Source organism: Bos mutus, chromosome 7 (genome assembly GCF_027580195.1).
Source record: "Bos mutus isolate GX-2022 chromosome 7, NWIPB_WYAK_1.1, whole genome shotgun sequence".
Taxonomy (NCBI): domain Eukaryota; kingdom Metazoa; phylum Chordata; class Mammalia; order Artiodactyla; family Bovidae; genus Bos; species Bos mutus.
The window spans coordinates 84,168,379-84,288,793 of record NC_091623.1 but is presented as its reverse complement, the minus strand read 5'-3'; the positions used below and the strand labels follow the sequence as shown (position 1 = coordinate 84,288,793).

Genomic DNA, 120,415 nt, shown 5'->3' with positions numbered 1-120,415 from the left:
TGTTCACTACTGCCTAGAACCTGGAGAAGGAAATAGCAACCCACTCCAGTACCCTTGCCTGGAAAATTCCACAGACTGAGGAGCCTGGTAGGCTACAGTCCATGGGGTCACAAAGAGTCGGACACGACTGAGTGACTTCACTTGCACTTGCTTGCCTAGAACCTAGATGTTTAGAATACTACCTGGTATATCAGTGGCACTCTACCAATAATTGTTGAAAGAGTGGATAATAACAAAATCATTAGTATTCTCATTTGCCTTAATAGTATACTTGGATTTTATTTTGAGAATGTGGGTATGTATAGAGACTATGAACCACGTGTGGATTTGTACTAACTACTTTTCCTAATGTTTTCATTAGAATCATTTTTATAGCAACAGTTCTTGTTGAGTCCTTTCTCTTAACAAGGCATTGTGGTAGGTAGCCTCTGAAATGGCTCTTAATGACTTCTGAGTCCTGGTGCTCATGTCCTTGTACAGTCCCCTCCCACACTGAATAGGGTTGACTTGTGCAACCAATAGAATATTACAGAAATGCATGTGACTTCTGAGGTTAGATCACAGAAAACATTGGAGATTTTACTTAAAAGACATTTGGGATTTGATGTACAATGGTAGCTCAGATGGTAAAGCACCTGACTACAATGCAGGAGACCCAGGTTCAATCCCTGGGTTGGGAAGATCTTCTGGAGAAGGAAATGGCAACCCACTCCAGTACTCTTGCCTGGAAAAATCCCATGGATGGAGGAGCATGGTAGGCTACAGTCCATGGGATCACAAAGAGTCGGATGAGACTGAGTGACTTCACTTTTCACTTCATTACAAATTAATTTCTTCCAAAAATGTTTAAAAATGAAAAGGAGGGTGCAACTAAAGTTTCTGAGTGATTCATTATGTAAGTGTGGAGGAGGCAATGGCAACCCACTCCAGTACTCTTGCCTGGAAAATCCCGTGGACAGAGGAGCCTGGTAGGCTGCAGTCCATGGGGTCACTAAAAGTCGGACACGACTGAAGCAACATAGTAGCAGCAGCAGCAGCAGCATTATGTAAGTGAGGAAAGTCATTTAATGATGACAAGTTCATTAAATCATGTTTGATAGTAGCAGCCAAAGAAATATATTCAGAGCAAATAAACTTGCTTAAGAGTATTAACCTTTCTGTGAGAACAGTTAATCAGAGTTAAAGACATTGAGAGCAATATCAATTGTTAATTAAAAAACAAAGGGGTATCAATTGGTTTTCCTTGACTTATTTTTTGTAATATTAATAGCTTCTTGAGTTTTAATGAACATACCATATAATTCACCCATTGAAAGTGTACAATTCAGAGTTATACAACCCCCACCAGAATCAATTCTTATTACTCCCCAAAGAAATCATGTACCCATTAGCAGTCATTACCCATTCCCCAACAAGCACCCAGCCATAGGTAATCACTAATTTCTTTCTATCTCTATAGATTTCCATATTATGAACATTTCATATAAATGGAACCACCTCGTGTATTGTCCTTTGTGACTGACTTCTTTTAGTCAGCATAAGGTTTTCAAGGTTCATTTACAGTGTATCATTTGTTTTCCATCTTTTGGCTATTATGAATAATGCTACCGTAGACATTCATGTGCAAGGTTTTGTGAGGACCTTTTTTTTGTAATTTTCTTGGGTGTATACCTAGGACTCTGGGTTATATGATAGCATTATGTTTAAACTTTTGAGGAAGGCAAGAGAAAAAAAAGAACCTCTGTGCGTATTTTAAAAATTGGGTATTTGTCTTTTGTCTTTTCACTTTCTTTTTATTTTTTTAAATATCTATTTACTTATTTATTTATTGGCTGGCTGGGTCTTTGTTGCTGCAAGAGGTCTTTCTTTAGCTGCAGTGCACTGGCTTCTCATTGCAATGATTTCTCTTATTGAAAAGCACAGACTCTAGGCACATGGGTTTCACTAGTTGCTGCATATGGGCTCAGTAGTGGTGGAGCATGGACTCCAGAGCAGTGGCTCACTAGCTGTGGTGCATGGGCTTAATTGTTCCTCACCATGTGGGATCTTCCTGATCCAGGCGATCAAATACGTGTCTCTCGCAGCTCCTGCATTGGCAGGCAGATTCTTTACCACTGAGTCACCAGGAAAGTCCTGTCTATTCACTTTCTTGATGCTGTCTTTTTGAACCACAAAACATCTTAATTTTGATGAAGTCCAGTTCATGTTTTTCTTTTGTTGCTTGTACTTTTGGTATCATATCTAATGAACCATGGCTATTCCAGATCTTGAAGCTTTATGCCTTTGTTCTCTTTTAAGAGTTTTATAGGTTTAGCTCTTACAATTAGGGCTTGGATTATTGTGAGTTGATTTTTGTATGTGCTGTGAGGTAGGAATCCAACATAATTCTTTTACATATGGATATCCAGTTGTCCCAGCACAATTTGTTGAAAAGACTATTGTTTGCTCATTGAAAATTGTCTTAGAACCTTGTTGAATTTTTCAACCATAAATATGAGGATTTATTTTTTGACTTTCAATGCTATTCCATTTAGATATAGGTACTTGAATCTTGATGAGTACACAGTTGTCGCTGATATCAGTCAGTTGTTTATCTGAGGAATCAATATTGAGTTTGAAGTGACTAAAGAATCACCTCTAAGAGTAGTCTGTGTGGAACAACTACAAAAGAGAATGTTTTCAAGGAAGTTGTGAAAACCCTAATTCCGTACAACCTGCAGTTGAGTTGAATAAGATACGTTAAATTGATGGTGGTACTGGTGGCTCAGTGGTACAGAATTCACCTGCCAATGCAGGAGACATGGGTTTGATCCCCAGGTCGGGAAGATACCCTGGAAAAGGAAATGGCAACCCATTCCAGTATTCTTGTCTGGGAAATCCCATGGACAGAGGAGCCTGGCAGGCTACGATCCATAGTGGCACAAAAGAGTCAAAAACGACTTCGTGACGAAGACAACAACAAACGAACATGTGTGGAGGAGAAAAAACTTATTTGAACAGATTTACAAAGCTTTGGAAAATGTAAGGTGTTTAAAGCCTTGTAAATATTTGAATTTATCATGTATCATCTTACTAACAGCATCAAGAGTGAACTTTATTTCCTCTTCTGGATTTAACCATCATGTGTTCCAGGAACTTTTTTTTTTTTCAGAAATATACCTGAATATCCTCACTTGCTATACCACATCCCAGTTTGATGGCTTAGTAATGGTAAAATATTATTGTGATTATTTGAGCTCTGGACTGAGATGGAAACTTTTTTTAATGGTGGTAAAATACATATAACATAAAATTTAATATTTGGCCAATTTTTTGTGTACCATTCAGTGACATTAAGCACAATCATCACCACTATCTATTTCCAAAATTTGTTTCATCTTGCAAAATTGAAATGCTATACCCATTAAACAATAATTCCCCATTCCCTTCACTCCAGCCACTGAAAATTACATAGTACTGTCTCTATGAATTTAACTATTTTTGGTACCTCTTATAAGTAGAATCATAACAGTATTTGTCTTTTTGTGACTGGCTTATTTCATTTAGCATAATATCCTCAAGGTTCATTCATGTTGTAGCATGTGCAAATTTTTCTTCCTTTTTAAGGTTGATTAATATTTTGTTAATGAATATACCACATTTTGCTTATCCATTCATCTGGGTTGCTTCCACATTTTGGCTATTGCAAATAATGTTGTCAGTTGGATTTTTGTGAATGAGAAGTGCCCTCAGCCACTGTTGAACACTAAATGGCTTGAAAATCAGCTTTTATTGAAGATTCAATCATGTTTCTTAACAAGTTCAACCTAAATTACAAAGCAAACTGTATATATGTGAAATTTTACTACAGTCAATTCATTTCGGCAACAATAATTTTTTTAATCACAAACAATATCAAGTTGCTTTATATACTTCCTGTGCTGTCCAAAGATACAAGTAAAATGTCTATTACCATACAAATTTGCAGCATATGTCTTTTCTGAGCTCAAACTGCAGTACCTATGGAAGTTTCTGGACTTTACAGCAGTGAAAGCACGGAGTCCTAAACACCAGACCATCAGGGAATTCTCAGTAATTAATATTCTTAAGTAATATTACATATCTGTATTTGGCAATACCTACCTGTGAAAAGATGTTTTTGAAAATGAAATACATGAAATTTTACTACAGATAAGCACTAACAGAAGAATATCTGGCAAAGTACAAGTGGGGAAAAAAAAATCTGGAATCACATTTGATGATAGGAAATAATAACTTTGAATTCCAAGTAAGTGAAATGTTATCCTCATCCCCTGCCCAAAAAGAAAAATTATTATTCTCATTACAAATAATTCTTTATAATTACTTGAATTACAAAGCTTAATTACTACATTTTGAATTTCATGAAAAATTTATGGAAAAGATTTTAATCTACTATTTTGTACCTACACAAAATCCTTGATTTTGCCACTTGGCCTGTAAAACCTGAAGTATTTACTATCCGGCCTTTACAGAAAAATTGCCAATCCCAGAAAGAAACAGAGAGAAAAGAGCTAAAGATCAAGTGTTCAGACATCTTGGAGAGTGTGGCATCTCAAAAACCAAGAGAGGAAAGTGTCTCAAACAAGAGAAGATGGTTCATTGTGTAAAACAAAAAGGTAAAGACAAAGATTCAACTTTTGGATCTGACAGTATGGGAATCGATGGTTACCTTGGTGACTGGTTTCAGCATGGTGGTAGCACACAAGATAGAGAAGACAAGGTAAAAAAAGTAAATAATGCATCTCAAAATGTTTAGCATTTGCCTGATACATAGTGTGTACAGTAATTATCACTGAAGCAGAGATTGTCCATGCCCACCCATGTCCCTCACCTCCACTATTTCAGAAATGTCAGTGTACCTTTAGTTTATGCAGATGTTCCTGATTTTATTTGCCCCCAAAACATTTCTGGCTGCTATAGTTTGCTCTACTTACATGCAACAGGCCAGAGTTGCTAGAAAGCCTTCAACAGTGATCAATAGGAGTAGTTCTCCAGCTCTCTGACCCCTCAAATGCAGTAACTAATATAAGTGTTCTCTAGTTTTCCTGAGCATTCCCCAGAAGGATTAAGAATGGGAAAACCTGGTACTTGTGCAATTTGAAACAACCACTCCCCAGAAATTTGCTTCTTAATCATGATGATGCTGGGAAAGACTGAAAGCAAAAGGAGAAGAGGGTGGCAGGGGATGAGAGGGTTAGATAGCATCATTGACTCAATGGACAGGAATTTGAGCAAACTCTGGCAGACAGTGGAGGACAGAGGAACCTGGCATGCTGCAGTCTATGGGGTCCTAAAGAGTCATGACTTAGCCACTGAACAACAAAAATCATGATACCACAGGTGACAGTGAAGATTTGGATTGATCATGGCCAGATGTTAACGTTTTCCAACTCAGGCTGAAAATGGCTCCAAAGTAAGACACAGAATTGAAACTATCTATATCCACATGGTGGAAAAGGCAATGGCAACCCACTCCGGTACTCTTGCCTGGAAAATCCCATGGGCAGAGGAGCCGGTAGGCTGCAGTCCATGGGGTGGCGAAGAGTCGGACACGACTGAGCGACTTCACTTTTCACTTTCATGCGTTGGAGAAGGAAATGGCAACCCACTCCAGTGTTCTTGCCTGGAGAATCCCAGGGACCGGGAGCCTGGTGGGCTGCCATCTATGGGGTCACAAGAGTTGGACACAACTAAAGCGACTTAGCAGCAGCATATCCACATGGATTACTATCAACATTGACATAATTTTATTATTTCATTGTCATCTTCAACATTACTACTATTCCAGAACCATTCAACCAGGAACAGAAAAATTGCAACTTTCCATTTCAGAAATTTCTCAAAGTCCCATTTTAATGAACATTTAACTACTCAACTTTTCAATAGATGTCTTAATTTTATTTATTTATTTGCCATGCCACTGAGCTTGTGGAATCTTAGTCCCCACCCTACCCCACCCCCCACCCCCCCACCCCCACCCCACCAGGAATTGAATCCCAGGCCCCTTGAAGTGGAAGCTTGGAGTCCTAACCATTGGACTGCCAAGGAATTCCCTATTTATTTTTACTGAGGTATACTTGATTTAAAATGTTTGTGGTAATTTGTTAAAGCAGCAATAAAAACTAATACACACTCAAGACTCTTAAAAACCTTTGCCTTGCTGTGTCTGCTAATCCTAACCTACTACATCATGATTCTTACCCAATCCCAATCAAGCCTCCTAAACTGAAAAACCCCCTTAGTCCAGACCTCAAAATCTTATAAATATCCCAAATTCCCCTTGGAAATGCTACTGAAACCATTCAAGGTACTAGGCTCTTTTACTAGTAAGCAATAAACTCAGCTTTGACTTATCAACACATAATTTTGGTGATATATTTGGGGATGCCAACATTTGACAACTGTTTTATTCATTGCCTAGAACAGTACTTGGTATAAAGTAGGTGTTTAATAAACAGAACATTTGATAAATAATGAATAATTTATTTGAGTTTCTTAACGCAGAATAATATTTATGTAGGTATATTTATGACTTAGCAATTCGTATATCTAGAAGTGCCTTTTAGAAAATCAGTTTAAAGACTGAATGCAATCTAGTGCATGGGTGTTTATATAAATTTTACTTATAATCATTAAAGTAGAAACCACCCAAATGCTCTTCAACTGATGAATGCCTAAACAGTCTGTGTTATAGTAATAGAATACTACTTAGCAATAAAGAGGGATAAATTACTGAGATATGCAATGACAATAGATAGATCTCAAAGGCATGCTAAGTGAAGGAAGCCAGATCTAAAAGGCTACTTACTATATGACTCCATTCATGTGATATTCTGTAAAAGGTGATGTATAGGGACAGAAAGTACATCAGTGGCTGACAGGAACTGGGATTGAACTGAGGGGTTCATTATATAGGAGCAAGAGGAAATGATTAGGGGTAGGGATAAAGGAAATGCTCTATATCTTGATTAGGGTGGTGGTCACATAGCTGCACACATTTGTTAAAACTCATAGAATCAAACATTGAAAAGGATAAATTTTACTGTATATAAATTTTATTATTTTTAAAAATATTTGATTGATTCATTTGTAGCTGCACTGGGTCTTTGTTGCTGCACTGTGGGTTTCTCCAATAGTAGAGAGTGGGGGCTACTCTTTGTTGGGATTTCTCTAGTTGCAGCGAGCAGGGGCTACTCTTCCTTGGAGAGCCCGGAATCTAGGCACATGTGAGGGCTCAGCAGTTATGGCTCAGGAGCTTAGCTACCCTGTGGCATGTGGGATCCTCCCCATCAGGGATCAAACCCATGTCCCCTGCATTAGCAGGGAGATTCTTAACTACTAGATCACTGGAGAAGCCTCTATTTTTTCAACTTTCTTATTGAACTATAGTTGATTTACAATGTTGTGTTCAGCAAAGGGATTCAGTTTTATATTTATGTTTTTTCACTGTATGTCAATTACACCTCTACAAAAATCTGACTGAAAAAACCCCAGAAGTCTACTAAGAATTGCTGTTGCAACAATGTATACTGAATACTTTGTTCAAATATTGCCTGTTAATAAAATAGTCATATTTTTCTCAGAGATTTTTTTCTCTTAAAGTTTTATGGTTGGTATTTTCTGCTATTATGCCAATCAGTGCGGTTGACTTACATTGCTCTAGAATATGAAGTTAAAGACAGAAAATTCATTTTGTTAAAATGGATGTATCTGATTAAAATGTTATGAGTTGAGAAATAATTTTAGGAATTTTTTCTCTCACTGCTAAAAGGGAAGGGCATCCTTATTTGAATAAAAATGGCAAAGAAAAGTCCACCCTTATTTTTTCCACCCCTAGCCCCCCTTTTAGTTTTTAAGTAAGGTCTCATTTATATCAAAAAACTGTCATGATACTTTATGGAACAAAAAGCATATTATCTTTTAATTTAGCCAAACATTTACTCCAAAGTAAATAAAGGAATTTTCCTGTAAAATTTTATCATCAATGCTTTAATACTTCTTAAATTATTGTGTAAAATGATAATCTTTCTTGTTGTCATTCTTCATCATCACTCCTTTCCTATATGGACTTGTAAATCTTCCTAGGCAAAATGAAATTGGCACTACTTCTATGGAGGCAATTAAACAATCTCTATTCAAATTGAAGGGACTTCCCAGGTCCCTCAGTGGTGAAAGAATCCTTCTCCCAAAGGCAAGGGGCTCAGGAGACTCAGGTTCCATCCCTTAACTGTGAAGATTCTCTGGAGGAGAAAATGGCAACTCACTCCAATATTCTTGCCTGGAGAATTCCATGGACAGAGAGGCTTGATGGGCTACAGTCCACAGGGTCCCAAAGAGTCAGATATGACTTAATGACTGAGCATGCACGCATTCATTCAAATTGAAAATACCTTTCCATCTAAAGATTGTGGTCTAATGAATTACTGGTATAGTTATCTATCTTGTGAGATTATTAGTTGCAGTTTAGTTTGTAATTTAGTAATGGTTTGGCAGCAACCTAAATGTTCACCTGTAAGGGGTTGATTAAATTATTATATTTGCATATAATGAAATAGTATACTGTCCTTAGGAAGAATGAGGCAGTCAAACTACCGCACAACTGCACTCCTCTCACACGCTAGTAAAGTAATGCTCAAAATTCTCCAAGCCAGGTTTCAGCAGTACGTGAACCGTGAACTTCCAGATGTTCAAGCTGATTTTAGAAAAGGCAGAGGAACCAGAGATCAAATTGCCAACATCCACTGGATCATGGAAAAAGCAGGAGAGTTCCAGAAAAACATCTATTTCTGCTTTATTGACTATGCCAAAGCCTTTGACTGTATGGATCACAATAAACTGTGAAAAATTCTGAAAGAGATGGGAATACCAGACCACCTGACCTGCCTCTTGAGAAACCTATATGCAGGTCAGGAAGCAACAGTTAGAACTGGACATGGAGCAACAGACTGGTTCCAAATAGGAAAAGGAATACATCAAGGCTGTATATTGTCACCCTGCTTATTTAACTTGTATGCAGTGTACATCATGAGAAACGCTGGGCTGGAAGAAGAACAAGCTGGAATAAGATTGCCAGGAGAAATATCAATGACCTCAGTTATGCAGTGGAGAAGGCAATGGCACCCCACTCCAGTACTCTTGCCTGGAAAATCCCATGGATGGAGGAGTCTGGTAGGCTGCGGTCCATGTGGTTGCTAAGAGTCGGACACGACTGAGGGACTTCACTTTCATGCATCGGAGAAGGAAATGGCAACCCACTCCAGTGTTCTTGCCTAGAGAATCCCAGGGGCGGGGGACCCTGGTGGGCTGACATCTATGGGGTCGCACAGAGTCGGACACAACTGAAGTGACTTAGCAGCAGCAGCAGCAGATATGCAGATGACACCACCCTTATGGCAGAAAGTGAAGAGGAACTAAAAAGCCTCTTGATGAAAGTGAAAGAGGAGAGTGGAAAAGTTGGCTTAAAGCTCAACATTCAGAAAACGAAGATCATGGCATCTGGTCCCATCACTTCATGGCAAATAGATGGGGAAACAGTGGAAAGAGTGTCAGACTTTATTTTTTGGGGCTCCAAAATCACTGCAGATGGTGACTGCAGCCATGAAATTAAAAGATGCTTACTCCTTGGAAGGAAAGTTATGGCCAACCTAGATAGCATATTAAAAAGCAGAGACATCACTTTGGCAACAAAGGTCCGTCTAGACAAGGCTATGGTTTTTCCAGTGGTCATGTATGGATGTGAGAGTTGGACTGTGAAGAAAGCTGAGTGCCGAAGAATTGATGCTTTTGAACTGTGGTGTTGGAGAAGACTCTTGAGAGTCCCTTGGACTGCAAGGAGACCCAACCAGTCTATTCTGAAGGAGATCAGCCCTGGGATTTCTTTGGAAGGAATTATGCTAAAGCTCAAACTCCAGTACTTTGGCCACCTCATGCGAAGAGTTGAGTCATTGGAAAAGACTCTGATGCTGGGAGGGATTGGGGGCAGGAGGAGAAGGGGAGGACAGAGGATGAGATGGCTGGATGGCATCACTGACTCGATGGACGTGAGTCTGAGTGAACTCTGGGAGTTGGTGATGGACAGGGAGGCCTTTCGTACTGCAATTCATGGGGTCACAGAGTCAGACACGACTGAGCAACTGAACTGAACTGAGAAGATATCCAGGATATTTAACTGAGAAAAAGAACTTAACGGTATACACAGTATGTTATCTTTTGCATAAAAAGTACATGTATTTTAATATATATTTATGACACATCTTGGGGAGGGTTAAGGGATTGCCTCTAGAACTGGAATAGTTGAAGGTCAGAGATGCGGGTGCCCATTATTTTTCACTCTACTTTATCATAGTTCATTTTGGGTTTTGCATGACTACATTTCCTAATTTACATAGATACATAGACAAAATCTATATAAATAGTTTAGCCTTAAAGAATATGTCGTCACTTCAGAATTATATGAAGAAAAAATAATGCTGATGAATTTAGGACTAATAAATTCATTAGTCCTAATAAATTTAGGACCAGCTTTTAGGACTAATAAAAACATTTTCATATGCACATTCTTTATAGTTTATCAAAAAGCTCCTAAAATCCTTGAATTTTATTTTAAAAAATCTTTAAAATGCTTCCTTCAAAATTAGTAGAAAGTGAAAGGAAAAAAACCCCAGCTTTCCATGACGGCCTTAGGTGGAAAGAAAACAGATAAGAAGCAGGAAGTTATAAAGTGTTTTCCAAATGATGAACCCAAAGTAGTTTCTCTGGATAGTTACCATATTGGTGTAACTATGTATTGTATGAGACACTTTGAAAATCCTGTCTAGTCTGAAGCTGGATTTAGAAAAGGCAGAGGAACCAGAGATCAAATTGCCAACATCCATTGAATCATAGAAAAAGCAGGAGTGTTCCAGAAAAACATCTACTTTTACTTTATTGACTACGCCAAAGCCTTTGACTGTGTGGATAACAACAAACTGGAAAATTCTTAAAGAGACAGAATACCAGACAACCTTACCTACCTCCTGAGAAATCTGTATAGAGGTCAAGAAGCTACAGTTAGAACTGGACATGGAACAACAGACTGGTTCCAAATCGGGAAAGGAGTTTGTCAAGGCTGTATATTGTCACCCTGCTTATTTAATTTATATGCAGAGTACATCATGAGAAACACTGGGCTGGATGAAGCACAAGCTGGAATCAAGACTGCTGGGAGAAATATCAATAACCTCAGATATGCAGATGACACCACCCTTATGGCACAAAGCAAAGAACTAAAGAGACTCTTGATGAAAGCCACTGCTCTTTCAGAGGAGAGTGAAAACGTTGGCTTAAAACTCAACATTCAGAAAACTAAGGTCATGGCATCCGGTCCCATCACTTCATGGGAAATGGATGGGGAAACAATGGAAACAGTGAGAGACTTTTTTGGAGGGGGCTCCAAAATCACCACAAGATGGTGACTGCAGTCATGAAATTAAAAGACACTTGCTCCTTGGAAGACAAGCTATGACCAACCCAGACAGCATATTAAAAAACAGAGACATTACTTTACCAACAAACGTCTGTCTAGTCAAAGCTATGGTTTTTCCAGTAGTCATGTATGGATGTGAGAGTTGGACTATAAAGAAAGCTGAGCTAGGAAGAATTGATGATTTTGAACTGTGGTGTTGGAGAAGACTCTTGAGAATCCCTTGGACTGCAAGGAGATCCAAGCAGTCAATCGTAAAGGAAATCAGTCCTGAATACTCATTGGAAGGACTGATGTTGAAGCTGAATCTCCAATACTTTGGCCACTTGATTGGAAAAGCTGACTCAATGGAAAAGACCCTGATGCTGGGAAAGACTGAAGGCGGGAGGAGAAGGGGAGGACAGAGGATGAGATGGTTGGCTGGCATCACCGAGGCGATGGACATGAGTTTGAGTAGTCTCTGGGTGTTGGTGATGGACAGGGAAGCCTGGCGTGCTGCAGTCCGTGGGGTTGCAAGGAGTTGGACACGACTAAGTGACTAAACTGAACTGAGTCTGTAACTATGACTTTACTCTCCATAAAATTATAGCTTGCCCTGACTGGCACGGATGTTAACAACTGAAGGAAAGTGTTTGGAACGTCCTGAAGAAAAGTACTAATGGTAGAAGCTGTTGAGATGACGAAGAAAAAAGGGCTGGCTTGGCTTCGTGGAAGTTCATGCGAGGTTCTAGGCGGCCTCCTGCACAGAAACTCCCGGCAAACTTCCCTTTTCGGCCGGAGCTGTGGAGGGTCTCGTAACCCCGGGCTTAGACGTCAGCACCTGACAGAGGGTCTGGGGGCTTCAGCCACACCCTTAGGCTGACAGACTTCTCTCCTGAGCCCCAGAACCGGTAGATCCGGCTCGGCCCGGCCCCGCCCTTCCGAACTTCACTAGCGGCTACGCGCCGGGGTGTGCAGGCCGGGCAATGCCCAGCCCGCCCTGTCAGACGCTGCCGCCGGGCTCGGGACGCTGGCCTAGGCCACCTGAGCCAGTACCCGGCTTGCCCCGGGTCTTCGGATCCGGCGGCCGTGCACGTCACCACCGTCAGCGTCACCCCCCAACGCAGCAGGCCCGTAGCCCTCCGTTTTTGTGGCGGGGAGGGGCGCGGCGACGCCACGTGACGCTCTGGTCCCCGCCCGGCCCTGGTCACATGGGTGGCGCGGCCGCTGCGTCAGTCACAGTCCTGGCTGCGGTAGTCGAGCCGCCGTCGCCAGCGGACGGGGCGGGGGAGCCCGGAGCCAGGTCCTCGTCAGCCCGCCCCTGTCGCCTCAGCCGGCCGTCGGGGGTTAGGCCCGACAGTCATGGAGCGGGGCGGGACCTCCGCCTGTGGTGTTTGAAGTACGTCGCCGCCTGCGCTTTTTGAGACCTCTCGAACCCCGCCGCCGCCGCCGCCGCCGCCGCCGCCCGGAGCTCCTCGCCCTTGGCAGCCTGTCGCCGCCCCCCCGGCGGGCTCGAATGCGCGTCCCTTGAAGGTGCAGGCTCGCCGCCGCCTCTGCCGCAACCGGGAAATGGTTCGGGCCTAGCGGAGCCGGGACTGGAGGTGAGAACAGCCGACTGACTGACTGAGGGCCGGGCCGGCCGCGGGGAGACAGTGGGGGGAGGGGAGAACAGGGTTCTCCTGGGGGCTCGGAGAGACCTTCCAGGTTAGGGCTGCTCGATTCGGCTTCTTCCCTCATCTTCGCCTTCCACCCCCGATCCTCAAAAAAAAAAAAAAAAAAGAAAAGAAAGAAAGAAAGAAAATTTAAAAAGCTAACCCAATCCTAACAAAAATTCCCAGAAATCCATCTTCACCGTTTCTCCTTTCGTCCCTTAATCCGTTCCTTCCCTCAGAAATTCATCATCGACTGATCTGTTACTTTTTAATACCTTCCTCAATTTCAAGTCATTTCTAGTTAAAAGAGAGAATAGGCCTAGGTTCTGGCTATCATTACCCAACTAGTTCTCGCTTTCCTTCTCGCGATCCTGCGCACGTCCTCCTCCTCCTCCTCCCCGCCCCGCCCCGCAAAAAAAAAAAAAAAAAAAAAGGAAAAAAAATTTCCGCCTTCGACTGGCGAAGGGGATTGACTAAAAATGGGAATATGGGGGTGTAATACTTGAATACCCCCCATAACTTCTGAATCGCCCTGCTAGCTAGTTACCCCGATAGCTTGTATTTGGGTGTTGATGTGTAGGCCTTCCCTCCAGCTGCCTGTGCCCGGGGTTAATCTCGTAATTGACGTCAGTGCTTTGTTCCTTCCACTTTGCTGTTCCTTCCACTCTTTGAGGATGGATCATGGGATATAGGAGTTTGAGGAGTATCCTTATTGTCTTTTCTTTCACAAACGATATCATTTATAGGAAGTTGAAGGTACAGATGTGAAATGCTTGCGTATAGAGTTCAGCCTAAGACGAAGAGTTCGATTTAGGGTTCTCAGACACTTGCAATTCAGAATTGTGCGATTTCTTTTCTGCTGACCTGTTGGAGATTTTAAACTAAGGCCGGTCCCTTTTCCAGTTACCAGTACTTTTCCTGACGGAATTTAGGCTATAGTTGTTTGTGAATAGGAGGTTTGTAAATGTGACGTTTAAAATGTGGCTTGTGTTTGAGGGCTCCGATGTTAAAAGCACAGAGCTTTGTTTCCGTATTGATTCTGCAAAGCTTTGTAAAGTGCTCCTTTTATTTAACTGTCCTTTAACTTACTAAAATTGAAATATTTATGAGAACTTTCTTGATTTTGTGTTTAATAAAGAGCCTCTGTGGCCAGTGAATCTTGCCTAGAATCGTCTTTGGTCTTATGTTCCTGAAGAAGTGTTGGCAAGTGGCCATCTGGTTTTTAACAAAGCTGGCTTCTTTAAATTGCTCAGATTTATTTTACTTTTTCATCACTGCCTCTTTCAGTCTCCAAACACAAACAAAGCTTAAGTTATTTTAAATTCTCTTTTAGCCTTAACTTACCTGAAGCAATTAAAAAATTGTGTGTGTGTGTGTGTGTGTGTGTTTAACACCAGCAGTTTCATTCAGTTTATGGTGGCTTGCAGGCTCACGACTTTGGTTTTTGTTAGCTCTACAGGAACAGTAGACAGATTTTGCTTTAAATAAAATTCTGTGTCAGGTGTGGGAACAAGATAGGATGTTTGTGAATGACCAAACCTTTACTGTTTGATTAAAGAAAGAGCTTAGCTGTATTCATTGGAAAATAGTCTACCATTTTAAGGTGTAAATGTGATTCTACAGTGCTCTGAAGCTGTGTAATTAAGAATTCTTAAAGACAGCATCTTTTCATTTAGATTCAGTTTCTGCTTGTCAGATGATGTACATTCCCTTCTCTGTGCACTTAAGATGTTGTAACTCTTCGTGACAGTTGATGCATTCTGCTTTTTATTGTGATTTTTTTATAGGTCTGTTGTGTCTTTAGAGCAAGGACTATATATCTTTGTGTCCTCCCCAATATTTTATACAGTTATTAGGTTGAATTTGAATGGGATATCCAACCCAAGATTTCACAAAAGGGTACTCCTAAAAAAATCATATGAGCAAGTGACCAGTATTTGAAGGGGAAAAAGTAACTATCAGCTACAGAAGATGACAGAAGACGAAGACTTCTAAAATTATGTATCTTTTGTTTTTAAGGGTTAAGGTAAATGTCATATTTTTATATGTACCTGAGAGAAACAAAGAAAACAGGTGTTTCTTTTGTGACCATCTACTGGTTTAGAATGGAGTCTGGAATGTATGAGGCCTTCTCTTTAAATTTTTTTTCATAAAAATCAGAGGTATTCCTAAAGTATCAAATGAAGGTACACCTGGACAGTGACCCAGAAGTGAAGTGTGTATTATAAAAATAGATGACTTAGATTTTATTTTATTTTATTAGTTTTTTAAATTTATTTTTTTATTGAAGTATGTTGTGTTAATTTCTACTGTATAGCAGTGCCTCAATTATACACATATATACATTATCTTTTTATATTCTTTTCCATTATGGTTTACCCCAGGATATTGAATCTAGTTCTTTGTGCTGTACAGTACGACCTTTGTGCTCTACAGTAGGATAAACATACAGAATGTTTATCCATTCTGTATGTAACAGTTTGCATCTACTAACCCTAAACTCCCAGTCCATGCCCCAGCCTAGTTGCCCTCTCCCCAACCACAAGTCTGTTCTCTATGTCTGTGAGTCTGTTTCTGTTTTGTAGATAGGTTCATCTGTGCCATAGTTTAGATTCCACATAAGTGGTATCTTATGTTATTTGCCTTTCTCTTTCTGACTTCACCTGGAATGATAATCTCTAGTTGTTTCCATGTTGCTGCAAATGGCATTATTTTGTTCTTTTTTTATGACCGAGTAGTATTCCATTGTATATATATGGACCACATATTCTTTATCCATTCATCTGTCAATGAACATTTAGGTTGTTTCCATGTCTTGGCTATTGTGAATAGTGAGCAATAAACATAAGATGCATGTATCATTTTGAATTATAGTTTTTGGCCAAGAGTGTGGTGGTTGGATCATATGGTAGATTTTATTTTTTGTTTAAGCTGTATTCTACAGATATCTTACTATAAAAACTTTTATGTATAATATAAAGGTTTTTCAACTTTTTAACCCCCCAGTCTTCATTATGCTTTTCCCACTTCCTTTTTTATTTCCTCTAAGTTGAAACAATTATATTTGATCCCTGGGATGGTGTTTGCCAGTCTCAGTTATTGTGGAATAAGGTATAGTCAGTGACTAAAAACCGCTTAAAGCTAACTTGACTTGTTACCTTGCTACCTTTCTCTTTGGTTTAAGAAAAGCACTCCTACACTTGTGGTTAACTCCTCACGCCCAGAAATTGACTCTATAAATAGATTGTTCTAGATAAAGCCAGTATGGTTTGGCCACCCAGATACTGTCGTGATCTGTCCTGGAACTGGGCTTCTATTCGGCTTCTTTGACTTTTTCTTTTTGTCATCATTAGGATGGGGACAATTTTATGGAAAGGTGAGTACAGTCAGTGCTCTTCATAAATAGGTCTTCCCACCTCTTTCCAATTGCTATCATTTCTTCCATCTGGAATATCACTTTTCCTCTTTTATTCCTACCTCTTTACATTTCACCATCATTTAAGGCACAATGCAAATACCATTACCTTAAGTTTTACTTGACGCCACCCTACCCTAATTGTGCCCTATCTCCTTTGAGTCCTTGTATCACTGTATCTCTCTTAATAATTATGTGTTATGCATTAACTGTGAAACTGTAGCACATTGGATGACTTCAAGCACAGTCAGGGAAGACTCACTAGTAGAATAAAGACTGTTATACAATATTATTGTGTGGTTCTAAGAATTAAAGCACTAATCCAATTTAAGATTTTACTTAAAAAATTAATAGTGATTCCTTAATGTCATCACATATTGTAGTCATTGTTCAAATTTCCCTTACTGGAGTTTTTGTTTTAAACAGTTTGTCTGAATTAGGATCCAAATAAGATTCATACATCATATTGGATTGATGTGTATCTCAACCCTCTTTTCTTTTTTCCTCTATGGGTTCCTTACTGTCTTTTTGTTTTTATTCCTATGCAGTTGGTTTGTTAAAGAAACCAAGCCTTTGCCCATGAGATTTCTCATAGTCTGGATTTTGCTGATTACATCCCTGTGGTTTCATGTAATATGTTCCTCTGTCCACTGTTTTTCCTGTAAATTAGTAGTTACATCTAGAAGCTTGATCCAGTTCAGACATGAATTTTCTTTTTAATGGGAAGAATACTTTGTAGGTAGAGTTGTGTACTTCCCATGTATTCTTGAACTCTCAGCCTGGCTTCTCATCCTAGCAAGCCAGTAAAATTGCTCTTACCAAGGCCACCTGTAACTTCTGCGTTGTCAAATTGTATAGTCATTGCTTAGTCGTTTACCTCTTTCTATACTTGGTATTGTTACCCATTGTCTCCTTGATAACTGTTTATTTACTTGACTTTTATGACTCTGTCCCTTTCCTGCCTTTCTTAGTACTAGCTGCCTCTTTGCAGATGCTTAATTCTCTGCTGATCATATTGATAGTTATGAATTTTCACCTGGACCTGTTTTCACTCTTCTAGGTGATTTCATCCGTTTTTATTGCTGTAACTACCATCTTTAAGTTTTAAACTCACTAGAACTCTTTGATCTAACTGACTGTCCCTCTTGAGATTGTCCAATATGTACCTTGTTTTAGTCAGGAAAAAGACACATTTCTAACTTAAGCATAAAGAAGAATTTACTGGAATTCCCATGAATTCTCAGGAAGGCAGTCAAGCCATAGGAGGACAGCTGGAAGTCAGGAAAAACTAGATCCAGAGGCTCCATGTGAGGTCAGGAGTATCCTCTGTATCTCAGAAGATACTCTTTTTTTCTACAAGATGCTATTTGTGTGTTGAGTTAGTTCTCTTTTGCTGCAGATCAACTTTAATACTTATTAGTATCTTTTGAATTTTAAATCTTGATCTTCTGCCATCAGAGAGGCTGACATGATTCTTAATCTCAGATCTCAATAAAGGGACTCATTAGATTATGTGTCCACCTCTGGACCACAGCTTTGGTTACAGGGTTGCATCCTGCAGAGAAGAGGAATAAAGGACACGCTAAAACAGTTGTCCAATTCATTCATTCCATGGCTATTTAGTACACACAGAGTCCTACTTTTCTTATATATATTTAATATTTTCTTTAATATAATATCACTATATATACCAGCAAACACTCTCATCTCTGCTACGGAAATAACCCAAATCATATCTACTTACTGCATCCAGAGGTATATTGTTCTCTGAGTCCAGATTCTAAAGGTGATATTCTTTGTTAATCAGACCTAGATATGCTTTGTCACAGGTCTGAAAATTGTGGACTAAATACTAAATTTAAGCATTCCTAACATAACTGATACACAGTGATAGGGGAAAAAGACCCTGAAACTCTTAGGAGGGGAAGGGAAAGGAAGGTATCATTGTTCCCAAACTTACACCATGTCTTGCTGGACAGGTACAGTATAAGGTGAATGATAGAACCAGCAAATTACTTGGGCCTTCATTTGTTGACTTATTTCCTTGCAAGTGGAGTGAGTTCTTTGATGAGCCAAATGAAGATTTTCAGTTCTGTCCGCTAGAAAGATTTTCCTTTTCTGTTGTTTTAGGTTGAGGCTTATACTTAGAGGGCATTTGAAAGAATTTTAGGAGAGGGCAGTTCTGTTGCCTTTGCACAAGGATTGACACATTGTGGTTGGTAGGTCCAGTGCTGCCTGCTTTTGTATGGCCGGAGAGCAAAGAGTGTTTTTACATTTTTTTAAATGGTGAGAAAAAAATCAAAAGAAGAATATTTTGTGGTATATGGGAATTATAGGAAGCTCAAAATTCAGTGTCCCTGAATAAAGTTTTATCGGAGCACAGACAGCACACCCATTTGTTCATGGCTTTTGCTACTACAGTGGCAGAGTTGAGTAGTCCTAACTTTATGCCTATAAAGCCAAAAATATTTACTTTAAAAAAGTTTGTCAACTTCTGTCTTAGCAGATGAAATGGCCCTTAGTGGATATTTTAGTCTGAGGATTGCCTTAGGGTTGAGCAGTTAGTTACAAGGTCCTATTTACTGTGATGACCCTTAGGGTATTTTTTGTTTGATTGTTTGTATATGTATCTATTTGTATGTATGTATATGTGTGTTGCTGCTGCCAAGTTGCTTCAGTGGTGTCCGACTCTGTGTGACCCCATGGACTGCAGCCTACCAGGCTTCTCTGTCCATGGGATTCTCCAGGCAAGAACACTGGAGTGGGTTGCCATTTCCTTCTCCAATGTGTGAAAGTGGAAAGTGAAAGTGAAGTCACTCAGTCGTGTCTGACTCTTAGCAACCCCATGGACTGCAGCCCACCAGGCTCCTCCATCCATGGGATTTTCCGGGCAACAGTACTGGAGTGGGGTGCTATTGCCTTCTCCCATGTATACATGTAGATATATGTATATGTGCGTATACGTGTGTGTTTATACACACACACTTGCGTATATAGATAGATATTTAAATAAAACAGGTGGGGTCTGCACATTGGCCTAGCTTTAGTTAAAAATCCAAACTTTATCTGACAACTGTACCCTGAAGGTAAGATTACACTCTAGCTTCTGTTGTAACATGGTTGCTCTTAGTATATCTGCGTGAATGGGGGAGAGAATTTTGAGAACAACTGGGTATGAGTAAGCTTCTAGGACTAGAAGCTGATCAGATAGTCCCTGTAAGTGTTAATTATGTTGAATTCTACTGCTTCTCAATCTCCTCACTCCTAAATTCTGTTTTTCTTCCTCAGAGATTATACCACTATTGTTTTTCCTAGAAACCTGCAGGTTGTCCTTGATTTCTCTGTTTTACTTCTCACATCTGTCTATCCCCAAGATTCTGCCTCCATAAAATCTTTGAATCCAAACCCTTTATCTACATTATCAACACTCCTACCATTACTGTCTTAATCCATGCTTTCATTTCTTACCTGGGTTATTGCAATAGTCTTCTCATTTGTTACCTTGTAATCTACTTCATCCTGTACCAGAGTGATTATTTTTTTTTCCCTCAAATGGCAAATTCACTTCTCCTTGAACTCCTTAGTAGTGTGGCATTTTCTGTAGTATTCTAACTGGGGATTCTTGTACATTAGTGAATTTTTATGTTAACTTCTAAAGGACTGATTTATAGCCAAGTAATGGCTTGGGAGTTTAGATTTTATTTGTTAGATTTTGTTTATTAACGTGTTTATGCCAAGTTATAAAGCATTATAACTAATGCTTTAAAGCATCATTATACTAATGATGCTCAGGCAGGGCAAGATGGTGAGTTAAATTGGATCATGTATATGTTAATATAAACCTGGGCTAGTAGTTAGTATTATGTTTTCACTGTGAGGTGTATCTGGTAGATCCCATCTTGTAATTAATCAATATGAAACAGTTTGTTTGCAGTATGAGTGTTTTATTCAAACTTCAGCAGTCGTTATTCTAGATACACATTTAACATAGTTTTCGTTAAGGTACATGCATGCTCAGTTGTGCCTGATTCTTTGCAACCCCATAGACTATAGCCCACCAGGCTCCTCTGTACATGGGATTATCCCTTCAAGAATGCTAGAGTGGATTGCCATGAAGGTACTAAACCACAAATGAGCAAGAAAGATGGCCAGAGTTAGCAAGTAAGGCCTCTTTAAAATTGATATTTAGGGACTACTAGCTGGTATGGTCGGAGAAGGCAATGGCAAGCCACTCCAGTACTCTTGCCTAGAAAATCCCATGGCTGCAGTCCATGGGGTTGCCACGAGTCGGATGTGACTGAGCGACTTCACTTTCACTTTTCACTTTCACGCAATGGAGAAGGAAATGGCAACCCACTCCAGTGTTTTTGTCTGGAGAATCCCAGGGACGGCAGAGCCTAATAGGCTGCTGTCTATGGGGTTGCACAGAGTTGGACACGACTGAAGCGACTTAGCAGCAGTAGCAGCAGCAGCTGGTATGGTGGAGAAGGCAATGGCACCCCACTCCAGTACTCTCGCCTGGAAAATCCCATGGACAGAGGAGCCTGGTAGGCTGTAGTCCATGGGGTCGTGAAGAGTTGGACATGACTGAGCGCCTTCACTTTCACTTTTCCCTTTCATGCATTGGAGAAGGAAATGGCAACCCACTCCAGTGTTCTTGCCTGGAGAATCCCAGGGACGGTGGAGCCTGGTGGGCTGCCGTCTATGGGGTCGCACAGAGTCGGACACGACTGAAGCGACTCAGCAGCAGTATGACATATTTATAAGCATTTTCTACACTATGTTCTTGTAGTCAAATTACAGAAATGGTTTAAAACTGTAGAAAACTGGGCATTCCCTAGCTGTCCAGTGGTTAGAACTCTGTGCCCTCATTGATGAGAGCCTGAGTTCAGTCCCTGGTAATGGAACTAAAATTCCACAAGCTCTGTGGTGCAACCAAATGGTTTAAAACTGTAGAAAACTGGGCATTCCCTGGCTGTCCAGTGGTTAGAACTCTGTGCTCTCATTGATGAGAGCCTGAGTTCAGTCCCTGGTCATGGAACTAAAATTCCACAAGCTCTGTGGTGCAACCAGATATCTCTACCTGTATATCTATATCTATCTATCTATTGTTCCATTGTTCTATCTATCTAAACTATGTTGTTTAGTTGCTATATATAGATAGATAGATATATCTATCTACTTGCATATCTGTATCTGTCTATCTATTGTTGTTTAGTTGCTATGTCTGCAACTCCATGGACTATAGCCCACAATGCTCCACTGTCCATGAGATTTCCCAGGCAAGCATATTGGAGTGGGTTGCCATTTCCTTCTCCATCTATCTGTCTGTATATCAAACTAAACCTGAGGCTACATATTTTCAGGATCGAATACATCATTGGTTTAGTTTATGTAAAATAGCATAATCTGTAACAATAGTGTTATGCAGGATGTGGGATCCTAGTTCCCCAACCAGGGATAGAACCGTGCCCCCTGAAATGGAAATGTGGAGTTCAACCACTGGACCACCAGGGAAATCCCACATTAGTGTTATTTAAAGTTGTTTTAAAGTGTTTAAAGTGTTTTAAAGTTGTTTAAAGTGTTACAGTTCCATAGAGCTATAAACAAAATTAGTTCATACCTAATTTTATATTCATACTAAATTCTTAGCATTATAATTTTTAAAAGGTCATCACTCAAGATCTGAGAGATATAATTTTCTCTGAAAAGATATCTTTATGTCTTTCAGATTTCAGAAACAAACCCAAAGGTCTAGTTTGATCCCATGTATTTCTCCAGTCTTACCTTTCATTTTCACTCCCCCCAACCCTATTATCCAACTACTCTTGATCCTGTCTCTCTTCCTTGGGTCGACAAGATGTTCTTTCTGCTCAAAACTAACCTTTCTCCCTCCCTTTTCTTTCTTCCCTTCTCTTCTCCTGCCCTCATGCCACCTTTCTGTAGTTAATCTAGCTGCAATCAAATCTTAGGAAATGATGGCTAACTTTTGTTTTTATATCTTAGCCTTAGTGCAGTGTCTGATACAACATATGCCCTGGTTAAACTACAATGTTAATGTACCTTATATATAGTATTGGTTTATACCAAAGAGACATTTTAAAATCAGAGTTATAAAGCCTTCAGAATTCCTTCTGAATTCTATTTAAATATGTTACAAGTCTGAATTAGAAAATATTTTGAAAGTACATTTACTCATCCCTTTATCAATTGATTTTTCAAAGTAAGTATTCTTTGTACCATAATAAATAACTAATTTATACTTTGTAAGTTTATATTCCAGTGATTTAAGAGAAGTAACCTTAAATGACCTTAGCTACCTTTAAAAGTAGTATTCTTATTTACATTTAAAAAAAATTTATTTGATTGCACCAGGTCTTCGTTGCAGCATGTGGGCTTGGTTGTGGCATGCAGGCTGTAGTTCGCCGACCAGGGATGGAACAGAGGCCCCCTGCTTTGGGAGCTCAGGGTCTTAACCACTTGACCACCAGTGAAGTCTCCTTATTTACATCTTAATAGAAGGTTATTAACAAGAATTTAGGGTAATTAGGATAGGGGCTGATGTAAGTTTCTATGTTAGCATTTTTCTCTCACCTTTTTTTTTTTTTTTGAAGTATTCTAAGGCACTAAATGGGCTTCCCAGTGCTGCTGCTGCTGAGTCATTTCAGTCGTGTCCGACTCTGTGCAACCCCATAGACAGCAGCCCACCAGGATGCCCCATCCCTGGGATTCTCCAGGCAAGAACACCGGAGTGGGTTGCCATCTCCCTCTCCAATGCATGAAAGTGAAGTCGCTCAGTCGTGTCTGACCCTCAGCGACCCCATGGACTGAAGCCTTCCAGGCTCCTTCATCCATGGGATTTTCCAGGCAAGAGTAATGGAGTGGGGTGCCACTGCCTTCTCCCCCAGTGCCGCCAGTAGTATAGAACCCACCTGCCAATGCAGGAGATGTAAGAGACACAGGTTCGATCCCTGGGTCCAGAAGATCCCCTGGAGGAGGGCATGGCAACCCTCTTTAGTATTCTTGCCTGGAGAATCTCCACGGATAGAGGAGCATGGTGGGCTGCAGTCCATGAGGTCGCAAAGAGTCGGACATGAATGACTCGACAGCACGCAGGCAAAGCACTAAAATATATTTCAGGAAATTCAGATACTTTTTTACCACTTGCAACCTACTCCAGTACTCTTGCCTGGAAAATTCCATGGACTGAGAGGCTCCTCAGAGCCTGGTAGGCTACAGTCCATGGGGTCACAAAGAGTCAGACACGACTGAGCGACTTCACTTTACTTTGGAAATAAGCAAGTGAAGATGAAATTGACTAGAAAGAATTCCTTTTTAGTGTTAATTCTAAAGAACCTTTGCTATGTAATGCTTTTTAACTTTTGCTTAATTTGCTAGATGCATTTTTAAGTAATAAAACTTTTATTTAGCCTTTTGGACCCGTGTTATTTTCTCTTGGCTTCCTCAGGTCCTATAAATGAAAGCAGTCTTGCAGTACTTTTTGAGCTGATCATTTCTTTCTGAGTGTTGTTACTGAAACAGTTTTCATACCATCTCAGTTTGCCAAGTATGATGCTGAGAGTTTATAGTCTAGCACTTATATTTGGTGAACATTTGAGAGTACAGGGTTTAAGTAAAAATAGAAATTAATCATTTCTATACTTGTGTTTCTTTTGTTTTTTCTTTTAGAGAAATTGCTTTAAAAACAACAGAATTCATTTAGTATCAATAGTAATGATTTATTGGGTTTATAATGTATTGAATGTGGGAAAAAGAAAACCTACTATCTTATTGTTGTGAAATGTAAGCAGGTCTTAAGGAATGGGAGACTATGTGGGTAAAAAAAGATGGGCGACATGTGAAACACAACTTTCAGTGAGTACTCTCACTGCCTCTTTGACTCTTGAGGCTGTAAGACTTTAGTGTTACCTTTATAAAATTCATCAAGTGTTTTGAGTATATATCTGTTGTATGCCAGCCATTACGTTAAGTGCTAGAGAGGAGAGAGGGGAAGTTAAATCATATCTTTAGTTCTTTCTGTCTAGAAGCTTATAACATGGAGATGAGTAGAGAAAGCAGGTAGAAAAATAACGATAATGTCAGGCAAGTGTTAGTGCCAAATGAAATAAAAAGAAATGTTTCGGGAAGTAAATGAGTTTAGTTCCCAGAGGATTCTTAGAGACCTTCTTGGAGGAAGGGTGCTGTGTGATAAACTTTCAAATGGATGTATTTGGAAATGGAGAGAAGGAAGGACATTATATGTACAGGGACTAGTTTGAGCAGAGACCTGGATCTGAATATGTGTAGGTTATTTTCGGGCTCAGATAAGTACTGAAGTCTTTATAAAAGTAGATAGAAATTGGACTTTGGACAGCTTTGCAACCTGAGATATGATTGTTAGATTTCCATGGAGAGGAGAGTTATTAATGACTTTTAAGTAGAAAATGTCTTAATTAGATCTGTTTTATAAAGTTGTAAAGATAATTATTGGTTCATATGTTACATAAGTTTCCAATAAGATACCTTTGCAGGTTTTAGATATTTGTATGCTTTCAAAGTAAGAAACTGAGTCAAAAGATTTTCTTCTTTATAAAGAGATTTCTGAAATTTGACTTTTAACTATTCTTTCCACCCATTTGTTTATCTTTAAAGATAAAGGTGGACTTCTCATTTTGATTTGTTTATATGCTTTTAGAGTGGTAGCACAGTTTTTTGAGATAAATGCAAACGAATTAAGTTTGGTTTAAACATTTCTCAAGTATTAGTAAATGCCCAAGAAGTATAATTTTATTTCGTTATGTTTTTAAAACAGCTTCAGGGCATGTAACCATGCAGGATTACTTACTAAGGGAAGCAGGAGCATTTAGTTTTAGTACTGAGAGAAACATCTAAAGAGAGGCAGCTGGCTACAAATAATATGAATACTCATATTCTAATGCTTACACTTAAGTGTGAGCATACTTGTGTATGTAATAAGCATTTCTGCTCTTCAATTAAGATTTTAAATTGTCTAATATTTTAAAAAGAGCAACTCAGTTTATCAGTAATCAGTTTGGCAAATAGTGTTTGAAATTGGATACTGCTTAATAACATAATAAACCTTGTGATACTGTTTGATTTCTAAGGTGAGGAAGTATCATTAAAGTATCAGAGTTGTATATATAGCTTAACACATTAGTAAAGAAATATATTTCAGTTCTTGTCAATCTCAAATCATTAAATGCAAATGTTAAGAATCTACTAAGTTAAAATGTGTTGCAGAATAGTGTCTGATTTTAGTGTGATATAAAGTACTAATTGTTTCAATTTTGAAATGTTAGTATTTTAAAAAATTATTTTTTTGGCTGCATCAGTCATGTCTTAGTTGGGGCACCCAGGGCCTTCTTTGCATCATGTAGGATCTTTTGTTACGGTGCACAAACTCTCGCTGTGGCGTGTGAACTCAGTAGTTGCGGTGCTCTGTCCTAGTTGTGCCAAGGCATGTGGGATCTTAGTTACCTGACCAGGGATTGAACCTGCATCCACTACACAGCATGGTGGATTCTTAACCACTGGACCACCAGGAAAGTCCCAAAATAATAGTATTTTGTGGTATTAGGTAAAGGATATCATGATCTCAAGATATTATCTCCTAATAAATGAGATAATCACTCCTTTTTAATCAGGTTGTAAAGTTCAGCTTACTTATTTGGTTGTCTGCTAGGTTATGTTCAGGTATGTGATGCTGGAAAACACATTCACAGATTATTGTCTAGTGGAAGAGGAAATACTAATGAACATCAAAATAAGTTTATACTTAATTGTGATCAGGTACTCTGAAGAATTATCTGCATGAATTTCCTTAAGCTGGAAGGAGTACCACAAGTTCAAGAAACGCGAAAACAGCCCTTGGTGGGAGCTGGGAGGGGAGGGTGTCAGGATATAAAATGAATCTGATGAGGTAGATAGGCAGGAGTCACATCAGGAGAAAGTCAAGTCCTGGCTTTGCAGGCCAATGTTAAGTACCTTAAAGTTTATCCTACAGGTGGAAAGCTTACTACAAGTTTTTAATCAGGGTTTGAGTGACATAATCTGATTTGTGTTTTAAAAAGATCACTTTGACTGCTGTATAAAATATGGATTAGAGAGAGAAGAAAAAAACTAGGAGTCCCAATTAGAAGGCCCTAGCATTTGTCCAAGTCAGAGATAAAATGATGGCTTGTTTGAACAGTGGCAGTAGAGGAGGAAGTGAACTGATAAATACAAGATATATTTTGGAGGCTATGATTATGGATTGGATGTGGAGAGAGGTTGAAGGGAGGATTCAGCAAGAGCAGTTTGTTGGTAGAATGAGGATCACTGGAGCAGGAGTTGTTGAAGTGAAGGGAAAAGAGATCAAGAAATCAGTTTTGGATGTACTGAGATTGATATTCCTCAGACAAAGAACATGATCAAACAGGTCCCTGAATTTGTGGTTCTCTATCTCAGAAGAGAAAGGTGTGATGTGGAGCATATCTTGGTATTTGTAGTGTAGGCATATACTTGGTATTTTAAGCCATGAGAATGTAGGGGAAGAATGTAAACTTAATCAGAGACTAAATAAGACCCACGACTGAGTGCAGAGGAGCACCACTTTTTAAGAGGTCTGGTAGATAGAACGGAAGAACCTGATGCTAGGAAACTGGGAGATTATAGAGGCCAAAAGTATGTTAAGGAGCCATTAGTGGCTGAGTATGTGGAATGGTAGGTCAACTAAAATGATAGAGTGTCTGTTGAATTTAGCAACTTGCAAATGAGTGTGATCTTGGCAAAGGAGTGGAATGTGGGAAGCTGGAAACAGAATGTTGCAAGGTTGGAAACAGAATGTTGCATGGTGATTGGATACATTTTGGAAAGCAGTTTGTGTGTATCAGTTAAAATAGGAGATGCTCATTGCCTGAAACCTAGCAATTCCACTTGTAGATATGGGTTCCAGAAAAACTCACTCAGTCATTGGTACAAAGAGAAGTGTATAAAAATGATCATTACACCATTGTTTGTAATGGCAGAAAAAGAGGAAACAAATCTGGAGAGTGTATAACACAGTAGTGGAAATAAATGAACTACAGCCACATGAGTCAGGATGGATTAACTTCAACATAATGTTGAAAATTTAAAAGGCTCAGAGTCTTTATAGAGTGTACCATTTTTAAAGGTTGAAAAATATGCATAACAATTCAGGGTCTTATTTAAGGATTCATACATATATAGTAAAAATACAAAGAAATTTATGAGAAAAAGATTAACACCAAAATCAGAATAGTGGCTGTCAGGAAGGGAGCACAGGAGATGTGATCCAGGAGGGGTACACAGTAGCATTCATTGGCAATGCTGTGTTTCCCAGGCAGCTGATAACCCAGGTATTCACTATATTGCTCCGAATACCTTTTGGGTAACTTAAATGAAACAAATGGTTGCAGAGAAAATGGAGAATCACCAAGAGTCCTTCCCGTGGAGGAGAATAGAGGAGAGGTAGAATGGTCGCTTGAGAGATCTATAGGATCAGGAAAGACTTTCTTTTTTTTAAAGAACAATATGTTTGAATGATGATAAAAAGGATTAATTAAAGAGAGAAAAGTTGAAGTTGCTGTAGAAAAGTCAATTACTGATAAAAGTCCAGAAGAAGATAGCAAAATGGGCATAATTGTTCTTTGATAGATGCTTTTTCTTTTTTAGCCAGAGGAAAGAAGAAAATGGATGCAGTGCTGATAGTTTGAAAGTTGATGGTTGATTGATGAGATTTCTCTCTGATCTTTAATCTTTTTAATCTTTGTTCAGTAAGACAAGGTCATTTGTGGAATGGAAGTTAGGAGGAAGAGTCATAGAGCTCCATGAAAATTCTTGTGAGGAATAGGAAAGAGCATTTGTCAGAGAAAAATAGTAAAATTTCTGGGAAGCTTTGAGGGCCTAGTTGAAAATGATTTATGAAACATTATTATGAAAAGTTAGATGATATGTAAAGATATAATAAAGAAAGAAAAAATGGTATGGAATTGTCTTTGCCTTCCTTTTTTTTTTTTTTTTTACTATGTTATTTTTATTTTTTGGCCGTGTGGCATGGCATGTGGGATCTTAGTTCCCCAGTCAGGCATCTACCCTTCCCCCCACATTGGAAGCACAGAGCCCTAACCACTGGAACACCAGAGAAGTCCCTTTACTAGTTAGTTTAAACCTGAAAGCTATAGAAGTCTCTTCAGGGGAAAGGTCCTTTCATGCAAAATTCTATTTTGGTACCTAATTTTTTTTTTTTTTTTTTTAATGTGTGCTTGGAAGTTAAGCCCAGCTTAGTTTTAATTTTTAAATTGAAGGATAATTCCTTTAGAGAATTTTGTTTTCTGTCAACCATCAATATGAATCAGCCATAGGTATACCTATTTCCCTTCCCTCTTGAACCTCCCTTCCATCTCCCTCCCCATCCCAGGTACCTGATGTTTTGTTATTGTTGGCTTTGATCTCCACAGGTGTACAACCTGTTTCCCTTGCTTGTAGGAAATGACCTCTTCAGACTCTCTTTGGGTGGAGAAATCCTGTCAAATGAGGCAAGAGGAATTTCTATACCAATGAGGCTTTTTGCTTTAACATAAAGTTACAGTTTAATAGCAGTTGTAATAAACTGGATTCTGAAATAATTGAAATCTTAGCTCAATTCTCTTTTGACTTTTGAAGTGTAAATAATTTAATTGATAATAGACACTAGTTTAAAAAAAAAAACATTGTAACATGCCAGACACTAGTTCTGAACATTTGAAAAAGGCAACTTAAAGGTCACATTTTACTCATTCAACCATTTTTGAGGTTTTAAATTTTAAAAGGTTATAAAACTACATGTTTTTATTTAAAAAATTATAGGTGATGAATTTCTGGTTCACTGGGAATGCACCCTTTTTTGAACTATGATTACTATATTTTCTTATTGTGGTTTTATATATATATATATATATAGTGAAATTTATTTTAGTAATTTTAAATGTATAGCTCAGTGGCATTATGTACATTTACAGTGTATCTTGAACAGAAGCTCCATACCCATTGAATGATAATTCCCTATTCCGTTATGCCCAGTGTCTTGCAACCACCATTCTGCTTTCTGTCAGTTTGCCTTTTTTACATACCTCATGTAAGTGACTGGCTTATTTCACTTAGCCTTGATATCCTCAAGCTTCATTCATGTTGTAGCATGTGTCAGAATTCCTTTCCTTTTTAAGGCTAAATTATATTTCTTTGTATGTGTATACCACATTTTGTTTGTCCATTCATCTGTTGGTGAGCACTCGGGTTGCTTCCACCTCTTGACTTCTGTGGATAATGCTGCTATGAACATGGGGTGTACAAATACCTATTTTGAGTCCCTGCTTTCAGTTCTTTTGGCTGTATATGTAAGCGTATGATTGCTGGATCATATGGTAATTCTATATTATGAGCAACAAACTTTGCCACAGCAGCTGCACCATTTTACATTTTCACCAGCACTGCTCAGGGTTCTAATTTCTTCATATTCTTGCCAGCATTTTTTAAACAAGATTTTAAAATGTTGATAATAGCCATCCTAATAGGTGTGATGTTGTATCTCTTAGTTTTGATTTCCATTTCCCTAAAGACTGATGATGTTATAGATCACTTCATGTGTTTATTGGCTATTTGTATATTTTCTTTGGAGAAAAGCTTGTTCAAGTCCTTTCCCCATTTTTTGATTGAGTCGTCTTGGCATTTTTGTGGAAAATCTGTTACAAATGTGAAGTATTGATATATTTCCAGACTCCTGGTTCTCTTTTGAGGTTTCTAGTAAATTTTGAAATTGAGAAGTGTGTGTCTTCCAACTTTCTTCTTTTGCAAGATTGTTTTGACTATTCTGGAACTCTTGAATTTGCATGTGAATTTTAGTATCATCTCATCAATTTCTGTAAAGAAGTCAGCTGGGATATTAATAGGGACTCTGTAGAATCTGTGGATCAATTAAAGGAGTATCTTCATCTTAATAAATTCTCAAATCCATGAATAAGATTGTTCCCATTTTTTTTAGATCTTCTTTAATTTCTTTAATGTTTTGTAGTTTTCAGAGTTTGAATTTTGCTGTTCTCTTGTTAATTTTTTTCTAAGTATTTTGTGTGTGTGTGTGTGATATTGTAAATGGAATTGTTTTCTTAATTTCATTTTTGGTTTGTTTATTGTACTTTATAGAAGTAGAATTCATTTTTTTCTGTATATTGATCTTATGTCATACAACTTTGTTGAGCTCATTTATTAGCTCTCACAGATATTTTGTGGATTCTTTATGGTTTTCTACATATAATATCATTATTCTACTTTTCCTTTCCAGTTCAGAGCCTTTTACTTCTGTTTCTTGCCTGATTGACTTGACTAGAACCTCTTTACAGTATGGATTAGAAGTGGTGAAAGGACATCCTTGTCTTGTTCTTTTCTTGATCTTAAGGGGAAAGCATTCAGTCTCTCACTATTAAATATGATAGCTCCATTTTCCTTGTAGATATACCTTGTTAGCTTTAGGAAATTTCCTTCTGTTCCTAGTTTGTTGAGTGGTTTTGTCAAGAAGAGATGTTACAACTTGTCAGATGCATTTTCTACATCCGTTGAGATGGTCATCTGGTTTTTGTCCTGTATTCTATTGTTAGGATGTGTTACTTTAACTGATTTTTGGATGTTAGGCCAGTCTTGCATTCTTCAGTTGGTCATGGTGTATAATCCTTTTAATATTGCTGGATTTGGTTTGTTAGTATTTTGGGGGGGACTTTTTGTGTAAATACAAGGTTTGTATTGATCTGTAGAATTTTATTTTTTTTTTTAGGTAAGAAATGGATTTACTCAGATTCAGAGAGAAGCACACTCCACAGACAGAGTGTGAGCCATCTCATAGGGCGAGTACAGCAACCTGATCTGTAGATTTTTTTTCTTGCGATGTCTTCGTCTGGTTTTCATATCAGGGTAATATTACCTTTACAAAATGAATTAGAAGTAGTTTCCTCCTTCCTTTTTTGGGGAAGAGTTTGTGAAGGATTGGTATTAATTCCGGAGAAGGCAATGGCACCCCACTCTAGTACTCTTGCCTGGAAAATCCCATGGATGGAGGAGCCTGGTAGGCTGTAGTCCATGGGGTCGCTAAGAGTCGGACATGACTGAGCGACTTCCCTTTCACTTTTCACTTTCATCCATTGGAGAAGGAAATGACAACCCACTCCAGTGTTCTTGCCTGGAGAATCCCAGGGACTAGGGAGCCTGGTGGGCTTCCGTCTATGGGGTCGCACAGAGTCGGACGGACACGACTGAAGCGACTTAGCAGCAGCAGCAGTGTTAATTCTTTAAGCATTCGTTAGAATTTACCAATGAAGTCATTCAGTTTTGCACTTTTATTTATAAGAGTTTTTTTGACTGCTAATTCAGCCTCTTGTTATGGGTCTTTTCTGGCTTCCTTTTATTTCTTGACTTATGTGATCTGGTGTCTTTTCAGGAATTTTGTCCATTCCATTTAGATTACCTACTTTGTTTGCATACAGTTTTTCATTGTATTCCTTTGTAATCTTTTATTTCTGTAAGGTTGGTAATATTGTCCCCTCTTCATTTTTGCTTTCAGTAATTTTAATTCTCTTTCTTTTTTCTTGGTCATTGTTTACTAAAGGTTTTTCAACATTCTTGGTCTTTTTAAAGAACTAGTTTTTGGTTTTGCTAATTTTCTCTATTATTTTTCTATTATGTATTTTATTTCCACGCTAATTTTCATTCATTTCCTCCCTCCTGCTTTCATTTGGTTTAGTTTACTTTTAATTCTTTTTAGTTTTTTATTTATTTATTGTTTTAGTTTTTTAAGATTCGTTTAAAATCTTTCTCTTTGCTTAATATCAGTGTTTATAATTACACATTTTCCTTCAGCACAGCTTTAGCTGCATCTCATAAGTTTTGGTTTGGAGTTGTGGTTTTATTAATATCTCAGAGTTTCCTTCTTAGGACTTCTTCCTTCTTTGACCAACTGGTTATTTAGGATTATATTGTTTATAATTTCCATACATTTGTGAATTTCTCAGTTTTCCTTCTGCCCTTGATTTCTGATTTCATCCCATCGTGATCCAATAACATACTTTGTATGATTTCAGTCCTTTCAGATTTATTTAGATTTGTTTTATGGCCTAATGTACAGTCTGTCGGAGAATGTTCTGTGTGCACTGGAGGAGAATGTGTATTCTGCTTTCGTTGAGCGTTCTATACCTGTTAGACCTAGTTGAATTATTACAGTGTTGTTCAAGTCAATGTATCAAAACCTGAGAGACTGTTAATATTTGTTCTACTCATATCCTTTATCTCTTGAATAACACCAGATTATTATGTTTTTTAATTTAAATTTTTTTATTTTAATTGGAGAATAATTACTTTACAATATTGTATTGGTTTTGCTATACATCAACATGAATCCGCCACGGGGGTACACGTGCTCCCCATCCTGAACCCCCCCTCCCACCTCCCTTCCCGTACCATCCCTCTGGGTCATCCCAGTGCACCAGCCCCAAGCATCCTGTGTCGTGCATCGAACCTGGACTGGAGATTCGTTTCTTATATGGTATTATACATGTCTCAATGTCATTCTCCCAAATCATCCCCCGCCCCCGCCCCACAGAGTCCAAAAGACTGTTCTGTACATCTGTGTCTCTTTTGCTGTCTCGCAATCCAAGGGATGGTGGAGCCTGGTGGGCTGCCGTCTATGGGGTCACACAAAGTCGGACATGACTGAAGCGACTTAGCATAGCATAGCATACAGGGTTATCGTTACCGTCTTTCTAAATTCCATATATATGCGTTAGTATACTGTATTGATGTTTTTCTTTCTGGCTTACTTTACTCTGTATAATAGGCTCCAGTTTCATCCACTTCATTGGAACTGATTCAAATGTATTCTTTTTAATGGCTGAGTAATACTCCATTGTGTATATGTACCACAGCTTTCTTATCCATTCATCTGCTGATGGACATCTAGGTTGCTTCCATGTCCTGGCTATTATAAACAGTGCTGCGATGAACATTGGGGTACATGTGTCTCTTTCAATTCTAACACCAGATTATTTTAATGTTGTGAGACCTCAGTTGTTTCTCATAGGGAAACGAGCAGTTGAGGCAGAAAGTTGGGATCCTCAATTCTTTAAAGGAACACACTGGTCTGAAACTTGTTAATAATGCCATAAAGATACAGGAAGAGTTGACAAAGATTTCTTCATTGTGTTTTCAAAAACAGCTTTATTGAGGAATAATTTGCATTCCATAAACTCACTTGTTTTTAAGTGTACAATTCAGTGATTCTTAATCGGTTTATGAGTGTGCAGCTATCACCACAATTTAATTGCTGAACATTTCCATTACCCTAAAAAGATACGTTGTGTCTGTTTACAGTCACTCTTTATTCTTTGTTTTACCCTTTATTCTGTTTTTTAGAGGGAGGGGGAGGGGGGGCTGCACACCAAGTGGCTTGTAGGATCTTAGTTCCCTGACCAGGGATCAAACCTGGGGCCTTGGCAGTGAGAGTGCCAAGTCCTAACCTGGACTGTGTTAAATACTCTGCTGCTGCTGCTAAGTCACTTCAGTCGTGTCCGACTCTGTGCGACCCCATAGACAGCAGCCCATCAGGCTCCCCTATCCCTGGGATTCTCCAGGCAAGAACACTGGAATGGGTTGCCATTTCCTTCTCCAATGCATGAAAGTGAAAAGTGAAAGTGAAGTCGCTCAGTCGTGTCCGACTCTTCGCAACCCCATGGACTGCAGCCCACCAGGCTCCTCCATCCATGGGATTTTCCAGGCAAGAATACTGGAGTGGGGTGCTATCACCTTCTCTGGTTAAATACTCTGGACCATGTTAAATACCACTGGACTGTATTAAATACTTGTATAGTGTTAAATATTCAAATACATTGTGTATATGTACCACAGCTTTCTTATCCATTCATCTGCTGATGGACATCTAGGTTGCTTCCATGTCCTGGCTATTATAAACAGTGCTGCGATGAACAATGGGGTACACATGTAGTTCTCACGGGTACACAAATAGTTCTCACATCTAATTCTTACCATCCAATTAGTTTGGACGTTTTTTAAAGGACAGAAGTGAGATTTATGTAGATTACTTACCTAAATCATATGTCTAGTGTGTTATATAATCACAGCTAAATATCAAGTATCCAGTTCCACTATAAAGACAGTTTCACTTGGACATAGCTGCTAGTAGTGGGTGGATAAGACTTAAATAACTGCAATGAGTAGCAGCTATTAAAGGGCTATAAAAGCCAGCCCTTTCCTTTATTGAGTACCCTAGTCCCATGTAGTCCATAGTATAGTTCACTTTTAGTCTCTCGTTACAGGTAACTGAAAAGTAAAGATACAGATAGCACATAGTCTGTATTAAAAATACTTAAAATTATTTATTTAGATTGATTATAGTTACTCCATTGACATAAAGAATGGAAAACTCCAGAGAGGTTGAACAAATGTGGATCAAGGTGAAAGTCAAAAAGACAGAAAGAAATCAAGAGACTTGGAGAGAGTATTGACAAATTTTCAAAAACTGCAGTGTGAGGTTTGCATTTTAGATTGAGGAGAGTGTAGGCCTGCCTGCAGAGTTTGGAAGTAGTCCTGAAGGAGGAGCCAGAAAACTTGAAGAGGTGGTCAGTAGAGTAGGATGCAGTTTAGCATAAGGTTTAATCCTAACCTCATATTTCTCAGCTAAAATGTAGAACAGATTGGAAAAGCATGGTTATTATGTAATCAAGACTATCACTTTAATAGGAAAATGGACAAAAGATATAAATATGCAGTTCATAGAGGAAGAAATATGAAATATGAATGGCTAAGCAGCTCATGAAAAAGATGTACAGTCTTAACTATCAGAGAAATTGAGTAGAATGCAGCTATGAGCTTTCAAGATCAAGGACCATCTAGGAGTCATTCTTTATTTTTTCCCTGGCTTCTCGAACAGTGCCTAGAAGTAGCAGACAGGTTCCTGTATTTTTTGGATAAATAAAACAAGTAACATTGGAACATTCTTTTTTTTAAATTTTTTAGGTGATTCAATTAAAAAAGACTCATAATGCCTGGATTGAAAACGGCATGGTTAAAGGGCAGTGTCACACTCTTATTAGTAGTCTGTCAATTAAAACAGTCTTTTTGAAAAGCAGTTTAGTGGTATACATTAAAGTGGTATAGCATATATCCTTTGACTTAGCAATTTCACATGGAGAAATTTATCTGAAATGAAAACAGTGTGCACACCATGTACAATCATTATAATGTTTGTCATACAGAATTCCAGATACAACCTCTTCAGGGGCTTTCTGGTTAAATGAATACTATGCAGGCAATAAAAGAATGAAAATTCATGAATATTGTTATGGAACTATGTTCATTACTTCTTAAATGAAGTAAGAATTGTATGTGTAATAATTTTCACCTTTACTCTATGTGACTCCTTGGAATATGATTTATTTCAGGGAAGTAAAACTATTGGTGACTTTACTTTCTACTTTATAGTGATCATATTAGAGTTTGGGGGCCAAGAGTGAGTATTACTTGTGTAATTGGAAAAACAGACCCATCAAGGTTATCTTTTTTGAAAAAGGAACCTTTTTACACTGTTTATGGGAATGTAAATTGGTATAGCCACTATGGAGAACAGTATGGAGGTTCCTTAAAAACCTAAAATAAGAGTTACTATATGATGCAGCAGTCCCACTCCGGAGCATGTATCTGGAGAAAACTATGATTCAAAGAGATACATGCACCCCGTTGTTCATAGCAACACTATTTACAGTCACCAAGACATGGAAGCAACCTGTGTCCATCAACAAATGAACAGATAAAGGTGATGTGATATATATACACAATAGTATATTACTTAGCCATAGAAAATAATGAAATAATGCCATTTGCAGCCACATGGATGGACCTCGAGATTATCATACTAAGTAAAGTAAATCAGAGAAAGACAAATGTTGTATGATAGTGCTTATATGTGGAATCTAAAAGAAAAATATACAAAGAACTTATTTACAAAACAGAAATAGATTTAAAGACATAGAAAACAGTTACCAGAGGGGAAAGAAGGGAGGGATAAATTAGGAGTTTGGGTTTAAAATATACGAACTACTGTATATAAAATAGATAACCAGCAAGGACCTACTATATAGCACAGGGAACTGTAGTCAGTATCTTGTAATGACCTATAATAGAAAGGAATCCAAATATATATATGTCTATAACTAAATCACTTTCCTGTATACCTGCAACTAAAACAGTGTTGTAAACAACTATATTTTACTAAAAAAAATTTCTTTAAAGGTTTGTCTTTTTTGGAAAATACATAGGTGGAAGACTATTCCCTATTAACATTTGCAGTAATGGCCAAAATATTTACTGAGGGATAAGAAAGATGATTTAACTAAATAGGGAGACATGTTTCATATTATGCATGAAAACTGGATATTCAGATTTTCAGTTTTCTTGTGTTTAGCTTATGAGAATGGTGGTGGGCATGTTTTCCTATTAGTTGAGTTAGTTGTATTTCTGTATACTCAGCACTTAACAATTCTGCTTCCAGGTTTAAGCTAAAGAAATAATGAGGCTGTCAATCATATGGCATACATTGTGTTGCACCTACTTTTCCTTACATAACAGCATTTATGGAAATTCCCCAGGTTAATTGGAAATTATCTACTTCATTTGCTTTAATAAATCATGGTTTATTTAACCATCTCTTTGTTCTCGGACATTCGATTATTTTAAATTGTTTTACCACTAAAAACAGTGCTGCAGTGAACATCTTTGTAGCCTATAGCTGTGCTTTTAATTCTGTGGAATACAGTCCCACAAGTGAGGCTACTGGGCTGAAAGGTTTGTTTTTATTCTGGCTGAGTTTGAAATGTCTTCACCATTTTAATAACTGTCATTTTAGAAAAGTACATGGCTCTTAATTGTTATTAAATAAAACATTTTATTATTGAATTGGGCTTTTTAAACTATTAAAATCCCACATGTTTTGGGATTTATTTCTTGCCTCTGGTTTACTGATCAATTTGTTCATTTCTTTACCATGCTATTTTGATAATGGTAATGGATTATAAGTTTTAATCTAGTATGGCAGGTTATTCTTGTTCTCCCCAATACTAAGTATATAATAGACGCTTGTTGCATATTAACTTAATAGCACACTTAATAATACTAAATTTTGCTTTAGATAAATTTTGGATGTTCATTTACTTTTATTGAACCGAAGCTTGCCCTGTGGATATTGTCCCCTTCTTACAAGTAATAAGCGCAATTTTTTTCTGAAATGTGATAAATCATGACACACAGGAGTTGAGGAGAACTGGAAATCAGAGTGGATTTGGAGGTGCACCTTAGTCATGAGAGAAATACTGTAAGCCCTAGAGGAGAAGTAGTTTGATGGTAGTCCCAAGACTGAAAAATGTTGGAAAGCACCCATCATGCTCTAACATTTTAATCACTCTTAACCTTTCATATTTTATTTTTTTTAAATCTCAAACGTAAGAAAAGTATAATACAGATCTCTATACCCTTCACCTAGATTAACATTTTTACTGTTAACAGTTACTGCTGCTACTCCTACTCTTCCTTCTCCTCTTCCTGACTCTTTCCTTTACCTCTGTCTTTCCCTCCTTCCTTTATCCATCCCTCTCTCTCTTGTCTCTCCCCCCAACCCCACATACGATACTTTCTATAGACATACTATCTATACATACTTGGTGTAGATTCCAACCATTTGAGAGTTGGCAAACATAACATTGGAGAAGGAAATGGCAACCCACTCCAGTGTTCTTGCCTGGAGAATCCCAGGGACGGGGGAGCCTGGTGGGCTTTCGTCTCTGGGGTCGCAGAGTCGGACACGACTGAAGCGACTTAGCAGCAGCAAACATAACATTTCGCCTGTATGTTGTATATGTCCTAAGTAAGAATCAAGGATTTTCTCCTACATAATGAAATAGAATTATCACAGTTGAGGGACTTAACATTGCTATGTTATCTGAAATATCATCCATAAAAACAGAACTACCATATGATCCAGCAAACAAAAGAAAACAAAAACACTTGAGATATATGCACCCTTATGTTAGTTGTGGGATTATTTGCAATAGCCAGGATATGGAAGCAGCCGGAGTTCCATTGGTAGATGAATGGATAAAGAAGATGTGATATATGAATATGTATAATGGAAAATTACTCAGCCATCACAAAGAATGAAATCTTTCCATTTGCAACAATATGGATGGACTTAGAAGATATTATCCTAAAAAGTTAAATAAGTCCAACAAAGACAAATACTACATGATTTCACTTATATGTGAAATCTTTAAAAAAAAAATAAAAAAGAGCAAGCACAATAAAACAGAAACAGAGAACATACATACATTCATACAGAGAACAAACAGATGGTTGCTGGGGGGAGGGGTTGAGGTTGAAGGAAAGAAACAGGTGAGGATGATGAAGAGGTACAAACTCCAGTTAGGAAGTAAATGAATCAAAGGTTTAAATGTACAGTGTGAGGAATATGGTCAGTAACTATATATTATCTTTGTATGGTGAGGTATCTTACTAGATTCATAAATGTATAGAGGTAAAACAGGTTGTATAACAGGAACTAACATAGTGTTGCAGATCAATTACACTTTAGAAACAAACTCAGAAAGGGCAGAGTTAAGATTTGTGGTTACCAGAGATGGGGGATCAGGGTCAGGGGAATTGGATGAAGGCAGTCAAAAGGTACCAACTTCCAGTTATAAGGATAAGTGCTAGGGAGGTGCTGGACAATACAATTTAATAAAATTAACAGTGTTGTATGTTTTACTTAACAGTTGAGAATCAGTCATTGAGTTCTCATCAAAAATGATGTTTTTCTATTTCTTTAATTTTGCATCTGTATAAGATTATGAATGTTCACTAAACTTACTGTGATGATGACTTTATGATACGTATCAAACCATTATGCTGTTAACTTTTCAAGTGCTGTGTATTATATCTCAATAAATTAACTAGAAGAAAAAATTTGTAATTGGTATATCAACTTTAAGTACTGGATAGGTACTTAAACAATTTACCTTAAGTAATTAAAAATTTTAGAAGAAGAACCTTCTTTCTACTTGCTAATTTTCTTTTAGAAATTATTTTATCTAGTAGAATGGTTGTGATATAGCAGTTTTTTATTTTTTACTGAATTCTGTTTCAGTATAGTAGTTGCAAATATAGGAGGAATATAGTTTGGGCTGTACAACAGAGATATACTTCAAATTGAGTCATTTGAATTTCATATTAATTTTAGGTCAGCTCAAGTGGAATTATTGGAATTCTGCTTTGGGGAAAACTTTATTTTAGGCAGAGATACTGATATTGAAAGACACAGAAGGAAAAAAATAGAACCAGTGTATTAGATGTGAAAATAAGTCAAATCAGAAATAAACCTAGAGAATAAGAACTGAAACTGGGATATTAGTTCTTATTAGCAATCATTTAATTTCATCATGAGTTTCTTGGCAGTTTTGTTAAAAGAGGAAATATTCAGTGTGATGACTTCTACTGTTTAAGAAAACAAAGTTTTTTTATTATTGAATTATAGGAGGAATTTTATTGTGGGAATCATCCATTTTTGCAGTAAACTTTCACATGTTTCTTGCATGATTATGTTAGTGCTGTTAATTTTAATACATAAAATTAAATCATAATTTAAATAAGGCATGTCTGTTGTTTTCTGATTGTTCAAGAATTTGGGGGTGGGGACTGCTCTGGGTCTCCATTGTGTTGAGTGGGCTTTCTCTAGTTGTACACAGGCTTCTTGTGGTGGGTGAGCTTCTCTAGTTGGGGCACATGGGCTTAGTTAGTTGCCCTGCTGTATGGGATCTTAGTTCCCCAACCAGGGATTGAACCCGCTCCCCTTGCAGTGGAAGGTTAGAGTCTTAACCACCGGATCACTGGAGAAGTCACTGAGCTTTCAAGAATTAAACTTAGGAAATTAGAGGAAATTGGTAGTTAATGCAGATATGGACACAAGTTCATGTGTTGTGGCACTATAGCTCTAGAGGTCTATTTGAAGTTTGATAGTGATACACAGTTATTAGTTGGCACAAGTATGCTAGGGGATAATAAATGTTCTTTCATTTTAATTTCTGAATACCAAAGTGTAGATGTTTTATGGTGTTTATTAAAGAAAGAATCAAATACTTTTTGTGGTTCTGATGGGAGACCAAAGAAAGCACACACTATTCCCATAACCTCAAAATAGTTTATATTCTTTTCTAAGTTTATTAGAAACTTGTACATAAAAGAAGGAACTTGAATATACATTTGGATACCTGGAACACATTTTTAAACACTAAGTTGCTCTATTTGAATGACAGTAAATTGCAAATCAGGAAGTTTTATATTTAAATGTTTATTTGTGCTTATAAAAGTCCTCAAGAATTGGTTTTGCTGTCCATTCTCATTTTACAATTATAGTTTCTACCAGTCTTGATTGACTTTAATTTTCTCATTTAATTTGATTTCTGAATCTTATCATAAGGCTGGAAATACTCCACTGTGTAACCTGGTCTTTCTGTCTGGCCTCCAGCAGAACTTTCAAAGCAAAACAAAGCATAACTAGGACAGATGATTAAATGTCTCCAGGGAAGAGTGTGTTGCAGAGTCCCTGATAATCCCTTGTCCCAGGATTAGACAACAGTTTTCATTGTTATCTATTAACCAAAAATCCCTCTGATATAAACTATTTTCCTTGGTTTCTTGTTAGTGAAAACAGAGCATACTGTCATGATTATAGAAATGACACCCTCATTTACCCCTTCTCCCAAAAGACTTTTTCTGTAAAATTTCAACTACTGTTACTAACCCAAGTTAATTGTAGATTCTGCTGCTGAAAGCCTCAGTTTTGGCATTTATTGAGGTGTTAATTGAAATATTAATGTATTTAGAGCAGAAATGTCGTTTTTTAGGGAATCTAGAGCAACAGCAAAGCTGAGATCAAACTGCCATAAGGATGGACACCAAGGAAGCTGTGTTTGGGACAAAAAGAAATCAAGATAAGGTAGATGGAAAGTAGAGAAAAGCATTGGACCCTGGGGGGAGGGGGTGGTAGGTAGGAGTGGGTTGTATGCTTCTAATGACAAAGAATAGTTAGATTTCTGAAGAAGAAGCCACAGAAGGCTTATAGGAAATAACTAAGAATTATGGGTTTAAGTACTACTTTCCCTCTGAATACGTAAGTTTTAGCTGACTTTTAGCTAGCAGAAAACTTAAAAAATTGATAAGGCTAAGTGTTTAAATGGGGTGGATCCTAACTAATATCCTGGGCCAGTGTTTCCTGTCTGGATAGTTGTGGGAAGACACTGTCTGTTTTTAGTAGACAACGTGAACATGAAGTTGCTCAGTCGTGTCCGACTCTTTGTGACCCCATGGACTGTAGCCTACCAGGCTCCTCCACCCATGGGATTTTCCAGGCCAGAATACTGGAGTGGGTTGCCATTTCCTTCTCCAGGAGATCTTCCTGACCCAGGGATTGAACCCAGGTCTCCCGCATTGTAGGCAAATGCTTTACCGTCTGAGCCACCAGGGAAGTCCTCTTATTTAGTAGATAATAACCATTGCCAAAACCCAACTTCAGTACTAATGCCTGTTATCACTTGAAAGTTAAAAGGGAATATCCGATTGAAGCGTTAAACTGACAAAATGAGTACAGAACATTTAATTTTTCCTTTTTTTGTGTGATGTAAAGGTTGTGTTTCTCTTCATAGCAACATGAACCGTGAAGACCGGAATGTGCTGCGTATGAAAGAACGGGAAAGGCGGAATCAGGAAATTCAGCAGGGCGACGACGCCTTCCCACCTAGCTCTCCTCTCTTTGCTGAGCCATACAAAGTTGTAAGTTGTCCTTTGAATGTTTTTTCCCCTATAATGTAACATATTTTGCTTTTAAAATGTTTAAACTTGAGTTTTTATATTAGAAAGAGTTACTATGTTATGCCCTTTAACATTTTTCGTTTCCTCATAATAGAATGTACTTCTTTGGTATAAATTTTTCATCGCTGTATAACATATGTACAGAAAAGTACACAAAGTAAGTGTTGTAGGTGAAAGAATTTTCATTCACCATATGAGCAACCTCACATAATTAATACCCAAATCAAGAAATATAACATCACTAGTGCCCTAAAATCCTTACAACCCTTCACCCCACCACCATCCCATCTCTGTCCTCTAACTCCTTAAGTATGGGTTAGCTCAAACATTCCTATCATTATTCCTAACTCTACCACTAGCCCTTGGCAGGCATTTTACCTTTCTGAGCCTTGAACTAAATTAAAATTTTCTTTATCAATACACATCATCTGCTGTTTCCTTGGATGTTTGGATATAACATGAGTCAAAGAGAAATATTTCATAAATTCTTTTGTTTTTCCCTATTTCTTGCCATTTGCTTACTAGTTTATCAAGTTTCAGTATATTTGAATAAAAGTATTTTCATTATCAGTCTGGTTCTTTTTCTGTTATCATATACTAGATTCTCTGATTTCCTTTTTATATGTGTAATGCTTAATTAACAATGTCAAATTTAGATTAAAGCATAATGTCAGAGGTGTTCAATAAGTTGAACTAATTGCCTGTTTTAAAAAACCATTGTTATACTTGATTTGCATGTGTGCATGCTCAGTTGCTTCAGTAATGTCCAATTCTTTGTGACCCTATGGACTATAGCCCTCTAGGCTCCTCTGTCCATAGAATTTTCCTGGCAAGAATACTGGGGTGGGTTGCCATGCCTTCCTCCAGGGGATCTTCCAGACCCAGGGATCCAACCCAAACTGAACCTGATGATTTTAAAGTAACTGTAGTGGCCACAAATGTTTCTCTTATATTTGATTTGGCTTTGGATTTCATTGGAAGTAAGCTTTCCTGATGGCTTGCTGCTGCTGCTGCTAAGTCACTTCAGTCATGTCCAACTCTGTGCGACCCCATAGATGGCAGCCCACCAGGCTCCCCCATCCCCAGGATTCTCCAGGCAAGAACACTGGAGTGGGGTGCCATCTCCTTCTCCAGTGCATGAAAGTGAAAAGTGAAAGTGAAGTCCCTCAGTCGTGCTCGACTGCTCGACTCTCAGCAACCCCATGGACTGCAGCCTACCAGGCTCCTCCGTCCATGGGATTTTCCAGGCAAGAGTACTGGACTGGGTTGCCATTGCCTTCTCCTTCCTGATGGCTTAGTGGTAAAGAACCTGCCTGCAGTGCAGCAGATGCAGGTTTGATCCCTGGGTCAGGAAGATCCCCTGGAGAAGGGAATGGCTACCCACTCCAGTACCCACTCCAGGAAAATTCCATGGACAGAGGAGTTTGACGGTCTACAGTCCATGGAGTTACAAAGAGTTGGACACAATTGAGTGACTAACACATTCATACTTTCTAACACTTTCATTGGAAGTATTACTATAATTTAAAGGCTTATATTGTGTGGAATAGCTATAATAGTATGTATTACAGCACCAGTGATCATTGTTGGCTTCATAGTATGATGTTGAAAGTGTGTTAGATTTTTTTCTCATGAAACACAAATTAACAGCATATCCTGGGTTTACTCTTACAACATTTGGTGTTTGTAGAAACCGTTTGTGAGATCTATAAGTAGCCATTTATTCAGAGCTTTTTAAGATTTGTCCAATGAAGGGCAGTTAGACTGACATCATTTATAACACAATACTTTGGAATTAAAGACATTTTGAAAAGAACTGGAGTTTGGTCCAGAATCTTTGACTCATGCTGCTACTGCTAAGTCGCTTCAGTTGTGTCCGACTCTGTGTGACCTCATAGACGGCAGCCCACCAGGCTCCCCCGTCCCTGGGATTCTCCAGGCAAGAACACTGGAGTGGGTCTCCATTTCCTTCTCCAGTGCATGAAAGTGTAAAGGGAAAGTGAAGTTGCTCAGTCGTGTCCTACTCTTCGTGACCCCATGGACTGCAGCCTACCAGGCTCCTCTGTCCATGGGATTTTCCAGGCAAGAGTACTGGAGTGGGGTGCCATTGCCTTCTCCCTCTTTGACTCATACTACCATTTTATTTTGTAGTATGGTGTGTAGTATGTAAATATCCAATGAATAGGGTTTGATTTCTGACCTTGATATTGTCAATAAATTGCTATACATTTACCTCTTAGACTGATTTTCATATAATCTAAAGTCCTTACTGATTCATACCAACCTCAGAATAAATACTGGTGGTTCCAGGTCTTCTGTTTGTTTTTCAGTCTTGATTTCCTTTTTATGTAATCAGTCAACTTTTTTCTTTCATATATATGAATATAAAAGAGTCCTAAAGCTTGTAGACATCTTGGATCTTATTATTCAAAAATAATTTTTGAAACTCAAGAGTATACACTTTTGACTTCAAAAGTTGGAGGACTTGATGGTCACGATTAATAGCCAAAATTTAAAAATTTATCACTGGATTTTCCATGCTTAATTTGTTGTTGACTTTTATTAACTTGATGTGTTCCAGTAACAGAAGGAATTATTAATTAAAAAAAGATAATTAAGTATATATAGCTTGTTTCATTCACCTTTTTACTTCTGCTTCTAACTGTAACATTGAATGTAAGGAATATGTTGTTTTCCTTGACTGCCAAAAGTATGAGTATTGGCTAATCTGCTGATATGGAACTTAATTACATAAAGGCATAATTACTTTTCCTGCTCTTCAAAATATTTTTACTACTGTTCCAGTATATTTATTAGTGAAATTTGGATTTTTAAAAGATCTCCTATAGTCTATTGTATATATATTTCTCAGTGTCCTCTAGAATATTATTGTTTTAACATGAAGGTTTTTCACTTACAGTGAATTTTCTTTTTCATCATAAAAAAATATGTATTTGGAGTTTGCTTTGAGATCTTAACCTTAACATATGAGATGAGACCTCCTTTTGGAAAAGTCCCTTTCCATTTAAAGTTTGTGAAGTTAGTTTGGAAGCATCTTTTATTTCTAGTTATGCTAATTTTATAGTTTTATTTTATTTTATTTTTTTTAGACTAGCAAAGAAGATAAGCTGTCAAGTCGTATTCAGAGTATGCTTGGAAACTACGATGAAATGAAGGATTTCATAGGAGACAGATCTATACCAAAGCTTGTTGCAATTCCCAAGCCTACAGTACCGCCGACAGCAGATGAAAAATCTAACCCAAATTTCTTTGAACAGAGACATGGGAGCTCTCATCAGAGTAGCAAATGGACTCCAGTAGGACCTGCACCCAGCACTTCTCAGTCTCAGAAAAGGTCCTCGGGCTTACAGAGTGGACACAGTAGCCAGCGGGCCAGTGCAGGTGCCAGTGGTGGCACTAATAGTAGTGGCCAGAGACATGACCGTGACTCATACAGCAGTGGTGGGAGCAGTAGCCGAAAAAAAGGCCAGCATGGATCAGAACACTCCAAATCACGCTCTTCCAGCCCTGGAAAACCCCAGGCTGTTTCTTCATTAAGCTCCAGTCATTCCAGGTCTCATGGGAATGATCACCATAGCAAAGAACATCAGCGTTCCAAATCACCTCGGGACCCTGATGCAAACTGGGATTCTCCTTCCCGTGTACCTTTTTCAAGTGGGCAGCACTCAAATCAGTCTTTCCCACCTTCATTGATGTCAAAGTCCAGCTCAATGCTACAGAAACCCACTGCCTATGTGCGGCCCATGGATGGACAGGAGTCCATGGAACCAAAGCTGTCCTCTGAACACTACAGCAGCCAGTCTCATGGCAACAGCATGACTGAACTGAAGCCCAGCAGTAAAGCACATCTCACCAAGCTGAAAATACCTTCCCAACCATTGGATGTAAGTCACACATGTAGAGCTTTTTAATATTGTAACTATATGAAGCAATTCACCCTAAAATTATGATTGAACTTGAAGTCTTTGTCTTAACAGTAAGGAATGTAAAAGTTTAAGGAAAAACTTGTGATTGACTCCCAAGTGAATCCATAGAGCTCTTAGACACTTCTCTTGAGCAGTAGAAAAAAGGTCATTCATTGTTTTCAAATATTAAAATGACAAGTCAGTTTTAGAACTATGCCATTCTCCCAAATCATCCCACCCTCTCCCTCTCCCACAGAGTCCAAAAGACTGTTCTATACATCTGTGTCTCTTTTGTTCTCTCACATACAGGGTTATCATTACCGTCTTTCTAAATTCCATATACATATGCATTAGTATACTGTATTGGTGCCTCCAATTAAAATAAATAAATTAAAAAAATGTTTTTTTAAGTTATAGAACTAAAACATGATCTCTCAATACCTTAGGTTTCCTCATTTTGATTTTATGGGATAATACATTTTGTTTCTTTTGTTTTAAAAAAATTACTTCTCATTACAATACTCATCAATAAGATGTGGCCATGGTTCATTGTGGTAAATGTTGAGACTTTTTTGGTTGCATGGAGATGGTAATGTTTATGATTTGGATGCCATGATCCTTTTCTCTGGGTACACTTAAAGGTTTGCGGCGACTGCTCCAGGGATAGCGGTGGGTTGAAATTTAAGGTATTTAGAACTATGTACCAAAACATTCTATTCAGAATAATGAGCATTCTTTGTGAAATAGCTGAAATTTTATCCTTTAATCTAGTCTTTGCAATAAAATTTTTAAACCATATCAGTAGCTGAAAATTACAGCTCATAGCTTAAAACAGTGGAGGAAGGGATGGGGGATAGGTAAAATGATGTTTTGAGGACATTTAAAAATCTTTCTTGTGGCCTTGGGAAATGCATTGTTCCTGGCATTTGTCATCTAATTACTCCTCTCAAGAGAAGAGTAAAGTGGTGATTTGTTCTTTCTTTACACATTATAATGTGATCCTTAGAGCTAGACTTCACCATAACTCAATTGTTGTTTGTGCTTCAGAATAAACTTAACTTTCATGATTTAAGAAATATTATATAAAATGTCCATTGTGTTCCAGACAGCTAATCTTTCAATAATACTGGTTTTACTCTGTTTGTTAGTTTATGTGAAATGATGATCTCAGTATCATAGTATATTTTGTATATAAATCGACTTAAATTTTGACATCTTGTTCAGCTGAAAAAACTACATTTTAAAAGTTGATTTCTAATCCAAGTATAAGCAAGATAAGATTTCTTGGAAAACTTTCTTTTTAATTTCCAATTATGTACAGTTTAGTGATTAAAATTTTTTAGTGCTTGAAATTATGTAGTTAAGGAAATTAGTCCAAAGATTCTAATTAGTGTTCTGGCTTTGAGTAGTGGGATACCAAATATATCTTTAATGTTAGTTTTATTTCTAATAGTGTTAAATCTATACAACAAATGATAAAAACCTAATAAGAAATGACTTTAGACCTAATATGTGTTTCTTTTCCTCTTTTTTTAGGCATCTGCTTCTGGGGATGTGAGTTGTGTGGATGAAATTCTTAAAGTAAGTTTTTGGTTTTTTTTTAAAATAGTTTGTCTCTTTAATTATGATGCTCTGCTACCCTCTTCTCCTCCTCCTCCCTGTATGTCACAAAGTATCTGAAGCTGCAGCAGACTGATTACATGTATAACCTGATTGTGTCCATCAAAAATAACTGACTCTTTTCTGTTTATATTCATACTTAAGTTCTGAACTACTTGGTTTGTTTACTCTTTGCCCTCAAAAAGCTGGGGGTTTTGTTTGTAAGTAAAAACAAATTCTGGTCTTAACAGTTTGCTTTGAAAAGAGGAAGAAGCCAAATATAACTATACCTTCTTAGGTTTATCAGTTAATAATTTGAAATGCTTAAAAATCTCAGTAGTTATCAAACCATTGTGTTGAAAATAGCTTGCTTTGTAGTTCATCTGTATATACTGGTCAGATATACGTAAAAAGTCTTCTCTGAATACTATACATTTTGAGTGTTTAATGGAATATGTTTAAACTTGACACATGACTAAAGAGTACATTCTTCTGTTGGGAAAAGAAAATGTTGTCTGTTAGAAAAAGAACCTGTTTTTGCCTCAATAGACAAAAACCATCAGTCACATATTAATTGTACTTTTTGTGTACACCTGAATTTTTGTGTCTGTACTTGTATTTCACTGTATGTATTTTTAAAAATTTTTATTTATTTTTGACAGCGCTGGGTCTTTGTTGCTTTGCACAGGCTTTCTGTAGTTGTGGCGAGTGGACGCTACTCTCTGGTTTGGTGCATGGGCTTCTCTTGTTGCAGAGCACAGGTTCTAGGGCGCGTGGGCTTCAGTAGTTGCAGCTCTAGAGTGTAGGCTCAGTAGTTGGGCTTAGTTGCTGCGAGGTATCTGGGACCTTCTCAGATCAGAATTAAACCTATGTCCCCTGCATTTTGGCAGGCAGACTCTTATCCACTGCACCACCAGGGAAGTCCCCTTCACTGTGTATATTTTTGAAAGACTGCTTGCATTGGCTGCTGCCACTTATTTTTCTCCTTCTTTTCTTTTGTTGTTTTTCAGCCACTAAGTTGTGTTCGACTCTTTGAGACCCCATGGACTGCAGCACACCAGGCTTCCCTGTCCTTCCTTTAGCCTACTAAAATCTCTTTTACCTCCGCCGTTCTCCTGAACTTGTTTCTCCAAGGTCATTACCTCCCATGCCATTAGAGGCTTCATTTGAGTTCTCTACTGTTGCTGCTGTTTTAAAGAATTTTTATTTTTTCCTTCTGGAAACACCATTTTTTTCTTCCTTGACTGTTACGTTGTTTTTATTTTCTACACACCTTTTCTTGTCTGGCATTCTCAACATTCCAAAGTTGCCCTTTGGGAAAGCTTGTGTCCTCTCTTATCTCTTAAACTTGAGTTCATTTTTTAAGCCAGTGCTCCTCTCTTCTTTTTCTTTGATGAAAATTTCCTCCATCCTTTGGACTTCAGCTGTTAAGACAGCTATTCAGTCTTTCTCTCCTGTCTTGGCCTCCTTTGGGTTTTGGGTTTTGTCTCTTGATTGCTTCTTAGGTGGGTCTCTGTTTGGGTTTCTCCCTGCCTCTTCAGATATGTCTGAAGCCATATTTATCAGACTTAACTTCTATTAGTAGTATCATTGTTCTTCCTGGCTAATTGTAGAATCCCAATTATCTTTCACTTTTTTCTCTCATGTTTTTTTTTAACCACAAAACTACATGCAAGACTTTGAAAATTTCTTGAAAATGTTTGTTCCTTTGTTTCCATTTCTGCCACTTTGAGCTTTAGTAATTGTAATATACAGTCCTCACTCTGACTTTCTGTCTGGAGTCTCCCTGCTCATCTGTCTTCTGTATTGCTGTCATATTCTTTGCTTTAATCCTTTGTCTTCATAATTTCCTTCTAAGAAGTTTTCAGGCTCTCTAAGGCCCCTAAAAAGAATAGGGTGCAAATTTAACATTTTAAATGTTAGTCTGTGTACAGGCCAGTTTCAGCCTCTTGCACTACAGATTGACCACTTTTCCCAAACTGATTTCCCTAAGCCATAGCCTTTCGTATTCTTTCATCTCTGTAAACTTTCATGGAATGTGTTTCTCCTTCCTCTTCAGTTATATACAGATTCTGTTTTTTTCTTAGAATCCCACTGAAATCCTCTTCCCCCCGAATCAGGTCATCAGACCACAATGATGACTCATTGCTTTCATTTTTCAGTTGCCATGTACATAAAAAGTCTAAGGGAGCATATATCTTTACTCTTAAATCCTCAGAAATGTATGGCACGTTAATACCTGAAAGAAATCTTAAGATTTTCTTGTATTTAATTATTTCTGTGATACTACCAACCATTTATTATATTGAGTGAAAGTCGCTCAGTCATGTCCGACTCTTTGCAACCCCATGGACTATATAGTCCATGGAATTCTCCAGGCCAGAATACTGGAGTGGGTAGCCTTTCCCTTCTCCAGGGGGTCTTCCCAACCCAGGGATCAAACCCAGGTCTCCCGCACTGCAGGCAGATTCTTTACCAGCTGAGCCACGAGGGAAGCCATTTATTATATATTTTATGTATATATATATGACTTGGCACATGGCCTTGGGTGTAATAGATGCTCAGTCATTTGACAGTAGGGAGTTAAATGGATTTTTTATTGAGGGGATTTTGGTGTTTAAGGTGTAAAATGCCAACAATGAAAGCCTGGGGCATGTAAGTTTCTGTTTCTTTTCCCTCCCTATGTGCAGCATAGAAGGAAGCGCAGGTTCACATTGCCTTTGTGTTTTCTTCATAATTGTAGTCATATTTTTTCTGGGAACCTCATCATAAACTTAAAGGAAATAAAAAGGGTTTTTTAGTCTAAAAGTAATATATTTATTGTAAGAAATGATTTATTAATTCAGAACTTACTGTGGACCTACTGTGTGTCAAGCACCAGGGATATTGTGGTGATAATAGTGTTAGTGTTGCACCCTTTGAGCTGGCATTTTCAAGCACAATGTAGGAAATAATCAACTATATACAATTACTTCAGAAAGTGAAATACTATTAAAAACATAAAGCATTGTAAGAGGATAAAGAGCAAGCTGAGTGCAGGTGACTGTTTCAAGAGATTCAAGTGGTAGAAGCTGTATCAAGTGTTCTTTTCTCTTCTTCCTTCAGTCGTTCTGTTGTCCAAAGGTTAACTATCTCTGAGAGATTTTTCCATAAATAAACATTTATGAGGACATACACTGATTTGTATTTGGCATTTAACAGTGGTCATTTCAGAAGGTAACTTTCTCATTTTTCTGTTTGCTTGGTGTTCCATTGTATGAGTGTCTGGTAATTTAATTAATCCTGTGTTGTTGATGTTTAGGTTGTTTTCATTTTTTTAGAGTGAATCCCTTAAACATGTATCTTTACATAACTGTGTGGGTATAGCTATAGGATAAATTCCTAAAGGTCATACCACCTTTAATTCATTGTATTTTCTCAATCTACTTGATGGCTGGCTTTGAACTACATGCCAGAGATAAAATACTTCTTCCTTATTCTGGGTCTGATACCTCTCTGTTTCCTGCATCTCTAACATATACATTGTGATTGTATCCAAACTTCCGCTTGGACATATTTGGCATATGATTAGACAGAAGGCATTGAATGAAATCAGACATGTTGTCTTACTTGTGTGTCTTCCTCTATGTGTGCATTTGATACCTTTCTTCTGATTTTCTCCACTTGACCAAAATTTCAGATCAGTGAATGGACTCTGTAGAGAGACTACCCAGGATCAAATTCTGTGTCCTTTACTAACTAAGCATATGACTTTGAGTAAATAGCTTTATCTCTGTGCTTCAGTTTTATCCTACATAGAGTCAGGATAATAATGGTATCTACCTCATAATGTCATTATGACTACTAGCTGAGTAACAGAGGTAAAATAGCACAGTATCTGGCCCATTAAAGGTACACAGTAAAAGCTGGCTTCTTTTCTTATTGTTATCCCCCTTTCCCACTCCCATAGTAAGCTCTTCCTTAATAGCATTTTACTATGTGCCCTGTATTTGGTTACAGGCTGATTTCTATAACTATTCACAGGCCTTATCACCTTAACTCTAACCTCTTTGAAGTCAGAGTGTAAACTGTCTTCCTGTTACCTACCCCATAGTGCCTTGCGCACATTGTGCTTAATTAATATTATTAATTAAATATGTACACCTTCGGAGGAGCAGTCACAAAACCAGCATTTATAATACAGATCTGGTTTTTAGCTGTGTAATTTTTATCCTTGACCTGCTTGAAAACAAACTGTAATAATTACATTTCAGGAGATGACGCATTCATGGCCTCCCCCTCTAACGGCTATTCATACACCATGCAAAACAGAACCTTCCAAATTTCCTTTTCCAACTAAGGTAAGTAAATAAAATGTGTCTTTATACTGTAAGAAAACTCTAAATGGCTTGACTAAAATCATGTGAATTCAGAATTATCTTGCCATTCCCATTTTAGTGGGAGATAGATAACAAATAAGTGAATGAATAGGTAACTTCAGATAGTGATAATTACTATGAAGAAAATAAAACTAGACCTTAGAATTGAGATTGACTTAGATTGAGAGAAACTTGGAAAATCTTTGAAGGCAACTTGTGATAGAGACCTAGCGGTCATCACTGTTTATTGTGAACTATTGTGATATTCTTGGCCTCACAGATGGTGAGGGTTTCCAGAGGATGCAACAACCGTACTTACAGTCTGTGGTAATGGTTCTTCAGACAATAATTCCAGGCTCATCTAAAATCAACAGATTTGTTTTTTTAAACATTAATTTATACTTATGACAATAATGTAAGAAGGACCCCTAATAATAGCCTTCTCCATATTCTGCCTCCTCCATCTTACCAGAGCTACTTCATGCATACGTTTACAAGTCTTTTCAAATGCATTTATATGTACATATAATGGAATCATTACATATAAACATTTTCTCATTTAATTTCTGTATAGATATATTATTCTGTATTTTTAATCAGTCAGCAATAGATCTTAGATACTTTCTCATGTTATTATATATAATATATTACATATAGAGGTATTCAGTTCTTTTAATTGCATCCATTTTATATCTTAATTTAAATTTATTTAGCCATTTCCCTTTGATATTTATCTTGTTGCCAAGTTTTCATTTCTATAAACATTGCTATAGTGGATAACTTTTATTCATGCCTTCTTGTGTGCATATGAGTTTCTTTTGTGTAAAAAGCAAGAAATAAGATTGTTGAATATTGAGAGTATATAGTTAGTATATACTCTCAAATTCCCTCTGTGGTAATTGTGCTAGTCAATACCTGCACTTGTATTTCCTTTTATTCCTTACATGCACACTGCTATTTATTATTTTAAGCACCAATCTTTTGAGTAGGAAATAGTATTCTATTTCCTAGATTGCTGGGGAGGTTCATCATCTTTACAGATTTGTCATCCATTTAATGTCTATGTGGATTAATTGGCCTATTTCTTCTGCCCTTGGGGCTATACCTTTTGCCTAATGAGTTTTAAGAAAATTTCTGTTTTTGTTTCATGTTGTTTTGTTTGAATTCTAGATTTGAATAATTTGTTCCACATACTGCAAATGTTTCTCCCACTTAGTGCCCATTTAAGTTTTATGGTCTAAAAGATTTTGTTTGATGAATAAATTTATCTTTCTCTTGTATAAAGCTTTTACTCTTTAATGTCTTGTTAAAGAAGGTTTTTCCATCTCCAGGATCATAACTTCTCATTTTTCTTTTAATGTGATTGTAGTTTTATTTCCTTTGTTTATATTTAGCTCCATTTATTTTTGTGAGTGATACGAGGTAGAGAGAAAACTCTCTGCATGTATGTGTGTCATACCACTCTTTTACTTTTTAAGTCAGCTATGTTTACACATAAAAAATGCACATATAATATACAGCCTGAGTTTTGATAGACATATGCACCTTTATAAGCACCATGTTAATTAAGAATTAGAACATTTCCTTCAACCCACAAAGTTCCCTCAAGTTCCTTTCCAGTCCACCTCACCCCACCACTGGCCCCGCACAATTGCTATCTGTTCTATGTCACTATAGGTAAGTTTTGCTTTCTCTTGAATTTCATATAAATGTAATCCATACAATGTATATATATTTTTGGCATATATATTTGCATTCTTCTGCTCAGTATATACTTTTGGAATTCTTCCATGTTCTTGAATGTATCAGTAATGTTTTTCTTTATATTCATAGTTTATTTTTATTTCCATTGTATAAAAATACCAAAATTTATTTATTCATTCACCTGTTGATAAACATTGAGTTGTTTCTAGATTTGACCTATTAAGAATTGAGTATTTATAAACATTGACTAACAATTCTTTGTGTGAACTTGTATTGTCTTTTCTTACGGGTATACTGAGTCATACAGAAAAAAGTAGAATTTCTGGATTGTGTATCAAGTGCGTGCTAAATTGGTTGTACCACACTCCTACCTTATCCACTCCCATTTCCTGGTCCTGTATAATAGTTTCATTTGTTTTCAGTTCAGTTCAATCGCTCAGTCATGTCTGACTCTTTGCAACCCCATGGACTGCAGCACACCAGGCTTCCCTGTCCATCCCCAACTCTCAGAGCTTACTGAAACTCATGTCCATTGAGTCAGTGATGCCATCCAACCATCTCATCCTCTGTCATCCCCTTCTCCTCCCACCTTCAATCTTTCCCATCATCAGAGTCTTTTCTAGTGAGTCAGTTCTTTGTATCAGGTAGCCAAAGTGTTGGGAGTTTCAGCTTCAGCATCAGTCCTTCCAATGAGTATTCAGGACTGATTTCATTTGTTTAACATCTTACATTTGGTATTGTCATTCTTTTTAGTTTCTACCATTTTATTGGGCATTAGCAGTATCTCATTTGGAGAAGGAAATGGCAACCCATTCCAGTGTTCTTGCCTGGAGAATCCCAGGATCGGGGGAGCCTGGTGGGCTGCCGTCTATGGGGTCACACAGAGTCGGACACGACTGAAGTGACTTAGCAGCAGCAGTATCTCATACTGGTTTTAATTTGTATTTCCCTGATGTCTAATGACACTGAACCTCTTTATGAGCTTATTGGCCATTCTTCTTTTTGAAATATTAGTTCAGATTTTTCACCTTTGCCTTGGGGGGGCGGGGGTGTAGTGATGCCAGAGTTGATAGGTTTCTTTTTTCTTTCTTTCTAATAATGTCTTTGGTCTGATATCAGGATAGTGCTGTCCTTCTTAAAAGGAGCAAGGAAATGTTCCCTTCATCTTTATTTTCTGAAATAGTTTGTGAAATATTAACATTAATTCTTCCTTGTGTGTTTAATATAACTCAACAGTGAAGCTAACTGTACCCCTAGTATTCTCGACTGGAAGATTTAAAATTACAAATTAAATTTATTATTTCTTTATTAAATATAAAGCTATTCAAATTTTCTATTTCTTATGTCAGTTTTGGTAATTTTTTTCTTTTCAGTCAGATTTATTGGCCCAGTGTCATTAATAAGCTATACTTATTCTATAATGTCTGTAAGATCTATAGTAAAGTTCTCTTTCCCCTGCTACTGATTATTTGTAGTTTCTCTTTTTGTTTTCCTTGATCTGTTTAGCTAGTCATTTATCAGTTATATTGTCGGTTCCAAGAACCATCCTTTAGCTGTTTCAGTTTTCTATTTCTTTGATTTTTGCTTTTATTGTGATTATTTTCTTCTTTCTGCCTATTTTGGGTTTTATTTGCTTTTCTTCTGATTTATGAATTTGGAAGCTTAGATCATAGATTATAAACATTTCTTGTTTTAAATGTTTAAAACTATCAGTTTCCCTCTAAGCCCTTTTTTAAAATGTATCTCACAAATTGTGATATATTGTGTTTTTATTATCATTCAGTGCAAAATATTTCCCTAATTTCTTCTGTGACTTCTTCTTAGAGCCATGGGTTATTTAGAAGCATGTAGTTTTATTTTCAAGTATCTGAGGATTTTCCAGGGGGGAAATGGCAACCTACTCTGGTATTCTTGCCTAGGAAATTTCATGGACAGAGGAGTCTGATGGGCTACAGTTCAAAGTGATTCAGTTTTATATACATTCATCTTCATATTCTTTTCCATATGGTTTATCATGTGATATTGAATATAGTTCCCTATGCTATACAGTAGGACCTTGTTGTTTATCCATTCTGTTTATAATAGTTTGTATCTGCTAATCCCAAACTCCCAGTCCATCCCTCTCCTGCCCCCTCCCCCTTGGCAACCACAATGCTGTTCTTTATGTCTGTGATTTGGTTCCTGTTTCACAGATAAGTTCATTTGTGTCATGCTTTAGCATTTACATGTAAGTGATATCATATAGTATTTGACAGAGGATTCTTTTTTAAATTTTTATTCATTTGACTGCATCTGGTCTTAGTTGTGGCACATGGGACCTTTGTTTCAACATGCAGTGCTTGGACTCTCTTAATTGTGGTGGGAGTGGGGGGCTAGTAGTTGCAGCACATGGGCTCAGTTGGCTTAGTTGCCATGCAGCATGAGGGATCTTAGTTCCCTGACCAGGGATCGAACCCATGTCCACTGCTTTGCAAGGGGGATTCTGAACCTCTGGACCACCAGGGAAATTTTGAGAATGTATTCTTTATTGGTGACATTTTTAGTTACAAAGATGAGGGCAAGAGAAGGTTGCAGTGGGCTAAAAAGGTATTAAAGGCAGTGATTATATAAACGGAGATTTTATTTTGTGTAGAAGGGAGCAGAGAAATGTGGTGGTGCCAAAAAAAGGTATGATGATATTGCCTGGGGAGTACTTTTTATAAGATGAGGGCATTTTATCATATTTATATGCTGATGAAAGTGATTTTGTTAAAAATAGGAAAAGCAAGCGATAAGTGGGAAAGAAAGAAGGTAATTTTAGGAAATCTTCACAAGAGGAATTGAAATTTGTGCCCAAGAGAAGGCAGTGGCACCCGACTCCAGTACTCTTGCCTGGAAAATCCCATGGACGGAGGAGCCTGGTAGGCTGCAGTCCATGGGGTCACAAAGAGTCGGACATGACTGAGCGACTTCGCTTTCACTTTTCACTTTCATGCATTGGAGAAGGAAATAGCAACCCACTCCAGTGTTCTTGCCTGGAGAATCCCAGGGACGGGGGAGCCTGGTGGCTGCCGTCTATGGGGTCACACAGAGTCGGACACGACTGCAGTGACTTAGCATAACATAGCATAGCATAGAGAATATTTGCCTTGGAGCGCAATTAGAACTTCCCAGCTGGCTTAGAAGGGAAAAAATCCACCTGCAATTCAGGAGGTCCCTGAGTCAGGACGATGCCCTGGAGGACAGCATGGCGACCAACTCCAGTATTCTTGCCTGGAACATCCCATGGACAGAGGAGCCTGGTGGGCTATATAGTGTCCATATGGTCACAAAGAGTTGGACACAACTGAAGTGCCTGAGCATGCACACACAGAGCACAATTATGTCATTCTTTTTCACAGGAGGGAAAGCAGAGTGAATGAGTGTGCTTAGGGATAAGTTGGTAGATTTTCCAGTAATAGTTTGAAGTGAACTAAAGCTTTTGACTACCTTTACTCATATTCAACTGTGTGTTTTGAACAATCCCTGGCAGTGTTCTTGGTGCTGTAGATATACCACTGAGCCATTTAGATGGTACCAATAGAATAATTTCTGGCACATAATAGCTATTGGTAAATGTTTATTAATGTATATATTAATATATATACTCAGGTATATATATATATATTATATATAATATAATGTATATATTAATATATACTCAGGTAACTCTGTTTACCTGAGTAAACAATGAAAACAATGGGAACGGTGAGAGACTTTATTTTCTTGGGTTCCAAAATCACTGCAGATGGTGACTACAGCCATGAAATTGAAAGACGCTTGCTCCTTGGAAGAAAAGCTATGACCAACCTAGACAGCATATTAAAAAGCAGAGACATTATTTTACCAACAAAGGCCCACCTAGTCAAAGCTGTGGTTTTCCAGTAGTCATGTATGGGTCAAAGAGTTGGGCCATAAAGAAAGCTGAGCACTGAAGAATTGATGCTTTTCAACTGTGGTATTGGAGAAGACTCTTGAGATTCCCATGGACTGTAGGGATATCCAACCAGTCCATCCTAAAGGAAATCAGTCCTGAGTATTCATTGGAAAGACTGATGCTGAAGCACCAGTACTTCAGCCACCTCATGAAAAAAACAGACTCATTAGAAAAGACCCTGATATGGGAAGGATTGAAGCCAGGGGGAGAAGGGGATGACAGAGGATGAGATGGTTGGATGGCATCACCGACTTGATGGACAGTTTGATCAAGCTTCAGGTGTTGGTGATGGACAGGGAAACCTGGCCTGCTACACAGTCCATGGGGTCACAAAGAGTTGGACACGACCAAACTGAACTGAACTGTGTTTAGATTTTTTATTTTTCTGAAACAGCTCAGTTAGCTACTTACTCATTGTTGCTTTGGCTAGGTTGCTTTTATAGGGTTTTGCTTTTTTTTTGGCCCCACCACGGGACATGCTGGATCTTAAGTTCCCTGAACAGGAATCAAACCCTCACATTTTATGATCACATTTTATGTTTGGTATGTGAGGTATCCAAAGAGAAGTTTAGGTCTTTTCAATATGGAAAAGTTGATAGTTATTCTTGTTCATTTGTTCTTCCTAGCTGTAGCATATTACAGTTTTAAGTGTGCTTTGTTAAGATTATATGGATTGTGTTAACTGATTTTAATTCAGCTAATCTTCACCAATGCACAAATGGCTTAAAAGACATATCTGCAGTGAAACTATCAAAAGAAAATAACACACAAATCCTTTTCTGACCAAACAAGTAAATGGCAAAGTTGAGATTGTCCTTCTCCATATATGAGCTCTTTATCTGCCACTGCATAGTAGAAACAGAGATGCCATAAGCAGAAAAAATAAGAAAAAATCCAGATTATCAGCAGTAATTTGACATGCATTTTTATCATTTATCTTGCTTTTGGTGTATATAGCATATACCTTGAGATAGTAACTGATAAAATGATGAAAGCATCATAATTTGTTAGTGACATTTTGAATTATGTGGTATTCAGTACAACCTTTTGGAGAAGGCGATGGCACCCCACTCCAGTACTCTTGCCTGGAAAATCCCATGGATGGAGGAGCCTGGTAGGCTGCAGTCCATGGGGTCTCGAAGAGTAGGACACAACTGAGTGACTTCACTTTCACTTTTCACTTTCATGCATTGGAGAAGGAAATGGCAACCCACTCCAGTGTTCTTGCCTGGAGAATCCCAGGGACGGGGGAGCCTGGTGGGCTGCCGTCTATGGGGTCGCACAGAGTCGGACATGACTGAAGCGACTTAATAGCAGCAGCAGCAGTACAACCTTTAACATAAGTCTAATAAAATTTTATTAAAAACTTCTTCTGTTGTTTCTCCCAGTGTTGTCCCTTTGTTTAAAAACTTGGTCTTTTTATTGCAAAGAAAATGACTGAAATCCAGTACAAAGAGAGCACAGAGAAAACAGACTAAAATGCATTCCTTTGTCAGGAAACACTATTGAAACAGACTTAGAAAGCAAAACTAAAGATTTAAGAATCAAGTATTAGAATAAATCATGCAGTGTACAAAGTTAGCTCTATATAGATGAATGAAAGTGTAGGTGCTTCTAGTACTAGTATCAATTTAAGATATTGTTTGCCTCTCTTTTCAGTTAGGTGTGTGTGTGTTAGTCCCTTAGTGGTGTCTGACTCTTTGAGACCCCATGGATTGTAGCCCGCAGGCTCCTCTGTCCATGGAATTCTGCAGGCAAGAATACTGTAGTGAGTTGCCGTTTCCTCCTCCAGGGAATCTTCCCGACCCAGGGATCAAACCTGGGTCTTCTGCATTGCAAGCATATTCTTTACCATCTGAGCTACCAGGCTCCTGGTAACTTCAGTTATAAAATACTTGAAAAGCTATTTTTGTGTGTGTACCACTCAAAGAAAGATATAACAGAGAAAAGTTAAGTCTTAACGTATAGATAATTTCTCCTCCCCCTTCCTTCATGGAGAACCGATGTGGCACTCCCAAATACTTTTTATATTAACCCAGAAGGTCACTGATTATTTGTTTAATGACAGTAAGAGTTGGTGTACTTAAAAGTGATTTAGATACATCCCTGGTGGCTCAGATGGTAAAGCATCTACCTGCAGTGACCCAGGTTTAGTCCCTGGGTCAGGAAGATCCCTGGAGAAGGAAATGGCAACCCACTCCAGTACTCTTGCCTAGAAAATTCCGTGGATGGAGGAGTCTGGTGGGCTACAGTCCATGGGGTTACAAAGAGTCGGGCACGACTGAATGACTTCACTTTCACTTTCCCTTCCTTTCTGTCCCTCCCACCCTCTTCTCCTTCCCTCCATCCTTCCTTTTTCCCTTTCCCCTCCCTCTCTTTCACATGTAAGTCCCAAATAGATCAGATCTTTTCATAGCATATTTAAAATGATAATAATAAATTAAACCAAAAAAAAATTAAATAAAATAATAAATAAACCCTCTTCTTAGAATAAAAGTGATGTCCTAACAATGAATGAAAAAGTAACTGCCTCAAGTTAGGAAGGCAGTGTTTTAAAAATAATGTCATCACTATGTATTTCCATTGTTATTTATTTATGGCTGCTCTAGGTCTTTGTTGCTGCACACAGACTTTCTCTAGTTGTGGTGCATGGATTTCTCATTATATTGCTGTGGCTTCTCTTTTTGCGGAGCACAGACTCTAGGGTATAGGGGCTTACGTTGCATGTGAAATCTTCCTGGACGAAGGATCAAACCTGGGCCACCTGCATTGGCAGGTGGATTCTTAACCACTGAACCACCAGGGAAATCCTGTATTTTTTATTGTTGTTAAAAACTGTGATGATTGTCATATGTGCAAGCTTTAAAGACTTGGAAACGGAATTTTCTAACTTCAGTGAGTTTTGAACCCATTTCCTAAAAATACTAAACCATAACCTTTTATTTTCTTGAGAAATTGTTTTGTGTCAGTGACCATTGGAAATTTATTAGCTAAATTTCAACAGAAACTTTTGCATATGAATCTGCAAGATTGAAATTTTGGTATCATGATTTAGTCAGTATAGCATCTCTTCCATTTGTCTAGCTGTATCTTTGTGATACCCAGTGGAACAATTATCAAACCAGTTTTAGTGTCAGACTGTACTTTTGTGTGTATGTAAGGAAAGCATTGTTGCCATTGATAAATACAATTTTAAAATTACTCTATTATTTTATCCGAGCCCTTTAAATTTTTAATATTTTGGTCTTGCATAATATATACTAGTTAATAATGCAAATGGCAACCCATTTCAATATTCTTGCCTAGAAAATTCCATGGACAGAGAAGCTTGATGGGCCACAAAAGTCAGGAGCAACTGAGCACACACATATTTGGGAGATACAAATGCAAAAATGTCTTAGTGGTGGGGAGTACATGATCAAAAAAGCTTGGAGACCAGTATCTTTAAGCTGTGGTCATCTCATATTTGCACCACTGAAGTTATCTCCTGACAAAAATATCTACTTCCACTCTAGATTTCTCAAAGCTGTTCTCTACTTAATAGCCAAAGTAATCATCACAGTATGCAGATGTACTTGGATAATTCTTCAGCGTAGTAAACTGCACACACACACACACACACACAAATCTTTAATATGGTTATAAAAATCAGCTATGTGATTTAGCCTCTCTGGTCCTGAGTTTAATTTCTTAACCCTCTTCCTTCTATACCTTTTCCTCTCATGGGCTGCCTAGAAGTTCTTTATACTAGCTATGCTCTTATTTTTTCTTGCCTTTACACATGCTTTTCTGTCTACCCTGAACACTTATGTTTCTCATTCTTTCCCAGTCTACTTCCTACATATCCTTCAAATTTCCTCCTGAGCAGTACCTACTCAGGAAAGCCTTTGCTCATTTTCTTGGTCAGGGGTGTATGTGTGTATGTGTATCTGTATGTTTGTTTCTCATGTACACATGCATGCACACACACATAATAATAATATAATTGTTATTTTTATATTACTTTATAATACTGTGCAAGCATTTGCCCTTTGTTGTACTTAACACAGTTGCTATTTTATCTTGATTTGCATGAGTAGTTGCAAAAATACTCATTGATATTAAGTTCCATGAAGACAAAGGCCATGTCAGTTTTTGCTTATTGTGTTTTTCCAGTACTTAGATATGTGAGTGAATGTGTATCAAGGAGTTTGGGTTTCAGCTTTAGGAAAAAGGAAGAGCCATTGTACGCTCTGTGAAAAATAAGGGAGTATTAATGATATATACTAAGACTTGGACTTTAGAAAGGTCAACTAGAGGCTGCAGGAAGATCCATTAGATGACCATTGTAAATGAAGAAACGTGAGAATCTACGTCTTTGCAGTACAGATGTAGAGGAGAGGGGGTTGCATATAAGTAGATGGTCTAGACAGAATCCAGTCATATTTGCTTATTTATTTTATAGGTTTTGTGTTTTTTTAGGCCACCTGTGTGGCATATAAGATCTTAATTCCCCGAACAGGGACGAAACTCATGTCCCCTGCATTGGAAACATGGAGTCTTAACCACTGAACCACCAGGGACGTCCCTCCAGTTGCTTTTGGTCACTTAGCTGACTGACTATTGTCAGAGGTGAGAAAAATGAATCAAGAGACTACTTAAAAGCTTAGGTTATTAAACTGTTAGACCATTTACCAGGTAAATGAGTATAAGACAATTAGTCATTCAAGGCTGGGTAGAGAATTCTTTTCATGTAAAAAAATAAATGTTTTGTTTGTCTGTGCTGGGTCATAGTTGAGACATGCAGGATCAAGTTCCCTGACCAGGGATTGAACCCAGACCCCCTATATTGGGGGCGCAGAGTCCTAGCCACTGGACCACCAGGGAAATCCTTCTTTTCATTTTTAATAAGATTCACAGGAATGACCTCTTGGTCACTGATGTATTTAAAGACTTTTTTAGAATAGCTTTGTTGAAATAGAATTCACATATCATGCAAATCACCCATTCAGAGTATACAGTTAAATGGTTTTGAGCATGTTTATAGATATGTGCAGCCATTATAGCAGTGAATTTTAAAACATTTTGGGAAATCTGTGGTGATCCAATGCTTAGGACCCTGCATTTTCACTGACAAGGGCCCGAATTCAATCCCAGGTCTGGGAACTAAGATCCCACAAACCATGTGGCATGGCCAAAAAGAACTTTTTTTTTAATGTTTAGAACATTTTTATCACCTCAAAAGGAACCTCCCTACCATTTAGCTATCAACCTTTTTCCTTCTGTTCCCCTCCCAGTCCTACCCAACCAATATGTCCTCTGTATTGATTTCCCCTTTCTGGACATTTCATGTAAATGAAATCATATCATATATTGCATATCTCTTGCAACTGGATTCTTTCTCTTTGCATAATATTCAAGGTTCTTCCAGATTGTAGCATGTATCAGTTCCTTCATTCTTTTTTATGGTCAAATAATAATCCATTGTTTAGAGATATATCATTTTGTTTCTACATTCATCACCTGATGGAGGGCTTCCCTAGTGATGCAGGAGATGCAAGAGGTGCAAGTTTGATCCCTGGGGCAGGAAGATCCCCTGGAGAAGGAAATGGCAACCCATTCCAGTATTCTTGCCTGAAGAATCCCAGGGACAGAGGAGCCTGGTGGGCTGCAGTCTACGGAGTCACAAAGAGTCGGACATGACTGAGTGTCTAACACAACAACAGCTGATGGAAATTTGGGTTGTTTTGGGCTTTTGGCTACTATGACTAATACTTCTGTAAACCTTTGGGCACAATTTTTTGTGTGGACATGTTTTCATTTCGCTCGGTTATACCTGGGGCAGAATTGCTGGATCATGTTGTAACTCTAATGTTTAATTATCTGAGGAACTGCCAGAATGCTTTCCAAAACAGCTAGATGTACCATTTAGTATTTCCCATTAGGCTTTCAGTTTCTTCACATTCTTATCAATACTACGGTTATCTATCTTTTTGATTCTAGTCATCTTAGTGGGTATGAAATGATATCTCATTGTCAATTTGATTTGTATTTCCTCCCAATAACAAATGAAGTCAAACATCTTTTCATATGCTTTCTGGCCACATTTCTTGGGAAAATGTATAGTCAGATCCTTTACCCAGTTTTTTCATTGGGTTACTTGACTTTCAGCATTGAGTTATAACAGCTTTTTATATATTGTAGATACCAGTCTCTTATCAGATATATGATTTGCAAATATTTTCTCCCCAGTTTGTATGTTGTCTTTTCGCTTTCTTGATGGTATCCTTTGAAGCACAAAAGTTCTTAATTTTTATGAAATCCAATTTATCTATTTCTTTCATGTCGTGTGCTTTTGGTGTCATATATAAGAATCCTTTGCCAAATCCAAGGTTATTAAGATTTGGCACTGCATTTTCTTCTAAGAGTTTGTAGTTTTATCTCTTAGATTTAGCTCTTCGATCTATTCCAGGTTGTCTGTGGTAAGGAGCCGACTTCATTCTGTATGACTCTTCACTTGTCCTAGCATCTTTTGTTGAAGAGTATTCTCTCTGTGTTGGATGGTCTTCACACCCTTGTTGAAAATCAGTTGACAGTTGATGTAGGTTTAAAGTATTTTTAAACAGCAAAACTATATTTTAGCTTTGATACTGTTTGGATTTCTCTTTCACAGATAATTCTGTCATTCTTAGAAGATTATACTTTTAAGTAAGCTTTTGAAGAGAATAGGGATGTTTGTGTGATCTTAGTGTACTGCAATGTGTACCACAGACTTAACCTAGAAAAATGTACAACTTGCACTTGTGAAATAGCTGTTCTCGTCTTGAAAGTTGAGTTTGAAAAGTTTCTTTCCTGGACATTTTGGCTTTCTTTTTACTGATGCTTGCTGAGTGCCAGACACAGTGCTAGTATAGGGCTTACAAAGAAGTATGTAAAATGAGTATGGCAAATCTCTTCCTCAGGTTGCTAATTATAAGATATTGAGAGCAGGGAGGGGGAGTAAAATGACATGGGAATAACTGTGAAGGGGTTACTAGTCCATAATAGTGGTATCTTTTGAGTATATATAATTTGCATAACTATTTTCACTTTAATATATCATTATTAGTATTCTTTAAAAAATAACATTTTCTTAAGACCAAGAATTAAATTAGGATATGAGTGCCAAGGATGCTGCTAAAAACAAATGATAAAAGAAAGACTGTTACATAGATTGGTACTTTTCTGTATTAAGCTCTGGGAAGCTCTACTACTGACCATTGAATTGGTGAAGTTGATCAGATGGAATCATTAAATTCTTTTGGTGTGTTTTTTTTTTCTTTTATGCATTCTTTTTTTGTTTGTCTTTGTTTTGTTTTTGCTTTTGTCTTTTATGCATTCTTAGTAACTCAACAGAATCTTCCATTGAATTAGTTGGAATTGAGTAGTTTAATGTGAAGTATTTTTCTCTAATGAAACTTTTTGTCTTAATGTCACTGTATAATTTTATGTCTCTTTTTCTCAGGAGTCTCAGCAGTCCAGTTTTGGCCCTGGAGAACAAAGTGAGTATTTCTTTTCCTCTTGGTTTTTATATTAAGCTGTTTATTTCACATTCATTTCTCGTGGTCACATCATATGTTTCTTTAATAATTCTTTTGTGTATCTTATCCCAGTATTTATGATCTGATGATTAGTAATGGGTTGAACTGAATCTTAGCTTAAAAAATGAAGAATTATAAATCACTCTATCAAAATAAGCTATTTTTATTAAGTATTTGAACTAATAGTTTAGAGCTCATGAGTTCAATTTGATGGCCACCTCATATCCCCAAGAGCCATTCTATTCTTTCTGGGTCTTTTTCTCTGGGAGGAAAGTCTGATGTCTGCTACAAAATCCCTGTCTACCTCCACTCTCTTGGCCTCAGAAGAACTTGAGGGGAAGAGAGCTTTGGGGAGTTTCATTGTGGTTCCACGAGTTGATGGCTGTATGAATTGGTAGTGGTAAGGTCAGGAACCTTGCAAATGTTGGGACTTCACCATAAAGCTCGCTAAAAAAAAAAAAAAAAATGTTCTTTTTCCAAGAGCAGTAACTTCTCAGGTATATTTACTCTGGTAATAAGCTATTTAGAGAGATTAAAATGTGGAGCTTTTTTAGTCCTTAGTTTGTTGACTTTAGTGATCTTAAAGCAGAGGTCCATTTTTAAGGTTAACAAATCTTATGTAACTATTTCTTTGTTCTGTCTTAAAGCTACAGATAGGAAAAAAGGACCCAGCATTATAGATACATAGTAAATAACTACCTGTAGGCCAGAAAGTATTCATTTTCTCTTAAAATCTTTTAAGAGTATCTCCTTACCTCTACTCCTCTTCCCCCATTCTCTCTGCCCATAGCTAACTATTGGCAAATGGGACCATAAGCTGCACCTACTCTTTATTACCTGTGTTTTTCACTTAATTTATTTTAGAACTGTCTTTATATCAGTATGGGCTTCCCTGGTGGCTCAGACAGAATCTGCCTGCAAGGCAGGAGACCTGGGTTTTTGATCCCTGGTTGGGAATCAACCAACCAGGTTGATTTGATCCCTGGTTGGGAATCAACCAACCAGGTCAATCAATCAACCAATTGGGATCTTCCCAATCTGGGTTGGGAAGATCCCCTGGAGGAGGGCATGACAACCCACTCCAGTATTCTTGCCTGGTGAATCCCTATGGACAGGGGAGCCTGGTGGGCTAGAGTCCATGGGGTCACGAAGAGTCGGACACAACTGAGCAACTAACTGTCACTTTTTTTTTTAATATCAGTATAAAGCTCTAGTTCATTCTTTTTAAAAACAAAAATGTGTTATATTGTTGAAACTATCCTAATGTATTTATCTAGTCCCCGTAGATGGGCATTGGTTTCCAGTTTTGCTGTTGCAAACCATGCTATAATAAACTGTGTGAGTGTTTATTTGTGTGTATGTATTCCTCCAGATGTAGTGTAAATTCATTTCCTTTTAACTGCTAGGTCAGTGGATATGTGCATTTACAGTATTGGTAAGATAATATCATCAAATTGCCCTCCAGAAAGATTGTATGAATTTACAGTCCTACCCATAACATGTGACATGCCTGTTTCCACCAATATTTCATATTATGTACATTAAAGTGTTACCAATTTGATGGATGAAGAATTATATCCCATCGTTTTTATTTCTTTGAGGTTATATAGATAGACATTTTAAAATATAAATAGCCATACTATAGTTGCTGATGTCTGCATTCTTTTTTGCTCCAGAAAGATATAATCCTTCTTCTAAAACTTCAAATGCACACCAGTCTAAATCGTAAGTTTATTGCTTAATAAGTTTAATGTTTGTCTTTTTTTTTGCTCAAAATCTAACTTGTAGTATCTGGATATCTAGAACACTTAGAAATATGTGTTTAATCTTTTAAGGCACGGGTAGGCAAACTTTTATGTAAAGGACCACATAGTGAAATATTTTATTAGACTTTAGGGTCCAGATGGTTTCTGTCTCAACTACTCAATTTTGCTGTTGTACCATAAAAGCAGCCAGAGACTATGGGTGTGGTTATGTTCCAGTTAAAACTTTCTTTTTACAAAATAGGCCTAGATTTGGCTTGTGGGGCCATAGTTTACATACCCCTGCTCTATGATTACACTTTTTTCTTATCTTTCAGAAGTGTTTGTGATGCTAGTTTGTTTAAAAAAACAAAAAAACACGTAAAAAAAATACAGGATTCTTCTTAGTAAAACCCCCCATTTGACCACAAAATTTAGAATATTAAAGCAGCATAGTTCATACTGTCCGTGTTGTTTTCCTACTTTTATTTTATAGGTAGACCCAGAAATATGTATCAAAATGTAGTAGAGTGGTATATTGGATGATAATAAATTCCAACTTACAGAATGAACTTACTACTGAATTCCTGAGACCACAAGTTAATTCAGTAATTGAAACAAAATTCTAAAGAAAGTGAATAACCAGTATAACCACAGTCTGTACTGATAACCTCAGCCTCTTCAGCTGAACATAGTGGGAATTGAGTGAGAATGAAAATACATGAATACAAGAAATTTCACCTGACTGTTGAAGAGTTCAAATTATGTAAATTCCTATTTATTATATTTATTCATGTGCAGAAAACCAATGGGAGCTTACCATATATGTGCAGATTACTTTGGTTTCTGAGGGAACAAGAGCATCCAGTACCTTAAGCAGTATGGTAAAAGCTTTGACATATTCATATGTGTAAACAGGTTCATTGACCTGCCATTATTAAATCATAAGGGCTGAGAGAATTCAGAGTAAGCACATTTCTTTATAGGAAATCAGTCATAGAGATGTACTGAGACCTTGACCAAAAGAAGACCTTTTTATCTGTCCCACTTATTTGGTCATCCTTAGATTTCATAGTTCTATAATCATCTGGTTACTTTGTATCAACATGGTCATTTATGTGAAACTCTGAACTTGGGATCAGATTTAGAAACTCAGATTAAGTTTTGAGGGGACAATATTAGTAGTAGTAGGAGTGAAAGAAGATTTCCTTTCCATTGATTGGAGACTGTCAGGAAATTTTGAGAAGAAAGGTAATGTAACTAGTGGTGATAGAAATCAAACATTTTCTAGTTTTCCCTAAGGTTTGTGTTAATTTTTCCTTTCTTATAAAAAGGCAAGGAGTGTTTTGTGATTCCTTACTCAGTTTTTAATTTTGATTTTGATTCTGTGGCCTTAAGGAAAATTTAAATCTATAATTTTACTTTTAAAAACTAATTCCAGGAACTGTTAACTTAAAGTATTTATTTGTGTTTTTTAAACAGTTGATTTGAATTTTGATTAAGAAAGATTTGGACTCTGGAGTTATTTTTAATTCATATATGGTTATTTCTCTTGTATAACCAAGGTTCTTGCCCAAAATTGTACATCTGCAAAGAGCACTCATCTTTCATAGCAAGGCATTTACGAACTAGCACTTTGTGTGTTCTGGTTTTCACAATTACCCAAGTGTACATATCTCTTCATAAAACCTTGGGGATAGTGAAAGAGAATTGCTGATGCTTTCATTTTATCTTCCTTCTTTTTGAGAGTCATATTCCTCTAGTGGACTGTTGGGTATGAGTATGGTAATTTGTTTTAATAATGAATGAGTTTGTGTATTTGCAATTAGAGAAAAATTACAGATAACAGAAGTGAGTATAGGAGTTTGTGGCAGGTAACTTTTATTTATAGAAAACAAAGATGAATATTTTACTTATGGAAAAGTTAGAGCTTCCAAAATTGAAATTGTTAAATTTCATCTTTCTCAGTTTTTTACTCTGGATATAAACCAAACCAGACAGAGTAAGACTTACTGGGTCTTTTCTTTATTTTTCAATTAAATATTTGGCTACCACGGTGATTATTTCTAGAATTATTGTAGAATATCTAATGCTCTGCTATGCCATGATGAAATTCCCCAAATAATCAGCCTTTCTGTCTTTTCCTTCTAGTATGTTAAAAGATGACTTAAAGCTAAGCAGCAGTGAAGACAGTGATGGGGAACAGGTGTGTCTGCTTAGGATTTACTAGTTTCACACAGTGTTTGTTTTTATTGTATTTTATAAGAATTATAATTGAATAATACATTTATGATCCAGGTAGTTAAGTTCATTCCTGCTTTTCTGACACTGGTATATTACAGTTTTCCACTCTGTCTTTAAACCTCCACTTTTTTCCCTTATTTTTTTTTTAAATGACTTTTCCTTATTACTTAGCATATATTAGAACATCCTCATGAAGCATGAGATTGTTGATAAGAAGAACTATTAACACAGCTTTTAATCTTATCCTGGCAATTCGTTATTGTTCAGGTAAAAACAGTATTTCATAAGTGTTAAGTGACCATTGATGCATATATTAGAGAAGAAAGTTTTTCTATTAAGATTTCACATATTGTTCACATTAAGCAGATAAAGTACTATTTATTCATTTATAGATTTCCTCTCATGTTTTAATTTTAGGATTGTGATAAGACAATGCCAAGGAGTACACCAGGAAGGTAGGCATCCTTTTATTTTTTGTTTTATTTATAGTGGAAGGGTCAATCTGATAACAGTGTGTAGTGATAGAGTAATTGACCTTATAAAGTAAATATTATTATTACAACTCTGTAAATTAACTAAAAATCATTGTGAATTGTGTGTTTAAAATAAATGAATTTTAGAGTATTTTGTACCCCAGTAAAGCTTTTATTAAAGGTGAGTACTAGTGGCTAATGCTGCATTTCAGAAACTTTTTAAAAGGAAGTATTTATTTCATTTATAATGAAGTTTAAGAATCATAGAATTTGAAGAGCTTAACAAATAGTAAACATTTTAAATAAAGTGGAGTGTCAACTTTGAATGCTTACAGGTTGTCATTCTGAAAAAAAAAATCTTTTGGTCATTTATATTTTTTATTTCTTTTAGTAACTCTGAACCTTCACACCATAATAGTGAAGGGGCAGATAACTCCAGGGATGATTCTAGCAGCCACAGTGGATCTGAAAGCAGCTCTGGATCTGACTCAGAGAGTGAAAGTAGTTCCAGTGACAGTGAGGCAAATGAGCCATCCCAGAGTGCATCTCCTGAGGTGAGAGGGAGCCAAGAGGGTCCCTTCTGTAGGCACTCTGAAGGCCCCTGGTGATGCCCAGTATTTACTTTGAGCTTTATTTTTGTTTCAGCCTGGTGACTCATGTTGTTTAGTTATGGTGAAAAGAAGTCTTAAATAGTATAAATTCACTGTAGCTTGATAAAATGTGGTTTAAAATCTCTGTTGGTTCCTACATTGTTTGTTTGCTTTCTGGAATTAAATGTACTGTATGCATTCCTGACAGGGCTATTTAATATTTAAAAGCTATATATATATAATAATTAGCTTATGTTCTCTTTGAAGTGATTAGAGCTATTATTATTTTTAGCCTTTTCCTTTGGTTCAGTTAGAACTATGAAAAACAAATGCTTTTGTGGTGTTAGGCATTGTGTTTTTTCCTCTTCCTTGAGATTATGAAGAAAGGAGAAAGTTTCAGTACTGAAAAAGCATACTTTCTCTGTTTTTCAGCCTGAACCACCTCCCACAAATAAATGGCAACTTGATAACTGGCTGAATAAAGTAAATCCACATAAAGTATCACCAGCTTCTTCTGTGGACAGTAATATCCCATCATCTCAAGGCTATAAAAAGGAAGGCCGAGAACAGGGCACAGGGAATAGCTACACAGATCCAGGTGGTCCTAAAGAAACAAGTTCTGCTACTCCTGGACGAGACTCCAAAACTGTCCAAAAGGGATCAGAAAGTGGGCGTGGGAGGCAAAAGTCTCCTGCCCAGAGTGACAGCACAGCACAGAGGAGAACTGTAGGGAAAAAACAACCCAAAAAGACTGAGAAGGCAGCTGCTGAAGAGCCCCGTGGAGGCCTGAAGATAGAGAGTGAAACTCCTGTAGACATGGCTACCAGCATGCCCTCCAGCAGACACAAAGCGGCCACCAAAGGCTCAAGAAAACCCAATATAAAAAAGGAGTCCAAATCTTCCCCTCGACCTTCAGCAGAGAAAAAGAAATACAAGTCAACAAGTAAATCTTCCCAGAAATCAAGGGAAATTATAGAAACAGATACCTCATCCTCAGATTCGGATGAAAGCGAGAGCCTTCCTCCTTCCTCACAAACTCCTAAGTACCCTGAGAGTAATAGGACTCCCGTTAAACCCTCCTCAGTGGAGGAAGAAGATAGCTTTTTTCGGCAACGAATGTTCTCTCCTATGGAAGAGAAGGAACTTCTTTCACCCCTCAGTGAGCCTGATGACAGGTATCCACTTATTGTGAAGATTGACCTGAATCTCTTGACTAGAATACCAGGAAAGCCTTACAAAGAAACAGAGCCACCCAAGGGGGAAAAGAAAAATGTGCCAGAAAAGCACACAAGAGAGGCTCAGAAACAAGCCTCAGAGAAAGTTTCCAACAAAGGCAAGAGGAAACATAAGGTTTGTAATGGGTTTTTTGTTGTTCTTGTTGTTGTGTGAACATCGTCCTCTAAAATGCAGTGGAAATCTCATTAAGCCAAAAACTAGCTAGTTAATTCATAGCTATGAGGGAAAATAGAGGTGAGCCTAAAGCCCTGATGAGGCAACAGACACAAGAGTCTCTTGAGGACCACCGTGCCTCTCCCTGTATCCTTTAGTAAAGAATTATAGTTTCTAATTCTTTATTAAAGGTTCATTTCTTATCTGAATTTCTGATTCAGATAAGAAATGAACCAGTGCATCTGTTCATAGTGTGTGCTGGCCAGTGTAGAGGTAAGAACGAAGCAAAGATTGCAAAGTGGCCTTTACAACATTCTTAAAATTTTGGTTTTAAATGTCTTTAGTTGGGATATGTACTCTCCAGGTTGTCATACTTCATAACACTTTCTTCTGTCTTATATCCAGACCAAGTGACATGTTTTAGATTACAAATTCCAGCTAGTAAATTGACTCACCAATTTTAACATGTCCTTAAGGATTTCACCAATCCATTGTACATAGCTGTGCCACAGCTTTTCTGCTTTTTGAGACACTCATATCTGCAAGTTCAGAATTAAAAACATCTGCTGGCACATAACCAGCTCTCGTCCCTAAATAATTCCAAGATAATTTGGATTTACAGATAAAGCTTGGTATATACTTTTAAGGTCAGCTTTTTTTAAACCCAGGAAATAAGAAAATTCATGGATATCTGTGATTGGAAGATAATGGACATACAATGGAGCTGAAAAATTTACATATAGAGACAGATTTTTTGGAAAGAAATGTGATCTCTCAACTTTAGTGAGAAATCTTTAGAGGAGAGTACATTTTACTAATTTGTATTGCAGAATAGTATAATTTCCCTTGATACACATGTGTGAATGCGATTGTAAGATATTGAAAACATGAGCAGGTGAACGGGATAGCAGGTGGACTCAACAAAATCCCAGTCCCAGTTGACCCTGAGAATCTCATGTAGGAGGACAGGAGGAATATAACGTTTTCTTAAAATGAAATGAGCCTGCGGTTTTCCCTCTTTTTCCTTGGAACCACAGTACTGTGTGCTGTTGCTGATGTATCTGGACAAATGAGAATAACACTTTTTTTTTTTTGCATCTTCAAAAGTTTAAGATTTTTTAAAATTTGAATTTCTAGAAAACTGAAGCTTCCTACTTTCAGTACTATAGCTAAGAGGTTCCATTATTGTAGTAAAGGGATGCTTTATTCAACTGGTAAACTCTTTAGGGCTGCTGGATTCTAGAGCCCGCAGCCTCACATTGGTGGACTTAGTTATAGGATTTTATATTATTCTATATAATTCATAGAAATTATATGAAATAAGAGCTTGTATATGATAGATTCTGCTCCTTAAAAAAATAAGATGTTTCTTATGAAATTAAAAAAATGGTTCTTTTATCTTTAAAAAGGTATTACAAATCTTTGTAAACTTTTTCAGACATTTAACATATAATATACTGAGTATATTTTACTCTTGTTTAAAATTTTACAATATACTTAACTTGTAATAAAAAAATCCCCTTCCTCTAAAAGGAGTGTTCCATATCTCTGTTGGAGAAGGAAATGGCAACCCACTCCAGTATTCTTGCCTGGAGAATCCCATGGACAGAGGAGCCTGGTGGGCTACAGTCCCATGGGGTCGCCAAGAGTTGGACACAACTGAGCGACTAAGCATATCTCCTTACCTCCCCCACATTTCATTGGCATATATTCCTCACAAGTTTTTTTATATCAATACCTGTAAATGAAATTTTGATTTTATAAAATGTATATCACCAGGAAACTTAGTGATGATTATTCGCAACCCCCCACCCCCTCGCCCCAGAATGCCATACAACTTGCAGAATCTTAGTTCCCTCACCAGGGATTGAGCCCAGGCCCCAGCAGTGAAAGCAAAGAGTCCTAACCACTGGACCACCAGGGTATTTCCCAGTGATGATTTTTGAGATTTGTTGCTTTGGTAAAATTATTCTTGAAGATAAAGCAGATAATACTGAGAAAGAGACCAGCCAAAGATAATGAAAGATGTGGATTCCTTTTTCTCATGTTTTCACATGTCCAACTTTAATCATTTGTGTATGGGAACAAATTCTTTTGTAAGGCAGGATGTTTGCAATATTTGTGCCCTGATATTTAAATCAATAGGAAAACTTAAATTCCCCAAGCATAGTAGCTTGATAATTATAGACAGGCCCATAGCTTTTGTTTCAGCAAAAAAGTTTTTCAAAAATCATTAGTCTTGGCTAAAAGCAAAAAGATGGACAGTAACAAGTGTTGGTGAAGATGTGGAGAACGACAGTGCCTATGGGAATGTAAAGTAATGTAGCCACTTTGGGACATAGTTTAACAGTTCCTCAAAAAGTAAATAGACAGTATTCCCTTATGACTCAGCAATTTCATTCCTATGTATATACACAAGAACAATGAAAACTTGTCCACACAAAAACCTATACTTGAAAAGTAGGAAAAATTCAAATGATGAATGGATAAATAAAATGTGGTATACCCATACAATGGAATATATTCATTCATTACAAAGAAATAAAATATTGACAAATAATCTTACAACACAGATGAATTTTATGGTATGTGAATTGTATCTTAATTATCTCATCCCCCCTCCTCAAATCATCAGACTGAAAAGATGCCATTTAAAAGACTGTTACAGCATTTCAGCTTTTCTTATCTAAAATAGGAGACGACTTCTTAGACTTAAAAACCTAATTTATTTAACACTGTTTAAATGAGTTCTTTCACTTCACATTTATCTTCTTTCTGAAGTATATCAGAGATTAACTGTTTGATGGTGACTAGCACTGAAAACTGAAATTAGATGAATAAAAATCAAAACCTAACTGCTTTTTTTCCTCTATTTTTCATCCAGAATGAAGATGATAACCGAGCCAATGAAAGCAAGAAACCTAAAACAGAGGACAAGAATATGGCAGGCCACAAGCCATCCAGCAACAAAGAGTATGTCTGCAAAACATGTTAACATGTGTGTTGATCTATGTGTGTTATTTGCTGCTGGGTACTTTCTAATGTGCTCTTAGAATATTCCATTTAGTATATATATGTTATACATTTCTGTACGCAGTCATATACCAAATAGTGGGAGGTTTTGCTTTTAGTTAATTGGGATTAAAAGCAAGATTCAGTCACTTTATCTCTCGTTTTAGGAGAATAGGAAGTGTTCATAGGATAAGAATTAAAGTAAAGCTTTACCACTTTCAGGCTGGATGGCAAGCTTATGTATAGCTGCAGGAGACATTTGAGCATTAGTATCTTCATTCACCATTCCTCTTTTTGTTCTTTTATTCAGTCACTATTTATTGAATACTTGTGTATGGCAGACCAAGGCTTAGGCACTGAGTATACAACCATAATGGGGAGGAAACACTGGAGAAGATATCTGCCCTCTTGAAATTTATAGTTTTATTTTGTTTTATAGAAATCATATGTTCTAATAATCAAACAGGGAAAAACAAATTTGTCTTGAAGTCAGGCAAAGTCAAATGGGAAAAGTCCATCACTCTTAAATGACTATGTGGAGAAATGAGGGCATTTGTTTGGTTTGGCAGGTCATCTAAACAGAGTGCTTCTAAAGAAAAAGATTTATTGCCTTCTCCTGCTGGGCCTGTTCCTTCAAAAGATCCAAAAACAGAGCATGGCTCTCGGAAGAGGACTGTTAGTCAGTCTTCTTCCTTAAAGTCAAGTAATAACAGCAACAAGGAAAATAGTGCCAGCAGCAAAAACAGTTCCTCCGCATCAAAGCAGAAGAGGACTGAAGGGAAGACTTCCAGTAGCTCTAAGGAGGTCAAGGTAAGGCACTGAGGGACCTGAGCCTTTTGAAAAAAATCTCCTTGCCATGTGACTTCTCCAAGGTAACTGTGCTTTGAAAATTTTGTAAACATCTTACTAATCTTACAGATCTGTTCATTTTTACTCTCAAAATGTCATAGTCTGATAATAAACTTGTGCTGTGATCTGAGACCATGAAAGGAATGAAGTCATCTGGACACACACATATTCTTAGTTAAGGTAGAAATTGGAAAAGTTGGTTTTCCATAACTGGAAAAGTTGGTTATGGAAGAACAGTTGTTTATGATCAAATTTGTAAATAACTCCAGTTGTTCTGATTGGGTTCTTGTCTATGGTTTTAAATTGTCTTTGGAGTATTTAGTTAGATTTTACAAGCTAGTTATACTACATTAAGTACTAAAGCAACCATTTGGCTTCATGAAGAAGAAAAATATTCTTTAGCTGAGCTAGCACTGGAATTAGCCCTAGAGCATGATCATCAGGTAGGGGAATATTAACGTTTGTGGGTGCATAACTAGATCAGAGAAGCTTTTTCAAGGCGGTACTTAGGCTCTAATCCTGAATTTGTTTATCAGGTTTTTTCATTGCTTTCTAAAGTGATCTGATCAGGAGCAAACTCCCTGACAAAATTAAGAAAATACCTAGATTTTTAAGCATATAATTTACTGCATTATTATTTGTGACTTAAAATAAGCAACTGTTTAACAGTTGAAAAAAATTGACAAAGGCAGTTAGTCCTGCTTATTAAATGTGGTGATTAAATCTTTTAAATTTTGAGGTAATTTAAATTGTGAACAATGTCTCAAATTGAGATATACCAAAGGATTTTTCTCCAGCTGGACCACTTCCATAGCAGTTTAGATAGTGTCCTTGAAGAACCTGTTCTGTGGGCCTCCTTCCCTGACCTAGTTCTCTGTTTACCTGCTGGCTGGCTCTTTCTCCATTTCCCATCCTTGAACTGTAGGATTTGAGACCTGTATGCTTCTTCTTTTAAACTTCTTCTCTCTCTTTCTTTCTTTCTTTTTAAAATGCACTCATTAAGTGAGCTCTTCTGCTCATTTGGTTTCTGTTATCTCATAGGTAAAGTTCAATGTCTATGTCTCTACTCTTGTCAGCTTCTTGAAAGCAGGGATTTGTGTCTCACTTGTTTGCACTTTATCCAGTGTTTAACTTACTGGATAAAATTAGATAATATGATAAACCAAAATTACATATAATTTTTATTTTCTGTTTCTCTAGATATTTGCTGATAACCAAATTTTTGAAATACGTTGGCATAAATTTTGTTCAGTATAGCCTTTTATTTTTAATATCTTTAATATTGCTTCTTATATTGTCTTTTATTTTTAATTTTAGTTTTCTGTACCGTCTTTCTCTTCTTTCATCAATTTCATCAGAGGCTTATCACTTTTACTTGTTTTTTTTTTTTCAAAAAAACAGCCTTTCTTTGTCTTTATTCACTATAGTTTATTTTTGTTTTCTATATCATTAACTTATACTCTTTATGATTTCCTTTCTTATGTCTTTTTGTTTTGCTGTTCTGTTTATTAACTTTTAAAGATGGATACTAAGCTTGTTTTTCAAAATTAATTGTAAGCTCTTTTTCTCTAATATTCAAATATAAGCAGTTAGACTATATATTTTCCTCTAATTACTGCTTTAGCTGCATCTTCAAGACTTGGTATATAATATTTTTATAACTCAGTTCAAAACGTTTTTTAATTTCTTGTGTGATTCCATTTTTGATTCAAGAATACTTAAGTGTGTTACTCAATTTCCAAACATACAGAGATTTTCTGGTTGTCTTTTGATTAGTACTTCTACCTTGTAGAAGGGGCTAGAAAGTGATCCGCATGCAGTAATCTTTTGAAATTTGTTGAGTTGCTTTGTAAAACAGCGTACTTATATGGTAGATTTTTGTAATGAAAAGACTGTGTCTTCCACATGAATTAGAGACAGCGACCTGTAGAATTCAGTTAGATTAATGATATTTTCACACCTTCTGTATGCTGACTGATATTTTGTTAGTCCTTTTCTACCAGTTTTTTTAATTAATTGAGATAAAGTTGATATATAACATTGTATTAGTTTCAGGTATACAACAGAATGATTTCCTATATGTATATATATTGCAAAAACTTACTCAACCACAGTAAGTCTAATGAGCATTTCTTACCACACACAGTAATTTTTCTTTATTTTCAGAAACTTCACTTTTCCTTCAATAAATTTAAACTTAGGCACTTATATTTAAGTTGGTGCAAACATAATTGAGGTTTTTGCATTGTTGAAATTTGCCACTTGCTATTGGAATACATTCGTAAATAAATATGATTATGTTGTACATTATTTTAATGCACACTTCTCACTTTATGTTTTTTTGCTAGTGACTTTTATTACTTACTATTCATTTTAAACTTATTTTATGCTATGGAAATGATGTTAGACAAAAATCAAATTCAAGTGATTTTCTTATTTGCGTTCAAAATGGGTGGTAAAGCAGCAGAGACAACTCGCAACATCAACAATTCATTTGACCCTGAAACTGCTAATGAACATACAGTGCAATGGTGGTTCAAAAGTTTTATGAAGGAGATGAGAACCTTGAAGATGAGCGAGTGGCCAGCCGTTGAAGTTGACAACGACAGACTGAGAGCCATCATTGAAGCTGATCCTCTTACAACAACACAAAAGATTGCCGAAGAACTCAATGTCAACCATTCTACAGTCTTTTGGTGTTTGAAGCAAATTATGGAGGAGAAAAAGCTTGATAAGTGGGTGGCTCTTGAGCTGACTGAAAATCAAAAAAATCATCATTTTGAAGTGTCCTCTCTTTTTCTGTGCAACAACAATGAACCATTTCTCAATCAGATGCAATGAAAAGTGGATTTTATACAACAACCACCAGCAGCAGTGATTGGCCCGATAAGAAGCTCCAAAGCACTTCTCAAAGCCAAACTTGCACCCAAAAAAAGTTATGGTCATTGTTTAGTGGTCTGCTGCCCATCTGATCCACTATAGCTCCCTAAATCCCAGCAAAACTATTAACATCTGAGAAGTATGCTCAGCAAATTGATGAGATGCACTAAAAACTGCAATGCCTGCAGCTAGCATTGGTTAACAGAAAGGGCCCAGTTCTTCTCCACAACAGCACCCAACTGCACGTTGAACAACCAACACTTCAAAAGTTGAACAAATTGGGCTACGAAGTTTTGCCCCATCTGCTATATTCACCTTACCTCTTGCCAACCAACTACCACTTCAAGCATCTCAACAACTTTTTGCTTCCACAGCCAGTAGGATGCAAAAAATGCTTTCCAAGAGTTCATGGAATCCCAAAGCATGGATTTTTTCACTACAGGAATAGACTAACTTATTTCTCATTGGCAAGAACCTGTTGACTGTAATGGTTCCTATTTTGATTAATAAAGATATGTTTAGCCTAGTTGTAATGATTTAAAATTCATGGTCTGGAACCACAATTACTTTTGTGCCAACCTTAATAGATCTGTTTATAAAACACAGGGGGAAAGCTGTCCAAGTAATGTTAGATTGCAGTAGTATTCAGGAAGCCATTTGGTAAATGTGCAGATTTTACCATAAAGAGTTTAGTATTTTTTCAAATCTCAGGGCTTTTATTTTCATTCTTGAAGAAAGCTGTAATAGGTGGAACTTGAAAGGACTCTTTTACAAGAAAAGGAAAAAAAATGGTTACATGGTCTCTTTTAAGCAGAAGTAATAAAAATATATATATTATTGGGTTTTCTAATGTTGAGACATTTATGAACTCATAGGAGAAATTCTACTTATTTATGGTTTTTTTAATGGGAAAAAAATGTGTATTCAATTTATTCAAGATAGGACCGGAGGGGAAGCTGTTGGGAGGACAGGGTCATAGCCCTTGTGTTAAAGGTCTCTGTTGATAGGAGACAGAATGGACATGTGGTTAGGAGGCGGAATAAAATTTAAGAAAGTGTCTAGGCTTTTGAAATCTGATAGATCTGACATAAAACCCAAATTCCAGGAATACTACTTAAAAGCTGTTTGGACTTGGGCAAGTTGCTCAGCTTCCTTGAGACTATTTTTTATTCTATCCTAATTCTGAAAGAGATGGGAATACCAGACTACCTGACCTGCCTCTTGAGAAATTTGTATGCAGGTCAGAAAGCAACAGTTAGAACTGGACATGGAACAACAGACTGGTTCCAAATAGGAAAAGGAGTACGTCAAGGCTGTATATCGTCACCCTGCTTATTTAACTTATATGCAGAGTACATCATGAGAAATGCTGGACTGGAAGAAACACAAGCTGGAATCAAGATTGCCAGGAGAAATATCAATCACCTCAGACATGCAGATGACACCACCCTTATGCAGAAAGTGAAGAGGAACTAAAAAGCCTCTTGATGAAAATGAAAGTGGAGAGTGAAAAACTTGGCCTAAAGCTCAACATTCAGAAAACAAAGATCATGTCATCTGGGAAATAGATGGGGAAACAGTGGAAACAGTGTCAGACTTTATTTTTTGTGGGCTCCAAAATCACTGCAGATGGTGACTGCAGCCATGAAATTAAAAGACGCTTACTCCTTGGAAGGAAAGTTATGACCAACCTAGATAGCATATTGAAAAGCAGAGACATTACTTTGCCAACAAAGGTTTGTCTAGACAAGGCTATGGTTTTTCCTGTGGTCATGTATGGATGTGAGAGTTGGACTGTGAAGAAGGCTGAGCGCCGAAGAATTGATGCTTTTGAGGTGTGGTGTTGGAGAAGACTCTTGAGAGTCCCTTGGACTGCAAGGAGATCCAACCAGTCCATTCTGAAGGAGATCAGCCCTGGGATTTCTTTGGAAGGAATGATGCTAAAGCTGAAACTCTAGTACTTTTGCTACCTCATGCGAAGAGTTGACTCATTGGAAAAGACTCTGATGCTGGGAGGGATTGGTGGCAGGAGGAGAAGGGGACGACAGAGGATGAGATGGCTGGATGGCATCACTGACTCGATGGACGTGAGTCTGAGTGAACTCTGGGAGTTGGTAATGGACAGGGAGGCCTGGCGTGCTGTGATACATGGGGTCGCAAAGAGTCGGACACAACTGAGCGACTGAACTGAACTGAACTGAATAGCAGTCCATATTTCATAGGGTTGTTAAAGGATTAATGATTATACTAAGTACTTAGTTAACTTAGTGCCTAGTAAATAGTAAGCACATAGTAAATGTTAGATATTGTAATTGTTTTCATTGACCAGTTATTACCAGTAAGTTTTGTCTGAAGTAATACTGCTATATTGATACTAGATTTGTGTATTCCTTAAGTTTTTACAAGTGTCAGTGTCATTGCCTCCCACATAGTAGACCCCTAATAGAAGGCTCTTGAGAGTCCCTTGGACTGCAAGGAGATCCAGCCAGTCCATCCTAAAGGAGATGGATTGTTCCTGGGTGTTCATTGGAAGGACTGATATTGAAGCTGAAACTCCAATACTTTGGCCGCCTGATGCGGAGAGCTGACTCATTTGAAAAGACCCTGATGCTGGGAAAGATTGAGGGCAGGAGGGAGAAAGGGATGATAGAGGATGAGATGGTTGGTTGGCATCACCAGCTCAATGGACATGGGTTTGGGTAGACTCCAGGAGTTGATGATGGACAGGGAGGCCTGGCGTGCTGTGGTTCATGGGGTCACAAAGAGTTGGACACGACTGACTGACTGAACTGAATATTATAAAGAATATTCTTGGTTATTTAAAATGGGTTCATTCCATAAAAAGGACATTTACATTATGAAATTTAAAATTTTTATAACAAGGGAATTAACTACCACAGACAATGGAATTTTGTTTGCTTTTTAACCACGAGCTAAGAAATACTTCTAGTTTAATTTTAATTTCATAATTTTCAACGTAGTTTTTGTTTTTATTTTTCTGGTCAGGAAAAAGCTCCAAATAGTTCTTCTAACTGTCCTCCATCTGCACCAACTCCTGATGCTTCTAAGCCTCGGAGAACGAAGCTTGCCTTTGATGACAGGTAAGATAAATAAGATTTTTTATGCATTTAAGAAATCATTTTAGTCAGTGTATAAGAAACTCATTTTAATGTCTGTCAGTGGCCGGAAGAATTGGTTGTATTGTGATATTGTTGTATTGTGATATTGTGACAGAATATTCAGATTTTTAATTTTAAAGGCACCTTCAAGTCCAAGTATTGCTCCTTTTAACTTAATTTACCTTCGTGATTCTCATGGAGAATGTGAATAATGTACCTTCCAGTGGTCCACCTTTGCTGACTTTACTGTTTAAAGGCTTTCTTAAGTAAAACAGTGTAGGTTTAAAATAAAGACTGTCTCATGTCTCAAATAAGTAAGTAACGTAGGGTTTTTTCCCCTCCCTTTTGATAAAGGTTATTTTTCCTACCTACGTTCTGTTTACTCTCAATCTTTCAAATGATTTATGCTCTTAACCTAATAGAAACATTTGTCAGGGAAAAAATTAATCAAATGTTTAGTAATAGCTCATTTTCTTTACTTGAGGACATGAAAACTGAGGGCTATAAAACTAATATTATCTTAGGAAAATATTTCCCATTTTACTTAAAATAAAAAATTTACATTGCAGAAATTATTCAGCAGACCATTATTTACAAGAAGCAAAAAAGCTAAAGCACAATGCAGATGCATTGGTATGTAAATATTTATATATTTAATCAAATTAACTTAAATCTTCATTTGTTCTTGTAGCACATCAGTGTGGCTCTCATTTACCTTTATTCTCCTTTCTTCAGTCTGATAGGTTTGAGAAAGCTGTATACTATCTTGATGCTGTGGTATCTTTCATTGAATGTGGGAATGCATTAGAGAAAAATGCTCAGGAATCCAAATCCCCATTCCTTATGTATTCAGAAACGGTGGAGCTCATCAAGTAAGTGGGGAAACTTGCTGCATTATTGGCAATAATATTTCTCTGTTCCTTCTTGGAAAGGACTAATTTATAAAATAATAGCTAAAGAGGATCCTTAATCCTTTATTGTCTTTGGAAAAGGAGAAGTAGACACTCTAGTGGGTATTTTTGTCTTTAAGTTTGATTCTAATGTTTAGAGGACTGAGGAGGTCATAAAATAGATGAAGTATTATATTTTGTGTCCTTTGTTTCTTCTGTTATCTCACAGATACACTATGAAGCTAAAGAATTACTTGGCACCAGATGCTACAGCTGCAGATAAAAGACTTACAGTGCTTTGGTAAGTGTTGTATGTTAGCCTCTGCTAGACAACAAAGCAGTTTCTGTCTGTGTTCTTCTGAAAGTTATCCTTGAATCGGCCTTCCATAACCCAGTCATAAATCTATTCTTGATGGGTCAAGAAGAAAACAACAGAATTCCAGTGAAAATTTTTAGTTGTTGAGAGCCTCTCCTCCATTGCCCTCTTGACAAAATAAAAGCCTTGGTAAAGTGAGAATGATATTAGAACTTTCTATTAAGTGATCACTTTTTTAGGCTTTTTATTTTTTTGATTTGACTATAGTTTACTTTTTTTTTTTTTTTTTGTACACTGAGGCTTCTATTGTGTATTTCAGTAAAGATGGACACTATAAAAAATCCAGGCTCTTCTTTTGGTATCCTCTCCCTCAATTTACATATACTTATACCTTACCTTTGGGGCTTCCCTGGCAGCTCAGCAGTAAAGAATCTACCTGCAGTGCAGGAGTCTCAGGAGATATGGGTTCAATCCCCAGGTCGGGAAGATCCCCTAAAGAAGGGCATGGCAACCCATTCCAATATTTTTGCCTGGAGAATCTCATGAACAGAGGAATCTCGCGGGCTATAGTCTATAGGGTTGCAAAGAGTTAGACATGACTGAAGCGACTTTGCACGCACGCATTCCTTACCTCAGGTAGCAAACATCTAACTTGCTCAGAATAAAGAAATGACTTGTTTGCTTATCCCCAGAGAGAGAGTTTATTTATCATGGTTATTTACTTTACCTAGTACTGGGTTTAACAACTGGGAGAGCAACTGTAGGAAAAAACTGGCACAGTCCTATTTGTCATGGAGTCTAGGGTATAGTGTGAAGAGACAGAAATTAATCAAATAACCACACAAGTACGTGAATTAAGTACTTTGAAGGAAAAGTTTATATAACTGTAAAGGTAAACTATAGGGATACTTAGTCCTTAGGTAGAGGAAACATTTACAAGGGCTGGATAGTGAAAAGAAACTGGAAACCTTGTGTCAGGAAACTAAAAGACCCAGAAGAAAGAAGTAAGTGAAAGTGATTGGAGAGGTAGGCAGTGATGACCGTGCAGGGCCTTTGTAAGCCATGTTGGTTTTACATATGTTACTTCAGAGTTGTAATATTTACAAGTGAGTTCCTAGTTTTGTTGTTTTAGATTATTTTTAGTTTGATGCAGAAATTATGCTCTGAAGTTTTTTTTGTGGCAGGGGGGCGGGGGTGTTGAGGGGAGGGGTGGCTGTGCCATACGGTTTATATAGGATCTTAGTTTCCTGACCAGGGATTAAACCCGGACCACAACAGAGAAAGATGAAGCACTGAATCCTAACCACTGGACTGCCAGGAAATTCCCCCACAATGATTTTTTAGTCCCTATGTTATAAATGACACGTTGGTGTCCTGGGGGTGAGGTTTTGATTTTTGAATGTCAACAAATAGGAGGCTGCTAAGTCACTTCAGTCGTGTCTGACTCTCTGCAGCCCCATAGATGGCAGCCCACCAGGCTCCCCCATCCCTGGGATTCTCCAGGCAAGAACACTGGAGTGGGTTGCCATTTCCTTCTCCAATGCATGAAAGTGAAGTCGCTTAGTCGTGTCCAACTCTTCGAGACCCCATGGACTGCAGCCTACTAGGCTCCTCCTCATGGACTGCAGCCTATCAGGCTCCTCCATCCATGGGATTTTCCAGGCAAGAGTACTGAAGTGGGTTGCCATTGCCTTCTCCAAATAGGAGACTAGTCCTAGGTCTCTTCCTCTTCCTTTCCCTCCCTAGGTTGTGTACCTTAATAAGATCACACCTTTTGGTTTTGCCTAAGAGTTAGTGTCATTGACCTTATGCCATGGTCTGCTCACATGAGTCACTTGTGTACTCTGGCGCAATGTGAAGCTTTTCTATGAGATGCGGCCAGAGTCTGTTGTCCTGGTAAATAAGCTGTCCTTTTCCGTTGGCTAGCCTGCGATGCCAGTCTTTGCTGTACCTGAGGCTCTTCAAACTGAAGAAAGAAACTGCTCTGAAGTATTCAAAGACACTGACAGAGCATCTGAAGGTAAGTACACAGTAAGAGTATCTGTTTCCCAGGACACAAAATTTGTAAAGTCTCCTATTCCCACCTCAGAAGTACCCTCATGTTTTTCCTGTCAGAGGAGAGGAAGAACTACTATTTGGGAACTTTCAAATAGTTTGAGGTTTAAAATGAACACATATCTGATTGTGGAACCTATGTAGCTATATACAGTAGCTGTTAGTAATCTTTCAATGTATATAATCTATTTTTGTCACAAAACCTAATGTTTTGTTGTGATAGCCCTACATAAGTCTTCCTAAAATTCAGCCCTGATAATGACTTGGAATGCTTTAATAGCTTAGCATTGCCTGCAGGGTCAAGTGAAAGATTCTTATCCTGACCTACAAGGCCCTCAAGATCAATCTCTCTCTCACTCTCCTTCTTTCTTTTCTGAAGTTTACTCCAGGTAAATTGTCTGGGTCATATACACTCTCTTGTCTGCAGTCTTTGTACATAGGATGACTTGCCTTGCTCTATGCCTTCTCCCCTCTTCTTTATCCATCTGAATGTTACTCATTCTTTGTCTCTCACTTTTCAGTCTTCCAGAACACCCCAGCTCTTATCTAAATAACTTCCTTCTGTTGCATTTTTACACACACACACACACACATTTTGGTTTCTTAAGATCAGTACTGGCCCAATGCTTTTGAATATATTTATTACATCATAAATAAATATTACTTCATAAATTACTTTTTTTTTTTTTTTTTAATTATTAAGTACATTCTCTTTTCTCCACAGAATTCTTACAATAACTCTCAAGCACCATCACCAGGCTTGGGAAGGTAGGTAAATTTTATTCTGTAAACTTGTATGTGACAAGTTTATTTTTATGCGAAAGTGGAATGGGTTTGGCCACTTTCCAAAAAAGGTATTTTTTGTGAAAGTCAAAGTCGCTCAGTCATGTCCAATTCTTTGTGACCCCATGGACTATAGCTTGCCAGGCTCCTCTGTCCATAGAGTTCTCCAGGTCAGAATACTGAAGTGGGTAGCCATTCCCTTCTCCAGGGGATCTTCCCAACCCAGGGATCGAACCCAGGTTTCCCACGTTACAGGCGGATTCTTTACCGTTATCATTTTTTTTTAAGTTGAAAATATCTTGAACATGCTCTGAGAAAGATTAGAGAAGAAGTCTTGAGTTTTTTTTTTTTTTTTACAACTCCTCAACCTTTCTCAGCTTGAGTTCTGTGGCTAGTTGGAGTTTTATCACCTTGCACTTATCTTTGTTCATGTCTGGACACTGCCAAAATTTAATAACAGTGGCATGATTATGGTTTGTCCTCCATTCCCACATCACCTCCATCTTACTCACCCACAGAAAGGATGAAAAATACCATGAAATCTCGTGTTGTTAATCCACTCAGCTTTCTATAAAACAATTGGGAAGTACCTAATTATATGCCCAGATAGGTGGAAAGTGTGTTGAGCTGAGAGTGAGATGATCTAGTTTCTAAGTCTTGGAACAGCTCTTATCAAAGTATATGACTTCCTCACTTCTTTCCCATCTTTTGTACTGTTGCCATTGGTTAAACCAAAGAGTCTTGATAAAATAATAACTCACAATAAACACTTTAGTGAGCTAAGTATTTATTTAAAAGAAGCTGTACTTCTTTGGAAGTACAGTTCCCTTTTAGTTTAAAAGAACCTTCACATTTTAAAAGCTTTCATGTAGGAAGAGCCAGTCGTACATTAATTTCCTCACATTCATCATTTTCTATATGAATAAACTTCCTGTTTCTCTGTGTGTAGCAAAGCTGTTGGGATGCCTTCCCCTGTTTCTCCAAAGCTGTCACCAGGCAATTCAGGAAATTATTCTTCTGGAGCCAGTAGTGCTTCAGCAAGTGGTTCTTCAGTGACCATTCCACAGAGGATTCACCACATGGCAGCCAGCTATGTTCAGGTTACATCCAACTTCCTCTATGCCACTGAAATTTGGGACCAAGCCGAACAGCTTTCCAAAGAGCAAAAAGGTAAGGAGGTCTCTGGAGAGACTCTGAAGGATGGACTTGTTAAAAAGAGATTTTGTGGAATAGTTAAATTAAGTGTCTTTTGTACATTTAGTTTATTATCTAGTCTAGAGTTAATGACAGTCAGTTTGCTGATCTCCATGGCTTATCAATCATGTAAATGTACTAAGTTTTGTCAAAAAAATACCTTGCACTATAGTGGTGACACAGACTAAACAAAAAATAGTTTTGGTCTAAGACAAACATGGCTTTGTTCAGCCACATTTAATTGCAGCTTATACTATAAAAGTAATAAAATGTATAATCTGTCCTGGGACGGTTAAGGTAAATTTGGCTATGGGCAAAGGATTATATCCAGACATCTTATACATATGAGATATTTAATATATAAGAAAACATGTTCATACTGGATTTTTAAAGATATATTGGAAGAAACTTAGGTGATAAAAGAGACTATAAAATGAATAGCCTTCTGTCTAGCATTCTTTAATGTTAGGTCATTGCACCTCGTTATCTCCCAAACTAAGAACACTACGAATTAGGAAGTATTAAAGATCTTTGAAAAAGTACGGGATAAACACTTTAGTAGATGTTTTTGAGCAGATATGTGTATGTAGCATCTGTTCAGGCAGCTCCTTTGTAGAAAACTTTAAGTAGCCAATCAAGCAAGTATACTTTAGTCACAGAGTATATTTAAATATAATGCTTATAGCATCAGATGAAAATGAAAAATTCTGATCCCTAAAGAGGGGTAATGGTGGGAGGAAGGTTGTGTTTTTAAAAACCTGATTTGTTTCTAAAATTTTAAATATTGTCAATACAACTCAGGAAAGGTTACAAGATGCAATTTTTAAGTTATCCCTGCATTACATTCTTCTCCCTGATGCCAGTTTTCTAGCATCATTTTTCCTTTAATCTCTCCATTCCTCCCTCCCTTTCCTTCTTCCTTCCCCCACTGTTGTTTACATTCTTACTTGCCTGCCTGCCTGCCTACATATTTTATGCTAATTTTCAAACACTGACTAAAGGGAAGAGAACCCATGTACCTTTTACTCAACTTCAGTTTCAGCAATATAACATTTTGCTAATCTTGTTTTCTTTTCCCCCCACCATCCCTCCTCATCACTCCCCATCATATTTTTCTTTACCCTGGTATATTTTAAAGCTAACTCCTTTATGTCTTCTAAGACATAATCTCCCCGTAGATTTCCTATTGTTTGAAATATGCCTTTTTTCTTTAAACAATTGGGTTTATTTCAAACAGGATCGAAACATTCATTGATCAATTTCTTAAGTATCTTCCATTCTTCTATTTCTTTGGCGGGAGGGGCATGCCATTGATATCAAGGAGAAACTGTACCATAGAATGCGTCAAATTCTGGATTTTGCTGATTACTTCCTCATGGTATTGTTTAGCTTGCTCTTCTGTCCCCCTCATTTATACTGATAGTTATATCTTGACACTTGATTAGAGTCAAGTTCATTATTTTAGGTAAGAACTTTTCATAGGTGGAATTGAAGAAAGTAGGGAAAACTACTAGACCATTCATGTATGACCTAAATCAAATTCCTTATAATTATACAGTGGAAGTGAGAAATAGATTTAAGGGACTAGATCTGATAGATAGAGTGCCTGATGAACTATGGATGGTGGGGTGGTTCGTAACAATGTACAGGAGACAGGGATCAAGACCATCCCCATGGAAAAGAAATGCAAAAAAGCAAATTGGCTGTCTGGGGAGGCCTTACAAATAGCTGTGAAAAGAAGAGAAGTGAAAAGCAAAGGAGAAAAGGAAAGATATAAGCATCTGAATGCAGAGTTCCAAAGAATAGCAAGGAGAGATAAGAAAGCTTTCCTCAGCGACCAATGCAAAGACATAGAGGAAAACAACAGAATGGGAAAGACTAGAGATCTCTTCAAGAAAATTAGAGATACCAAGGGAACATTTCATGCAAAGATGGGCTCGATAAAGGACAGAAGTGGTATGGACCTAACAGAAGCCGAAGATATTAAGAAGAGGTGGCAAGAATACACAGAAGAACTGTACAAAAAAGATCTTCACGACCCAGATAATCACGATGGTCTGATCACTCACCTAGAGCCAGACATCCTGGAATCTGAAGAAAGTGGGCCTTAGAAAGCATCACTACGAACAAAGCTAGTGGAGGTGATGGAATTCCAGTTGAGCTATTTCAAATCCTGGAAGATGATGCTGTGAAAGTGCTGCACTCAGTATGCTAGCAAATTTGGAAAACTCAGCAGTGGCGACAGGACTGGACAAGGTCAGTTTTCATTCCAATCCCAAAGAAAGGAAATGCCAGAGAATGCTCAAACTACCACACAGTTACACTCATCTCACACGCTAGTAAAGTAATGCTCAAAATTCTCCAAGCCAGGCTTTAGCAATACATGAACCGTGAACTTCCAGATGTTCAAGCTGGTTTTAGAAAAGGCAGAGGAACCAGAAATCAAATTGCCAACATCTGCTGGATCATGGAAAAAGCAAGAGAGTTCCAGAAAAACCTCTATTTCTGCTTTATTGACTATGCCAAAGCCTTTGACTGTGTGGATCACAATAAACTATGGAAAATTCTCAAAGAGATGGGAATACCAGACCACCTGAGCTGCCTCTTGAGAAACCAGTTAGAACTGGACATGGAACAACAGACTGGTTCCAAATAGAAAAAGGAGTACATCAAGGCTATATATTGTCATCCTGCTTATTTAACTTATGTGCAGAGTACATCATGAGAAACACTGGGCTGGAAGAGGCACAAGCTGGAATCAAGATTGCCCGGAGAAATATCAATAACCTCAGATATGCAGATGACACCACCCTTATGACAGAAAGTGAAGAGGAACTAAAGAGCCTCTTGATGAAAGTGAAAGTGGAGAGTGAAAAAGTTGGCTTAAAGCTCAACATTCAGAAAATGAAGACCATGGCATCCGGTCCCATCACTTCATGGGAAATAGATGGGGAAACAGTAGAAACAGTGTCAGACTTTATTCTTCTGGGCTGCAAAATCACTGCAGATGGTGATGGCAGCCATGAAATTAAAAGACGCTTACTCCTTGGAAGGAAAGTTATGACCAACCTACATAGCATATTCAAAAGCAGAGACATTACTTTGCCAACAAAGGTCCGTCTAGTCAAGGCTATGGTTTCTCCAGTGGTCATGTATGGATGTGAAAGTTGGACTGTGAAGAAGGCTGAGCGCCGAAGAATTGATGCTTTTGAACTGTGGTGTTGGAGAAGACTCTTTCGAGAGTCTCTTGGACTGCAAGGGGGTCCAACCAGTCCATTCTAAAGGAGATCAGTCCTGGGTGTTCTTTGGAAGGAATGATGCTAAAGCTGAAACTCCAGTACTTTGGCCACCTCATGCGAAGAGCTGACTCATTGGAAAAGACTCTGATGCTGGGAGGGATTGGTGGCAGGAGGAGAAGGGGACGACAGAGGATGAAATGGCTGGATGGCATCACCGACTCAATGGACACGAGTTTGGGTGAATTCCAGGAGTTGGTGATGGACAGGAAAGCCTGGCGTGCTGCAATTCATGGGGTCACAAAGAGTCGGACACAACTGAGCAACTGAACTGAATTGAACTGAACTCTATATTTCCTATTAAATCATACTATAAGTTGCTGCTGCTGAGTCGCTTCAGTTGTTTCTGACTGTGCGACCCCATAGACGGCAGCCCACCAGGCTCCACCATCCCTGGGATTCTCCAGGCAAGAACACTGGAGTGGGTTGCCATTTCCTTCTCCAGTGCATGAAAGTGAAAAGTGAAAGTGAAGTCACTGAGTCATGTCCAACTCTCAGCGACCCCATGGACTGTAACCTACCAGGCTCCTCCGTCCATGGGATTTTCCAGGCAAGAGTACTGGAGTGGAGTGCCATTGCCTTCTCCGATACTATGAGTTATATAATGGTTATTCCTATTTTAGTCTTAGTAGTATTTGACCATTCATCTGGTGTTTGCCTGATTCAGTTTGATGTAAACTTTAAAATGTTAAACTATTTAACTAAGGCTTTTAGCATCCATTAATGATTATCACCTACATGTGTTATTCCATTAGGAAATAGAAAATTCATCAGGAATTTATTAGCTGGAGTTCTAGAAAGGAAATCTTTTTCTCCTCAACTGTTTGATTACTTCTTATCTTATATATGTATACTAAGGTCTTTATTATCATTGTGCATATAAAAACTGTCCTCACTGAGTCCTACATCCCTCTGTTTTCTCCCAGAATGGTGTTGGGATCAAATGTTAGGATACTGTCATTCTTTCCTCCTCTCTACCCGCTGCCTTACATACACATCTGTCTGATTTTGTTCACATAGAAAGAATCATGTCATTTCTATCTCTTACGTTTTTAAACTACTGTTTAAAACATGAGATTCAGTTCATTAAAGTTGCATGACATGATGACAGCAGAAAGATTGGACACAGGCTTCTGTAAGTATCTAACTTCACAGGGGCTCTTATGGGGGAAACTTGCAGATAACAACATCCTGCATTTTCATACCACTTGCTTCTTATACAAAAACTGTTCACAGAGAATGTTTTGAGTAATAGTATAGTGTCAATACCTTGTATAATTAGGTCTCCATTTTAATCATGTTTGCTTTGTAGTAGCAATTTCCATCGGTGACATTTTGTTTATATGTATAACTCTTAATTCCTGACCATATAGTCTTTATAAAATGTTTTGTGACTTAAGGAAAATATAACTTGATTGACTATGGGATGATTTGTTCTAAAGCATGAACAGTTACCATTTTAGTGCAGGAGGAAATGTTTTTTACTATAATTTATATGAATAGTTTTTTACAGTCTAAAAACTTTAAAGCACTGATTGAAAAGAGTGTGCATCATTTAATGAGTGTTTTTGGTTTTCTAGAATTCTTTGCTGAACTGGATAAAGTAATGGGCCCTCTCATCTTTAATGCAAGCATCATGACAGACCTAGTTCGTTACACCCGGCAGGGACTGCACTGGCTTCGCCAGGATGCCAAGTTGATATCCTGAACTGAACACAATCTCATTGCCTCTGATTTTCTCCACAACACTGTGTCATGTCACGAAGGAAAACTGCCATAACACACCACCTAGTTGACACTAAGAATGAGGAATGGTTTTCTCTTCCCTGGTTCCTGCATTTTTTTTTAATAACCCAAAGTCATGTCATTTGACCCTTCAATATTCCCAATAAGAAAAATTATTTAAATACTTTTAAATCTGCAGCATGTTGATAGTTGGTTTCAATGATCTATAATAAGATTGAAATTTCAGTTGCAGTTCATTACTAATTTGTTGAAATTCTATTTATTTTAATTTTTTTAAGTTCCCAGATTGGGGCTAGTTTAAAACTTAGTTATTTCTGCCTATAAATTTACTCTGTTGAATATTTTATGTAAATGTAATGTAGACTTTATTTATATACTTTGGGAGCTTTGTTACCTAAAAGTAATGTCTTTTTGTGGTAACTCTTCTAAGAGTAAGAGTTGGTTTATCTAGAATATGGACATGTTCTTTCTACACCTACTACCTGATATTACTTCAGATCTTAAGTACAATTTTATTATTGCAGAATTTATACTTAGTACAATATTAAGGATATTCTTCTACACATGGAAAATCACTTAGATATGAGAAGATGGCAGTCTACGTGAATGTAAAGTGAAATGTTTCTGATTTGGTATGCATTATTTCAAGAACTGTGAACATGTGTTAATAACACTATAGCAATCACAAGGTGACTGTAACTTGCATTTAATGCATTACAAAAGAGGGCAGGCAAACTTTCTAGGAGAAGCATATCGTGTGAAGGGTTTCATAAAAGGACAATCTTGAACCTTATGGATTTTATTAAACCATATGTTTGGTTGTTGTTGTTACTACTAATAATTTGACACTTAACTGAAACAGAATAAGTTACTGTTGAACAAAGGATGATCCAACTCCTGAGGATTGCTGCCTATATCTCTTTCATTGATGATGTTTGTAGGGTAAAATCTCTCTTCAGAATTTTAATTAAAAAATTATTTTCCCACACTAGACTGTGATGCTCCAGTAGGAGCATGCAGTGACTGATGTAAAATGGCCTGGAGCTTTGGTGTGTGTGCTTTTTGCTATACAACTTAGGGTTCTAATGCCTGATATAGAGATGATGAATTTCACCTTTTAAACCTATCTTATGTTTACTACCTTTGTATTTTGAAAGCCTTCATCAATGATGTATGTTTCTGATGGGATCAGAAAATTCGCACTAGAAAAGTACCTAACTTGTTTCAATGTGAGCTCTCTTGGGAAGGGGAGGGGAGCAGGAGTAGAGCTTAATAAGCCAGCTCTGTTAAGAGTTTTATATCAAAGTACCTTTCCCTTATAAGGTGCAGATAGGAGTTAAAGGTGAGAAATATACCTTCTGTCTTTTGTTTTAGTGCCCCTATCATGTCTGGTGTGCCTTAAATCTTACCTTTAAATGAAGACTCTATGGATTGTTTACAGATGAAGTTTTACACTAGGAGCAGATCACCCATATGGTTGGTCTTCTGTAGTAATAATGTTAAATTCTCTTTCCTTTTCAGTTGTCCTTTAGGCTCACATAAAGATTAATTCTTTCAGAAAAGCTAATGCTTTGGTACATGACTTAGTCTAACCTATTGGGTAATGCTGCTTCAAAAAATAGTTTGTCCTCCCAATTCCAAAAATGAATCCATTCAATCAGAAAAAAGGATTGCCCTGTTATTTATAGATGATCGCTAAGGTTTGAAATGAGAAAGAAGGGATAGAAAATCTCTAAGCCCAGTGGTGTAGTGGCCCCTCTGTGTCTGAATCTACACTTATGAAGCTAGTTAACTTTTCTTGTCCTGTGGCCTCATCTCGAGCTTCTTAATGGTTTTGTACCTCAAGTTGGTTTTTTTTGCATATCACTGAAGATTCAGATCCTCAATTTATGTTGAATTTAACAGTTTTCCCTTGGAGAAAATTGCCTCTGATATCTTGCTAATTTTATCTTAGTGTGTTTTAGAAACAGTTTTCCTTAAGAAGACAGCTTCTCTATGATCCATGGTGGTTATTCAGTAAGAAACTTGCCACAGTTAATCAAAGTAAATGTTTGCCCTGTTCTTCTCTAATTTCTCTGACTCTGATTCCTTAATTTTCTGTGATATCTTGGAAATGGAAAAAGTATCCTTAAAGCTTTTAGGCTTTCAGCAACAGCAGCCAGTGGGGCACTTCTGAGTTCCAGTGTGTTCTAGTCTCTTGTGAGTCCTGAAAGATAGCAGGAACATTTCACACTGATAATTTGTTAAAGCAGAATTTCCTGCATGTTTTATGGTGCTGTGCTAAAATATTCTGTCTCTAAAACTGTGTTAATTCTTGGGAAATAAGTTTTTCAAGCTTTTAATTGTGGAGGATTTTTCCCACTAGGTGGTAATGGGCGATGGATCAAACTCCTTTTCTAAACAGTTGAATTTTCAGTGTAAAAGTCTGTGGAAACACCCCTCCCTCTCCTCTGTGTCCATCTCCTCAGAAGTTCTGTCTGTCTGCATCTGTTTCAGCACGTACTTTGGACTCCTTTACAGACGACCATTCCTCCTTCCTCAATAGGTGTCTTCAGTGTTCTCTAAATACTTAAACTGATTTTGACAAGTAGCTAAAACTTACTTAGCCTAAGACTTGTATTTAATATAGTTAATTATAAAAATAGCAACTATTTTAAAAATTGTTCTGTGTTCTGCTCTTAAGACCACACTTGTATGCCAGGAGGCAGCAGCCACACCACTGGCAACCAGCGAACAGATTACAGTGGAGGAAGTTGTCACATGGTATATAATATTGCCCAGCCTAGGCTGGGCTGTGGGGAACACTCCCCTCCAGGTGATTCAAGTTTCCACAGTCCAGCCTAGGCCCAGCCTGACCGGGAAGCATTTAGCCCATTTCTTGCCTCAGTGCCACCTTTTTCTGGGCAAGTAGTTAACTGATTTTATAAGCAATGAATACTTCAGATAAATCCACAACTGTAGTTGCTGCAGAGTAGAGAAGGTTGACCATCACTAGTTTAATTCTCCAATGTAAAAGCTGTCTAGAGTAATGTGTGCACATGCCCACACATGCCTGTGCTCTGAGGGGCTCTTGCACTGATGGATGCACAGATGTCTGGGTTGCACTTTGAACAACACACTTGTGGCTTTATTGGGTTTGCTGTTGTTTGTTGTTTTTTAATCGTTGTTTGTTTCTTTTCATTAAAGAAAGGTCTAATCAGCTAGATCAGACAGCATCATTTTTGTATTTAATGACAATGACTTTGAGAAATTACCTTATTGAATAAGCTTGTGTTGTGAAGCAAGAGCCTGCAAAACACACCTGTTGTAAATGAACGTTCTGGCTCTGGAGGCCAGCAGCACTCTGTGGAGTTTCAGAGCAGTCTGTAGTTGCTCCAGTCAGTGATGCCTAGTTGTGTAGAGGAGAGGTACGCTGTGCACTCTTCTAAGTGTGAGGGTATGCAACTTTGGATTTTAAAATTATATACACATACACACTTTATATATATGTATGTATGTATGAAAACATGAAATTAGTTTGTCAGAAATGTGTGTGTTTAGTATTTTAGCTTAGTGCAACTATTTCCACATTATTTATTGATCTAAGACACTTTCTTGTTGACACCTTGAATATTAATGTTCAAGGGTGCAATGTGTATTCCTTTTAGATTGTTAAAGCTTAATTACTATGATTTGTAGTAAATTAACTTTTAAAATATATTTGAGCCCTTCCGTAGTATTATAGGGCTCATACAGGGTGGGAAGGATTTTAATTTTCCAGTTGCTAATTGAACAAAAGGGCCTCATTATGTATTTTGAATTATAGAAGTTTGCCTCTGGATCCCAGGAACATCTACTGGGAAGGATGTTTTAGGCAGATTGTGAAGATTGTTTTTTAATCCTAAGTAGATTGCAAAGCAAAACATTTCAAATCCATCTAGATTCCTATAACTCATTCCCTAATTATGTGGAACACAGATTTCATTTCAATTTCATGTATCTATGTGTTGGAGAGGCAGAATTTTTTCCAATAATAATATTGCACATCTAAGGTTGCTATTCAGTAATATAAATAGAAGAGATAAGTATTGAATGACTTAGAATATATAGTGACAAGAGGCCAAATTGTTCATGTTTGTGAGCATTTCTTTCACATATTCACTAATAGAGAAATTCATTTTAGACCCCTAGACCCTATAACTAAGCCAACAAGTGATAGGAAGTAAGTTATTAATAGTTGGTAAAGCAAATGCAGATTCTGTTCACTCAAACCATATGGTTAATTAAAAAGAACTTACAGTCTCCCAAAAAGTGAATGGAAAGAATATCTTCTTTTTTTCTTTTTGATGGCATTTGGTCACAGAATAAGGCATTAGAGTTAAGTCTAAACCAATCTTTAAGCAACGGAAAATAGCAACCCAAGTAATCGTCATATAATGAAGTTGACTTTGGGGAATGTCAGCCTTTGACCTCTCCTTGCCCACCATTCCTCAGCTAAGCATAAATTCCCATTCTTAAAAAGAAACAGCCAAAAGGTGCTCTAATTTAGAGCATGGGGGAAAAGCTCCCACCCAGAAATTCTAGAAATACTCTGTTTTGACCTCTTACATGGGGTTTCTTTACAGCTTTTTACCACTGGAATTTTCTACCTGCTATGTTCCTGTCTGGAAAAAATCTATTTGGAAATGCTGCCTTTCAGATCAATGCCATAATTATCCATACTGTTGAGTTTATTGTTGCTGTTCAAGAAGTGTCCCCATTTTACAACTTCATGCACACACCTGGCAGATCATTGACATGAGCATTCAACAGTACTGGGGTCGAGGTGGGGTGGGAATGGGCAGGGCTCACCAACAGAGCTGGCGCAGGTGGCAGTGCCTAAAAAGGCATCACCTTTGAGGACCAGATGTGGGGTTGGTAAGCACAGTTATGAAAATTTCTATCCAGCCTCCGTTTTGAATGGTTTTAAGAAATTTTGTATATGGAGGACATAAATACTTATATATTTATTGAAAATCTTTTTTTTTTTTTTTTAATTAAAATTATTTGGTGAATAATGGTTTGATATTTGGGGAGGGTTTTGGAGGGGAGGTAATGCCACTGATAAAAGCCTTGTTGATTCTGCAGAAAGGTACTGTTAGTGTCTGATAGGATGCCTTTGTTTTATACATGATCCAAATCTTTGTTTTACATTTCTTTTATCCAAAATATTTAGGCATCTGACATTTTCAACCAAAATTTCAATTATATACTGTGATTTTATTTGTTGCAATACATTAAAATTTCAGAGGTACTTTGGGGCTCAAAAGCTAGGATTTCTAAGTCAGTATGTGCATTTCACGTAATAAAGCTGTTAATGGTGAGCAAAGTATTATATACTAACTAGATTTTTCCACATCTGTATAGTATATTATATGTATTTTGTGGTATTGAGATTATAGAAAGTTTAGAGTGTCAAACATGCGTTTAATGTGTATTTTTAAACAAATTTATGGCAATTAAAATATTTGGAGACAAGGGTATCACATTTCAATTTGTAAAGATCTTTTTAACTCTACTGTGTCATTAAGATGCTTTGTATAATGCCAAACCATAGCTGGAGAAACTAAGTTTAATAAATATCAAATAGATTTTCTGTATTAAAGTTTATAAACACTGTGCTGTCTATACTTTTTCAACTTTTACTTTGCCCTTTCTGTGTACTTTCTGTTTTGTATATTAGGGTTCTGTGCTAATCTTCTTCTTTTAAAGTCTGGTCCCACCAGTCCAGGTCTTAATTTCTGATTACAGCAATTCTGTGGAGAAGGAAATGGCAACCCACTCCAGTACTCTTGCCTGGAGAATCCCATGGACAAAGGAGCGTGGTGGGCTACAGTCCATGGGGTCACAAAGAGTCAGACACGGCTGAGCAACTAACACACACAATGATGTAAAAACAGACCACAATAAACTCACAGGACAGCAAAAAAAAAAAAAATCTGAACTGGCTGGCCATGGGTCCCTCTGCATAGATCATAATTCTCCCTGCTCCAAGAGAAATCTCATACACATCCTTCTTGTTATTCTTGGTGGCTTGGGCTTTGTTTCATTTAACTAGGTTTTTCTTCTGGTTCTCTCTGTTCATAGACAAACCAATATTGCCTGTCTTTGCACCTCACTGATATGTTCTTTACATGCAATGAAGGGTTAAGATCCAGGGCCATGGTTTATGAACTTGCTGAGGTTAATCACTGCTGCTGCTAAGTCACTTCAGTCTTGTCTGACTCTGTCCGACCCCATAGACAGCAGCCCACCAGGCTTCCCCATCCCTGGGATTCTCCAGGCAAGAACACTGGAGTGGGTTGCCATTTCCTTCTCCAGTGCATGAAAGTGAAAGTGAAGCCACTCAGTCGCGTCCGACCATCAGCGACCCTATGGACTGCAGCCTTCCAGGCTCCTCCGTCCATGGGGTTTTCCAGGCAAGAGTACTGGAGTGGGGTGCCATTGCCTTCTCCAGGTTAATCACTAGCTATTACTAAACTTTTGCCTTTAACCTGCCATTGTGTTTTTATTACCTGAAGAAATGTTAACTCTCACTGCAGTTTCCAGATTAAGTTGTTAACACATTATCATTAGGCAATGCTGGGTTTTCTGTAGTATACAAAATGAATCCTTCCCCTCAAAAGTGTGAATTCCAGGCTGCCAAAATTTCAGTTTGAGACATTTAATAGTATCCATAGAAAAATAAACTCTTTTAAGTTAACAAGTTTAGTTATGCTTATCTACATATCAACATTATAAGAAGAAACGGAGTCCAATTTAAAGCGTATATCTGTCTTCAAACATTTAAAAACAAGATTGCTTTACTTAAGTGTCTCCAGCCAAATGCAGTTAATCAATATTCCATAGAACGGAGCATTGTTGTAAGTAAGTGCTGTCCTCTTTTTTCCCCTGGTGTGTACATCATTCCTGGGCCACACTTAAGGAGCAGCGTCTTTTTCTAAGGGAAAAGAAAGGTGATTTTTAAGACAAAGGTCTAGCAGTCCCCAGAGCCACCTCTGCTGCATTTCCTTCCTGTGCTTGATATCCAGTCTCAGAGTAGAGCAAAAAAAGGAAAGGTATCACCCTATCAGGGTACCTGTTTGGAGCTGTTCTTGGCTCTTAACTTTTGAGGGACTGTCCTCCATGGAGCCCCTATCGTTAGCCCAGGCAGTCCTCCACCCCAGTTTCATTATTAGGTCTGTATGTGCTGATCTCTCCTCTGTCCAGCTTCCCAGGCCTCTTGGGTCCAGCCAGCCCTGCTCACAGGTTTGTGGAGTACCTGCATAGCCTCGTGATACATTCAGAATCATCCCGACAGGAGGCTCCAATGGGCCTGAGGGAAACGCTCTCCAAAATGGGGTCATTCTCCTCGGCCTTCTCTTTGCTGAACTCTGTTCTGGTATTGGAGAGCCATCTACCTGTAGGGCGAAGACATAGCCACCTCAGGTGTAGAAGAGTTGAAACCTTACTATTTATCTTAGAATAATGATCATCACCCCACCCACCCTCACCCCCAGATGCTGTAGACTCAGAGCAGAGGGGTCCATTCCTCAGGACTGAGTCTGGCTCTCAAGTTCTGCCTACAGTTCCCCCTCCACCCCTACCATCCCCACACACCCACATACATATCCTGCCCTTACCTGGGCTAACAGCAACAGGCAGATCATGAGTACTGCAAAGAGTTTGAGGTGCCACATCTTGATAGGATCCGGAAGCCTGAAGGGCTGGGCACAGTACCCACTTCTTTTTATAGACAGACCCACCTCTTTTTTGGTTGCCAGGTAAGATGGGGGCAAAGTTTATATTTGCAGTCAAGGTCAGTTTAATAAGTTAATGTCTACCAGAGAGGAATGTGTTCAAGGCCTGCCTCTCAGGCACGTATTTACTGATCCCTCATCTGGACTTTGATTGTGTTGCTGGCTTGGACTTTTTCACCCATTTTACCAAAAGTCAGCACTACCTCCTCCCCTTTGAAAAGCCACGTGAAGCCATTGAGGGAGATCAGGCACTTAGCCACATTTTCATTCCAAAATAGCTCAGTGAAATCACTAATCAAAATAGAATTCTCCTAATGAGTTCTTTAGAAACAGTGCTGAGTCCTTTCAGCTTATTTAGGAAAGAAGCACTGATGTCTTTTGTTACCGGCAATTGGATATGGCCCTTATCTCCCTTCTGTGGAAAGATGTATGTGGGAGGATGCTTCAGCCAGACTTGCCTACAGTGCCCCAGATCCTTGTTTGTATAGATTAACTGTCTCCCTAATTATTTGTTCCACATCGTTTGTCTAGAAAATGGAAACCCAGCAGCAGAAAATTCAAAGTCCGACCTACCTGCTATCTCCCAGGAGAAGGGCAATCAGGACTGACATGTTTCAATCATGGGCAAATAAGTATTGGTTGACTTTGTTTCCTTCTTTAAAATTTGAGGAAATAGCAGGGCCTCCTAAGTCAGTGAAAGCTTGACAGTGGTGACAGATATTGCAAACCTTGAATTACTAGCTTTCCTGCCAGTACATGACTGAGCCTTTTACAGAGCACATCCATCAACTTCAGGGAAGCAGGCATAGGGCTGAGAACTCTCCAAAGCCCAAAACATCTGTCACCTTAAGTAGGAACCACTGCAAGTCCCTAAACCATGAGTAATTATGGGTACTCATTAAGTGACAGATATTTTAATAAGTTTGTAGAGAAAGCTGTGAATTTGAATTCTTTGAAAAAGGAGATATATAGGACTTCAGATCTTCCTTTGATCTGGAAGAAAAAGCCAAGAAAGGCAACAAGATTTTTATTTTCTGCCTTGTGTCTCCCTGAACATTTGGCTGATACCTCTTCCCTAATCCCTTCTCATCTTCACAGGTTGGATATGGCAGGTGTGCCTGTTCCCCAAGAAAAAGTGGTGGAGATGTGGCACAGCTGAAGGTACTACAGGACAGTCACCAATCCTCTTGCCAAGGAAGTAAAAGGGAGTGTGGTAGACCTCAGGGCTGGGGTTGGGTAGGGTAGGACCACAGATCATCCATCTGCCTGTTCCCAGTCCTTTCAGGACCAAGCCAGGCCTGGAGACAGACACCATCGCTTGCACTTAAGGAGCATGGAGAAGCAGACCTATGCCAAACTCACCCAACCAATCCTGCAAGTTTGAGACTAATTAGCTGTTCCTTCCCTTTACTTCTGAGCTTCGATACAGAATGACCTCAAGTAGGGGCTTAACTAGGAACTTCTGTGGGATGGAGAAGAGGCTGTGAGGTGACCTAGTGAACATTGGGTAAGAACAGAAATCTGATGAAATAAGCAAAAGCCTGAACAACGTGATAGCCTAGAGCCAGTTGGGTCTGTGGGCTGAGGGCCAACCTCCCCTTAACAAGCCTACAGTGATGTGCCAAGTGGGATGTGGAAAGGGCTTATTCCCAAGATGGACGCTTTCTCCCAGTCCTCCATTTCTGCCATCCTGTACTTAAGGCAAAATCAAAGTAGCCTGTTAACTTACAAAGCCAATACCACAGCCAAGGGAAAGGCCTGGGGCTTTGGGGCCCCTCTTTGTAGGGGGAATAAAGGACTGGCTATTCATCATCATGGGTGTGACAACACTGCAGAAGCCTTTGTGGCCCAAGCCTCTATCTTGTATGCTATCCCTCCTCCCAAAAGAAAAGATCCATTAGTTACTGCCCATGGAGGAATCACTGTGAGGGAGAGTATTTCAATATGTGTCTACACTAACCCGGTAGTTGTTTTATTTAAAGTCAAACTTTATTAAAAGCAAAGTGGCATCCAGACAGCATTCAGCTGAAGTGACAGAATTGTCCAGATGTGGGCATGGCCATCCCACATCCCTTGAGTAGCTGTGAAGGCCTATTCCTGAAATTAAAACATAAACATTTTAAAAGTGCAGGGGCTCTGTACAATCAAGTATTTTGCTGAATGAATCAACATAAGAGTGCATGTTCCTTTCTCCAGCAGAAAGGTCTAAGCAGCCATAAGAAGAAGAAATGCTTGGCTGGAAAGCAGAAGCCAGGGACCTACATAGGTTAGCTGACCAGAAGCCAGCCCTGCCCCTCTTTGGGCTTTAGTCTCTTGTGTCAATGAGATGGATGGGAGCATCTCTGTGAGGCCTCCCAGGCACTGACATGTGGGTTTTCAAATGATTAATTTACAAGAAGAAAGAGACACACACGGTTGATAGCTTACAGCTTGGTAACTCTGAATACAACTCCGAGGGATTTTCTGTTTCTGAAGTTAAGTGCCTAGGATGAAATGTGAGACCGAACGGGTAGCTACATGAACAGCTGTTTGAAACACATTCCAGGTGGAGGGAAGATCATGAAGGGCTTGACAGTAATTGGAAATTTTTTGCTGTCCCTAAGTAGGACATGCCTAATGAAAAATGAAAGACTGAAATGGAAAAACTTTTCTGGGTAAAACTTCAACAAATAGAGTATATTTGCTCAGTTGCTGGCTAGAACTGGCATTGACTTCTGGGCCTGCATCTCTGGCAACGTGTTGGCTGATGGAAGTGTCCCCTTCACAGCATTATGCAGACCAGAGATAAATGCCTTTCTGGGAGCAGGAGCATTGCTGGGGAAAAGGAGGGCTAAATGAAAAAGTGATTGTGCCCCAGCAGCAGGTGAAGGAGCCACACCTGGGCTGGTGGTTCCAAGTGGATCCTCTATAGAGGCCCACAACAGTGGTCCCTCTTAAGAGACCACCCATTTTCAGTTTCTTTATGAATTTCTACAGATAGAATAGTCCATAAAATGATCCCAGATCCCAGTCATGTACAGGTGTATTGAGCTGTAATTCATACTCCACACCACTCACTACTACCACTACCCCCACCCTCCAGGACCCTACTACACAGAACTCTGAGTCACCAAACACAGAGAGGGAGGTCCTTTAGTGAGGGACAGGCTTAAAGCAGTGCTTAACAATTTTATCTGGAAGTAGAAGCTGAGTGCATGGAAAGACTTCTAGGACAGTCTTCTCAGTAGAGCACTACTGGGATAAAAGATTTCAGACCAAAAGGCTCAGAACCTAGTCTAGGCTAAGAAAGGGTTTGATTTGGGGCTGGAATCTCCAAAGCACTCAAAAGAACCAGAAATAGAAGTCTAAAATGAAGCAAAGATGGGACAAGGGTGGCCATGCCACCTAGGAAGCTTGGGGCTAAAACTGGAGGGAAAAAAGAAACAGAGATCAATGGCCTGTCAAGGAAGTAGTCGATCCTCCCTGGCCCATGAACCTGTTCAGACTATGCAAGATTAAGAATGGGTGTATTTACACCTTAAGTTCACAGCTTTCATCAGATTCTCAAAGGAGACTATGACCCAAATATGTTGCATATCAGGCAGTGAGCCCTGGGAATAAACTTGGACAAGAAGCCAAACAGGAAAATTAGTTTGGTGAGGCTGGTTTTCATCACACACTTCTGTCAGGCCTGCGCTACCTCACCAGACTCTTACATTTCAGTTACTTCAGCCCTGTGGCTTTGTCTTAATATACCTATTTTATGGGTAAGCAGTTCATAGCTCAAGAATGAGGGTTTCTTGCCTTTACCACACATTAGGGAAGCAAGTTAAAAGGATATGGGCCCCAGGTCTATTAGTCTCAGCTGTACCTCCTTATCCTGGCTCACAATCAATGCAATCTCCTGATACCTTATAGATTTTTGAGGTAGTTTTGGTTCATGAAAGGCAGGAATAATAGAATAAGAAGGAAAGACACAGCCTGAGCCAGAAGCTGACCTACCCTGTGGAACTGCTGCTCTGGACCAGGACAGCTCCTTAGAAGAGAGGAAGTTTCTAGAAATGGAGTAGGGAACCAGAAGCATAAACTGCCAACACCTACCCCCACCATCTCCTAGGTGAAGGGAAAGGTAATTTTTCCACTAGAAAGATAATTCAAAGGCTCTAAGACAGGGGTGAACATTTTCCATAAAGGGTCAGAGTAAATACTTTAGGTTTTATGGGTCATACATGGCTAAAAAGCACTTTCAGCAACCTGGTACAAACGTAGCCAGTTTGCTGACCTCAGTTCTAGAGGCAAAGGAGTCACCTCATCTCTTCCTTTGATAGCTATCATGTAGAAGAGCATAGCTTTAAGAACAGAAACTTCAGTGCCAGATTCTACCATTCACTAGTTGTATAATTTGGGGCAAATTACTTAACCTGTCTGCCTGTGTCATCTGCAGAATGAGTGTAATGGTGATACTTCAAAGCTACTTGTGAAGGAAAAAACCACCAAAGGTAGCTGTGAGGTTTAAAAGACATTATTTGCATAAAGGGCTAACAATACCTGACACAGTAATTACTAGATTTTATTGTCAATATGGAAGCAGTGGGCAGGGAGTTAACATTCCCTACAGTTGATGCCACCCACAACTGTTCAGTTGCAGCTACAGTCTTGTAGATTACAGAACAAGGGGTGAGCCACACTCCTTCCCAAACTCAGACTAGCCAAAATGGTTCAGCAATCATGCTGGGGAGGGGAGTTTATGAACTTGAAAACTGGCAGTCACATCCAAGGACTCTGCTTACACAACACACAAAATCACAACAGTGAAGCCCATAAGTTTATTGTGTCTTCAAGACACTACAATATACACTCCTCTCCCAGAGAAGGGTCTTTCACAGACAAGGAACCATTATCCAGATGAGTTGCTTATTTGTCATTTTCATAGGCAGCTGGATTCTTCCTCTTCGATTTCTCAAACTCCTGCGTTCCCCATGTGTAGACAAGATAAAACGCTACGAACGCTATAAAAATAAATGAGAGGAAGCAGTGAGCACATACAAGACACATGGATCCCAGTCCTGTTTTCTGATTCACCTTATATTCTGCTTTCCTGTCTCTAGTTCTTAAGAAATCACTCTTAAACCAGATGATCAAAAAGCTTATGCTACAAACCCATTTTTAAGCTGTGTAAAAGAAAGGGGTTTATCCAGGAAAATGTGACCAAATCTTCCCTATCGCTCCCCTGTTGCACATTTTAAAATGCTTTAAAAACTGAGGTCAAATTCACATGGCATAAACTTCATCATTCAACCATTTTGAAATGTACACTTCTGTGGGTTTTAGCAAAGTCAAAATGTGCAACTATCATCACAATCTGCTGCACCTTTAACACAAAACAGTTCACTGCTAGGAAAGAAGTGGGTAAAGGTGACCTCAGAGGGAGACACTGGAATCACACAAGTGACCTTGAGCCAGTCATTTCTCTGTGACCCAACTCCTTTATCTGTAAGATGCGGAGGACATGACCAGTTCAACGGCATTCAGGACTACTGAAAGAGAAAGCGTGTTTATGGCGAGCTGCAGAGTGCTCACTGAGGGGACCCGCAATACCCTCTGTGGATGGGAGTCTAGCCCCTCCGCCCGGCCAGGGCACTCACGCGGCGCGACGCGAAGGATGCACGCCCGAGTTCGGCGCAGAACGTTGGGGATGCCCTTGCTGAAGTAGTGCGGGAAGGCGCGCTGCTCGAAGGGCGACAAGCTGTAGATGATCACATGCCGCACCCGTGTCAGATGCCCAAACTGGCGGCCCATGGTCACCGCGGCCTCTGCAAGACGGAGAGAGGACAAGCGTTGGGCTCAAGCCCGGGACTTGCCGCCGTCAACCCGAGTCCTTCCGCGGCGCTCCTCATCCCCCCAACCCAGAACGCAACCCCACCCTCCAGGGGTCCCCGAGACCGCGCGATGCTGCCCACTCACACACCGAGGTCACCTCGCCGCCACACCACAGGACCCTCCGGCTTCCGTCCACCACTTCCGGTAGGATCGGACGCCGCGCCAGGAGGCGGTGAGGTCACTTCCGGGAGAACTAGTTGCCGACTGCCTCCAGGTGACGGCGCCATAGCCCCCAGTGCCGAAGAGACGTGCCCCCGCCGCGTGACGTGAAGTGGGCGGTGCCTGCTCTGGGGTGGGGCCAAGCGCCTCTGGGCGGGCTCTGGGGTCCCGGGGCGCCCCCCACCGGATCCCCTCAATCTTCTCCTCGGTTCCCGGCTTTCCTCGGAGCTTCAGGAAGCGGCCGAAACCGGACGGACTAAGAGTACAAGAGCGAGGGGCCTGTCAACCTCGGGAGCTGCCCTAGGGTCGGGTGTCCTGGCGCGGTGGAAAGCGTCTTTGAGGCCGCCGCCTGGCAGTCAACGCGAGTTTTTGTACTGTCATGTCCAGTAAGCTGGAACTGGAATCGGCTATGGTCAGGCCCTCAGCGACCGCTGGACCCGAATCAGGGACACGGATCTGAGACTTCTCTTGTCAGCCACCGGATTAGAATCCACTGGCAGGGTGTAGACTTTCCCAAGAGATAATAAAAATGTTTCCATTTTATTGGCTAAAATGTTTCCATTTAGCCACAAGAGTCCTCAGGTAATAGTCCAACAAATGATGAGCAGCTGTTAGTGATTGTAGGAGGGAAGAGGCAACCTCCATCGCAGCCGGCTTCGCCCTGACAGAGTGCCTGGGGCCGAATGCCGCGTTGCCCACTGTTTACTCCACTGCCCAGGAGGAAGTCAGGAGCGTCGCGTGTGAGGCGATGGCATTTTCGGAAAGTGCTTTCTACTTAAGGATACTGCTGTCCTGTACAGCTGACTGACTTTTCCACTTGATGCAACGTGTCTGTAAATGTTTTTTTTCATGGAATTGCTGGCCATGTGTAATCTAGGACTAAGTTCTCATTCAGCAGTTTGGGTGTGTTTTATAACCCTCCTTGCCAGATCCGAGCCAGGGAGGTTTGGCAGACAATGAACTTAAAATTTACCAGTATACCTCGGTTTTATCAGCCTAGGTACTGCACAGACTGGTTCTGTATCTTACACGGTGAGTATATTCAGCTCTTCTTAGTGCACCCATGTCTCATTTATCTGAAGCATAATCTCTAACCTGATCTTAGCTCAGAGGCAAGAACATAAATACTTACACAGGTAAGAATAAAAATACCTAGCAAATACTCCCACCATTTGAGTGATTAATAAAAAGCAAACCTTTCATTTATTTTCTAGCACCTGAAAACGTCTTTAAACCTTTCAATTAAAGTATGCATAGATGAATGTGCAGACCCAAATAAAGGCATCAAGATATACTTTAAAATGAGTCAAGATTAAATGTGATGTCCTCCTTTTTAAAGCATATTGCAGTATTCCAAGTACATATCCTTACAAAGCTGAGAGAAGTAGGCAAAATAACAGTTCTCTGCTCTCTGGAATCTCAATTCCAGTTGTGAATTTCTCTCACCCTCCAAATCAACATGCAGTAAACAAATATTCTAAGCACCTGAAAGTAGGAGAGGTGGTACAGATGCAGGGAGAAGAGTAAACCCAATACCATAAGTTGCATACAAACAGATCTGGATATCATCATGAATCATTAGCTTTTCCACATGCCTTGGAAGTTTCAGCAAGCACCTAGGGAACATTTTAAGAATCTTAATCTCTCTCAAGAAATGGGGGCTTTTTTTTTTTTTTTTTTTTAAATCACTCCTCACTTTCTCTTAGCCTTTCAGCTACATAGCTAGTCCATTAACTTAAGAGATTTTAAATAAATGCAGGGGAAAGGAAAAGGAAAACTATATGACCAAGTAAATCTGTATCTAATTAGGACAAACTGGATGAATAGGGTGTTGTCAGCTGATAAAAATTATCCTCAGCTAAGCATCCTTAAGGTCTGATTACAGAAGTGAACCTAGCCCACCCACACACCTAAAGTTTATTTAAGAGACCAACCAAGGCTCTTCCTGGTTTTTAGGAAGAAGACTGGTATGGGGAAATGTGTTCCTTGCTAATTCTTCCAAGCCATGGCGCTTCCCAACAAATTCTTCCTTTGGTTTTGCTGCTTTGCCTGGCTCTGTTTTCCTATTAGCCTTGATTCTCAGCCTTCTAGGGGAGAAGCTCAGATTGTAGCTAGGACTGCGTTGGAATCTGAGGCTGAGACTTGGTCCTTGCTGAAGCATCTAGATGGGAGACACAGACCTGGTCTCCTTTCCCCTCTCTTAAACGTTCTGTATGATGGGCACAGGGAACCCCCCAGGCTTCAGCCAGATGACAGAGCTTTGAACTACATGAAGAGGCTCTATAAAGCATATGCTACCAAGGAGGGGACCCCTAAATCCAACAGAAGCCACCTCTACAACACTGTTCGGCTCTTCACCCCCTGTGCTCAGCACAAGCAGGCTCCTGGGGACCAGGCAGCAGGTGTGTGGGAGCAGATTGGTTAATGGGTGGAGGGAAGAAGAAAGATCTTTTGCATTTCAGTTACATAAAGGAGTTGGCCCTTGCTCCTTGACTTTCATTTTACTTTGCTTGGTACTCAATATCCAAATCCAAACAAACCTCGTACTTGATCTTAATGTTTTTTCCTAATGCCCTCATGGGTTGATGTAGGCTAAATCTCTTGCTAGAAGAGATTTAATGGGACTAAAGCCTGGGTAGAGTGCTGCTGGAGGTTAGCATCTTGTCCAGGGTCACAAAATCAGGACTGGAAAAAAGGTATTTTGACTTTGTTGCATATTCTTTCTAGTCTACCAATGTTGGCCTGGACATCTAGTCTACCAATGTTGGCCTGGACATGAACCTACAGTACCTCTTTCAGCTGTTGGTGTGCTTTAATAAACAGGATGTTTTCCCCACATTTGTTACTTTCTGTGAGAGGAAAGCTTAAGTCCTTATGTGGAACAGTAGATCCATACAAGGACAATGTGTTAGTCAACAATCTTGTGTGTATGAGAGAGATGGGAGCAGTGCTATTTTAAAAAGAAAAAAAAATTATATTCATTAGTTCATGACTTACAGAAAACCCTTCTAACCCAGCAGGTCATTTGTGGCTATCTTAAACCCTTTCTCCTTCCTTGATGTCCTGTTTTGTTACAGTGGGTTTAGAGCTTCCATTTGTTGTCAGTCTCAAGTGTTCCAAATTAACTTAGACAAGTACTTTTTCTTTATTGATTCTGCCGGTAAGAACTTAGAATGTTTTCTTAACAAGCCTGGCAAGTGTCTTTTGATAGTTTTCCTCTTAAAGACTTTCCAAGAGAAAAATGCTGCTTTCCTTTTTAGCTTTCTCTTTGTTTGGAGCAAGTTATTAAGATTCTAAAACTTCAACATATAATGATTCTCTCTTTTAATTCACCACCAAAGCTATTCTGAATTTCTGGTGATCCAGCAGTAAGTGCTGAGACTTAGATATGGTACAGATAACTTGCTTTTTCTTTATAACTCCTATCCCACCCTGACATTTAAGGCTTCAGAAAGTGGGGAAAAAAGGGACAGAAGTACATTCTGAGGTACTGATTCCTTGATTTGACTTCCTGTTATATATGGCATTACTGTTGGATTGTTTTTCTTCTCAGGAACCCTTCCATCAGTGGATCTGCTGTTTAACCTGGATCGTGTTACTGTTGTGGAACATTTATTCAAGTCAGTCTTGCTATATACTTTCAACAACTCCATTTCTTTTCCCTTTCCTGTTAAATGTACGTGCAACCTGGTGATAAAAGAGCCAGAGTTTTCTAGCAAGACTCTCCCTAGAGCTCCATACTCATTTACCTTTAACTCACAGTTTGAATTTAGAAAGAAATACAAATGGATTGAGATTGATGTGACAGCTCCTCTTGAGCCTCTGGTGGCCTCCCACAAGAGGAATATTCACATGTCTGTAAATTTTACATGTGTGAAAGACCAGCTGCAGCATCCTTCAGCACGGGACAGCCTGTTTAACATGACTCTTCTCTTAGCGCCCTCACTGCTTCTATATCTGAACGACACAAGTGCTCAGGCTTTTCACAGGTGGCATTCCCTCCACCCTAAAAGGAAGCCTTCACAGGATCCTGACCAGAAGAGAGGGCTGTCTGCCTGTCCCATGGGAGAAGAAGCTGCTGAGGGTGTAAGATTGTCCCGTCACCGGAGAGACCAGGAGAGTGTCAGCTCTGAATTGAAGAAGCCTCTGGTTCCAGCTTCATTCAATCTGAGTGAATACTTCAAACAGTTTCTTTTTCCCCAGAATGAATGTGAGCTCCATGACTTTAGACTTAGCTTTAGTCAACTGAAGTGGGACAACTGGATTGTGGCCCCACACAAATACAACCCTCGATACTGTAAAGGGGACTGTCCCAGGGCGGTCGGACATCGGTATGGCTCTCCAGTTCACACCATGGTGATGAACATCATCCATGAGAAACTTGACTCCTCAGTGCCAAGACCATCCTGTGTACCTGCCAAGTATAGTCCTTTGAGTGTTTTGGCCATCGAGCCTGATGGCTCAATTGCTTATAAAGAATATGAAGATATGATAGCCACTAAGTGTACCTGTCGTTAACATAGACTCCTGTCAAGTAAAACCGTGAGTGTCCTGGCCAGTGTAAATGCCGTGCACCTGTCTATGCCTTTGGGAGGAAGTTTCATGTGTCAAATCTCTAACTGTACTACAGTGTGTGTTGTGTAAGGAGGAGCCTGTATAGATTAGCGTATTCTGTGGCATCTATCAATGTAAAGGGATAACAGCTGCCTTCCTCATGGCCAAATGTTTAAATGAAATGTATTTCTTTTGGAGAACTTTAAATTTTTTCCCAAGTAATTCTTTTTTCTTTTTATAGGAGTCTTCTTTTTGATGTAAGAAAATTAAAAAACAATTAGCATAAATCTTGGGTGGAATTGCAGTTCTAAACAATTCGTAGTCTTATTTAATGGAGGAATAAATTCCTGTGAGTGGCATAAATTTTCTGTGTGTGGTTTTAATTAAAGATTTGCTTTTAAATGGTCATTTGAGAGGGAGAGGGAGTGTGTCTAAAAGCTAGTCTTTACTCAACTTAACTTACTATCCCTTTTTCAGAGTTAGAGAGACTAACTCTCTACCTAAATTAGACTAGAGAGTATACAATATATTGGGCTTCCCTGGTGGCTCAGTGGTAAAGAATCTGCCTGCCAATGCAGTAGATGTAGCACTGGAGAAGGAGATGGCAACCCATCCAGTTCTTGCCTGGCAAACCAAGAAACGGACGGAGAAACCTGGCAGGCTATATAGTCCATGGGGTCACAAAAGAGTCAGGCACGACTTAGCAACTAAACAATATACACTATAACCCATTTCTGTTGGGTTAGTAATTGGTACTAACTGTGTGCCTTAGATGGCTTTATTTAAAGGAAACAGCCTTGCAAATTTTCCCAAGAAATTGCAGAGTTTAAGATTTTTAAACGTATTTTCTCCTCTGTATATTTAAAACTCTGAACCTTTGGAAGGCAGTCAAGAAACATTTTTTTTTCTTAGTTTGGTTTTGCTGCTTTCCCTCAGCTCCCATCACTCCCCTGCAGGTTTTTTCCAGGTGAATTTAGCACTGTTAGCACTAAATTAAGCTGGCAGTGACTAGGTTATATTACAGACCAGGCCTTGTTTGTATATGAGGGCTTTTATGTGGGTTTTCAGTAAATTTACCTTGAAAGAGACCTGGAGATGGGGAATCCAGGGTTGAGCAGTGATTTCTGTTTCCGAGTTTGTAAAACCCTCATCAACAAATCAAAAGTACCTCCAAGATGCAAGTACTTCTCATTCTTGTAAATGATCTTTGCTTGGTGCCTAGTGTCTAAGGAAGTCAGCTGGGATTTTGATAGAGATTGTGTTGAAATCTGTAGATTAGTTTGGGGTGTATTGCCATCTTAACATCAAGACTTCCAATCCATGGTGTGGTGGATCCATTTATTTAGATCTTCAGCTGGTAAAGAATCTGCCTGCAATGCGGGAGACGTGGGTTCGATTCCTAGGTTGGGAAGATCCCCTGGAGAAGGGAAAGGCTACCCACTCCAGTATTCTGGCCTGGAGAATTTCATGGACTGTGTTGTCCATGGGGTCACAAAGAGTCAGACACAACTGAGCAACTTTCACTTAAACCACTACAATATTGTAAAGTAATTAGCCTCCAATTAAAATAAGTAAATTTTAAAAAATAAAAAAATTTTTTTGTAGTTTTCAAATACGTTTTGAACTTTATATTGTTAAATTTATTTCTAAGTATTTTTTATGATATTGGGAATGAAATATTTATTCTTGAGTTGTTTCCTGGTGTTATCTTGCATACACTTTATAAACGCACACACACTGTCATAAATGCTCTTATCTCCTCATGATTTTTTTCCCTCAAAAATCCCTTTTTTTCTTTTTTTTTCTGAAAAATGGGACTAAAAACAAAAGTTTCAGGTGGCCCAGTTTCCAATAACTTTGCCATCTTGTTGTATAACTTGGAGTCATTATTCTTGGGTAAATGAGGCTGCAGGTGTAAGAAAGAAATGGTGTTTTGTCATTCTGTTATTCTTAGGATTAAAAAATATTTGGAATGGTCAGGCCACAAGTGATGGTGACAGGGTACAACTGAGCTTATTAAATCTTCCTTAATATGCTAAAGGGAGCCGGGAGAATTGCCTGAGCCCAAACAGTGTGCAGTGGAAGCTGGGGATTGATATTCCAGGGTTGACAAGAGTAATATTGGAAGCTTTTTGCCCCTAAGGTGGAATGGTTTGGAGTTGAATTATATGCTCCAAAAGAGGTCCCTGTTAAATGCTTTCGTGTTCAACTTTTTGTGCAGACTTTTTGAAGGCATAATGCACTGAACCCTGAAGTTCTAGAACATAGAAATCATCGTATTTCCATTTTAGTTGGAAACTTTCTTTCTGTATAAAGAAGCAAATTAAACATAGTTTGATGGGCAGATTGGCCCTTTGATATCATTTAGGCAGCAGCTCAATTCTTTGGGAAATTGAAAACTTTGTCTTACAAATCTCTGAAAATCATAACCTCTTTAAGATTATTTATCAAAATATAGTTTACCCTTAAACAACACAAGGGTTAGAGGCGCTGACCCCATGCATAGTCAAAATCCAAATGTAGGAACTTCCCTGGGATTCTAGTGGTTAAGACTCCCACTGCAGGTTCATCCTTGATCAGGGAACTAAAGATCTCACATACGGCGAGGCCAAAAAAATAAATTCACATGTAACTTATGATTCTCCACAAAATTTAACTACTAACAAACTGTTGACCAGAAGCCTTACCGATATCATGAACAGTCAATTAACACACATTTTGTTTGCTGTATGTACTATAGGGCTTCTCTGGTGGCACAGCCATAAAGAACCCACCTGCCAATGCAGCAGACCCAGGTTTAATCCCTGAATTGGGAAGATCCCCTGGAGAAGGAAATGGCAACCCACTCCAGTATTCTTGCCTGGGAAATCCCCTGGACAGCTTTGGTGGGCTACAGTCCACAGGGTTGCAAAAGAGTTGGACACAACTTAGCTACTAAAAAACAAACAAGACAATGTACTAAATCCTGTATTCTTATGATAAAGTAACTTAGAGGAAAGAAAGAAAAAAAATCTCCCTAAGTATGGCTATTTTCAAATGGATCACATGAGATCTATCCACTTTAAGGATCCCTTATAGCTCCCCAATCGCCCTAAACCGGCGTTTATTTCCTTAAAGATGGGAATTGTTTTGCTTTATTGTTTGTTTTGGGTTTTTTTTTATTTTAAATCATGGTTTAGTTCTGTGGCTGAGTATGGAATTTGGTCTGCAAGCGGAAGGTTTTGAAAATGGTGGGGGAGTTTGATGGAAGTTAAGTATTAGAGTCAATGCCAAAATTAGGAGTAGATAAATAGTTCATCTATATAGGTAAGTTCTAAAATTGTCTGACTTAAAACACTTTCGAGTAGTGTTTTGATGCTATAACTGAGTAACTGTAGCTTGAAGATCTGTGAGCTTGGCTTCCTCCCATCCCCTTAGGCTTTATTTGTAAATTTAGTCTTTTTCATAGGACATCGTTAATATTCAGGGTTTATGTTTACTAAATTTAAACTTCAAAGATTCTCTTCTACACAACTGAGGAGGATATACTAGTCTCCCAGCTGCCTCCTCCATATGAAACCTGTTTTTCTTCAGTTACTCTTATAAAAGCTGCCAATTTAGAAAATAAATGAGAAAGGACAACAGTGATTTAGATCTGGAAATTGGAGGATGAGGCTACATCTGCCTTAAATAGATGCATTCAGCTTTGGTATTTAGTCCAGATGAGATACGAGGTCACTTAATGTGATGAGTGCCTTAGTGTGCCAAGAAACAATGGGCCATGTCAGGAGCTGGGTTCACCTTCAGCTCCGAGTTTCCTGTCTTTATTGGTTTAAATCAACTCCTCTGTTAGGTTGAATACTTTGTTTTACTAATCAGCTTCAAGGGTAGCAGCTGCTCAAGTTGGTTCAGAACTCAATTTAGCCAATCTGTGGGAAAAATTAGTTACTCTTTCGTGAGGTAAAGGATGTACTCATGGTTATTTAAGTGACAAAAGAATAATGCTCAGGCAAAAGAACCTGGTTTATATCAAAATTTAAGTAGGCAATTTTAATTTGTAACTTTGGAGGAATTGTAACTTATAAAATGATAATTGAAGTGAAATTAAAACATTTAAAATATTCTTTAAAATATTTAGAGGATGTAAATCCCCCCAAATATTTCTTAGGTATAACAATTGGCTGAATGATTGATAGAATAGAAAAGTACGCTGTTTTATACATTAATTGTTCTCTAAGAAGGAAAAATTTGCTTGATCCAACATCCGCTGGATCATGGAAAAAGCAAGAGAGTTCCAGAAAAACATCTATTTCTGCTCTATTGACTATGCCAAAGCCTTTGACTGTGTGGATCACAATAAACTGTGGAAAATTCTCAAAGAGATGGGAATACCAGACCACCTGACCTGCCTCTTGAGAAACCTGTTTGCAGGTCAGGAAGCAAAAGTTAGAACTGGACATGGAACAACAGACTGGTTCCAAATAGGAAAAGGAGTATGTCAAGGCTGTATACTGTCACCCTGCTTATTTAACTTATATGCAGAGTACATCATGAGAAACGCTGGGCTGGAAGAAGCACAAGCTGGAATCAAGATTGCTGGGAGAAATATCAATAACCTCAGATATGCAGATGACACCACCCTTATGGCAGAAAGTGAAGAGGGACTAAAAAGCCTCTTGATGAAAGTGAAAGAGGAGAGTGAAAAAGTTGGCTTAAAGCTCAACATTCAGAAAACGAAGATCATGGCATCTGGTCCCATCACTTCATGGGAAATCGATGGGGAAACAGTGGAAACAGTGTCAGACTTTATTTTGGGGGGCTCCAAAATCACTGCAGATGGTGACTGCAGCCATGAAATTAAAAGACGCTTACTCCTTGGAAGGAAAGTTATGACCAACCTAGATAGCATATTCAAAAGCAGAGACATTACTTTGCCAACAAAGGTCCATCTAGTCAAGGCTATGGTTTTTCCTGTGGTCATGTATGGATGTGAGAGTTGGACTGTGAAGAAGGCTGAGCACTGAAGAATTGATGCTTTTGCACTGTGGTGTTGGAGAAGACTCTTGAGAGTCCCTTGGACTTCAAGGAGATCCAACCAGTCCATTCTAAAGGAAATCAGTCCTGGGTGTTCTTTGGAAGGAATGATGCTAAAGCTGAAACTCCAGTACTTTGGCCACCTCATGCGAAGAGCTGACTCATTGGAAAAGACTCTGATGCTGGGAGGGATTGGGGGCAGGAGGAGAAGGGGACGACAGAGGATGAGATGGCTGGATGGCATCACCGACTCGATGGACATGAGTTTGAGTGAACTCCGGGAGTTGGCGATGAACTGGAAGGCCTGGCGTGCTGTGATTCATGGAGTTGCAAAGAGTTGGACACGACTGAGCGACTGAACTGAACTGAAGAAGGAAAAATAAACACAACCAGGAGATTGAGACACTTCATCCTTAACCAGAAATGACAAGCCAAGTATGTCCGCTTTATGTGGTTAATTACTTCCAGATGGAGTTGTGCTTCCCAAACCCTATATATATTATACAATTTTTAGAAAGGGTCTTGATTTGTTAGTAAGACTAGGACTATTTCAATATTCATTTAAAGAACAGGATTTTGTAGATGGCCTGACAGTATTACTTTCTCTTACCCTACTATGTAATACAACTTGTTTGGAAGAAATGAATAATTAGATAAATGTGGATAAGAGTCAACTGTACATTTTGGACATCTCATTAAGAATAAGTACCTTGTGAACAGTTCAGAGTCATCTGTAGAACTGTGTTTCGTGCTGGTGTCTTTCCACATTGAAGTGCTATGACTGGCAGTGTTAAGAGTTCACAGCCTGTGCCTGGATGTCGTTTCAGTATTCTCAGAAATAATTAGCTCATTGAATAAATATTTATTGAACACTGACTATGGGCTGGATGCTGTGCTTAAGAACAGTTTGATGTCCTCAGCTTCACCTACCAGAAAAGGAGACATCCTTTATTCCCCTAAGTTCCATCAGTGAGCATTCATCACTACAGAATGTTCTGTAAAGGAATACATTTGGGTCAAGGGAAATGTTGACCCTAAAATCAATATAGTTTTTATCTCTGGGTGGAATTAATGGTTCAGTATGTTTTCATCTTAGACCATTTCGCCTCTACCTTTGAAACAGCATACCCACACTTTCTTTACTCATCTGTTGATGGACACTTAGTTTCTTTCCATATTTCGGCAACTATAAATAATGCTGGTATGAACATTGGGGCACATTTATTGTTTCAAATTAGTACTTTTGTTTCTGATATATATCTATATCTATATATATATATATATATCAGATAGATATATATCTATATATCTATATATATAGATATATACCCAGGAGCAGAATAACTGGGTCACGTGGTAGTTTGGGGCTTCCCCAGTTGTTCAGCAGTGAAGAATCTACCTACAATGCAGGAGCCACAGGAGATGTCAGTTCCGTCCCTGGGCTGGAAAGATCTCCTGGAGGAGGGCATAGTAACCCACTCCAGTATTCTAGCCTGGAGAGTACCATGGACAGAGGAGCCTGGCGGGCTACTGTCCATAGGGTCACAAGCAGTCGGACATGACTGAACTGACTAGCATGGTAGTTTTATGTTTAGTGTTTTTGTAAAACTTCATACTCTTTTCGACAGTAGCTGCACCAGTTTACATTCCCACCAACGGTGTATGAGAGTTCTCTTTTCTCTATATCCTCACCAACATTTCTCATTTATGTTCTTTTGGATGCTAGCCATTCTGACAGATATGAGATGATACCTCAATATGGTTTTAATTTGCATTGTTGAGAATGTTATCAATAGCTGTGGGTTTGTCATATGTGGCCTTTATTATCCTGTGAGGTATGTTCTTCTATACTTCTATACCCACTATCTAGGGAGTTTTTAAAAAATTTTATTTATCTTTGCTTATACTGGATCTTCAGAGAAGGCAATGGCACCCCACTCCAGTACTCTTGCCTGGAAAATCCCATGGACAGATGAGGCTGGTAGGCTGCAGTCCATGGGGTCTCGAAGAGTCGGACACGACTGAGCGACTTCACTTTCACTTCTCACTTTCATGCATTGGAGAAGGAAATGGCAACCACTCCAGTGTTCTTGCCTGGAGAATCCCAGGGACGAGGGAGCCTGATGGGCTGCCGTCCATGGGGTCACAGAGTCGGACACGACTGAAGCGACTTAGCAGCAGCATACTGGATCTTCATTGCTGTGCAGGCTTTTCTCTACTTTCAGTGAGCAGGGGCTACTCCCTTGTTGTGGTGTGCATGTGTCTCATTGTGGTGGCTTCTCCCGTTGTGGAGCACGATCTCTAGGGCACTGGGCTTCAATAGTTGCAGCTTGTGGGCCCAGCAGTTTTGGCTCCCAGGCACTATAGCACAATTACTCGGGCTTAGTTGCTCTGCGGCATGAGAGATCTTCCCTGAAAGTGAAAGTCACTCAGTCATGTATGACTCTTTGCTGATCCCACGGGCTATATAGTCCATGGAATTCTCCAGGCCAGGATACTGGAGTGGGTAGCTGTTCCCTTCCCCAGGGTATCTTCCCAGACCAGGGATCGAACCCAAGTCTCCTGCACTGCAAGCAGATTTTTTACCATCTGAGCCACCAGGAAATCAGCTATAAGTAAGCATATATTCCCTCCCTCTTGAGCCCCCCTTCCACCCCATCCCACCCATCTAGGTCATCATAGAGTACTGAGCTGAATTCCCTGTGATATATGGCTGCTTCCCACTAGCTATATTTTACACATGGTAGTGTACGTATGTCAGTGATACTCTCTCAATTTGTCCCACCTTCTTCCCCCACTGTGTCCACAAGTCTGAGAAACTTGGAGACTTTTAAACTACAATTTTACTTACTCAATAAATATTTACTGGGCACACCCTACATGTAAGGGACTCTTCCAGATGCTGATATGAGTGGTAAACAAGACAATCGTGGCACTTGATTGCATAGAGTGTCTATTATATGGGAAAGAGACAGACAATAAACAATTAAACAATACAAGTAGAGATATATAGGAACTTCTAGGCAGAACAAATGGATGTGAGAAGAAACTTATGTTCCAAGAACAGAAAGAACTAGATGTGATTGGGAAGTGGGAAAGGAGGAAGAATGGGTAGAAGGCAAGTGGAGTGGGAGATGAGACTGAAGAAGCAGACAGACCAGATGATACAAGACCTTGTTGACCAGTGCTTGGGGATTGGACTTACATGTCTGGTTCAATAGGAAGCCCTTGAGAGTGTTTAATTGGGGGCCTGCTGCTGCTGCTGCTGCTAAATCGCTTCAGTCATGTCTGACTCTGTGCAACCCCATAGACGGAAGCCCACCAGGCTCCCCCGTCCCTGGGATTCTCCAGGCAAGAACACTGGAGCGGGTTGCCATTTCCTTCTCTAATGCATGAAAGTGAAAAGTGAAAGGGAAGTTGCTCAGTCGTGTCCGACTCTTAGCGACCCCATGGACAACAGCCTACCAGGCTCCTCCATCCATGGGATTTTCCAGGCAAGAGTACTGGAGTGGGGTGCCATTGCCTTCTCCAATTGGGGGCCTGAAAGGGTTAAATTCATTGTTTTTTAAAGATCGTATCAGTATTCTATGTAGAGTTGTTTGACAGAGATGAGTCTGAAGCAGGGAGAACTTTGGGTTTTAGGGGGCTATTGTCATGGTCCAGGTGAGAAATGATGCTGACTTGGAATATGGCAGTGGAGATGGGCATGCAAAGACATGAAGAAACTTGGGATTTACTTTTGTGACCTCCATTTGTTACTTGGCCTATCTCTCTGAGCTTGTAGGATGGCAGTCTTCTACTAAGAGAAGAAACTTAGGTTCTTATGGTGAAATGAAGAGGTAAAACTTATCCTATTCCTTGGCTCCATATTCCCATCCATGTGAGCTGCCTCTTAATTATAATTTTTTCATTGTTCTGTTTGTTTTCTTCTTGCATTATTTCTTGAGTTTTGTTTCTGTTTGTTCGGGTTTTGCTTTTCACATTGGAGGCTTTTCTCAAATGTCTTTTTTCCATTTGTAAATATAAGGCTCTATAAAGCTGTTGGAAGCTCTGCATGGGAGGGTGAGATGTGTTAATTTGTGTGCTCTTTAGTTTGAGGCTCCTCTGTTTAAGTTTTTGTGCAAAAAAATTATCCATCCTTCCGGTGGGAGGAAGATGGGTCAAAAATGTATCCTTAGCTGCTGGTAGTCTTAGAGCCAAGCAATGCAAAGGACTGTAAATTTTTACCTAATCCCTTTTTATTACAATACTGACTGCATCTCTTCCTCCAACCTCCACAACGCCTCTTTGTTTTAACTCTTCTGTCTGGAACTGTTTTGATTCAACTCTTACATAAAGTCAGGGCTTCCCTCATAACTCAGTTGGTAAAGGATCCACCTGCAATGCAGGAGACCCCAGTTTGATTCCTGGGTCAGGAAGATCCCCTGGAGAAGGGATAGGCTACCTACTCCAGTATTCTTGGGCTTCCCTTGTGGCTCACATGGTAAACAGTACACCTGCAATGCAGGAGACCTGGGTTTGATCCCTGGGTTGGGAAGATCCCCTGGAGAGAGGAAAGGCTACCCACTTCAATATTCTGACCTAGAGAATTCCATGGACTGCATAGTCCATGGGGTCGCAAAGAGTCAGACACAACTGAGCGACTTTCGCTTACATAAAGTCAACTCCTAGTATCCTGCTGAGTTGGCTAAGGAATAGTCCTCTCTCTGATTGGAATGGGTCCAACTGTTCCATCTACAGATTTGGGCAATATCCACTTAGTTGTAGCTGGTACTGCTGCCTTCCATGGCATGTGGCATCATTTCCTGAGGTTCCCAGGATTCTGTTCAGTGTCTCACGTAGCTTCTCATTGACATCCCCACTCCCCACAGGTTTAGATTTCCTTTTTAATTAGCTCTGTTCAC

At 38.5% G+C, this 120,415-nt stretch overlaps 4 protein-coding genes across 8 annotated transcripts; 2 read left to right on the top strand and 2 right to left on the bottom strand.

The window, feature by feature from the left end:
• Positions 1-12,695: 12,695 nt before the first annotated feature.
• Positions 12,696-101,741, top strand: AFF4 (ALF transcription elongation factor 4). 5 transcript variants are annotated; one of them, XM_070374334.1, is made up of 22 exons: positions 12,696-13,062; positions 41,527-41,618; positions 42,325-42,451; positions 45,601-46,395; positions 47,953-47,997; positions 52,269-52,355; positions 65,516-65,552; positions 67,268-67,316; positions 69,485-69,539; positions 69,995-70,032; positions 70,442-70,604; positions 71,073-71,990; positions 74,914-75,002; positions 75,611-75,851; positions 81,777-81,871; positions 82,459-82,522; positions 82,625-82,761; positions 83,009-83,080; positions 85,022-85,115; positions 85,875-85,918; positions 86,883-87,103; positions 92,004-97,806. In XM_070374334.1, exons 3-22 carry the CDS (start codon positions 42,329-42,331, stop codon positions 92,129-92,131), a joined length of 3,495 nt encoding a protein of 1,164 aa, XP_070230435.1. In that variant the 5' UTR covers positions 12,696-13,062; positions 41,527-41,618; positions 42,325-42,328; the 3' UTR covers positions 92,132-97,806. The 5 variants fall into 5 exon arrangements, with proteins under 5 accessions (XP_070230435.1, XP_070230438.1, XP_070230434.1 ...); XM_070374337.1 differs by lacking the exons at positions 41,527-41,618; positions 92,004-97,806 and adding an exon at positions 101,025-101,741; XM_070374333.1 differs by lacking the exon at positions 41,527-41,618.
• On the bottom strand, positions 98,570-99,866 carry LEAP2 (liver enriched antimicrobial peptide 2). The gene is given in 4 exon segments (XM_005890429.3): positions 98,570-99,127; positions 99,449-99,515; positions 99,518-99,587; positions 99,810-99,866. Coding segments are annotated over 4 exon segments (231 nt in total). The 3' UTR covers positions 98,570-99,090.
• A 2,976-nt stretch (positions 101,742-104,717) lies between the features above and the next one.
• On the bottom strand, positions 104,718-106,034 carry UQCRQ (ubiquinol-cytochrome c reductase complex III subunit VII). The gene is made up of 3 exons (XM_005890430.3): positions 105,874-106,034; positions 105,551-105,718; positions 104,718-104,914 (listed from the first exon to the last, which is right to left on the bottom strand). The coding sequence occupies exons 1-3, from the start codon at positions 106,010-106,012 to the stop codon at positions 104,820-104,822; spliced, it is 402 nt and encodes a 133-aa protein (XP_005890492.2). The 5' UTR covers positions 106,013-106,034; the 3' UTR covers positions 104,718-104,819.
• Positions 106,035-107,878: 1,844 nt separating this feature from the next.
• GDF9 (growth differentiation factor 9) lies at positions 107,879-111,441 on the top strand. The gene is made up of 2 exons (XM_005890431.3): positions 107,879-108,346; positions 109,498-111,441. Exons 1-2 carry the CDS (start codon positions 107,950-107,952, stop codon positions 110,460-110,462), a joined length of 1,362 nt encoding a protein of 453 aa, XP_005890493.1. The 5' UTR covers positions 107,879-107,949; the 3' UTR covers positions 110,463-111,441.
• The last annotated feature ends 8,974 nt before the right edge of the window (positions 111,442-120,415 follow it).

Excerpts from the sequence above, each read along its gene's own strand:
- AFF4 (XM_070374333.1), top strand. The coding sequence starts at position 42,329 with ATGAACCGTGAAGACCGGAATGTGCTGCGTATGAAAGAACGGGAAAGG. Across the intron at positions 71,991-74,913 it reads AAGGCAAGAGGAAACATAAG|AATGAAGATGATAACCGAGC; the intron begins GTTTGTAATGGG and ends TTTTTCATCCAG. Across the intron at positions 83,081-85,021 it reads AAAAGACTTACAGTGCTTTG|CCTGCGATGCCAGTCTTTGC; the intron begins GTAAGTGTTGTA and ends TCCGTTGGCTAG.
- UQCRQ (XM_005890430.3), bottom strand. The coding sequence starts at position 106,012 with ATGGCGCCGTCACCTGGAGGCAGTCGGCAACTAGTTCTCCCGGAAGTG. Across the intron at positions 105,719-105,873 it reads GTGGCGGCGAGGTGACCTCG|AGGCCGCGGTGACCATGGGC; the intron begins GTGTGTGAGTGG and ends TCCGTCTTGCAG. Across the intron at positions 104,915-105,550 it reads CATCCTTCGCGTCGCGCCGC|CGTTCGTAGCGTTTTATCTT; the intron begins GTGAGTGCCCTG and ends TTATTTTTATAG.
- GDF9 (XM_005890431.3), top strand. The coding sequence starts at position 107,950 with ATGGCGCTTCCCAACAAATTCTTCCTTTGGTTTTGCTGCTTTGCCTGG. Across the intron at positions 108,347-109,497 it reads TCCTGGGGACCAGGCAGCAG|GAACCCTTCCATCAGTGGAT; the intron begins GTGTGTGGGAGC and ends TTTTCTTCTCAG.